At 48.1% G+C, this 129,241-nt stretch overlaps 4 protein-coding genes across 4 annotated transcripts; 2 read left to right on the top strand and 2 right to left on the bottom strand.

The window, feature by feature from the left end:
* The first annotated feature begins 1,408 nt into the window (after positions 1-1,408).
* LOC149372149 (dachshund homolog 1-like) lies at positions 1,409-63,467 on the top strand. Its single transcript, XM_089566522.1, has 12 exons — positions 1,409-2,053; positions 19,337-19,369; positions 39,147-39,259; positions 44,111-44,179; positions 49,273-49,624; positions 53,851-53,924; positions 54,609-54,761; positions 55,911-56,141; positions 56,927-57,010; positions 57,982-58,122; positions 59,108-59,177; positions 61,162-63,467. The coding sequence occupies exons 1-12, from the start codon at positions 1,494-1,496 to the stop codon at positions 61,187-61,189; spliced, it is 1,908 nt and encodes a 635-aa protein (XP_089422648.1). The 5' UTR covers positions 1,409-1,493; the 3' UTR covers positions 61,190-63,467.
* Positions 63,468-69,337: 5,870 nt separating this feature from the next.
* On the top strand, positions 69,338-94,731 carry LOC149372150 (uncharacterized). Its single transcript, XM_089585891.1, has 11 exons — positions 69,338-69,514; positions 75,601-75,664; positions 76,698-76,783; positions 76,973-77,065; positions 81,470-81,529; positions 82,466-82,549; positions 83,973-84,146; positions 86,826-86,840; positions 91,578-91,742; positions 92,515-92,663; positions 94,290-94,731. Exons 1-11 carry the CDS (start codon positions 69,440-69,442, stop codon positions 94,423-94,425), a joined length of 1,101 nt encoding a protein of 366 aa, XP_089442017.1. The 5' UTR covers positions 69,338-69,439; the 3' UTR covers positions 94,426-94,731.
* Positions 94,732-101,043: 6,312 nt separating this feature from the next.
* LOC149372151 (beta-galactosidase-like) lies at positions 101,044-115,665 on the bottom strand. The gene is made up of 9 exons (XM_089585899.1): positions 115,393-115,665; positions 114,313-114,493; positions 112,916-112,959; positions 111,707-111,843; positions 106,850-106,936; positions 105,354-105,461; positions 104,155-104,289; positions 102,234-102,470; positions 101,044-101,409 (listed from the first exon to the last, which is right to left on the bottom strand). Exons 1-9 carry the CDS (start codon positions 115,505-115,507, stop codon positions 101,194-101,196), a joined length of 1,260 nt encoding a protein of 419 aa, XP_089442025.1. The 5' UTR covers positions 115,508-115,665; the 3' UTR covers positions 101,044-101,193.
* A 9-nt stretch (positions 115,666-115,674) lies between these two features.
* Positions 115,675-126,497, bottom strand: LOC149372152 (beta-galactosidase-like). Its single transcript, XM_089581726.1, has 6 exons — positions 126,381-126,497; positions 124,696-124,880; positions 119,359-119,509; positions 116,777-116,840; positions 116,336-116,430; positions 115,675-115,894 (listed from the first exon to the last, which is right to left on the bottom strand). Exons 1-6 carry the CDS (start codon positions 126,495-126,497, stop codon positions 115,697-115,699), a joined length of 810 nt encoding a protein of 269 aa, XP_089437852.1. The 3' UTR covers positions 115,675-115,696.
* Between the last annotated feature and the right edge of the window lie 2,744 nt (positions 126,498-129,241).

The following is a 129,241-nucleotide window of genomic DNA, read 5'->3' on the forward strand; positions in this document are numbered from 1 at the left end:
AACGGGGCGTCGGTCACGCCGACGAGTCGCTTCTTATTTTTTTTTGTTTCGCTGTCTTTTTAAGTTTTTCATTTATTTTTTTTTTTCTGGGTGTGCTTTTCGCCCTCTAGACGGCGAAGTGTGGGAGGCGCGAGAAGACGACGTGGCGCTTCGGTCGCTGGCACAATTAAAACGGGACCTACTGCTATGAAAAGATAATATGATGGTGCGACTAGGAACCAGCCTCGAAAAATGAGTTTCCTACTCAGTGACCGTGCAACGTAAAGCCGCTGGTGGTAGCACGTATTTCTCGCGGAAGCGTTCCTGGATGCGTGTTGAATACAGTATGACTAGGTTGACCAGTGGGCGCCTTACGTTTTATAACCAACGTGAAGTCATACCAGCTAATGCATGCAGGGCACGAGGAACTCACGGTGATTGCAGTCGAGTCTAATACTCCGTGTAATGCGAATGCAGATTATAAAAAGGAAGAATATAATCTGTGTGAAGCAGCTGAAAAAAAAATTCCTTTTTTTCCTGAATGATTTTAGGCATAAGGTTTCTGGCTATTACCGCTTTCGACAGGTACTTCTTTCGTCGCCTCGATATTGTATAGTACGTCGTAGTGAAATAGAGATGCATTATCATCGCATTGTTATTGTATTACTATTCATAAGAAATTGCAAAATCTAGCGAGGGGTTAGAAAGCAGAAAAGAAAATAGGTGGAGATGAATATAACGTCCTGTTACTTGAGGCATTAAAATGGCGCCTTCGCTTTTCGTCGCCGAAAATATAGTTGAAGGAACAGCATGATTTCTGGAAGCCATATCATACACATGTTCTCCTCTTGTCTGCACTAAGTTCTGAGTTTCCAATTCCTCGCAGGCTACCATAAAGAGTGCCTTCAGCATAATGTCTTTCCCTGAACACCTTGCCAGACAGGACTGACATCAAGGCCTGCGCATCCAAGGCAGGTTAAACTTAATTTCCCCCGATAATGTAATGATTTGTCATTATATGCTGCACATTCGCCGGTGAAACCTGTTTCAGCATAATACGTAATTTAAAAGCAATTAGTCCAATAAATCCGTGAACCTCATTCACGGATAATAGGGACAGTAGATTTCCTTCACTACCCGTCTTTCGCTACGTAACACAGAGCTGTATTTGGCTCGCTGCCATAAATGGTTTCAAGATTTGCTTCCACGGCGCCTACTTCGGGCCCGGACACACCCGAACCACGCTCCAGCCGGAGAGGGTCCGCAGTCGGCGACGGCGACAGCTACCAATGACGAGCGACAGCCGCGCGTCGCCGCAGCTCGCCGTCAGGAGGCGCCACTCTCCGGACTGTGCTGAACCCCCCACTCGCTCTTCCGTAGAACCTATCCCTCTCTCTCCGAGCTTCCCCCCTCCCTCCTATCGCCACCACCGCGGGCCGCACGCCGGCGGACGCGCGCGATCACTCGCGGGCCGTTCGGCAGTCGAGTGCGGACCAGGTCGGCGCGCGCTGAGCATGGCATCGACCGATGCTGCCTCGCTGCTGCCCGAGAACCTCTCGCTGGGCGGCGGCGGCGGACCTCCCCCGCCGTCCTCGTACTTGGCGAGCGACAGCCGCGACTCGTCCCCGTGCGGGCCCGACCTGCCGCCGCCGCTGCCTCCGGCGTTCAACGCGGCCGCCCTGTGCGACCAGTTCTGCTCGGTGATCAACGGCTTCCGCGGTTTGGACCCGCTGTCCACGGCGCGCCTCAAGAGCCCGTCCCGGTCGGTGGCGGCTGACGCGACCGACTGTCGCCTCATCGAGTACCGCGGGGAGAAGATCGCGGCGTTCGCGTACCGCGGCGAGTACCTGCTGTGCCTGCCGCAGGCGTTCGAGCTCTTCCTCAAGCACCTGGTGGGCGGACTGCACACGGTGTACACCAAGCTCAAGAGGCTCGGCATCAGCCCCATCGTGTGCAACGTGGAGCAGGTGCGCGTGCTGCGCGGACTGGGCGCCATCCAGCCTGGCGTGAACCGGTGCAAGCTGCTCTCGTGCAAGGACTTCGACTCGCTCTACAAGGACTGCACCACTGCCAGGTCAGGACGCTGCGTTCCCTTCGGGTCGGTGGCATCGAGACGATGATCTCTCTCTCTCTCTGTATTCCTCGTACTCTCCATCCCCCTTCTCTCTCTCTCGTTCTCTGTGTCCCCCGAGTCTGTGCGTGTGAATGAGCTGCACACAGTTTTAAACGCTTAATATTTATTGGGGCCACCAGTTAACACTGTTGTTAAAGATGTTCAACGTCTGGCAGAGAGCATGGGGCATGCCGCTGCTTCCATTCGTGCCCTTCGAGTTATAGGTTCGGTTCGTTCGGCGTCACGCACATGGACGTTTTCTGGTAAATGCGTCTTTAAGACACGGCCTAAGGTTAAGGAACTGCCGATTTTGTGTGATTTGCTGCTAGGGCAAATCAAGAAATTATGGTTAGTTGCACAGTCCCGCCTTCGATACCGGAGCCGGCGACTCGCACTCCTTGTTTAACTGGCAGTCATCATATCACAAGTCGAAACTTCCACTCCTATAGAAGGGAAAAATAATGTACTACCTGGAAAGGAATCGTGACAAAGTATGGCCCGAAGTCTAAATCGCTTCTCTTCATGCTCATTTTCCAGTTTCCATTACAAACGCAAATCTCAGAGGCCTTATACATCCTAATCATTTATAACGACGTTGGGAGGTGCAAACAGCCATTTTTCGTGTTTTCTTCATGCTTTCATGCTTTGCTGGTTACCTTCTACCTCTCATTTTTTCCTTTTATTGTCCTCAAATGCATAATAACAGCGGCAAAAAGCGCCGCGCTCCAATTTCATCACGTGTTGGGGTTTTTCCGCCGTCTGAAAAATATTTACGCTATGTTGCCACAGCATGCGAACTCGATATCAACTTCAAGGAGTTGGGTGCGTCGGTAGTTATTCGACCGCACTGGGCAGAGATAGTTCTAAATAGCGAGGACAGTGAGTGCGGAAGAAACAAGAGTGTGAGCGCACAACCCTCAGTCATGCCGAATTTATTAGCGAATAGCAAGCTGTCAATCATTCAGGCGGTTTCTCGCAAGCGTGATAAATTCTAACAGAATGTTATTGCCCGCAACGGGCCCCTCAAAGAATATATTCCTTGAAAAGTATGGCGCCAAAGGCGCATGTACCGTAACGCGGACACCCCCCTTACGGTCTAATACTTCTGCACATAATAACGCTTAGCAACTTGCATGAGTACCTGCCTTTTGAACGGCTAATTCTTGGTTCCCTAATCGTGCTATGTGTTTCTTGCTAACACGTAGTGCGCATAGTTCTTGGAACTCTTGCTGATTTTTTCTGTAAAACGCCGAAATTCTTATGCAATCTTTGCAGCCTCAGTTAAAGAGTAAAATCGTATGAGCAAGGCAAATTTTACCTCACCATAGCTTCCTCTGTATGTTTAAAATACTAGCATTTAGGATTGTATAGAATGACGTTTTAAGAAACCTTGCGACGGAAACTTTTCCTTTTACACTTTTTTTGTTAATATTTCAAAGATATCCAGTTTGTCTCTACTACTGTTTCGGCCGCATACTTAATTTCCGTCACCCTGTGGTTCAAGCACGCATAAACGTCACTGAGGACTCCACGGTATTGTCATCATCAACGTTCATTTGTTCATCCAAGTAGAAAATCGTGATTCAGAGCCTATTAGTCCCAAGAAAAAAGTAGCTCCGTCAGGTAGTGCACTTTCCACTGGCGACTGCATCAGAGCTGCGGTAAAACGTTTTCAACCTTTCTTTAGCATTCGTCACTCCAGCATCTTAGCGGTGATGGAGCAAACGTAACTCGTGTCAATCCACTGCCGATGAGAACAATAACATTGGAACCTCGATTCTTGCCCACCACACTGAAAACAGGGAGCTATTCATAGACGCATCATAACCGCTTTATTTGTCTGCGAAACAGATAAGCAAAAAGTAGCGTTGTAGGTTGTTCCGCGTAATCATGCGCCCTCACAGCACCACAGTGCACCTTCCTCACTGCGAACTTCTCCTCTAGCCAAAGAAATGCAAAAGAAAACGACTTACACCAATTTAACTGCAAATGAAGTCACGCCTCCTGTCGCTAGCTTTACCCTTTCTCCTCGCGCTCATCTTTGCATCCTGTCTTCCTTGTCATATCGCCCGAAGCGCTCGATCTACGGAGTTCGCCCTTCCTAGTCATTTCATTTTTCTTTTCTTTTTAAAAATCTTTCTGCACATGAATAGAACCAGCACTTCCATGAAACTGCGCCCCATTGCTATTTATTTCTCAGTCGATTCCAATTTAACGCATTCACGATAAAGTTTCCAGTTTCTTTATATTTGTTTCCAAAATACTGCCGTCCGAATGTGGCCCGCATAGGAAGGGCAAAGAACAAAAAAAAAAAAACAATTTGTATTTAAAATCATGCGGTTTCTGCAGTGAATATTAAGAACTGTAGTAATTTCTTGCATTTTCCCAAGTGTGATCAAATAGAGAGCTTGAAAAGATGCTTTCATATGTTCTGAGCGCGATCTGTCCCAAAGCATGTAGTATGGCCTCTGAAAGCACGAAGAGGAGCTTGGAAAAATTCTTAAGCCTTATTCATGGTGTACAGAAAGAAAGAATGTCGCCAGTAATCCCGGTGTGGGATGTCCACGATATCTGCATTCTGATAGCAAAAAAAAAAAATGGGGGGGGGGGGGGGAAGCAAGTTCGATAGAAAAAAAAATGAGAAGCATTGACCTGATGTACGCATGAATGGCGCGGGCATTAGGAGCGTTAATGAGAAGAGAAAGCAGCAGCATCGAAGAAAGTAAATAGGTTAATCCAAATTTCTCGAAACGATTAAGCTTTTACTTTTGAAAAGGTAATGCAACGAGGTGTAAAGAAAAAGCGATGTTTGATATTTTGCAAAATGCTTGCCGAAAAATCACGCTCTGTATGCTATTGCTATTAAAATATGGCGTACGTTTCTGTGTAATAACTTTCTACTTGATTAATTGTAGTCTGACGCTATAAGCACCTTTCAATGCCTGTCTCACAGTTCACATACGCTGTTGCATAATTTTTAAAATCGTTTTTAGTTTTCAAGCCTGTCGGAACTGAGAAACTCATCTGCATAGTAATGCATGAATTTATTTAGTATGTTTTAACGAATTTTGGCTACCATTGCCGCCCTCTACAAGTTTTATATAAATGGGTGAAAAAATACATGCCCATGTTCTTATAGGGGTCATACAACTCAATGATACTTCGAAATCGGTAAATTATAAAACTGCATTTGCTGAAAGTTAATAGCGAATACGCGAAGTTTTCAGACATACTTAGCCAATCATTAATGAACACTGCTTGCATCAAGCATATATCGAAATTTACTCGTAAAACCGAAACTACTACGGTATCCCACTTGTTCAGGCAACTAGAAACAAGGATAGAAGAAAAAACGCCCTAAAAACGAAAATGATCGCAAGAAAAACCGCTACATACGTATTCACATCTAACTCATCACTGTCATCTAAGGGAATCATAGGCGCTCTGATAGTTGTCTTTTGCGCGTACCACTATCTGGTATGTAATACTATATGTACATCAGTGCTTTATCCAACATTGTTCCTGATGCGATGTTTGTAGATATTATTTTCACATTAGTATAGAAGAGAAAACGGTAGCACTATATAGTTGCTGATAAGAGGAAAGTCGTCGACAGCACAGAAGAGGCATCGGTTTCATAATTGTCAGCCTACCAAAGAATAGGTCAGTTATCTTTTTTTTCTTCGTGGTTACATGGCGACAGCTCATTATGAGAAGCAGCTTCTTCAGCTTCGTCCTTCTGCTCCGCTGAGGGTAACGTGTTTTGTTCATTTATGTCACCGCAAAGTACGTGGCATGAGCTTCTTATATTTCTATATCAGAAGGACTATTACAGAAAGCGGAACCAGTAGTAATACTCTGTTCTCGTCGAGTGCCGAGTTCCCAACGCATACGCGCCATGAATATATATCCACTACAGAGCGCGGACCGTTTGTGTTACGCGCAACGTAACGTGGGTGAGAATCGCCTCATCCTCTCGCGGAGAGCGGTCTCGGTGAGCCGAAACGTCAATCAGCTCAGCCCACAAACCGCCACCGTCTTTAAGAGCCTTTGACAGGTGTGTGCGCCGCATCCCTTCTTCACGTCACTCAACCTTCGCGCCTCCGGATTTCGTCCGCTGTCCAGATGCTCTAATTTATGGACGCCCCGTGTCTTGGGACACAACGGAGAAGATTAGTATTCTCAAAAAGAAGAAAAAAAAAAAGACGAAGCTGGGAGAATCGCGTGTTTTCTTTTTTTTTTTTTCTTCTCGATTCAACGTGGACGGTGTAACGCGGTTCGCATTGTTCCTTTAGTCGGCTCCACCTCTTTCCGTTGCTTCCACGGTGTGGTCGAAAGCCGATGAATGAGATAGCTGTAGCGCTGGAGGAACGCACCGAACAAAACCCAACAGGGAATCGTGCGCAGTCGCAATCGCACGAAACACCGCGGGTTGCGAAACATTCCTTGCGCACGTGTAGACGGTGAGAAGACAATACGTTTTGTTTCTTGCACTGGTAAGCATTGGTTTGGAAGGAACAATGATGCTTTGTTGCTGGGGACTATGTGAACAGCTGATGAGAGCTGAAAGATATAACTGTGCGCATATCCAGCGGGCTCATGGGCATGCACGCAACGTGGTTGTGTGACCCAGTTTAATCTTGTTAGCACTGAGGTAATGAATGATCTGAAAGTGAAAGTGCAGCGAATAGCTAGGTGAGGCGTCACTATGACATTGTGTCCCTAAGCGCGCAGGTGACGACCTGGTTAATGTTTCTGAGACCAGCTTTGCGTGCAATGTAATACTGATCGCCCGGAATGTTTTGTCTAGAACCGGGACCTCCGTTCAAATGCTAGTCCTCGTTTTCGTTTGTCCTGTGGTGGATTTCAGTGTAATTCGGTTCACAGTTCCGCTTGCTAATACCCAGCATTGCTAATACCAAAACGTTACAACAATGTTACTTTTTTTGTTTCTGTCCAACGTTAATACATTTTCGTTGACGTCCTTCTTTCGTAACGTTTGGGAAACATTACAAATGTTCTTTGAAATAACATCTTCCTAACCTTATTAAACATTTCAACGACATATATGTAGGCTTCGTTAGAATGGTGGCCAAATACCAGATCTGCCAATTGTCATAGCCCACAACTTCGACCAATACTTTCCAGGAGCAAGGGGCGGTGAGGGCGACACGCATTACAATGAACCACAACTAATGCATGCAACTCACACACTTGTCTTCTGACGGACAGCATGACTTAAAGCTTATCATAGCCAGCGGTGAAGGGTGCCATATGTGGTAGCGGTAAATTGCATAGTTTTTGAACGAATTTTTTTAGGCTGAGCATGCAGTCTATGGCCGGCATCATCTCAAATGTTTAACTGAAAAGTTCCGCTAATTGAAAAAAAAAATGTTACAGCACAGACAGTGGGAAAATTTTTGAGACGCAATGCTTCAAAATATTGGCAATGCTGTTTTGTGATTATGATTTGAACATTATAAAAACATTAAAATTTGTAATGCTGTTTTATATTTGTGATTTTAACATTAAAATAACATATAAAACACAGCATCAGCGCGATGGTTAGGTCTGACTTTAAAATAAATGTTTACGATACAGCCGTGCAATATTAGCCAAACATTTCAATGCAAATGCTACATGAAGCACTACTGCAACTTACTGAACAATTTTGTAACATTATTCAAACGTTCGGTGCTGCCTGGCTATTTGGTCCCTACCATGAAAATCATTTTTCTATTTCTTCAAAATGGAGCTCATATATTCCGGTTTCGTTGAGAAATTGGGGGTTGGGCATATCAGGTAAATCTCCTCAAAAGCAGCATTTTTGTGAGGGACTCCGCACCTCAAACGGTTTTTCTGGGAAGCGTGCCTATGCACTTCGCCTCGTATACCCCAGCGCATACAAAAAAAAAGAAAGAAAAATAGAGGAAATATGGCCCACCTCTTCAGGAGTCCGAGCTCCTCCATGCATGGACTCCCACTTTTCCTACGGGAGTGTTCGACTCCCCAAAGTTCTGCCACCCGTGTTCAAGGAAGCGCATTAATGTACTCAAGTTGTAGTGCCTATGTAATGCGCCAGAACATGACTCGCCGTCTTTTTTTTTTTCATTTCTTTCGCTCTCCGTATCCCTCTTTCACAATGCAAGAGTGAAAAAAAAAAATAGAACGCAGGAGGAAGAAAGAAACAGTTTCAAAGATTCGGATCTGGCGGGGTCTCCATATCATTACTACCACGCACGCCTTTCATTCTCACGCGTGTTCCAACGCGGCTTACAACACTCTGAATGAACCGACCCCGCCAGCCGCGTCACGCATTGACGCTGTCGTCGAGTTGTCGCCGCGAACAGTGTGGACGGACGTCCAATAAACTCCCCGGGCCTGGCTCCCTTTCGCAACAGAGTGCACGCAGTAGCAGCAGCTCGCATACGTACCGCGTCCGAGCCGCTCGACCGTACGCGCTGCGGACGCGCACACACGACACCAGGCGGCGCCGCTGTCGACGAGAGTACACACACAATGGTACGGCAAGAAAGCACAGAAGAGGTTCAAAGAGAAAGAAGGGGAAAAAAAGAGTGAGCGAAGACGGCGCGTCTTTCCGGCCGCGGTGGGAACAACAATGGAAGCAGCTTGCGCATTTCTTCGCGCCGAGTGATCGCTCCAGCGACGTCGTGCGCGGCGCTGCATGCTGGCCTGCGCGGTCGCGCCACGCAGTGGACTCGGCACACACTATCAACCCTACTCGGCACGCCTGCCTGCTGGAGTGTGTAACGCGCTCGCATATATACACCCCCCGACGGCCTGACTGACGCGCGCTTTTGTTTCGCCGCAATCTGGCATCTCTTCCCTCGCTCTCTTTCATCCTCTCTTTTTCACTCTTCGTTCTCTCGGCGTTCTTTCCCTGTCACCTTTATAGTCGAGCCACCCGCCTTCGTCTTCTGGTGAATGAAGTGCATTCTTGTTTTCACTCTGTTAAAGAATCTCGCGCGGCCCACCGCGCCGCGGCGAGACGCCGGTGATGCGAGTTAACGTGCTACAAGAAAAGGACGCATGCGAGCGTGGTGACACTGTCGCCACCGGTTCTGTGGAGTCCGGGCAACCGATATCACCGGCCTCGTTTCCTTCTTTATGTTGTTCGGTTAAGCGCTCTGCGCATTCTACGCGCGTCTTGCGATGACGTCCCCTCGTGATGTCACGTATATACGCGATGCAGCCTTGTAGCATGAAGACATTATTGTTGCGCTTGGTGCGTGTGTTCCCGTGGATCACACGGCCGTTGCTGGGCGCGAACCGCTGCCACGGAGATCCCTAGGCTGTACAGACCCGCGCGGGAGAGTTTGTATGAGAGAATGCTTGCAAAAGCCTTGAACAGGACCGATGCTGACACGCCGCTGAAAGGTGATCCCGCAACTCAACCATGAGCCTTGTTTCGCGCAGGCGCGAAGCACGGATACAGAGAGGAGCCACTCGTAATCTTAATCTGTAACACAAGGATATGAGCTAGTCATTTCGGCTGCAAGTTCACTGCATGAAGGAAGCCGCCTTCCACAAGTTGGAATGGAATTCGAACGAGGAAATAAATACATTTAACATCTCCCTGGACGGGGTCATGCCATTGCGAAGAAGAAGCCTCGCAGCTTTCTGACACATCTTCGGTGCTAAAGAAAAATCATTTCGTTCCGAGGTTTTCGTTAGTCAGCGTAGGGCTACGCTCAGGGGGATGCCAAGTGTAATTATCACTCTCTCATTTTTACGTACCGTTGTTCTGCATGTTACAAAAGCTTCATGTACCTCTCAACTGCCGTTTTCGGAGATGACTTCTCGGGAAAACTGAGATGTCAGGTGTGTATACATCGAGTCCCTAAATCTCTAATTTTGTTTTTCTTCTTCGATGGATTGCCTCTTAATGAGATTAAGAAACACCTCTTTGTTTTTTTGCTCAAGTTCCCATTTGTGGTTGCCGACGGTCGCTGTACGCATTTTCCTCGACGACTGGCTGAGATAAATCCCTTCTCTTCTTCCCATGAAGTTAAGCGGCCGCAGTAGCGAGACTTCCGTTTACTTTTCGACTCAGGCAAAAGGTTAGCTTAATCGCGCAACATCTCACTTTCAAGCAGGCGCTTACTATACCGCGGCTCGCTCGCAGCAATGTTAATAGGGCATCGACAGGCAAATTTCACTTCACGAGTGTGTACATACAGCAACAATTCGTCTGTACACTCGCCCTTCATCTCGTATAGCAGGCAGAAGAAGCTCAGAGGTCGGCGCCGCGCCGAAGTCCCAGCTAAATCGCTTCTAATCAAGGTGGCTGCTTCCGTGGGGCATGCAGCGAGTTGCTGAGAGGGTGAGGTCAGATTTCGCGTCCGGCCGCCCCCTTCCTCGCGTGCGCGGCGAGGGCTACCTGTCCTCGCACGGCGTCCGCGGCCACATCATCCGCGAGCTATCGCCGCGTCGTTCGCCTCGAGGCGGTCACGATGCCCAGGCACGCCGGCCTTTTAGCCGCGCCGGGTGCAGTCTCCCTCGCACGCGCCCCGCGCTCCATATGGCGCAATGCGGGACCACCTGAGAGCAGCGTTGAATCACGCTGTTGCGACACCAGAGAAGAAGAATCGGTTCCTAATAAACGCGCCCGGCGTTATATATATATATACACCCCGACACTTTTGGAAATAGCGCCACCGTGCGTAGAGAGAGAGCGGTGTTTTGTCATACGCGTTATAGATTTTTGTCGAGAGGAAGAGTGAAATGATAATGAAGCGAATGACAGATGCGTATTGCGGGATGGTCTTTCGTTTTCGTGTTTCTATTTTTCTTTATGCGTGGAATTGATTCTTCTTTTTTTTCTTTGTAGATACAGAAGTGTTATAGACAGGTCTTTAGGTGTAACTTTGTACATTTCGAGTTCCGCTAGCAGCAGCACTATAACGCTAATGGGTGGAAATGCATGCGGTCAGCAGCATTTGCGGCTTTGGCGTGAATGTACACCTAGTATATACGCGTGCCCTGAAGAGCCTTGGACTTGCATTACAGCACTAATGTTATTGCTTTATAATTCGCTGTCATAGTCATCCTGCCATTTCAGCTGTCTTTATCCATGCTAAGTTAGGTGCGCACCATGCTCAATCTGAAACCCAGAAAAAGGGAAGCAATTGAAATGCCCTTTGTTCGCCATTTCTTTTATGCGTTTTTGCAATGCAGGCGCATGTGTTGCTTCTGCCCATCGCGGCTCGCCTCTTTCTTTTCGACTCTTTTGACCCCTTACTACTTCTTCAGTGCACATTCCCCCCCCCCCCCCCCCCCCTTTTGGGCTTGTATAATGGCGTTGCATTTCCAGCGAGAAAGCGCAGCCTTTGGCTACGCGAGAGCATATACTCCGCCCTGCTCGCCGAACCATTGGTCGACACTCGGCGGAAACTTACGCATGCCGCCCATAAGGGGGCACGTACGTCGTACAACTGCGCTGCGCGCTTGTAACGCCCGCCAGAAGCTAAGCATTCGCAGTCCACTCGCCGGGTGTGGGACCGCCACACCCAGAAACACTCGGAGCGGCAGCCGAGCGCAATCGAAACAGAGCCGGCCTGCAATTCTGTCTGTCCACTCCCCTCCTCCCCCCCGCTCTTCCTCACTCTTTCCCCCCTTCGCACGCGCACACACAGACACAACCCGCCCAGGTGAAACGACGACTACGACTCTCGCAAATTGGCAAATTGCTCCCGCACCGTCCAGCTGCCTTTCCTCAGCCTCGCCTTCGGACGCTCTTGTGTTTCGTGTTTGTTTCAGCTTGGGCAGCGTGTATGACTGCGGGGGAGAAGGAGGGAGGCAGAGTGCTGCAGCGCGCGCAGTAGCAAACAGGAATGACCCGAGCGCGCGAGCGGTGTGTAATTCGCGCAGGCAGTCATTATACGAGGCGGCGGCCGAGTAGCTATGTACAGAGAACGACTGCTGTTTCTGCTGCTGCTTCTCCTTTCGAAATGACCGTGTCCATATATCTGAGGGTAGGCCTCGCAGGCTCGACTGTGCCGCCGCGAGGACCAGCACAGGAGTTACGAACGAACGAACACGACATTATACGAACGACCACGAGTGAACGAAACAAGCCCTCCCCCCGCCAGTGCATCCGCGCCTGTGTTCGAAATGCTGCTGGTCACGTATGCAGGCATGTTCCAGGCCGCCCGGCGTAATGCGTCGGTCGCGCAGCCAGCGACACGTCCAGAATTCCACTCACGGCCGCTTGTTCGGAGAGACCCCCCCTTCCCCCGACCCCCCTCTCTGGTCTTTTCGAAATCCAACTAGCTTCGTTTTGCCGGATGTGTGTGTGCGTGTGTCGACGTTGCCGGAACGGCGACCAATCGCCGACTGCGGCCGGTCATTTGGGCCTCGTTCGCAGGGGAGGCCGTTGGACCAGAACAACCCGAACGAGCCTTCCGCGGAGGCAAAAAGAAAAGTACGAATCCAAACGTAGCGTGTCATTGGCTACCGCTACTGCAGAAGCGGCGGATAGGAAATCTGTCATTATGCTTCTCGCGCTCTATGCAGTCGAGTGTGTGTGGCCATTTCATAGCCGGCGGGCATGCCTCTGGGCTGTCTCCCATATATATACGCGTATCGTTCGTGCATAAAAGCCCCGCTGGCATGCTGCCTCAACTCAGTGGCGACACTTTACGTGCAGGTTAGACGGCGCAGTTAGTTATAGCACTACAAAAAGATACTAGAAAACAACAGCGGGGTTCGGGAACGCTTGACAATAACAGCGGTCGCAGTAATCTCGCGTCAGTCGCACTGCTCGGGTGCCCGCAATAGGCGACCAAGCCCCGAGGCCCGCAGTGAGCTCTTGGCAGCTGGAAATGCGGGGATAATTGTAGGGGCCGTGATGAATGAGAAGGCACCGAGTCGCATTTATCTGCACAAACTGAGCGCTCTTAATGTTCCTACTTTGTACGTATACAGACGTCGCTCCCGAACGATACATTCACACGCTCGTTTTCCTCCTCTCCGCGGCACTTATATAGTTCTCGGATTGAAGGCTTTGCCGAGCGGGGAGAACAAAACAAAAAACAAATTTCCGCAGTCCTCGCATTCGCTCGGCGCCATTGCGGACACAGAGCGAGCTGGGCAGGTATAGAAAGAAGGCAGCATTGGCCAGAATGGCCATGCATTACTCACCAGAAGCTGACAGCGTGTCTCTGCGAGAGCGGCATAATTATTATAATGCGGAGCGCCGCTTTCTTGCTCCAGCGGCCCGCGCGATATATATAAAAGCGCGTGCAGTGTACGCGTATATATGTATTTGTTGGGAAATGCGTCGCTTCGGGCGCGGGGACCTCCCCGCGCTGAACGATTACGAAAAAAGTGGCCTTGCTCTCATTTACGAATTCATTGCGTAAAAGCATCGCTTCCACTAGCGTAACCGACTGCGACCGTGTTTCTGCGGGGTAAACGATGTCGAAGTCTAGCGTATATGCATGGCTCGTTGAGTTGCTTCTCTAAAACTGCGCTACACGATTTGCGCGCTTCTGAACAGAGATGATCACTATGAAGCAAACGCGTAAGTGTGTGCTATGTATTACTTGTTCATGGAAAAGACTAGCAGCGAGAAAGAAAAAAAGAATAGGTTGTGTAATGTAAGTCCTGTAAGTCAAAATCTATGAGCAATATATATTAGGGTGGCGAAATTAGTATGATTTCAGGTTCTTTAGATATTGGATGTTTTTCTGATTGTCAATAGACACAAAGCAGAGTAGACGGCGCTTTTTGTGCACTCCAGCATCTGCTGTAGCAAATATAATAAAAAAAAACTGTTAGTCTGATTTTCACTACAGAGAGATCCTTGCCGGCACGTCTATTTGGGGTTAACGTTTTTCTTGCTAAGCATGGATAATGTACCAAAATATGCTTATATGCTTGAAACTATGGAGAGCAGGTTTTTTTTGTTCTGTGGCTTGGTTCTGTATGTGTTGGCAAAGAGCAATAGGCAATTTTTACGTAGCGTGCTATCTTGGATCTGTGGCCTCTTTATTACTTAGACGCAAACTTCGTGCTACCGTCCGGGTCCTGAGAAGAAATTCTTTGAGTGCTGATTTTTTTTTTATTTTCTTCAGAAAACAAATATTTTTATGAACAGACGAGAATTTTGCATATAGCGATAGCTGGTACTGACCAATCACTAAACCACCTGATAAAATTTGCGTGAGTAGGCTTTTCCACACACCTTCGTTGGCCCAACAAGATGGTCGACAACGCCCTTCGACCTATCAGAAACGCGAGAAAGTGCGGTTTGATATTTCATATACATGCTTTATGCTCCCTCTCCACAGACATGGCACTCGTCCTGTAGCCCTTAAGCAATCCTTCTGACGATACCTACGCCATCTTTGTTAGGTCAACTATGCTACGTGGGGGAGCCCACTTGCGGAATTTCCCGTAAGGTCCTGCACAGGATACTTCCTCGCTTTTAAATAGCAAGATGTAAGGAGGAGAGCGGGTACAGATTATGGTTCATCAGCAGAGCGGTCTACAGAATCGTTCAACGTCGGCTAAATTAGCTCGACAATACCGCGTCTAATTGATGTGTCTTCCAGACGGTCCACCGAATCTACAGTGCTGCACTGCAATATGCAGGATGTTCCTGCGCATTTCACGCTGACATTTCCGCGTGTGTCACGCGAAACATGCGCAGGCTGCGCTGTCACAACGGAAGATATACATGCCAACATTATCCAGGCATGAGAAGAACACCGACCCTACTCCACCGCTGGTATTTATTATGCACGTCTCTGAACGCCTCTTTTATTTTTTTTCATAGATGTTCAGAAATTCCAGCACCGTAAACTGCGTCGCTGTCGTCGTACTTGAAAAACTCCCGCGTACACGCGCTGGTCGAATAGAACGCAATTCCGGCGTGCAAGACTTATGAGCGTCGTCTAGATTGTTGTGGGCTATGAGGGGGAAGCTCTGGAGAGCGCGCCAGGTTGAGCAAGAAGTCTACTTTTTTTAGTAACATGTCTCTCTTTTTTTTTTTTAAGAGCGTCATTGGTCTTCACGCCACATCTAGTTTGCTTTTCAGGCGGGTTGGAGAGCACCTGTTTAGCTGTCTTCATTCTCTAAATCTCATTAAGGTGTGACAAGCCCTCGTCCTCACCTGAGACTTTTTTCCCGTGAGGAGAACCTTAAGGACTCCACGATACGGTTCAAAATAAAACGAAGAAAATAATGTAGCCCGACGACTTTCGACCAAGGCTTCAATCGAAGAATGACAAATTGTCTGGAATTTTAAGATACTGAGTCTTCAAGCACGCGCAATATTTCTTTAGGCTTGATTAATCTCATCACCGCAGACCTAAAGAGCAGAAGACAGATTAGACGCAGCGTAGGGGCAGACACTTTTTCGCATTTTCTTGGAAGCTTTCCCTCACCCCTTCTGGTAAGGCGAGCTGCGATGCGTTTCAGTTTATTTTTTTCTGGCAATCCAAATTTCTCGCACCTGGCGGGCGGGCGTGCGCGCGACTCCTCCGTCGTGCAGCAGTGACGCACGCAACCAGCTTCCCTGAACCGGCACCTGCCACCGGCACCACGAAAGCGCACCATGCCCCAATGAGACACGGCGCGCGAATCGGACACAGCGTTCATCTTCTTCCACTCGCACGAGAGGATGTGTAATCATTCCCCGCCACCACGGATGATAATAATCGTCCGTTTGGGGCGCGCAATATTTCTGCCACGTCTCTCCTCTCCCTCTCTTTCTATCTCTCTCCTCCTAGTCTGTTCTACCTTCGCCGCGTGGCGCATGCTCGTGGACATGCAACGGCGGCCAGAGAGAGAGCCTGTGCGTGGCGCGGCCTTCGCAGAAGAGGAGACGGCAGCATCCTGCCGCCGTCCAAATTGTCCCTCGCCGCCCAGGCTCGTGCTTGTTTATTGCTCTGTACGGCGAGCGAAAAAGATTGCTGCCTCCGTGGGAAATGCGCGCAATCTGGAATCGCCGAGTACTGCCGCATTGAACTGGCGCTCGCTCGCCGCCACCCTTGCGTGCTTGTTGTGCCTGGTCTATAGCGACGTGTGTTCGCCGAAGTGATCGTCTCGTTTCGGGTCGCACATCATGGCAGCTATAAGGCGGTGTCCAGGGTTGCGAGCAGACCGTCTCTTTGACCCACCGCGGTTCATAGCTAAGTGGACCTGACGTTCCGCTACTGAAATTGAACGGTCGCGTGTTTGGTCTCTGCCGCGGCGGCAGCATTTCGCTGAAGGCGGAATACGAGAACGTCGGGTATACGTTAAGCTTCGGTGCGAGTTAAAGAACACCGCGTGTTCGAATTTATTCAAAGCCCTCCACTGCAGTATGCTTAAAATGGCCGTTTTGTGTTTTACTTCGGCACTAAACAGTAATTATAGATAATTCAAGTATCTTCTTCCTTGGCTAACCTAGTGGAAGCATATCACAAAATGAACAAGGGAGGGGAAAACATCAGGTTGCTTGAGCCAACGTTTCGACAAGGGGACTTGTCTTCGTGTGTAGTGGAAGCATGGTTTTTAGTCGTACATGAGGAGGCGGTACGCTTAGATGTAGTGGACAGGGGTTATTAAGTGCTCTTTTAGCATTAATTTATTCGTTTGTCCGCTTTACTACAATGATCTGTGAACATGATGCGAGGAAAAAAGAGGAAAACAGAATGCGCCGTAACAGCGCACCTTCGATGCGTTCTGTATTGGTGGAGATGTACGTACACACGTGCAACATTCGTGAGACAGGTTATATCAGAAAAGTCCTGCTACAAATGGATGAATAATGGGTGTCACAATGAGCGTAAGAAAAAGGTACTAATATGAAGGAACTGAGCGAGAACGCTAAAGCGAGCTCTAAAGATTCATATCATCGTAAAGAAAAGCTAGGCTTACAAGTATGCCAACCGTTTCGTTAGCCTGGGTTAGAAAGAGATCAGTTGGTATCAACTTCGCCTCCTTCAGCTTTCCTCCCTCTTATTAATAAAAAAAAAAAGGTTTCACGGTACATTTTACACTTTTCGCCTAACCAGCATGCTTAGCTGTATCATCATTTCTCCCTCAACCTACAAAAACCTCTGGCTCTATGCGCAGCTGGTCCAGTTTGAAGTCACACTCTCGCGTTCAATTCAATTCAGTTTTATTTCACCGAGGTTAGAATTCATTACAAAACTTACATACAGAAGAAAGTCCCAGCGTCAGCGACTGTATCGAGACCTCCTACTGCCATGCAGTTCTCATGTCATCTACTACTATGCAGTTCCAGCGACTCTAACGCTAGTCCACTTTTCAAATTATTTTCTAACGCTTCGTATAAGTGGCTTTAAAAACACGCGGAATCAATCGTTATACTTCAGGCAGAGTCTGGTAATTTGAGCTATCCTTCACATCTGCCACGATGCAAAGATACATATCCACTCAGACGCTCTCCTTGTTGCTGCCGCCAATAACGCATTAAGCTGGGAATGCTTCTTTTGCACGTACTCGTCTAAACGCACTGCCGATTCTGAGCACTCATAAACAGTGCGATGGGTGCCCTCGGGCAGCTCCAATTACCTGAAACAGTGTATATATGTCGCTTCGGCCGACGACCTGTTTATATACTGACCACGAAGACTGCGCTCACCGAACTTCCTGGGTACTTAACGGTCGACGCCAAGAAGGCTGTGCACGTGCATTGACTTTTTAATGTTGTCGCTTCGGTGCCTGCCGCGCGTGTGCGCCGTGTGAGGTATACACAAACTATCAACTTACGTGTGAGGTATACACAAACTATCAACTTACGTGTGAGGTATACACAAACTATCAACTTACGTGTGAGGTATACACAAACTATCAACTTACGTGTGAGGTATACACAAACTATCAACTTACGTGTGAGGTATACACAAACTATCAACTTACGGCGCTGCGTGCGTCGTGTATATGAAGAAGAAGAATTGAAACGCTGCGATTGACGCACACTCTCTTGACTGACGTATGTGCGATCTTACACATTTGAAAGAAGTGGAGCTGGAGGCTTGGGTGGCTCGCTTTATACATGCTACGAGTGATCGTAAACACACGCACAGAAAGGGGATTCTATGAGAGCGCATAGCGCTAACGATGCTTCACGTTCTCCGTGAGTCTGGCAACAAACTACAACAGCGAAGCTAAAGCGACGTAGTTGGTTTAACAACTTTTTGTCTTTGCTGTTTTAGGACAACAGCTGTATCTTGCCGGTACTCACCTACAGGGCAGAAACGTGGAGGCTAACGAAAAGGGTTCAGCTTAAGTTAAGGACAATGTAGTGAGCTATGGAAAGAAAAATGATTTGTACGTTAAGAGACCGCAAGCGGGCAGAGTAGGTGAAGGAACAGACGCGGATTAATGACAGACATCCTGGTCGAAATAAAAGGGGGGAAAATGGGCTTGGGCAGGGCATGTAATGCGAAGGCAAGACAACCGCTGGTCCTTAAGGGTGACCGAGTGGATTCCTAGAGAAGGCAAGCCTAGCAGGGGGCGCCAGAAAGTTAGGTGGTCGGATGAGATTAAGAATTTTGCGGGGATACGGTGGCTGCAACTGGCGAAGGACAGGGTTAACTGGAGAGGCATGGGAGAGGACTTTGTCCTGCAGTGGGCGTAGTCAGGCTGATGATGATAATGATAGTAGCATGCAATTCACTATCTTCAATTCACAATTCATTATCTTTATTTGGTTTGCTCTTCCGCTGGTCTGAACACAACACCGTCTGACAAGAATCTGTGACTTGGACGTTTCAGATACACTGTATTATGTACATAGAATGCGTTGTGTGCGAGTCTTGGTGAACGTGCAACGCGTCTCACCGATCTCTAATATATTCGCAGGCATGCACTGCGGCCTATAAGCAGATCAACCGACTGCAGAAGTGACTGGTTCTAACATGACTCGTGTTGGCTTTATTCATGGTTGCATGCTTACGTAATTATGCTGAGAATCGAAGCTGTCTTCACACGGTGGGTTCCTTTCACTTGAAGGACATGGTTTCATATATGAGAAACAATAACAAGACAGTTACACTATTCCCAAGTTGTTTTCTTTCCATTGATTGTGCCTATGCGGGTTTCACCACCAACAATCTTTAAAAAAAAATATTTTTGGCAGTCACACCCTCGAGAGTTCATCCTATTCAGTTGTCCCATATATGTTACTTTACTCCTTCAATCCCAGCCCTTCGCTGAAGCCATTGACGTGAGGCTAAAAGTATTTACTATATTTTGTCTTTGCAGACAACAGACGGCAGAAGGACGGCGAGCATCACTGTAAGCAAACACGCTTTCCTATACGGCCTTTTCTGTGTCCTATAGATGTTCCTTCCTTTTATTTTCATTCGAGCTTATTCTGTGTAGTGGTTATTGCATTGCATGCCATACACATGCATGTGTTTACAGCCGGCCAGATGTGGCGTCAAGAATACCCCCCACACTCCTGTAACCTTGAAAATAGCACGTTCCCTGACGCGTTTTACAAGACACTTTCTTAAAGCTTCCTTCAAAACTATAGTGCCAAAATAAAATAGAAAATACGAAATCAAAGGCCGCAGCAAGTCAACAAAACCTGAGCATATACTGAACGTCGACAGCAGAAGCTTCGCACTATAATCCCTTCACTTATTCCGTACTTCCTTCCTGTATGTAGAAAGGTCTCCCATACGAATCCGGTATCACCCATCTCCTTTCAAGATACACGACACTGGGGTATCCGCGATGAGTCATTGGTCGCACATGCAAACGCATTCGCATTAAAAACGGAGCGCAAGCGGCGTTTCTCCGTGTACGCACGTTCGAAACCCGAGTAGTGAACAGCCGTAAACACATACGCACGCACAAACCATATACCACGAGAGACGTATACACAAACGCGCATCACTTTACTGTACAGGAGACTAAACTCGGGCGAAGAAAGGCGACGCACTCCGCCGGCTCGGTTGAGGGAGCTCGTCCACTCTCCAACGAAGCTTTCCTTTTCGGAGGGCCGGCGGGCGCACCACCGACAAAAGCGAAGGGGGAAACTGGAAATGCGATCCAATTTCACGTGGCCCACTCAATCTAGTTTCTCCGTACCGGTGCCGACTGGGCGCTGCACGTGCGCGCACGTATTCATGCCCCCTTGGGCGCATCCCCTCCCACCCCGCAGCCAGGCGCGTTCGCGTACACGTATATATACGTACTCTACTAGCGACGCAGTTAGCGTATAGCTAGTATCGCCCGCGGAGTCTCTTGGCTTCAGCGTGCAGACAATGGATCGGGGAGGCGCATCACCGCTATCCTGAGCGTAGTTGGCACTGACACCGAAACAACGGAACGACGACAAATCGAATACCACGGCTGGCCCTTTGGGATGAGCGTGCACGGAAGTTAGGAAGGAAAGGAAGGGGGGTACCGGCGCGTGACTCAAGCGCCCGCCTCTCCAATGCCCCCTCCCCCTCTCTCGGTCCGCTTTACCTTTCGAGACTCTCGTAAGCGGGATCAGTGAAAATTGCGCTCTCGTCCGCGCCCCCGAGATGGCTTTAATGGCTTTCAGCCCGGAGGGAGTGCGAAGGAAGCGCCATCTGTCGGCGATGCAGTGTAGCATCGGCTGCAGTGCGTGTGTGTGAGCGTCGTGCGCGCCTGCGGGCGATGAGGCGGAAACACGGGTGACGGCATTTGCGGCTCACGAAAACGGAGCGCACGTAAACGGTTTTCGGTCTGTCACGTCCGCACGCAGCGCGTCACGTCGCTTTGAGGCAAGATGGCATGTCAGGTCGCTTTGCAGTGAAGTCCGTTGTAATTACTAAACTCTAAAGGAAAGCGAACTAAACAAGCAAAAAAGGTTCCCTCGAGAATGTGCAAGACACACGCGGAGCATAGCGTTCTAGTATACTATGGGATCCGGAGAAATAACTGCCACTGGTTCCAAACGAACTGAGGCCACTATTCGGATGCTTGCAACACGATGCGCTGCGGTGATGTTGACTCTTTTCAGCTACCTGAATATTTATATGCTGACAAACTATATTATTTGAGAAACACTAGTATGCGACGTGAAATTTCCAGTAGAAAGCTGCATTTATCATGTCACTGGCGTATGAAATGTGACAGGCATGGCGTACAGATATCAAGAACTGGCAATACCACCGTATGTGCCAAGGAAAGTTTAATAACACAGCAAAGTGTAATGCCACTTACTTCAAAGTCATGTCTGATAACTCTCTGCTCCGCTAAAGCGGTGGGGCCAGAGAACTGACTCAGAAGAAGAAGAGACGCGAATTTCTCTTCAATTGATCATGGCTTTAGTGAGCTGGTGTCGTAGCAGTTACACGCTCCACCAGCATTAAGTCAAGGACGAAAAAAAAAAGTGTGGAGGCAAAAGGACTCGGCTTCGGTGCTTCTACCTCGCATTGCTTTCCTTCTCTGTATCTCGTGATATACGACGCTAAATCCGCTCATCATAGCAAATATTAGCAACACTTGCGTGCCTCGCCTGCAGAAAGAAAAAAGGTCTACTTTTAGAGCACCGCTTTACGCGGCCTTACACGTCTGTGTACCTTCTCCTTTCTGCCCTAAGTGACCTCTTTTACGAGCGATGTTTGAACGAAAGCAAAGCAGAGAACTGAATAAATAACAGCAAAATGAGATTATTTCATTCTACGAAGATTAAATACTAGCGCAGCTGATTCTGAACTCGAAAGCTTAATGTCCGCTTTTCGAAAGCGATGACGAACTCCGTCTGCGCTTTCTAACCAGCATATTTTCAAGTTTTCACTTTCGCGTTTCAGTTCTCTCCCGTTCGTTTTCGAGAGCTCTGTCTTTAAACCTCAGAGTACTATCCTTTAACCGTGGAAGAGCCACCGTTTAACCCTACGAGCTGTCGAGTATATTCTTTGAGCCCGATGGAACTCCCGTCCCCAGTCCGGACTCCCGAGCGGTACTTCGTTTTGAATGAGCCTGGGGCTGTCCGCACGTTCTGCGTCGGACTTCCGCTGCCATCTGGCGGCCGAGATGGTTCGCAGCGGTCTCGAGCAATGGAAGACGGAAAGCGAGAAAGATGAGAAGTACGTAACGGGGGAAAGAGGAGGGGGTGGGGAGGGGGCAGAGAGGGGGGCGAGAGCCGCCGCATTCGCGATGACGACGACGTCTCCGTTTCCGCACCCGCTGACGGCGGCGGAGGCGGGTTCGCCGCCCAAGGAACGGACGGACGGCTCTCCTCCGCCGCGCGGAGGCCGTCCCACTGCGGGGAGTCCGAATCGAAATGTGGCCCTGCTCACTGCGCCGGCGCCGCCGGTAGGCGTGGTGCCGCCGCCGCCGACCGAGAACGACAAGCGGCGCCGGTCCGCCTCCGCGGCCGACGGCACCTGCGCGAACGACGACACAGAGACAGACGAAAGCAGCAACGCGCGCACATGGCGACGACTCGGCGACGACGACGGAGAGAGGCGTGCTTTCTTCGCTCCGCAGGGAGGAAAAGAAGAAAATGGAATGAGAAAGTCGGTTCCTCCCACGCGCTCCATCCGAGGGCCTCCCGGTTCGGGCTCCGGTCTTTCCAGCTCTCTCTCTCCCTTCTTTTCCGGGCCTCCGGGAAGGAAAAATGGGCCCCAGGCCCGGAGACTCGGCGCTCCCCCCCCCCCACTTTCTACGACCTCCTCGTCGCAGTGTCGCCTCGGTTTTTTTCCTTCCTCCTCAGTGCAGGCCGCACGCGCCGTCGTGTTGTTGAGACTCTAGCCCTAACCGTATCCCCCTTCTCTTCGTCTCCGAACGCATCCGTGCTTTATCGAGTTCTCTCCGAGCTTCTGCTGCTGGTGCTTCCTGGGGGGCCCCAACGCAGCGCCTCCACCTTGCGTCCGCCGTTCGCTCACTGGTCGCGTTTCTCATGGCCCGGCGTCGGTGGAGGCATTCTAGGGAGTGCCGCCTCGGGAATGGAATGGCGTGCGTGGCATGCGCGGCGGAGTGAGTGCTGGTGAGGCCCCTGCGATGCATCTCGAGAGGTTCCCCCCCCCCCCCCCCTTTCTTCGGTGTCCCGCGGGCTGTGGTCCCAGATGAATGCCCCGCTTCGTCCTTTCGTCGTCTCCTTTCTTTTTCCCTCTCTCTCTGTTTCTATCTCGTGCGCTGATGGCCGAGAACACTCACGCGCCTTCATTTTTTGCTCGTGGGGCCACAATGAAAGTGTATTGTGAGAGAGTGTGCGTTCTTAGAACTCAGAACCTTCATGCACGACCGCTGACGTACGGCTTTCGTCATGGCGGACGTCCTGAAGGAATATACTCGGCATTTCAGCGCTCCAAGAGGATGCGTTCGAAGAAGCTATAAAAGAAATTCTTATAATCGACATGGGAATGTGGCTACATACGTCTCGAGAAGATTTTAATCCTCAGACGACAAACGAGAGAGTTCGTAAGCGCTTCACTGGGCTGTTAGCGTTAAATCGAATAAACTCAAATCGAGGAGTTAGCTCCGTCGTATAGTTGTGAATGTCGTTCGGCTTTCTGCGAGCTTCGTCGGATTAGCCGTTTCCGTTTAATTACACTGTAAGCTTGAAAATTATGTAAACGAGGGAACTTGCCTAGCCGGCAGGAATTTGGAGTCTCGAAAAAAAAAGGGCCAAGAATAGTGCAGCGAGCGATGAAAAGGAAAATGATAGGTATAGCATTGAACGCAGAAAATAAGCAGCGCGGTTTAGAGAGTAAGCGTTGCCAGTTGAAAGTATGCAACCGAAATTTAAAAAAAAAAGGGGGGGGGGGGGGGGGGGGACATGACATGACAGTGCATGGTGAGAATATGACAGTACATGGTCAGGACATTGACTGGATATGGACTAGACGTGGTCAGAATGTGGACAGGACGTGGGCAGAACATGGACAATTTTCTGGAAAAACAAGGCCGCGGCTGACGGAAAAGAGTAAAGCCTTCGTCTCGCAGTGACCTCAACGCGATTGACAACAGCGACCAGGAAGTCGAAAAAAAAAGAGGGGCAGAATTAATGAAGGTTAGCCTCCTTCATCGAATGGTGAAACAGGGGCACATTTGTAACCGCAACCAAAATGGCAACGGTGACTTGCGTAGTTTTTTTGGTGACGCATCGAGATCTGTTGAAGGAACGGCCTGACCCACAGTATTGCGGTGCTTGCAAAAAAAGCGTTCGTCTTGAACAAAGGCATTACTTAAGTCTATCTTTCGCGCCGTCTGGAAAATTATATGCTGTATGTCATCCCGTGCTTTGCGATGCATTGCCCAGCCTCTTCTTGCAGCATACGTGTTCTTAAAGCTTAGTATGGCGTTGCAAGAGCTTTTACTCTCCTGAAAATCTGCCTAGAGCCTTTAATATTTACTTCGCTCGTTACTTGTGCAAGTAGACTGCTCTGAATCTCGTGTTGTCGACTCCTGTTATGTAGCAAGCCGTGAAAGAAAGAGCTCACAAGCTCGCCTCAATATCCGGGTCCCAAATGAAGAATGAACAAATAGATCAACTACACGCCGACCTCCGGACGGATAGACACGGAGTTTGACGTTCGTTAACTCTCTTAACTCACGCAAAATGGCCGCAGTGCGCGAAAGATGTCGACTCCACAGTATACAAAGGGTGACGAAAGTCGGGCTCGATAGAACTACTCTATAGTTGCTGGCGCTTTATGTGGGCAAACCATCGACGGCTAAAATCAGTCGGCAGGTGAATGTGATAAAGTTGAAGACGTCATGCACTTCTCAGTGAAACATTTACTGTCGACTTTTTAACTGGGGCCCGGCCTTTTTCAAGACGCTCCAAGTCTTGGGGAAGGTCGGGCCCCGGCCGAAACGTCGACAATAAATGTGTCTCATAAGCACGCTGTACAGGGTGAGTTGGTTGTTGTTCATTCTGACGACCAGCGCGCAATTAGATAAGGGACAGAAAGAAAAGACAACACGTGTCTCACCGAGGAGTGCTTGCCTTCTATATACCTATGTAGAGTATACGCGCTCCACTTTAACAATCTCAACGCTGCGCGAGCTATGATTTGTATCATTGGGCGTCTATAGTATTGCTGGCGCCGAGCATGCAAGCTTGCTTGCACGTGAAAGAGGCTTATGACAGTTAACAGGTCTGGTGCGCATGTTCATGCTTATACAGCATCATCATCATAAGCCTGGCTACGCCCCGTGCATGCATGCACAGCACTTATTAGTGCTCATTTTATCTTTGGTATTCTCTTTTGCCATCCCTATTTCGTTTACAACTGCCTGTACAGGTGCTTTCGCTTCGAGGTTAAATAAAAATCTACTCAGTTGTTTCTCGACAGACACACGACACTTTCTTCATGCCCTGACGTCAGAGTTCGAAGCGGGGCGATTCTTATCTCGAGCGAAATCGTCGAGTTGTCGACCGCAGAGGCTTGCGGCCCGTGACCCTCTTTTTTTCTTTGAACAGCCACCATCACTTATGCATTTTCGTTTGCTGCTCTTTTTCATCCCCATCCATTAGCCGGTCGCCAACTGTCCTTACATCCGGCTCTGCGCCGCGATTTATAAAGGGGGCTGCACGGCGCGCTCACGTCATATTCGTACCCTGTACACTTTGCGATCGGACTCGAAAAACGGGGAGCTGCTGGGAGCGGCGAGGTCATATCGCGTGCGCTCTACCATAAATATACCGCCCCTAACTACAAACAAGCCTTCCTTCTCCTTCCTTTTTTTTCTTTACTTTTTTTCCTCCCTCTTGCTCCCGTCACGATATCCGATCCCACCAGCCCATCGCTTGGAAAGCGAAAGCCGAGCTCCCACATAACGCGCATAACTAGAGCGCCCGCACAGCACTCTCCAGCTATCTATCTATCCCTTCCTTCATTCGTCCCTCTTCACATACTCCCGCGTACTTTTTTCCTTTTTTTTCTTCAAATCGTACCGAAAAATGTATCCCCATGCGTCCCCCAAAACAGACCTCCTCGTTCACATTGTTCACGCGTCCCTTCCGAGGGTGCCTCTTCCTTTCTTTCTTTCCATCTTTCCATCTTTCCTCCCTCGCCCGTTTCGATGCTTTCGCTTTGACCCTCGCGGCGCGAAATGCAAAGCTTGTTTCTTTGATTCGTACTATATGTACACGCTTCGCAGCCGTCCTGTTTCGGTGCAAGAACGAAACAGCGCCGCTCCTCGGCGGCGCAAGAACCGCTGCCTTGCAGCGTCCTCTCTGCTCGTCTTCAAGAGTGTTTGCTCATCGCGGCACCAGATGGCGAAACTAGGTCTCGAGGTCCCCCGTAAAGCGGCATCGATCGGGCGAAACTGCATCCATGTTTGCTGCCCCCGCCGCACTGAGTCTGTCGAAAGGACGAAAGTGTCAAGATGCGTGTGAAAATGTAAAAAAAGAAACAAGGAAGATGCCGATCTGGGGCAAAGATAAACTCCTGCATTTTCACCGCAAAACTGTCGGTATAGTGGAGAGGGTACATCCATCCTACCGCTCTTTGCGGTGCCTCTGAATTATACAAAAACGGTTCAGGCACTCTCGCGAACTTTCTTTAATTTCGGAAAGATTGCAGGCTGCCTGAAAAAAAAAGAAAAAGCTATCTGTAAGCAACAAATATTGCAATTATTTGTTTGTTCATCAAACAGCTTCAGAACGGACAATGGTAGAGAGAGAGCAGGAAGAGATTTTTTTCTTGATGCACTAAGTGAACAAGGGAGAGGAAAGCCTCGGGGTGCTGTCCAACGTTTCGAAAAGAGGAATTGTCTCCGTCTGGGCAAAGCGTGCATCGCAACGCACTCCTCCCCTTTACTGGGCATTCCTCCTCGAGGTGACGACCCTATTTAAACCCCGCCAGTGATGAACGCGTTGCCCAGACGAAAACGAGTCCACTTGTCGAAACGTTGACAAGCGCCCTGAGGATTTCTCCTTCCTTGTTCGCTTTGTGTGTATCAGAGCGGATAAGTGAGGCCCGGCAAATGATATCCGCGCTCCCTTTCTGCACGTTTCTCGTACTTGAGAGGTAGGAACCACTTATTTCGGTGGCTTATGAAGCGCTTATAGGACATCTATAGCTCGCTGCACAAAAAGCTCGTCGGTCGTCTTGTTAGGGTGACGCCAGACAAACACATCATGACGGAAGAGGCAGATTGGCAAAGAGCATATATATTGTGAATGTGCATCATATGCGCGTACATCGTGATCCGATAGCAAAGAAAGCAAAAGGAGGCAGCCAAGGAGCCAACAAAGAGCTACAAATCGACTCAAATGCGGCATAGGTTTTCTGCAGCCAATAGAGTAACATCGGGGCAGGCCTCTGTTCACACTGACTGTATACCCCGACCGTAGACGAGCGGTAAAGCATGCAGGCTAAATGCGAAATGTGCGCAGCTTACTTTTACGTTGACAGTAATCTCGCTGAATTCGAAGCTCGATAGCGTCGTTTTCCAATTTACAGGATGGTTCCCGCGGCAAATGCTTTCATCACTTTTTGTGGAGTATTCGTGGTCTTTCTAGAATACTTTCTATTCTTCCTAGCGTTTTCTTTATTGAATTCAGTTCGCCTATTTTTCTTTCCGCTGTTCTTTGCTGCGCAAACCTGCAATATTCAGAAAGTTTAAAAGTTTATTCAGAAGTATGCACGCACTCACGTACGCACAAGGGATACCCGGTCAAGTGCACTGCGGGTAGTCGCGTTTCCAGCACGTCACACACACAGCTGTTGATTGGAGAGACGAACCCTGCCCGGCGAAGCATCGTGTTGCACGAATGGTGCGAAAAACTCTTCCGAAAACTGAAAAAAAAAAAAGGTTATCAACGAACTAACCAGGGGGGCGTCGATATATTCCTGCTTCAAGAGACACGGGCGAAAAGGACGGGGCGAAGGCGAGCGACCTCCAGATGTCAATCATCTCCCGCGGGACCCTGTCGCGCTCGGGCTTTCCAGGTTTGGCTGTCGAATTAGATCTGGCCGGTGACTCTGTGCGAGCTATGCATGTACGTAGGGGGAAAAAAAATAAAAGGAACATTCTGTGTAGGTTAGCTCTGCGTCCTATTCGCAACCTCGAACGTTTATACACGCGACCCGCCCCACAAGCAGCGTGTACATATATACGTATACGAGCGGGCAAAAAAAGGCGCAGTTTAGCCCGTACAGCGAATGCCGGCGGGGAAATTCTTTTTGTTCCCTTATCTCAGTGCAGCGCGGCGACTCGTTCTCTCCGCATATATTTGATCTCCGCGTTTGCGGGACGCGGTTCTATAACGTGACGCCTGGGCGTTGAATGACGGCGTTGCAGGCCACTTTTGACGACAGCTCCTCTAACGGACAGATGGCTCGCGCGAGTGTGTTTGCCGGAGATAAAAAATATATAAAGAAGAATGTAATAATGGAAGGAAAGGGACAGAGCGGGGCTCAATTTGCCTTCGAATATATAGGTGCACGGTTGCCGAGGCAATCAGATACGCCGCGTTGCTGCTCGGCCGGGGTGTGGACACGACAGCGTTTCTGAATATTTCTTTCTCCCTCACCAACGCGTGCGCATTAGGCCTAATGCTTTACCTCCTCCAATCTCGGGAAACGGTGCCTCTGGCACTACATTCTCGCTCGCCGCGACAGTGAGGTTGTCCTCGCTCGACCCGTGTCTGTCACACTGGCCCATGCATCGCGCGTTGAGTCGTGGCGCTGTTGGACACCCTCGAGGCTCCGGGGCCTGTCAGAGAGCGCGGTATCGGCAATGCCGCTGCGCCTGCACGCGTCGCGAATGCACATTTGTAACGCGACAGTCATTCCGTTGTACTTTGCCCTCCCTGCAACCGACGGGGCAGGCTTGTAGGCTTCCTGATGCGCTGAACGCTGCTTGGACCGCCCGAGAGAATTCTCGGCAGCTTCGAAACGTTCCTCCCATACATATATGCCATTGATGTGGTGCGCGTTGTGAACACGTCAACGGAAGACAATGACAGGAATCAACATAACGGGTGAAAGTCCGTCAGGACTTCCGCTTATATTTCATGGTCCTCACGATAAAGCGAGCGCTGGAACTCTCGTTCAAGAGTTTGTGGTGTGTAGCTCGTTTATAGCTTTTGTCTAGTAGCACTGGTTGGTATACGATGTCTCGTCATGAAAAGCAACCAACCAGCCCAGGTGTTTTAGCACTTTGTGATGTCCTTGGTCCTCGTTTTTTCTTCCTTCTTGTGTGTACGTGTACCCTGTTTGCTTAACGCTTTTAGTTTCAGTCATGCAGCAGCGGCATACACCGGCATACGTATATGTCGTCGTGAAAGTTCGCTTCGGGTAATGCACTCCCGCATTTGAATCGCCCAAAATGGCATAATGCGATTGAATCGCCCAAAATGGCATAATGCTAGCGTTATGAGCTGGCATACATATAGCTTGTCTGCTTAACCTTAATCAGCATCACGACATTTTTCGATTAATTCAGTGCCATCCGATTTCCGCATTGAAACTTCACCCAAACGAAGAGTTCATGGATTCACAACGCAGGCAGCCTGCCAGTCCGCAAAGCGTTATTGGTCAAGATGTGACAGTTTTTACACAGTTTGAATTCTGTCGTCCCATTAAACGACGCTTGACTGAACGAATGAACTGAGTAAGAACCGTCGTAATGCTGCTCACGTCAGCAGCTTTTTGTTGTTATCCATTCTGTAATGAAAGAAATATTGAAATTTAAATTGGATAACGTTTCACAATACAGTGCAGATAAAGAACAGTGAATCTCATCTTTGTTGCAAGATGTTCAAAGCGGCAACACAAATTTGCGCCGCCACAGACGCACGCGCCTGTCTTTCCGCATATAGATCCGCGCGTGTCCCCGTCGCTTTCTCTCCACGTCGAAATTCAAGCTGTGTACATTCAATAACAGGCAGGGCAGTAAGGAGCGGGCAGGAAGCACCGAGCCAGGCATCAGCATGCAAACGACCTCCGCCATATCCCTGCGTGTCGCTCCGCACTTCAGGCCCTTCTCCCGGACTTGCAATCGACGAACCCTCTCGCTCGTATGTTCGCACTATACAGCTCCCAGAGCCCTACGCCGAGCGCAGGTCCGTGGGTGACGCAAAACACTCAAAAAAAGAGAAAGGGGACGTTGGGGAGTCCGTGCACCCACGCAAGCTGACGACAGCCTCGCCAACAACCCCGAGCACAGGCCGTACGCGCAGCGAGCGGCGACGACAACTGGCCGACACGAGCCGATAAAATACGAGGGACTCTTCACTCCCTCGCCCTTTCTTTAGGCGCGCAGTAATGTCCTCTCTTCCCCCTTTTGGCTCACGCGCGCCGCGACGGTGTTTCAGGGCAATCGTGGGATAACGGCGGTCTCTGTGCCCCTCCGTCTGGCACGCGGGCGTCGCTGACAGAAAACGGAAATATATTCCCGCATTTCTACAGCCCGCCCTCGCTGCGCACTCCCTAAAACCTTTTGTTCCCAGCGGAGTCCCCGCTCTCTCTCCTGCCTTTTTCCCCCCTTTCAGCAGTCAGCTTGCGTATAACGCTGTCCGTGCATATATATAAACGCGACCTATACAGTTTCCAGATCGCGGAGGACACACAACTGAAAACAACCGCTGTCCGCGGGAAACGATGCTTACGTAGTAAGCGGGAAAAGGGAAGTAGTCGCGGGAATAGGGAGAGAGAAACACGGTAGCGCCAGAAGAGGGACAAATCCCGGCGAAACAATCGCCTCGACGACAGGGAAATCCAGCAGTGGTTTCGCTTGTATACGCGCTGCATAAAGAAGTGGCTTACCTATATTATATATACGGCGCAGTATTTGGTCAAGGGGGCTGAAACTACCGCACGCCGGGCCCGTTCGGAACGGTCAGCTTTGCCTCGGTGGAAAAAAAAAGAATAAAAGAAAGCCAGCCGGTGCACATTTTGGCGAGGAAGCTGCGTAACAGTCCAAATTTAACGTGTGAAAATTTGGGGAAGAGGGGCATATGCGCGCACAATTAAACGAACGAAACGCGCACGCCTTCGCTGCGTGAAACTTGGGGTGGAAAAATTTATATGCGTCCCGCAGTTGGGTTTCGTATACGGGAGTAGAAAGAATGAAACGAGTGCGAACAGGCTGACCGCGCCGCTGACTTTATGCTAATCTCCGCGCCTATATACGGAATCCCAACGTCTATCCCACATGGGGAAGAAGAAAAAAAAGACAAACCTGTTTCGAATCCTGCCCCGCGTTGGTAGCCTGTAAGCGCCCTCTGCAGGAGGGTGAGTCCTGCCTCTCATAAAGCGCACAATGGGAAAGTCAAGAACGCAATGCGGAGCACAATGCAAAAGAGTCCGGGCTGTATATCTCCTCTATTGCACAAGTGTCAACGCTGTCCGGGCTGCCACAATGGTGCGTGGCCTTATACTTTGAAATCTATTGCGATTGGTCTCACCAAGCTATAAATGAGCGCTTTTCCGGTAAAAGGCTCTCCGTCCAGTGAGCCGATAAATGTTCCGTCTTTTACGCATTCCGCTTCTTGAGGAAGCGCTCTCTGAGAAAGTTTTAAGGCATACAGCCGGTTTTTATTCGTATTGTCCAAAATATGTCAACCGGCGAAAAGCATAAGGTTCCAGGAACTGATTTCATTTTTGTTATTATTATATCGACTGCCAAAACCTTGAATATAGGAACGCGAGACCCATCCGAACCGCGGCGGCAGTGATGACTCTGACTGTGGCCTTGACGTAAAAAAATGACGTCAATGCATGGTTCTGTCTCACCAGCTCTGTGACGACGCACCATGTATGTATGCCGAGCGTGTTACTACAGAAGATGACGTGGCCACTGGGCACACAGACCAGCTAAACACACGTCTTTATTGTTGCACATTTGACTTTCAATGATACATTGGCGTATAGACTTTTCCACAAATTGCAGCGCCGCGCCATCCCCTAGCGGATCCGCGCAAAGCATGATGGGAGAAAGGAGCGGTCGCCGCCCGCGTCGTCTGCTGTCAAGCGTGTTGCTGTGTTGTGCCGCCGTGCTCAGGCATTGTGCGTCTTCTCGTGCGCGCTGTAAATGTTGCAGCGCACTGCTGTGGTGGTTATCTCTTAGTCTTTCTGCAATTATGTGGGGATTTTTTTAGACATTCGACATGTCTGCAGATTAGAATCGCGGTGGCGGTCAAAGGTGCTGCATGCCCGGCTGTAGTAACAACACGAGAAAGGACATCAGCATTTCATACCACGTATTCCCCAAGGACAAGAAGCTGAAGCTAGAATGGGTGCGCAGGATAAATTGGCAAGGTTCGCAAGGGCGATTTACCCTGTGGAAGCTTTCGAAACACCACAAAATATGTGGTACGCATTTCAACATTAGCGGGCGCAAGGGATACATGGATCGTCTCTCCACGATCTTTCCACACCGAGTGTATGCGGAACGGACGCCTGCTGTGATTACGCAGAGCAATGGGCACATGCGAATCTCCAACTTCGGCTGGTGACCGGGGCAGAGGGCGTCGCGACTAGGTACGGCCAGAACGCCACAACCGGCAGCTTGAAGGCCGCCCACAATGCTGCTGCATAATTTTCGTTTTTTTGGGGGGGCTTTAATGAATAAAGTTATTCACCACCACCATGGCCACATGAGCGGCGAGGGCTCTGTGTATACATGAATTGGGAGAACGCCGGTCTTTGCGTCTGCTGGTGCTCGGCTGGTTATCCGTGGCCACGGAACGCAGCATCCGACTGTGTCACGCTTACTGTGTCAACCAAGTGTGTCATGTTTAGCAAATAGCTCGTGTTCTGTCTAAGGGAGTGCTTGAAGATTATATATTACAGCAGTGAACATTTACCGCGTCAGCATGAAATTTCCCCAGGAGTGCGCCGATGAGGACAACTGCACACATACTGTTGTTTACATCGCTGCGTACGAACAGTTAGTACTCGTTTTCATCACATAAAACGCAATCGGCGCTTTAGTTCTATTAATCAACCTGTTTTCTTTTTTACCGGCTGTAGCCGTGCTTGTTTACGCAGTGCGATAATGTGTGGGAAGCGATGATGCGATCGCACGCCTGATAAACACTTAACCGCAGGCTGTTGACATCGCGCAGGACCGGCGCTTCTCGTTTTTTGTCCCGGCTTCCTCCGACGTGACCAGTACTTTATTTTAAACTAATTTATCCAGAAGTATGTTTGGCGACCGTTCGCTTTAATTGAAACTGCCTAACTTGTTATCCACAAGCTAGCGACGGCGACGACTGCTGCTGGCCGTAAAGCACGGCTCGGCAGTCTGGGTCACACCGGCGTTTCACGTTCATCATATGCGTGCCCAGCGATGTAAGCAATAATTAATTTCAGGTCACTATTGCCAAAACTACACTCGGTGACCATTTTCATTCGCCAAAGCTAGTGATTTGCTCATCACAACCGCCGCAATCACAGATCATATCCTACGAACTCGCTAGGCCTAGTCGTCGCGGAAGGGAAGGGAGTCGTCGTCGACTGAAATTAATTTGGCCAGCGCTTATCGCTGGTGACTGTTCAGGTGTGCACATGTGAAATATGGCCGTTCGTTTCGCTCATTTAGAAGCGCGAACATATTTGCACCGCCGCCTCATCACCGTGCTTTCGCTCAGCCGCCGACAAGGCTGACCGTCCGCCGATCGGATTCGTCGGTGTCGTTGGCCTGAAAAACGTGTCCCACTGCAATCATATTATAGTAAACTAGATATTTCACTATAATCACATGCTGCTGTTGACCGTGATAGTGTCGTTGTCGGACTAGTGTGACCGTCGTCATCGTTGTACACTGAAAACGAGCTGAGGCTTTCGAATGCGCTTGGAAAGTGTCGTGTAGCACCGCGCGCGTCCGTCGATTCCGAATGCCATTCCAAGTCTCGACTGCCATTCGACTCAGATGTCATTCGAACGTTCCCATGTAGCACAGGTATAAGAAACAGCGATGGCGACGAGATGGCAGAGGAAGGCTTTCCGGTGATCAGGCGCAGTCGGAGAGACGGACGAAAAGACGCGAGCGCGGCGCCGCGGGTGCCGCGGCGCTCCGTTTTCCCAGAGTGCTTTGCGCGGCCGCTTGGTGGCGCGGCGGAATTTGTGGAAAGGTCTATTGCATTACGGTGTGTTTTTGGCTGTTAAAAGAAAAATGGTATGCCGAAAACTCAATGTTTCCCTGCCGAAAAACGTGCATAGGTTTGAATGAATCAGCAAATAGGATTACGGGTATTTGGTTTGGTCTATAGAATTGACGTCCCAAAGCGACTCAGCCTATGCGGGACGCTGTAGTGGAGGGCTCCGGATAATTTCGACCATCTGGTGTTCTTAACTACCAGTGAAATTGCACAGTACACTAGCCTCTAACATTTCGCCTCCATCGAAATGCGATCGCTGCGTGCCGGATCGAACCCGTGACTTTCGTGTACTGCGCGATGCCAGCGCCCAGTAAAGAAATCCGGGAGGTCGAAATTATCCGGAGCCCTCCACTACGGCGCCCCTCATAGCTTGAGTCGCTTTAGGACGTTAAACCCCATAAACGCAATTCAAATGTGCCATAATCCGGCTTGCTTATCCGTTCAAACCTACTTGCATTTTTCAATGGGGTTAAATTAAAAAAAAATTAATATGTTAAGGCCCTACATACCGCTCGTTTCACTCATCGCAATTAGATGATAATGGCAACTATTTTAACCTTTGCGTTTTAACGACACGAGGCTGACCACTTAAACAAACACAGGCACACAACAACACCTAAGCTCTTTGCTGATACATTTAAAATATCTGCAGAATGCTCTTTACTGCATTCGAATCAGTGTGAAAGCATGGATTTGTGCTACGTAGAGGACAACGATGAGTGCGCAGTGCCGTGGGACGGAGCAATCGCGCTAGGACAGCTGCGCCGGCCGCCTAATTGTCAAGTGCAGCCGGTACAGCGATTGCAGCGCCACCCAGCGGCGTATGGCAGCCACATCAAAACTGGCTATAGTCGGATGCAACTTAAGTCTGCAGTGAAGCTTCGCCCACATTGAGCCTCTGCGCACAGAATTCCTCCGCGACGAAAAAGTAGTCCGCTGCGTAAACGTTTCTTGTTACCTAAACAAGAAGCTTATCACAAGGAAAAGATTATGAGCTCTATAATTTTTATACGTCGATTGTTTGATATAGTGAAACATTAAAAGGCTGATTTCGTTTACTGTTGCGATTGGCAAGCGGAGTAATGCAGGACGCCGCGGACCGCGGCCCAGTGTTAGCAGCTGCTGTTTTTTTTTTTTTAAGTTGTACCTTGCTATATAATAAAATATTCTTCGGACATACACTACATGATTTTGCTAGGCTCTGATCCTCCGGATTAGTGATTTCGCATTTAATAGACGGCAGAGAGCGGATAATGTGACTGTTTGTGTCTTGCTTCTTTGGTGTTCACCCAGAGTAGTAGTTTTCTGAGGAAATTTTCGAGGCACTGCTACAAAAATATAACCATTTTTAGAACAAAGGTTGTGCTAGGGTCGATATATACGAGTGACGCTCGCTACCGTGATGAACGCGACTACCATAAATACACGTCGCCTATCTATCTGCTTCAAGACGCCCTGCTAGCTTATTCACCGGGTTGAGAGTACACAGGCCGCTCCCCACAATGCAGTGACATGATTTCCCACAAACATTTTCTTACTTGATATTCCTAACATCATTCCAGCTTTTATTCAGAACGGTCAGTGAGCTGGCGTGCATTGAAAATTTCAAAATTAATGCTCTCAATGTTTAGAAGGCTGGGGGGTGACCAGTTACTCAAAACAAACTCTGGAAGGAATCCCTGGAGAACTTCACTAATCTGCATACGAGAGCCATCGAGCATGAAAAAAAGAAAAGCTTTTGAGGGAAACGGACAGGTTTGCCTATCGCTGCTCAGAATGCTTCCTCTTTTCTCGGCGATCGCTCGTGTTCACTTGCCATCCGTACGCGCCTTCCACCCAACTTCCTTACTCTCTCGCTTCTGTGCTCCCCTATTGCCTTTCCCTGCGTGCGACCGCAGCGCGCACAGCGGACAATGCGAGCCGCCCCGCCTCGCGCGGTTTACAAACAATGAGCGTTTAGCAAACTCCACTGGTTCCGAAAAAGGAGCATTCCTGCACGGAGAATGGTGCGTGTTGGTGGAAGGGGCTACTACCTGTTTGGGAGCAAAGCAAGCCCAAATTTGCATACGTCACAATAGGGAAGCTCGCGCCGCCGCGCGCACGCGTTGCTCCTTTTTCTCCCTCTTTCCTTCCGCGCGGTTTCTTCTTTGCCGTTTCTCATTCAGTCCGCCCAGCTTGAGTCCGGCCGGGAGTCTATACCTCTTTTCCCGAGTAGTTCTTCCCAGTATATGCCTAGTAGAAAAAAAAAAAAGCCGTCGTTTACAAGCAGGTTTACTCCGGTGGACTTCATTTTTGTGTAAAAAGGACGGGCGAGTTTTAGACTTGATTTTTATTCGGGTTACTCAGCTCTCTCTGCGTTGGAACCGCCCTGCGGGGACTCTTTCCAGCGTTGCTTGTGTCACTTCCCCATTTTTCTTCCCGATTTACATGTTTTGCTCTGCGTACGTGGGCAGCATTCGTTAACCGTTGTGCGAACACTACCGGCCGCTGGGTCCTCTTCGGGAAAAAAGGGCTGAAGATGCTGCACCTGATAACGAGTATGCAGAAATCGCTCTCCCTCGGTTTTCCCACAGGAAGTGAAAGAACGGGTATTACTTTGTACGTCTTCATGCGTTAGTTTTGCATATGGCTCAGTTATGGAAAGAAAAAACATAACAAAAAAGTTTTTTTTTGTTAGGAGTGTTTACATTTTTGCCCAAAGAGGCATCCCAGTGTTCAGTACGGGTTGCCGTTCAACGGCTTCATTGGCCACCCTGCGTACTGTGCAGTGCCAAGTAAAAAAAAGAGAGAGAGACAGAAAAAGGCGAAGAGCGACTAGCCAGACAAAAGTTACCAGTATTTCACCGATTTTTTTTTTTTTTTATCAGTTAGAGCCTACTTAGAACGGTGTTTATCGCATTATAGGTAGCTCAGTGTCCCTTTTTTTCATCATTTCTTTAAGCGTGCGTTATTTTGATGTGCGATGTTTTCACCGCGTGTAAAAACATCGTTTCTTAAGAGCAGACTTATTTTTTAATGTGGTATTGCTTGAAAATACGTTATATATGTTGTGTGACATATTCTATATGCATAACACACCATCTTATCGTTGTCTCTGCCGACTGTCTTCTTGGTAACGTCAGCTTGCTCTTCGCGACTGTAGACGCATGAAGTCGTTTACTGCTAATTTTAGTCCCTTTTAACTCCGGGACAAACATGGCTTCTCTGCGTAGATAAATAAACTTATATACATCCCGACTCACTGCTTGTGTGCATAAGACCTGACTTCTCTTCTGAAATAATATATTACAATCAACGACCACTTCCAGAAACGAACGTAGACGAACCAGACAAACGAGCTCAGTTCGCATTCATTCGTCTCTCAAAACAGCGCGGGGTAATGAGAGCGCAAGGAATCGGCGTCTGCGGGACCAAAGGGAAGCGCGCGCCTCCTTCAATTTCCTTGTCCCAAGATGGGAAGAAAACAGAGAAGCCCCGCAAACAGTCCGACGGAAGACGTATACAAATATCGCGGACCCACTCGCATGCACACTGACTGGTTGCCAAGCGAATCCCAAACGCACCGAGACGGCTTCGAACGTGACCGTGCATCCCCTGCGTGTGTGCCGCAGGGACAAGTCAAGGGTTGATTGTGTGTCGTCCTCTGCCGTTCCCGAGCAGGGTAGCGTTGTTTGTGCTAAGCGATGACGAATTCAGAAGCCCTCTTAAGAATACGGTTCGCTGTCTAGCATACGATCGTGTATATACATATGGAGCGGAACGGGCGTAGTGTACATGCTCTTGGAGAACCAAGGCAATGTTCGTTTGCCGGTTGTCACAGAACAGAGCGAGTGTGTATTAGTATACGCGTCGTTCGATGCGCGATGACGCCAGATTAAACAGGATTTCATCGGCGAACACGTCTTGGACGAGTGATCTATGATTTAGGAACCGTGAGCGTTCGGGCTTGGAAGCAAAGGGTCTTCCTTAATGCTGCTGCAATTCGTACAGCAGTTACAATGCTGCGTTCACGGGGGCCTGTATGCAGGAGAGTGATGCAACGGTTTAGCAAAGGTCAATCTAACCAACCGTTAAACGGTTGTTTGGTTTTAGAGTGTGTGCTGCTGCCACTGACGGCCACCTCATGATGAAAGATGTGATAATCAATACATTATGGGAAGGTTTAAGTTATTAACCATGTATGAAAAAGGCATTGTGGAAATTTAAAAGGTGAATCTGTTCTGAAGCACGTTTTGTTGTTTTGCTGGCTTTTCAGTTTTTAAAAGTAAGGACGTATTAGAAAGCTTTCTGCGGGAACAAAGCTATATACTGACACGAAAAAAGGAAAGCAGAAATTTGTTTAGCGAAATTTTGATCTGACTTTCTTAGCTTTCGCTAAGAGAAATTGCATTCCTAATCATTACTTCAAGAAAAAAATAAGACTTTTTTTTTCATAAGTTCTCATCGTGGACGCTCTTGATGAATTTCCTCGTTTTTAAAAGCGTAGACGTTGCAACGGTCAGCGAGTGATCTCACTGTCGTCTTATCCCTTTCCTTCTTGTTGACTCTTAAGTAAAGGAGCAGTTGCAATAACGCGCAGGCGACCAAATTCGCCGTAATGTCACACGTACTAGAGTGCTAACTGCTGCTACTGCACCTTAATTGTTTTGACCGTGACGCAGAAAAATAATAAAATGAAAAGATCCTCTTTTCTTTTCAGTTATATGCCATGGAATAAAAAGGGGACTTAGCCTCAACTGTACCTGTAGCTACCGTGTAGACAGTGGCGATTTATGACATAGGCTGACTCGAATCCCACCGCATCGTTTGTGATATAGCTACAAGAACGAATAAGCAACGACCCCACCTGCGTGATTCTACCTGTCACAGCGATCTCATTAAATATAGGCTAACAATGTACTGCGATTAAGCCTTTTAAGTACACTGTGTTGACGATCACAAGCCTTACTCTTCTTTTTTTTTTTCTGTTTGTCACGAGTGTATGTGTTCACCTGCCCCTCTTTTTCGTTTTTGCATCGGCTGTCGCAGACCGGGTCGACCCCCGAAGCGCGCCTCTCTCGTGGGCCTCGGCGGTCGCTCGGGTTACCCTCCGCTGCTCAAGCCGGGGGCCGAGATGGACTACGACGCGGCCATCAAGTCCGGTACGTATAGCACATGCTTGCACGAGGCCCAGGAACATCCTCTCTCTCTATCTATATCAATGTCCGCCAAAGGGCAGTAAAGCAATGCAGCGTCCATTTCACACCGCTACTACATAGCATCGCGTCGTTCAAAAGCATTATTTCTTGTGATGAAAATCTGACAACTGGTCACGTTCTTCTGTATCACTGGCGCAAATTACGAACGATGCTGACGTATTCAGGGTGCTGTTTTCTAATGTATATGACATCCTAATCGGAATCAAGAAGAAGAAATGGGCATGGCCAGGACATGAAATTCGAATACAAGGTAACTGATTGTCGTCAAGGGATTTCAAGAGGACTCAAGCGTCGCAAGGGACGGCAGGAACTTAGGTGCCGAATGAGATTTGGAAGATTTCTGGAATAATGTGCTTGCAGCTGGAACATGTCTAGGTTAACTCAAGAGATATGAGAGAAGTCCTTGCTTTGCAGTGGGCGTAGTCAGGCCCATAATGATGATGACTGTTATTTTCAATATAAACGGATGTACAGGCAAAAGAAAAGAAAGAGCGCATGGCTTTTGCGTATATTGTGCAGAAGCTAATTTCTTCTCACTTCGTGGGCTTCAGGCTGTTTTTAAGAAAGCGACAGAAAGCATTTGCTCTCTGAGGCACTTAATAGGCCACTGCAGGCTCAAGGTTACAATGTGCTCTTGACATGCATATTCATGGAGGCGTGTGTCAAGGGCCCGTACTGCACTTGGCCACAAATCTTTGTTTTTTGCTCCTACTTTTGAGGTCTAAGCATCTCGGAGGCTTGTCTAAGATCACCCATACACCGTGGCTCGCGCCATACAATATAGCGCTAGTATTTTTCTAAAAGCAAGGGAAAGTGAGTGTATGCCCCATGTTCAAGAAAAAAACATTTGCACCCGCAGTGAATTGACTCGTTTAAACTTCACATCTTTCCTTGAGTTGCCGTCCGATAAAACGCCCTTTAGTTTTACTAACCCGCGAGAGAAGGTTCGCGAAAAGCCGAGAACGCGTCAGAAAGCGTGGGCATTACGCTTCCTTTTCGTGTTTGCTAACACCAGTCGCAATATTAGGGCAATGACCTGGAACAAAAGGGGCAGTGGAAAATTTATTGACTCCACGCGCTTCATAGGACGTATTCACTTTTCATTGTCAATTGCCCTAACGGGCTATTTTCGTCCGCTTAACCAAGCCACCACTGAGACTTACAAAGGTATTCGGGACAAAAAAAGAATAAGAAAAATACTTAATGGAGCTCACACCATAGCTCCTTACTCACGAATGCGAAATCGCACCTTCTAACCGACTCTCTCAGGAGGTCGAGAGAGATAAAAAGATGAAATGAGATTCAACTTAACTGTCCGCCATCTATAGCGCATCTTCACTGCAGTCCGAAGAGAAGCGCAGAGGTCCCATAAAATCTGCATTTGCACAAAGCCACAGTTCGAACACAGTTGCCGTGTGCGTATGTATGATAAACGAGCGGGATCACCTCACACGGGGTCCCACCGAATGCGGCTGCGCGGCAGCGCATTGTCGCGGGATGCGCCGCGGGCGCGGGACAGTGCGCCGCCTCAATTCAATGGGCCGAGCCGGCTTGTCAAAAGACTGCGATGACACTGGATTACATCTTGCCGACGGCGCTCCCAAGCTATCGAGGCGCCGGGACCTGGCAGCAGAAGGTGGTGGTAGTTGGGTGGTCGGCCGACCCGCGCCAGAACGGCGGTTTATCCGCGGGCGACACAACACACGCTCGCTCGGGAAGCTTCGCTTCCTATTTTTTTCCCTCTCTCTTTCTCTCTGTTTTCTTTGTCTTTTTTTGTGGCGTTGCTTTTTTTCAGTGCGAAGAAACTGGGCCCATATGGCCCGACTTAGCTTTCTAGTCCACTGAGGAGTGCCAGCATCTTGTTTAATTAAACTAGGATAAAATAGCAAAGGTGGTTGAATGTGATAGCTTATATCTCTCTGGTTTACTGTATTTGAAGCTCCTTGTACGTTTTATGATCAACAATGCGTAGAAAGCTTTAGCCTCTGCACAACGTAACGCACACATACGAAGCTTACCGTGCAGGCTTTCTAATTTCGGCGGTTGTTTTAGTGTTGTGAATGGTTACTGTCATAGCAAAGAGCAGCTCACGTTCATTAGGCGCGTGTCTTGTTTACTCTTTTTTTTTGTGTGTGCGAGGTTTGGTAATTCCAAAACGTAAAATTCAAATCGAGCAAGAGACGTTCCGAAGGCACGATTTGATTACATCTTAGCAAACTTCCGACTTAAATAAAGACGTGTTTCCTGCTCTGCGTTCTGAAGCTTTGTGGCACTACTCTACCGAACAACCTAATGTCTTTACAACATTCGCTTCTACTGTATCCTCGCAATCTTCACTGCCACCGCGTCTGTAACTCCTAAAATTTATATTGCAGCCATGTTAAATTTATAGCAAAAAGTAATATCTCAAAGAGCAAAAAAGAAAAGGAGACTTCGCCTATTCCATGCTAAGTTACCTGCGGAATCGTAACCTCCAAACTAAGCCTTCTTTAAAAGCGAAAAGAGAAAAAGAAGTTGAAAATAGAGAGAGAGAGCGCATGACTCGCAAACAAGGACCAGTTTCACTGCGGTCAGGGACAGCACGCCGATCATTAGCATATAAAGAGTCCTCCGCGCCGTTCGGATAATGGAGGACCGGGGAAAAATGTAAAAGAATAAAAAAAAACACACACCCGAGTCCTATTTGAAAGCGCGAGCTCGACGCCGCCTTTTCTCGGCCCTTGTCCTTCGCGCTTGATGCATGGTCCGTAGGTGATCGGGTCTACATTTTTCACGCAAACAACGGGCACCTATACACGCGTGTGTAGGGAACGTACACTCGCGACGACCGCGCGATGTGAGATCTCACGTGCAGTGGTATATATATACGGGAGATGGGGAAAAAGGCGAGTTGGGGAAAGGGGGGAAAAAGAGGCAACCGCCGGGATGCCACAATGGGGAAAAGGGGAGGACGAGACGGGGGAATAGTAATGCAAGCAGGAAGGACCTGGACGATCACAAAAGGCCGCCCCGAGTTTGGTTTTCGGTTTCGCGTATCATCCCATTCAGGCAGCCCGGGGGGAACGCTACTCTTACCGCTCTTTTTTTTTTTCTTTGAAATCTTTCCTTATCTCATTGCTCTTGGGACTCCCTGTGTAGAGGATTCGCGCGGCACATTGTCCTCGAGAACCGACGCGTCACAATTTGCCTGACCTTGTAAGCACGCGTTGGGCTCCTCTGTCCTCCTGAACAGAGACGCCGTTGAAGCGCGAAATAGCTGGCACTGGCATTGCGATTCGTTCTTTTTTTTTTGTCAGTGTTTATTGAAGGAAAGCAAAGCTTTAAATTGCAAACGCTAAAGTTGTTATTGTTGTAAGCACAGAAAGAAATATGTTTGCACCGGATGCTACCCAGGACGGTGGCAGGGTAGAAAGGTTCGGGCCAATGTCCTTAGAAAACGTTGTTGGAAAGGACGGAAAGTTTTTACCGTCGGGCAGGGCTGTTCATGTTAAACGCATGAGGCCGCCAAAGCACCACTCGAGGACCCTATAATGGCTCGAAGAATTCAGGGTTCAGGGCCTCTTTAGCGGAGGAAATAAAGTTGATGTCCGCGGGGTTTTCTTTGACGACTCTTCTTCGCAACTTGCTGCTCCTGTCCGGGTCTCGGTACACTCAGGCACAAAGTACCGATCGCTCATATGTAAAGTGAGCTCGATACGACTGGAGAGAGGAAAAAAAAAGTTTCCCGATTACTACAATGCAAATGCGAGGCGAGCCCAGGTCGTGTTGCTACCGAAGCAAGCGAAACTCGCGAGCAGCTGACTGTAATACCCCGGAAAAGTTCGAAGCAAAGTTCCGCGCACGCACCGCTTCTGCTCTGATCGGCATCGCGATGCGAGTGGAGCACGGATTTTCCGCTGCGGCGGAAGGAGTTTTTTTTTTCTTTGTCGCCGAAAAAAAAAAGGAAATTTAGGGAACGGGTTTTTGCGACGGGAAGGGAAAAAGCTTAAAATAAACAGAGAAAAAAATTGCTGGCAGTTCCGTAAAGGCGAACTCAGGCAGCGGTGTGGTATAGTTGTGGCTGTTCCCGCCAATCTGCAATGCAGAACGCGGCATGGCTGGGAAAGGAACGCTATCCGCTTGCATCTCCATAATGCCCGCAACGATATACATACGTGCCTACACTCGGAGAGAGAGAAAGCAGAGAGAGGAGTGAAAGAAAGGGCTGAGATTTCGCATTACTCGTTTTCGGCCCCGTTTTGGTTCGCTTCCGTGAGCAGCTTTAAATTTCCCTCGGCGAATTTCCCCTCTGGCAGCGGTACACCACCATTTAAGATCGGGTTTTCGGAAAACTTGCGCCGCTTCTCGGCTCCGCTTACCGAATCGCTCTTTCTTCAACAGTCAGGACGCGACGCCTGCTGCGCGCGCTGACTGCCTTGCCTCTTTCCCTCATTGTTCGCGCGCCGGGCTTGAGACAGGAGCACCGTCCTCCAGAAACCTGGCTTGATGGATAGCCCGGCGCAACTCTTTCTTCGTCTTCTCTTTTTATTGTTTTTTTTTTCTCGCGGCTTCTAACTTCGCGCCCGTTTCGAACGAGACGCCCCCGCTGCAGCATCGTCTTCCCGATCTGAACTTCGTTTGTTTGTTTGTTTCGTGTCCGCTGCTTCGTGTCTTTCGGGAAACGTTTGGTATCCCCATCGCGTGTGTTTCTCTCTCTAGTGCCCGTGCCGCCCACCCTCTCCTCCCCACACACCCCCACAGCTCCCCACCAACCTCTCCCCTCACTCTCTACCTCCCCCTCTGCTTCGTCCTCAGAGAGCGTTCGCTGCGCGGAGGAAGCCGAACTCAACATCCCAGCCGTGTTACTCAAGATGTGGAGCCAAGGTAAACCACGACGTTCACACTTCCGCTCTCTTTGTTTCCCCCCTCTCTCCCCCCGTCCTCCTCCTCCTGCGTTGTATACAGGAAGTGCCGTCTCCTCCCCCGCTATCCTCGCTCCTTCATCCGTACGGTCAACACGCGATGTGTGACAGCCGCTCAATAACGAGGCTTGTTCTCCGAGTGCCGAGAATAAAGCTCAGGCTGGCGCCGGCGGCCCGCACCCAAACGCGCTCGTGGGCTGACCGAGAGCGCGGTCGCGTCGCTCTTTGACTGCGCCGACGCCGCCGCCGGTGCGAACTGGCAGCCGCCCACGGGTCGGCGTCTAAAAGGAGCCTGATGGAAGCTGGTGTCGTTCATTTTCAGCCACCGGCGTACTCCCGTTTAGCGCGCGACATCGGCTTTACGCCCCCGATTCATTTTGGACAAATCATAGCCATCGATCCGCTCTGCTGCCCCTCGCCTTTCGCTTTTTTTTTTGTTTCTCGTACGTTTATAGAGTCGGTTGTTGAGGTAAAAGAGTTTTATGAATTCGGCCAAAGTTTAGCTGATACCAGCCGTCGCCTCCACAACGCCACAGGTTTTGCTGAGAACGAGAAAAAAAATTGACTCTGTGCGCAGGTTTGGCCCCGTATCTTTCCTGAATAAGCTGTTTTGCAAGTACTGCCAGCCTTGTTACCAGGCCTTAGGCCGGAGTGGCCATTTCGAACAGTAATAAAAACCGCAAACAATATATCAGACACTGAAGAGCATAATGCTGTAAAACTGCAGAATGAACAACGTAGAAAAGTACTTTTATCGTTATGATGCAACTGGGATTTGCTGGACAGGTTAGGTATAGTTTATGCGCAGGTGCGCAGAGGAATGATGATACCGATTGGCAGTTAACAATGTTGATAGCTCATTCGGACACAGTGCGCGGGAAAAAAAGAATTATGAAATACGCTGGTCCAGCACAAGAAATCTCTAACCTTTTTGGTGTGATACGAGCATGTGAAGATTGGTTAGCAGGTAGAATGTATAATCTTTTATCTGCTCCTGAGTGATTCTTATAGGGTGATTAGAGAAATTTTAGTCGGTCCCTACAACACCCTGGCGCAAGATTTCCGAGGTCTGCAGGGCTTCTAGAAGAGATGATCGAGACGTGCGTCAGCTGTGCGAGTTAAAAATGAACCTAGCTGATTTTCTTTGGACTTTCTCATGTTTAGTGGTGCTAGTTTATGCGTGTGGATCCCAGACAATCGCAGCGTACTATAGAATAGGTCGGATAGATGTTTTGCGTTCAAACATTTTCATTTCAGGTCAAGCGTCGCCTAATGTTCCCCTTGAAAAGCCAATATCCTTCATTGCTTTATTATAAATGTGTGTTACACGCTGCTTCCATCTAAGATCTTGAGTAATTATTACTAACAAGTACTTGTAAACTGCGCACGACCGATAAACAGTGGTTGTTAATGCTATAAGTAGAAGTTAAGGGATTCTTTTTACGTCTTATGGTCATCGCGACGGTCTTTTTGAAGTTAATGGTCGTCTGCAATTTCGACCACCAAATTTGTATTGTAAATAGAGCGATGTTGAAAACTGCTTGGTCATTTTAATTGTATATTTCATGATACAAACTGCAGCCATCCGTAAATAGCTTTATTTTGACGCGTATTGCACTGACGCTATCGTTTATGAAAACGAGATAGAAAAGCGGCCCTAATACTTATCCTGGTGAAATCCCTGAATGTCTGGTTGCGGAGGTCGAAATAGCACATTGTTTCCGCACAGACAGGTATGCTTGAATGCAGTTTATGTATGGTGTCGTTATTTAGATTGGGCTTTCATTTATGGAATAATTATTTCGGGGCGAGAGACGTGGCCGATTGATATTTCTAGATCGATGCCTATTAAGTCAACTTGACTTCGCCCTTCTGGAGTTGTTGCTAAGTCGTGAACTTTGATAGTAAAAACGGTTACTCGCTATCCACTTAAATTTAACTCGTCGTTACACTTTGTTACACCTCAGATAGGCATTTCAGAGAATCGCTGGTCGAAGGCAGTTTCCTCCTTTCCGCTCAGTGACCTTTGCGCTGCCCGGCCAGTGATACGACGTCGAGTTATAGACCCCCCTCCCTTCCCTTGCCCCCCTCCTCGAACAGCCATCGCATACTTACCCGCGTGCCCTGGCTTGATTAGGGCCGAGAGCGTCTTGCGAGGGCCCCCGGCGAGCGCGCCTCGATCGGCGTGCGGTCCGTCTCGCTTTACAACCTTCATTAAGCGACATTAGGGGAAGAAAAATCAAACTGCCCCGGTTTCCAAGGGGCCATTATACAAACGCCGACGCCGCGCTGTACGTACGAGAGAGAATTCCTTTCCGCCTTATAAAGTCGCATCATGCTCGTCGCAGTCCATTGTTCGAACGCTGAGCAGGAGCCGGGTACAAGATAAACGCTCCGTGGCCAAAGGAGAAAGTGGCGTGGCGTGTGTCTGTGTGTGTATGAGGGCGAGGCACATCGAGAAAGGGCATTGATTCCGAAGCGAAGAAGTAAAGGAACGGGACACGGGGGAGAGGAAGAAAGGGGGGAGGGCGTCTTTATCGCGGCGCTCCATCCAGCCGAGAAACGTTATTAGCGGAATTATTGGGCAGCAGCAGCAGCGGCAGCGGGGAAAAAAAGCTCCGAGCCAAACGACCGGTGACGGACAGTGCGCCGCCGCGCGGCGCATAATAGAATTTTTATTACGGAGTCGCATAAATATCCGCGCTTATCTCGCGCGCAAACCCCGAGGAGAAGCGGCGCTGGAGAAGCAAAGGGGTGGAGGAGTGGGCTGGATGGACGGGTGTGTGAGTCTTTGAATATCGAAGTGGGACAAGATGAATTCCGCCGCTCGCCACCGGGGGCGCTGACTTCCGATCCTCTTCTCTCCCGCGCTTTCTCGTCTCTGCGTTCGCCTTCGCTTCCCGCTCAAACCAAGGCTCGCGCCTTTTCTTGTACCAAAAGTAAAACCCTTCTTTGGAAACTACACGTTAGCTCGAACGTTATGACTTTTCGGTACTTCGATTCCCCTCAGCTTTCCTCCCTTTCCCTTACTGTCCCCCTCGCTCTCCTTCTTTTCCTTTCCTTATTCCTTTTGGAGTTCTTGCCAAATCGACCTTTTGATTTATGCGGTGGAGCCGCGCTTGCAGAAGCGTGCACGAGCGGTTTTTAGTGCCCCTCTTCGCGAGCAGTGTAATGCGGTTCCGCTGCGGGTTCTTCGGACAGGCTAATTTGATTCACTGAACATGCGCGCTTAGAGGAGGCCGTGGTTTGGAAATTAAAATTGGCTGAAAAATGCTGAGTCGTCACCGCTTGGTTATCGGATGAGTGGAACACTCTGTTTCTTCTGTTTTTTCTTGGTATTTGCTCCGCGCTGAATCGTGCGCTCCTTCTCTCTTTCGGGACGGCTTAAGTTCCTTCGCTTCGTTAAGAACTGAAGATTACGCTTTCTGCGGATCGAAAAAGAGTTGATTTTTTTTCCCCCCGAAATATAACTGGAATCTGATGTCCAGAGCTGCATTCAAGACGTGTTTCTCAATAACCGTCTCACTTATTTTTTTTTCGATGCTTTTCGGCGCAATATGTGGGCCAGTGATTAACTTCTGAAGCAAATACACTAAATAAAACGTACTTTTTGCAAATATTGTTCCATAACAAATAGCATGTAGTTAGCTTTGTGCATTTTAGTGGCACTTATGCAACTGCAAGCCATGTTTGCCGATGTCTGAGACTGCCGACACTTGCGCATATTGCATAATGCTCTTCCTCTCGGTATGTCCAAAGCTGAGACATTTTTGAAGACATTAGCGACGTCTCATGTAATGATAGTAACACAAGCTGTTGTTTCTTCTGAATGATCCTTGACTCGTAAACTTTAAGTTGCGCTCTGTAGGAACCGGACTTCTGCTGAGGTCTAGAAGCTGCTGGTGCACAAGCGTATTATCAAAATGGAAAAATTGCAAATCAGCTTCCAAACGATGCTTGATAAATAACATAGCTAAACATTAAAATGCTCATCATCAATAATTCGCGAACAAGTTAGGCCATGCACGACTGCGCAGCTAAAATTGGCGTTCATAATTCTGAGCGCTGTTACTTATGCAGTGGGTTCAGAAAAAGCTGGGCAGTGTTAGTTTGCGCACTTGCTTCCTTTGCGAAAAAAAATACAATAAATATTACGGAGTCTTCCGAGGATAGCCCATGCAGAGTACAAGATTATGTTCAGGCAAACACGGCTTGTCCTACCGGCGTAAGAGGTTGTTAATGCATATCGTTTTGCAAAGGACCGGTCGTGTATATTACAATGCTTGAGCAACGTCCGAAATCGCCACTTGATCGTGGGCGCTTTTCTTCAAAACGTGCTTTGCGTGTGAAACGTTCTGCACTCAGCACCGTAGCTACTAGTAGATATGGGGCTGTGGTTATATTGAGTGCCCGCAAAGCGTGTCGGCAACCGTTATACCCCACCAGTTGAACGGCGCGTGGTTGCCATATCTGATCAAGAAATTTATGCTCAACCATTCGCAGGGCCTCATCTTCATCTTAACAGAGCTAGCAGACAACGGATGAAGACAGACAACTGCGCAGTTGTGTGTCTTCCTTGTCTTCTTCCGTTGTCTGCCAGCAGTGTTCTCAAAATAATTCTTAACAAACTCGCCCACCAACATACCTTACCGATGTAATCTCTATAGGATACAGCCTAACAAAAAAAAACGCAGTTGATAACAATTGGCCATGGTCCGCGGCATCCTGTGCTTGTAATCTCAGTGTTTTGCGCCGCATACTATTCGTTTACAGTACTAGCTCGAAATTTTTGTGCAGGTTCGCATTAATTGATTCATTAACTACACTTCTGTGGTCTTTCAATTAAAAAGCGGACTGCGGAATCAAGGCAGGCAACCACTGGGTTCGATGTAAACACCCCAGGCAAAGCATCACTGGTGCCACGGTTGCTTTAAACAACACAGCGTACGCTACCCTGATCTTATGACGTGATTTGCGATTTGCCTCTATATTACGCCACAGGATGCGAACAATGTTTTTTTCAACGCTGCCCTCACCCTCGCTTTCTGGTGACAGGCGCCCGTCCAGCGGTGCCGTCGGACAAGCTGTCGGCCGGTAGCGCGGTGGCTCCGTACCAGGCGCTCGGTGTCTCCCCCCTGGAGCAGCAGGCCCTGGGTCTGCTGGGCCTTAGCGCTCACGGCACTGCGCACCCGTCGGCGACCGCCGCCGCTGCAGCGGCCGCAGCTTACCAGCGCCACCTGTTGGCCGGAGGGCTGGCTCTGCCGCTGGCCGCCGGCATGGCGCACCTGGGACGCGCCGGACACGACAAGCTCAGGCAGCAGCACCAGCAGCACCAGCAGCAGCAACAACAGCACCAGCAACAGCAGCAGCAAGCAGCCGCGCACGGACTGGACCTGTGCAGCCCCAGGTCTGTCCTGTGCTCTGCGAGGACTTCGAAGTATCCTACTCTGACGGCGGGGTTATTCTCTGAGTCACCGTTAACGTACTGCAAGATATTGGAGAATGTCTGGCGCGACACGGTCAAAGCATGCCACTGTCATTAGCGAGTTAAACGTCAATAATCTGCGTCCGCCCCCCCCCCCCCTCCCCCTTTTTTTCTTCAAGGTGCGTTAGTGAGCGCGCTCTCCCCTTCCTTGTACGCGAAATTACGTACTACAGCGTAGCGCTGCGGCGGGCTATCTGGTTCATGAGGATCTCTGGTACAGGTCTTCTGGGGCTAAAATGGCAACAAACAAACAAGGCAGAAAAGAACATATCTGATTGCGCATGTGTCTTACGTCAGCGAAAAACGTAGCGCGAAACACAAGACACAGGTAAGGTGAAGACAGGACACGAGCGCTTACCTGTGTCTTGTGTTTCGCGCTACGTTTTTCGAAGATGCAATTGCTCCGACTAGCCCAGTTCAGCTTACTTGTGTCTTACGTCAGCGCTTCTGTTTTCCTTTTGAGTGTTGTCGGTTTTAGCTGTTGGAACAATAGTGCCATCCATGCAAGGAAAATGGCTAGCGGCTAAATTTTCTATATAGTGACACAGCATGAGCAATGCTAACGCGAAATAAGCATAAGCTACAAAGAATGACGAAGAATAGAAGGATGCGCAAGAAGGACGAAGTAGAGTGTTTCGGGCGGTCATGCTGTTTAGCTAAACGCAATCATGGATGAGTGGTGGCAGAATTCTGGTCAGGACTGTGCGTCTAGCCGGACCCCATGATGCCTGACGACATTTGCTTTTTCATGACGTTGCTTCCAAGCAAATAAAAATGTACTAGAAATATGGCTGGCGAAACTGGGCCCAGGAAGGGTAGCCGATAAGGGGCCGAACGAGCTTCTCTGGGTATTTTGTACAGACCTAAAGGTCTAGCTTGAGAAAATTATACCGACAGTGTTCGAAAACGCACAACTCACATCGTTGGCTTATTTACAGAACCAAATCGATCAAGTGCCTGACGCTTCCTTTCAGCTGCCGGTAGTTTTTAGTTCCACATGAATAGATGGTAAACTTGCTGTTATTTCACGGACAGTCCACGTATAGACATACGGAAGGGGACGACATTAATAGACGGCGTTTCCACGGTACGAGCATTGTCCACATGTTTCCGGTTCTTGGTCTTCATTTACGACTGGCGCCAAGCTGGAGAAATATTAAGAAAGGCCCCACTACTCTAGCAACCGACTAAGCAGATCAGTTATTTTGTGATGTCTACCAACTTCGGAGCTGCGATAGGTATCGCTGAAGTACTCGCCAATACAGCGAAGCACGACGTCAGTACGGAGCGTCGTTTGCACGTTTCGTTGCCTCAAACACATTATCGAGCATAACTTTTTTTTTCTTTTCATCTGCTATACGCCATGAGATTTATGAAGGGATTCTCGAAGCCCTCAGACGGCAAGAACGGTGCAGCCGCTATCGTCCACGTTTCTCACAGCACCGAATGTTCCCGAACTAGCCTTCTGCCTATTTAGACGTCCGCGGCTTCGTTGTTTGCTTCGTTCACTTACTCCTCCGAGTCCCTTGACGAATTTATTACCGCGCGCGCTCATTTTCCCCTCCTTCCCACTGTGCGGAGATCGGACGCCGCTCTCGAACTGAGACAGCGGCCCATCTGCCGCGTATTTTAGACCGCGAGCCATCTGGCCGCGCGCATTGAGTCCCGCTGACGAGGACGCGGCTAATGAACGCGGCCTGTTTCCCAGACCCGCGGACGGACGCGCTCATTTTGAGCCGTTCGCTGAACGAAGCCCCGGCCTTTCTTTCTCTCTTTTCTTTCTATACCTCCGCCGTTTCCTCGCACACGCTTCGGGCGGGATCATATTTCTGCCGAGTTGGCGCGGGGTGCAGGGGCAGATTGAAAGAGAAGAAATTCGCGTGGGAGCGGAAAGCAAAAACAAACGCACTACATCGACTCAGTTGCTGAGATGGACTAGTTCAGTTTCATTCGCAGCGCTTTCAGGGAACTTGGCAGGTAATTAGAAGCAACCTCTTTCTATCGGGCCGTTAACACTTGTCTCCTAGTTACACCCCTAACGCACCTTGTTTGAATCTTGGACCTCGAAAGGATCTCGGATCTTTGTGATGGATTGGTGTGCTGGAGGCTGAAGGCCTTACGCTGAATATGTTCTATCCTTTCCCTGTCTCGCATACAGCAACAACGAATTGTGTTAGTAGTGTCAACTTTTCTCTGACGTCATTTCGTCCCAAAGCAGCCAATAATAAAGCGTTCCTTGAAATTGCATATTGTGTGCGCAGCGCCTCCTGGCGCCGAACAAACGAAGCGGCCAACACAAAAAATAGAGCGAACCCGAAACGAAGGTGACGTGATCTTGCAAAATAGCGATGCGTCGGTAGCAGTCATAAAGCGGACGGAACGAGAGTAAGCAGATCAGGAAAAATGGAAAGAGAGAGAGAGAGAGAGAGACAGCGCATGAGAGAGGGAGAGCGAGAGTCAAAGACGATCTACTTCCCGGAAAACGTGTCGCCCCCATATACGACCTGCGCGTAGTCGCCTCCGTGGCAGTATAACGTCAGGCGTGTACCTAATGTCCGCTCCGCCGCGCACGCCCTCCACCTTCCCCGCATACACCCACGTGTACCGTGTTCTTTCTCCGCCGTCGATATCACATTGGGCAGCGCGTCACGGAAGAAACAAAAGAGCGCAGAGATTAAAAGAGCATCGGCGCTCGATCAGTACAGCGGCGGGCAGGGCTGGGCTGGGCTTCGCTGCGTGAAACGGGTGACCGGAAACCGCGCGCGATTAATAAAGAAGGGCCCGACCGGTCAATATCCGACGCTCCGGCGGGCCGACAAACCAGCCCGGCCGCACGCGCGCCCGCCTGCGAGGAAAATAAGGAAGAGAAAAAAAATAGTAGCGAACAAATATGGCGCGTTCGCGTTTTTTTGTTGTTGTTTGTACGGCTGCTGCCTGTTATGCGCTACAGGCGCCGCAAGACTGCATGGAAATAAACAAAAAAAAAAAAAAATAGAGAGTGCCGAAGGCTTGTATGAGACCAGACAGCAAACGCTAGCGATTCATAACCCCCCCATGCTCCTTCCGCCCCCTGCCCATTTTTCCCTCCCTTCGCTGTTTTCTCTGCGGTGCTCGCAACGAGCTTCTTATTGCGTGTTTTTTTTTTGTCCTTCAGTCAGTTTCGCGCTATAACAGTACCCGATCAGCTATGAATGAAGCCGGTCTACTTGATGAAGGCCCATTGATTTGTTGCTGAACATGTCAACAGTCTTCAGTTTTTTTCTGGCATTATTTTTTAAAGCTACTTGCTGAATCGCGTGTTAATAAGTTTTGTACATTATATAACCATGTGTAACTTGCTTTGGTATTCGTATGCATTCTAGCTCGGCCGCCGCGGTGGCTCAGCGGTTATGGTGCTCGGCTACTGGCCCAAAAGACGCGGGTTCGATCCCGGCCGCGGCGGCTAGAATTTCTTTGGAGGAGAAATTCTAGAGGCCCGTGTACTGTGCGATGTCAGTGCACGTTAAAGAACCCCAGGTGGTCGAAATTTCCGGAGCCCTCCACTACGGCGTCTCTCATAGCCTTAGTCGCTTTGGGACGTTAAACCCCATAAACTAAACCAACCAGCATTCTAGCTCGATTTCTCGCACTGCTGACACGTCCTCTAAAACATTCCCCTCCCTGTTAAACGCCTCACCAAAATAAAAGTTGCCCGTGTTGGACCTTAATTATTTACAGTTCTCTAGCAAAGGCTCGACAGCAACGCCGGAAAAATGGCCTTAGGGAATTCCCCCCAAAAAGCCGAACAATAGAAGACAGGAACTGACTGTCAAGTGACGTCTGTTGACAGAGACAGGGGTTTTTAAATGTGGAAAAAATAAAAGGAGGATTATGTGTGGAGAAAAAATCCAACCACATATATATATATTCTCATACACCTATGAATACCGCTGTCTCTGTCAATAAATATCAGGAGATAGGGCTTGTGTCATCTTGGCTTTCTTTTGCGCTCTTTTTCTTCGTACAAGACCATGAACCAACTAGCGCTCCAAAACACATTTCTCGGGTCTTTGAAACTTTACCTTTTACAGAGCGTTGTAATCCTTTAATGGCTGGAAAAAAAAAAAAAAACGTGGTAACTGAAATTGCCTTTTGTTGTTTATTTTCAGAAACAGTGACGACTATGGAGAAAAAGAAAAGATGCGCGGCTCTGACCCGAACAGAAGATCTATAAGTCCCGGATGTAAGTATATGCTTCAAAGCGATATCAAATACTCATGTAATGCCTAGACAAAGTGATAATGACAACATGTTTTGACTCACCGATCTCACTTCTCTACTCTTTACGCTGGAATGAAATTCTGAAACCAGGCGACTGTAGAATGCATGTTAAACAATGAGATGTCAGCCAGGGATAGTCACGGCAAGTCTGCTCTTGACGCCAGCTAACTTTTTTTGTGTGTATGTGTGTGTGAGTGTGTGACATGGTTCGTAGTTTGTGTAATTTTTGCTTTAGCTGCACTTTTAACTGTACCTTTTTGATCTCATGCCTTGACACTGCATGACACGCTATAAATAAATATACTAATAATAAGCGAATGCACTCCATCTAAGATCTAGTCGACAGCATCCAGCGTGGGAATTCAGAGACCTTTGGTATCTTCGGTAAACGCGAGACCAGGATACGGCTTTACGTCAGGGCTCTCATGCTTCTAGCTGTAGTTTTGCATTTTGTCTTTTCAATACAATCCGGCCTCGGGGAGTATGTGCGATGAGTAGACAGTAGCGGCAATTTTGAGCCGAGTGTTGCGGAGCAACTTCTAAGGCTTTTGCTTTTACCGGCGATGACGGCTGGCAGGCATCCTTCATGAAAAAACGACTTCGATTAGGTTGTCATGCCCTCGGTTGGCGTTCCCTTAAAACGCAGGGCCACCGGGAGAGCACGAAGCCGGGTCTGTGCTCAACCTGTCCCAAAATGGCGCCGCCGCGTCGCGTGACAGGGATTTGGAGGGCCACCAGAGGACGCGAGAAGAGGACGACGGACAGGCGGAGTCCGACTACGCCGACGACCGGGAACAAGGTGAAGGGCCTATTCCCAGCATGCACTGCTGTTGTCGATAGGGTCGGTTCTCGGTAGCTATTTATCTTGCAGCAGGAAACCTTGTGCAAGGTAAATAGCGTTGGTACAGACGTCGTGGCATGTCGTAATTTAAAACTCCCGCGTCCACTTTCTGGCCTTCGAGTGAGTGCTTTTATGGCAAGGGAAAAAAAGGGGTGGGGGCGATAAATTGGAAGAAGTTTTTATCAACATTCAAATGCGTTAGCAGTTGCGGCACCTCGCTAATGCATTCTTGAACCATCGTTACACGCAATTAAAGCAAAGCGTCTCATAGCTCCAGCGTAGGTATAGTCAAAATCATTTTGAGCCACTGCCTTCGTGGGCGCATCCATGCTACCAACAGCTCTCTTGCAAATTCTAGCACAATAAGTACTAGAGCTCAGCAACGGGCAAGTGGTATTTCTGAATTCAAGGCGTTTTCCAGCGTAATTATCTGCATGCAAACTCTTGTCATTGTAATATTCCGCAACATGTGGTGCATGCTGTTCTAAATTTCGCAGTGCTGTTTAGTTGTCACCCGATATGTATAACCTTGCGAATGCAATGTACACACAAGCTGACTGGCGGATCAATCGTGGCGTCACTGTTGATTCATTACATGGGAGGCATAGGGCACTCGCTTCGGCAGCAATGCTGTAGGTGTCGCCTACGCTGTCGCTAAACATGAAAAAAAAACAATACAACAAAATGACTGAACGATCCAATTAAATATTGTCACCGGCCAAGCATTACAGACACTGGCAAGTGTTAGATAAAAACAGGATCAAATTCGCAGAGGAATGCCACCTCTGCATTTGTAGCCCAATGCGCACATTCCGTTAGTTAGCTGAGCAACGAGGTCACAGATTAGCATTGTGCCGAGAACCCAATTAAAATTTTAGTACGCCAACTAAGCCATTTACGCTAAGCGCTTTCCTATATGCATAGAAAGGACCGGCAGAAGCTAACCGAGTTGATGGACACGTGCGTATTGTTGCTGTCTCGCGTAACTAGTAGCTATGTCAACCCAATGATAAACTCCAGGCAGCTTTTACAGACACATTAGGGGCCGGCAGGAAGCAGCTAACCAAACTGACAAACATGCGCGTATTGTTGTCGTCTGACACACAGGTGACCTGAGCGGCGAGGACTCGGAGGCGAGCCTGTCGAGCTCTGGCGGCGGCGGCATGAAGCGCAGCTCGTCGCAGGACGGCGAGGCCCAGCTGTACATGGAGAGGGCGGGACTGCTGGCGGCGCGCGGAATGGGGTCCGTCGAGACCCTCTTGCAGAACATCCTGGGCCTGCTCAAGGTCGCCGAGGAGAACGCCAGGCAGCAGGAGCAGCAGGTCCACATGGAGAGAGGTGCGCAACGCTCCCTCCTCAAGAGGCGCTAATTGTCAATGTCACGCGCCCAGGTCTAATACGAATACTAGGTGCGAACAGCACCTTCTGCCTGTCTGCCTGACAAGGTTATTCTTGACTTGAACTGATGCCTGAATGTAGTAAAAAGGCGTCAGTTGTAGAATTGACACTGCACGCGATAGACTACTTGCTGCTGCGCTACTCAAATGCGGTGTGTGCATAGGGAAGATTTATACGAATTATAGGGAACATTTAATCCCCCTCTCCACGTTTAGGGGAAAGGAGGGAGTGTGCAAACGCGAGTGTAAAGAGAAAGGGTGGGAGGTGAGGGGTGGCCAGTTCGGATTTCGCTGATTCGCATGAACACGGCTAGATTTTTTCTTACGGCTGACGATATAGATTCCACGGCCAAATGCAGGGCTAAGTGACTAAACCAAAGTTATAACAGCTTTCGCTGATTAATGCGCTAAGCTGGTGAGCTTAGCTGTACAATTTTTTTCCATTATGTCTTCACGCTCTATGACAAGCAGAAGAACAGTCCTTAGTCATTTGATACCTTGCTATGTAATGCTACCATGCAGTGCCACACTATTTCTTGCGAGAGGACTTGTAAAGGACTTGTGGAGGACAATAGAGGACGCGTCGAGGACTTTTGCTCAAGAGGACGTAAAATGCACCCGTTTTGACTGCTGAACTAGCGTTGGCCGGGATCTGACTTGCGCTTTATTCAACGCATAATAATGTGCGCTTTGTTTATACGGCGTTTTGTTTTGTCTTTCTTGCAGCGGAGCTGAAAGTGGAAATTCTTCGCGAGCGAGAGCTCAGAGAAGGCTTGGAAAAGAAACTGCAAGAAGAGCAAACCAAAAGAGGTTAGTACTTACCCGGCCTGCTTGATCGGGAAAACGAAGAGAGAACAAAACCTATGTAGGATAAGGTTTTGAAGATCTTGAGCGTCGCTTGTACACCGAGCGGAGCCTGATTGGTTGACTAAAGGACAACTGCCGGGTTTTATCAAGCCTGTCCTGCTTGCAAAAAGAAGGCTTCCCCTCTGAGTATTTCATTCTGCAGTGAAGCCAGCTTCGCGTGTTGAACTTGGCGAGTCGCTCGATTAGCGACTTGTGAAAGAAGTGCATGTACTGCTCATTTTAAAATATTTTCTTTCGGTTCTATGTGGTCGCGTCCTATGTTACTGGTCTAGTTCTAAATCCTGTGTGGCGTGTTCTTGTTGACAATAACTTCCAAAGAAGGAGTAGCGAAGATCACTACAAAGAATGGCAGAAGTCACTAAGTGATAGCGTGAACAACGCAGACGGCTATCTGCACGACGGGGCGAATACTTAAGTGCGCAGCACAAATAAAAAACAAAACAAAAATATTTTCTCAGGACATTTTCGCTTCAAGAAAGCATCATGATTGAGACACAGGAACGCTGGCCCCAATCGCATTTTGAAGCACAGATCTAAAGGCATGTGACAGGGGAAAGAACAAATTCCCTCTCACCCCAACCCGCCTTTCCTTCCAAAATAATAAGAAAGAACAGGCAAAAAGGAGGCTACTGAAATAATGTAAATATGGGCAACGTGACTTGAACTCACTAAAGTCAGATTTGGTCTGCGAAACAGTCTAGCGCACTAGCATTAAAATACTGGGAGAATCCAGCTCATAAGCCACGAAGAACAGATGATGCTGACAGCACGTATCAAAAAGCAACTGAAATTTAAACAAGAAACCGGCGCTAATAAACATGAGCTTTCATTCGCCGAGGGAAGACAGAGGCGATGAATGTTTCGCCATTCAGTTTCAAGACAACAACGTTTTCAATGCGCGTTCTCCCTTCCAGTGTTCTACCAGAAGCGCCTGAGACGCGAGAAGCGCTGCCGACGCCAGGTTCAAGACCAGCTGGAAGGCGAAGTCAAGAAGAGGGCCCGGTGCGAGGAGGCCCTGCGCTCCACACTCGTGGAGTCACAGCAGACGCCCAAAGGTAGCAACCACACGCTCTTTAATTATCCTTGTCTCCCTTCTCAGCCGCAAATTTTCAAGACTAACGCACATTCCAGCTCATCTATAATGTACCGAATCAAGGCTACCCTTTTACCACACCATTTGCGTGCTTTTAAAGCACGGACAGCGGCGCTGTTTTAGCGGTGGATGTTGGCTTGAGCTAGAGCAACTAGTGCATACTTGCGCAACTTCAAGTGCTAGGATATCCCAGTGTAACTATGAATATATTTTCTTTTTCTCACCTCATGCCCAACAATTCTGGACAAAATCTTTTTTGAGCGGGACACTGTTTATGAGCGCAGTTTTTTTCATATAGTCTAAGATTTCAGTATAACAATAAATATATCCGCAGACCATCCGACGGCAGTCTTGCATGTTTTTTTTTTTTGCTATTAACGTTTTTGCTATCATCAAAAGCGTTCTCTATTGGTCTTCTACGGCAGTCTTAACCGATCGATCCTAGCGATGGAAACACTATATAAAAAAAAAGATTTCGCTGCATATTAGAAGAATATAGACCATTACCTTCATTATTTCTATAATAGAATCTTAAAATTTTCTAATTTTCAAAATTTTTGTTCGAGAATGTTGGACATGTCATGAAAGGCCTATTCCTATGTTTTTTCCTCTTTTGTTTTTGCATAGGGCATGTGTCATTTTTATCCTTTCGTCCAAAATTCTTTCACTTGCCCTGATTTGACAAACTAAAGCACGCCAGCAGTTGTGACTGAAAAAAAAATTGACGGCTCTAAATATCATTGGGTGCTGTACACTTATGCATAACAGGTAGCTTTTGAACAGCGATACCTTTGAAAAGCTGCACGATCTCTGATGATCATAAATACCTCTCGCGGAAAACAACATAGCATATGTGCTTTTATTTTATCTTATTATTACTGCTTTCACAACAGCTCATCCCTAGAATTTTTCACACTAATAAAACATGCATTTGCTTCATTTTTCAGAAACACTACAAGATGAAATTAAGAGTGAAGACACGATTGCCATGGAGTCAGACAACAGTGTCAAAAGTGAGTATGTGGCCTTTATAGTTTATTTAAGCATAATTGTTATTCGCTCAGGCACTAAGCACAGTAATACAGATGGATTTTCAAAGAAGATACTTTCCTTTGGCAACATATTTTCTGTGCTGCTCAGTAAAAGTTCGGTGGATATTTCTTTTTCCATACATTCCACAGCACTATCACACTTGTACACAAGTCTTAAAGGGCAACTGCACCACTTTTCGAGAATTCCACGATTTTTAAGGATTCAAATCTGTATAGGCTGTAGGTAAAGCATGCCACGTGTTTTTGCGCTAGCATCTAAATTAGTGACGTAATCGATTATTGAATTTTAGGCTTCTCCACAGAGCGCCGGAGAAGTGCGGGAAAGTTTGGTGTGACACCTTGGAATTTCAAATTACCGCTGCCGTCGACCACACCCTGCCGTGCCTCATTTGATGTCGCCGAAGAACTCTCGGCGAGCTTTGCCTTCAGTGTCTTTGGTTTTTCCCTTAAAAGCAAGCTTTTATGCATTGGAAATGTACCGGTACCTTCGATTACCTCATCATGCCCCCCCACACACACACATGGCGGTGTGTGCTGCGGAGAAGCTTGAAGGACATCGCGATTTTAATCGGTGCGATTACGTCAACATTTGAAGTGCTAGCCCAAAAGGGCATCGCATGCTGTACCAGCAAGTTTCACACATTCGAGCCCTTTAAGTTCATCGATTTCTAAAACACATGCAGTTGCCCATGAAGGGTTGTTTGTTGGGTCCACACGGCAAGGAAATGCATGAAACTTAAAGGGCAACAGCGGCACTTTTTTGAGAATTTCACGATATTCAAGGATTAAAATCTATGTAGGCTGTAGGTAAAGCATGCCAAGTATTTTTGCACTAGCATTTAAAATAGTGACGTAATCGACGATTGAATTTTGCGCTTCTTCTCAATGCACCGGAGGACTGCAGGGAAACTCAGCGTGACGTCACGGAAGGTATGATTTCAAATTACTGCTGTCGTCAGCCACACCCTTGCCCTTACTCGTTAGACGCTGCCAAACAACTCTCGGCAGGGTTCGCCTTCGGTGGCGTTGGTTTTTTCCATCAAAGCAGGCGTTTGTGCGTTGGAAATGTACCAATACCTTCGATGACGTCATTATGCGCCCCCCACTTGGCGCTGTGCGCTGCGGAGAAGCTTGAAGGGTGTCCGGATTTTAATCGGCGATTACTTCACTATTTCAAGTGCTAGCCCAAAAAGACTTCGCATGCTTTACCTGCAGGTTTCACACATTCGTCCCTGTTAAGCTTGTTGATTTCTAAAACCTTTGCAGTTTCCCTTTAAGCTATAAGTACACGTCGAAATTTTTATCATCAACCTGCTTGGTTCTGTTGTCAACAAATGAAGCGCGATATTGTCAGCGCGTAGCCTTCGCCGAATTCTTTGCCGTGGTGAAAGGCACGTATTTTGGGAAACACTCGGAAACATTTATGTAGCTAAAAATACCGTCATAGCTTTAATTTGAACGCACACTTTCAGCAACCCCCCCCCAACAGGCAGAAAGAGAGCACCAGCATAGTGCATCGCATTTCATTCGTTGAACACTGTATGTGTACAGTTCATTTGGTGATGAAGCGGCTTAACACTGAAGCAAATCCATTGATACGGCAGTGAATTCGTATGATGTTGGGCATCGATAAATATTCTCCCTTTTCGAAACACGACAGTCTCCGTTACCGTGTTACTGCTAAAGATTTCGTAACTTTGCTAAGATAACGTCTTACCAACCAAGTATTTCAATGCTATCTGCTCTCATAGGCTTTTAAACAGCCTGCACATGCAACCAGTGAACCTGCTTCCTTAGCGCGTGAGGTGGTGATGTTAGCAAAAAAAAAAGCGGAAAAAAAACGCCATGTATACGCGCACATGCCTTAATATTGCCTTCTCCCTTCATCGTGTGTGCCGTTTCCCTTCACTCGCAAGCCGACGCCTGTAACACGTGTTCCTCTCTTGCAGGCCGATAGGTCCAGCGATACAGACCTGAACCAGTGACCGTATCGGCGTGGTGGGAACCGGACTTTCTGGAGGCCTGGCTTATCGAGTGCGAGGAGAGCGGCAGACACGTCCTCGAAGCGACGCCATGATCTCTGGACCCGACATATCGTCTGGGCAGAAAGTGCATATCAGGACAGGTTTCTGTGGGGGGAAAACAGGAAGGTCCTGCCACTGCTCGCCTTCTGTGCGTGTGTGTGTTTGTGCGTGGGTCTGCGAAGGCGGCGCGGACAGCGTGAGCAGTGTCTCATATCTCGCTGCTGGTGCTGCGAACGTTCTTCGCACGTCCGGTTCACTGCAAGCCTACTGGTTCACGCCACATTACAACGAGTTTACTGGACCGAACACGTTCGTCAAGGCACGACCGACCGACTTCGTCTCAGCCTCGTGCATCGGATCAGTGGACCGTGCTTATCGCGTGTGAATCTTTTTTTTCCGCATGTCACTCTGGTGCAAGCGACCCAACACCTTGGACAGCACACGCATAGCATGTGCGCCTTTAGCCGAGATCAACAGGCTTCGGTGTTTGCTCTTCTCTGGGCCGGACACTCACGCACTAGTGGCAAACTAGTGTTTCAGAAGCACGTGAGCAAGCTAAGAGATACACTAAGCGCAGCTTAGCGTATTGCCACCACCTCGAGTAATGAATAAGGCTGGTTATTGCCTTTCAAGAGTGGCTAGAAAGAAGACACTAAATGTGCACCACCAAAGCCCCTCATTATGTTCTCTTAAGCGTAAGCTACGAAGGACAAGCAACGCAATTGACACGTTGACAGTACTTGACTGTCAAAGCCGTTGCAATCACGTGTGTGCTATAGTATCGCTTGACTGTCTGCACTGAGTTGCTCTGGTCGTTACAACCCTAGGAGGGCCGAAGGAAGACAAGGTAGTTTAGTTGTCTTGCACAGTGAATGCACGTACGTGAAATGAGAATGGTTTGCTTCTGCTACGACATTATTGCCGTGAAGGCATCCATTTTTGCCGGTGACCAAGCGAGTATTCAGCTTGGAAAGAAATCTGTATATTTATTCTTTATCTATTCCTCGCTGGAACACCAACAGCGAGCACTGAGTCATGTATAACTTTCAGACACTCAGCTCAGCCTTGCGGAAACGTCAGTGAAGTTTTTAGCGAGCCAGCAGGTCTTCGTGTGTGTCGTTTCTGTTTGTGTGCCATGTGCGATAACCAGTGAGTATATGAACGAGGAACTCGAGTTAGGAACTGAATGTTTTCTACTAGGAATGTTGGGCAGGTACTTTTTTTTCTGTAACTGAAACACAAGCAGCGACTTCAAACTAATCGGCGAGCCATGTAAAGAGTCACCGTGTTCCACTGAAATGCGTCTAAAGGTTGCAAATTAACTAACAGAACACCTGCCTGTTGTTCAGGTGTACCAGGATAATGACGGGTACTGTATAACAGGGATCCCTGTTTTAAGGTGTACCAAAAGAAGCAGGTGTCCTGGTATTGACGCAGATGAATAGAATACTGTTGATTCGAACTCGCTTAATTTGACCTACTGGTTTATACTATCTGATTCTTTCATCCGATCAGCATAAGATGCATTAAAAGAGCCTGATGGGGTTCCCTCTTTTCAATCTGTATAACTGAAGCAAATTTTCTGTCCCTTTCCAGTTAGAATTCCTGACATTTGACTCTATGTAGTGTGCTTAGAGCTTCGTGGGGTCCTTCACAGATTATACGCCTTTAGCCTGACACACATAGGCTCACGACTGTTGCATGAGATTCGAAAGTCTGAACATTAATATAACATTACAGGAGGCAGGAGAAACTTTGCCACACCGCACGCAACAAACACGCAACGTGGAGCAAACAAAAAGGAAAGTGGCACGTTATCAAGCACCGTCTTTTTAAGCAACGCACAGTAAATACTTTTTTCTTTTGTCGGAGTGTCGTGTGAGTGCTGTGTACATACATGTGGCCCGTCGCCTCGGTGTAGACAATGTGCAACGAGCTGAGAGTCGACTCTTCATTCTGCCCCCCTAGTTCCTTTTCACCTCCCTGCATGCCGGACATTGCCATTCTGGAATACAGATCATTGCCATAATTTATAAGAATAACGTCGATCTCTCCGCGAACCCCTCGGACGGGCGATCGCTACAGGGGTCCTAAAGACGGCGCGTCTCATAACACCTGTCTACCACCGTTCTTTGTATCGCGTCTGCAGGTCGACGTAGCGCTGTTTTGCGCAGCGCGCACAACTTAGCGCTTTGGGAACAGGATAAATAAAGATGAAATAGACTTCAGCATTTTGCTTGTCCGCTGCCTTCTTGTTGCGCTCGTGGGAACACTGCGTGAATCCGCTGGCACTCGGGATGGAGACGTCGTGGACGTGGTTTGTGGCCCGAGAAAAGTAATGGCTGCTGTATAGCATGTTCCGCAGTGTATATTTCTTTCTAGGCCATGCTCATCTCAACGCAAAGTTTGTTTCAACGTAATAGCGTTAAAGGCCCCGTTGTTCAGAAAATTCGGAGTCGGCGTTGTGAGCCAAAAATCACGAGCATGACTCTGGCAGACGGTGCCGAGAGAGCAACCTAGGAGGCAGGTGGGCCCCCTAGGTCAGGTGACCTTGTGACGTCATCACAGCCTGCCCACTGGATAGTGAACAAACTGCCCACCGTTGGGAGAACTTGACCGTAGGGTGGTGGTGCATTGCTTAACTGCTGCACCAAAGCCTCAGAAGGGCTACGAGAACTCCCAGGGATCTATGAATGTAAAAATAACCTTCTGCATATCTGGGAACCAACCCATTACGCTAACGCGTCATACCCTTAAGGCGGAGCTTAAGTGTCCGCTTCAATTTTTTTTTTACCATATTTAGCTGAATGTGTGAGCTTGCTTGAATGTCGTAGCCATATGAGTAGCCACTTCGCGACCGTAATTATTTAAACGTACAGATTATATGTACAAGTTTACTCAATGCATAGTTAAACAGATTGTTTGCATAAACTAACGCTGCAGCCGTAATCTTGCCTGGAGTAGCTATCGTTTTCTTCCTGGGTATTTTTAAACATAACAAAGGCAAAGTATAAATGCTATGAAAGTAATGAAGAGAGTGAAAGGAATTTTAATGGGAGGAAAAGGTGGAGAGGTCGGCCACTGGTAACATGGCCCTGGCCTGCTACCCCACGAAAGTGATGAAGAAATTTACAAACGTTTATGGTACGCTGCGTGATGCGAAAACCTAGCGATATCTGTTCGCTGTGCCCAACTGCATCTTCTGCCACCACGCTACGTTGTAGCTACAAACCTTCCCTCCGTGCTAAATCGTAGCTGGTTCTCCAGCCTTCTATGCCACGCCACAGCTGCGAGATAACTCGCCCTCTGTTCTGTACAAGAAAAAAAGTTCAATGCTTCTCCTGCGGCACTCCGTCCTCACTGCTGAGTCACAGCTGCTTTTTTTCATCCCCAAGCCATACCCATTCTTCCCACTCTCCTACCCCATCACTCCATTTACTCTCGTCATCCAAGTGAGAAGGGGGTGGATACAGCCGTGGGTGCGCTTCCCGTCTTTTCCCCTACACTCCCCTATGCGGACGTCTAAGCGAACGTCGCGGATCTGAAGGTTCGTGCCATTAACAGCTACCATCCTAGTGACAGGTGAGGAGGGGGTCTAAGGATCTTAGGGTTCATGTCATTAACAGCTTTCACCGGAGAACAAGGCTTTGCCACCACAGGCGACAAAACAAAATCAAGGCGCACGTCCACAAATCGGCCCGCTTGGAGTCACAGTTCAACAACTGCGATGCGAAAGGCAAATCTGCTCATTATATAGCAAGTTGGTTGTTTAGAAATACAGCGAAGCGTGCTGTGCTAACTGGGAGATAATGCCGAAGGGATAACTATCCCGTTGCGCTGAGTAAATGGAAAAACGAAAAGTAGAGCTCATGGTTCCTTTTGTGAGTATGGAAGCGTGTCAGTGCTTGACACTCTTGTAAACGACGTTGCCCGAGCAGCACCATTAGTATCAGCACGTAGGAGTTGCATCGTAGGCGTTTGCGACTATTCGCGTCGCGATGGGTTGATGAATACTTCGCAGCTGAGCAGAAGTAGCACCCAGATACATATGGCAAATCCAGCCACGTGCTATGTACTGACAGATAGCAACGTGATACTGGTGCCACCAAAGCTACCACATCAAGATTGGCCGCCGCGGTGGCTCAGTGGTTATGGTGCTCGGCTGCTGACCCGAAAGACGCGGGGTCGATCCCGGCCGCGGCGGTTGAATTTCTTTGGAGGAGAAATTCTAGAGGCCCGTGCGCTGTGCGATGTCAGTGCACGTTAAAGAACCCCAGGTGGTCGAAATTTCCGGAGCCCTCCACTACGGCGTCTCTCATAGCCTTAGTTGCTTTGGGACGTTAAACCCCATAAACCAAACCAACATCAAGATTGCAAATAGGGCCACCGAGTTTTAACTCCTTGAAAGCTATAGCTCATTCACCAAATACTTTAAAAAACTACCGTGATCTAAAAACGAACAGCAAATACCACTTTGGAATAGTCACTGGAATAGCCAAGAACTTTTTTTTTTTTTTGCGGGAAAAGAAAAAACTAGTGAAGATTTGTGCGATTTACGGACTTTATTTTCGTGACTTTGTGTTGAACGAATAGTTCTAAGACAGACACCCTCTAGTCTGCTCCTACAAGGAAGTGCAAGGCGCATGCACACGCTTTACCGGCTATATGTGCGTGCGCGTGCGTGCGTGTGCGCGTGTGTGTGTGCGTGCTTGCGTGCGCATGTCTGTCTGTCTGCGTATGCGTGCGTGCGTGCATACGTGCGTGTATGTGTGTGGACGCGCATTAAGTATGACCGATACGAAACAAAACCATACCACAAACACTGCAAACGTTGAGCGCAAGTTTCGTATTAAGAGAGCAATTACGCATTAGCATCCGCCCAAGTACAGCCGCATGGCTACGCTGGAATGCTTTCATAGCAGCCGCGCAGCTGAAGAAAAATTCATCCTAGTTATTCAAAAGACATCGTTTAGGCACAGTAATCATCAAGCATAAGCGAAGCGAAGAAAACAGCCTTCTCAAGAGAGCAGGCATTGATAGAGATTGACCTTATGTAATGTGTCCTCTTGTGCGAACGTCGGTTCTTACATACGCTGTAGATATTATGTCGGAAAATTGATACCAACTCGTCTAAAGAGCTGGTATTGCTGAGCGTCACTAATAGAAATCAGCTGCATCCCTCGGAATAAAATTAAGAACGGGGCGGAAAAAGGTGTTGAAATGTGGCATAAAAAAAATTACTTTTTTTTTTTTTTGCAGCCGGACCGGACACGCCACAACGGTGCTTCACACTCAGACCTTTGTATTCACTGAAAAAGTTTTTCCCGTCTACGGTGTTGCGTTCGAGTGGCCCTTGGATGTATTTCAGCGAGGAGAAAGCATACAAATTCCAGGAAAGCGCGGCAGATGGCGTTACAGCAGCGTCTTTGCTGCGGGCTGTCTTTGGGTACGTATGTTTCAAGAGGGAGCCAGAAAGAGAAGACCCTGGAAAAATTTACTAGAAAGCTGATGCATGGAAAGGGAGGAATCACAACCGTTTGTGATGTATTTAGTGGATTGGAAAATTTGATATCATTTCGAGTACATATAAACACAAACGTTACTGTGATACACTTCACGCAGCTGCTTTCCAACAATCTCCGAAGTAAGATTACCATGCGTGGTGGTGAAACAATCAAGATAATTTATTTTCAGTGCGTTGCCAGATAACTTTGATGATGATGATGGTGATGGTGAATTTTTAGGAATCTGGCCAAAGAGCGCCATGGCACAAGGTATTATCGTTTGCTCAAGGTGGGGTCAAAGACCCATTTTCCAAGCATTTCAGCCTGATTAAGCCAAGCACCAGGCCAGGAGAAGCTTGTGCCCATTGTATCACCGGTGGGTATCTGGCGGCACTGGGGATCGAACCCCGTAGCCCCACATGCGAGGCGGATGCTCAACCACTTTTCCACCTCTGCGGTCTAGATAACTTAAAGGGACAGTGAGGAGAGCTCTATAAATATTTTTTAAAGCAAAATCCGATAGTTCGGCATTTCATGGCTTTGTTGCCACTTGGCCGGCAGCGAAAGATGCATTTACTTCTAAGAAATTTGGATTCGAAGTTGAAAAAGTTTTTCCCGCCGCTCTGATTCAAACTTGGGATTCTCTTATGACGACACAGGACAAAGTGACGTGAAACATGACGTGCACACAACGTAACGCAGACTCCGTGATTTCTGGCGGCCAGCAGTGCGGCCTAGCAGCAGCCGAAAAGAAAGCTACCGCCGGCCGCACGTTGAAGGCATCTATCGGCTATTGCGGCCATCGCTACCGTCGCTTCGTTTACGTTTGCACCGGCGTTTCTCCAGCGTTACGATGGATCCCGCTCTCGAAGTCGTCAACGAAGTTCTCGGAAATAGACACCTTTAGCATACCGTGTACCTTGTTACCGTTAGTGGAATACCGGGAGCCCGCCTACCGCCGGTGAGCAGGCGCTGATTGGTCCCGATGCTGCAGGCGCGCGTAGCTGCCGGGTACGTGGCGTCATCTAGCGACGCCAAGGAGATTTGCGCATGCATTGGCTGCGCCTCAGTGATTCGTAGTTTCTCGTGTCCATGGGGGAAAAAAAACTGAGAACGGAGCGGCCGGCGACAACCTTGAAGCCTAATCTTAACAAGTAAAAATATAGTAAAAAAAGAGAGTGTGTCCCCCCGTGATCACACCACGTGATAGCGTGCGGTAAAATCTAGGCCCGCTGCGCGCGCGCATGCGCAGATTAGCGCGGCAGACTGACTGTAGAAGATCAACCTCCTTGCTGTAGACGCCTGCGCCGCGGGTCGCACATACACGCGCACTAAAACATACCAGAACCAAAACATAAAGGACAGACTCGGAGAGCGAAAAACTGAGGGAGAAAACGGCTTCGTAAGCACTCGGCTTGCGAACGCTGGTCGCGTGACGTCACGCTCCCTCACTTTTTTTCCTCCATGCTCGTGTCCTAGTGTTGCTAAAACCATTGGTTCTAGCAACACTGTTTTGTCTTATGACGTCATCACGCTTGTACTTGCGAGTTTGGCCTGTGGCGGCGATACCTGTATTTTGGTTCTTGCTCTTTTCTACGCTACAAGAGCTTTGTTGTCAGTATGAGTGGTGTTTTTGTAATAATCAGGAGCTGGTATTCTGTCGATACAAGCCAACTTCAATTTCTCCTCAGTGCGCCTTTAAGGAAAACGTGAGTGATTTTCTTGATGTCAGGACTATTTACTTTTGTAGGGTCGAGAGTAATTGCGAAAGTTTGGCATCTGTTACATTTTAACGCCTCAACCCCTCCCCCCACCAGTCCTCCGTGAAGCTTCTCGTCAACCATGCTCCCCTACTTCTCAGAGGTGCAATACATTTCCTTGAGCCCCTCCCGAAAAAAAAATTTCTGGCTACGTGTCTGCGTTCAGCTGGTGTGAAGTCTGCAAGTTTTAATGTGACATCGTTCATCTTCACATCATGGAATTTCGTGTCCTGCATTAACAAATGCAGCTGATTGGTCGAGAGGCTGGTGACGTCACAAGGTCACGAGAGCATCACGCGAAAACTCGAAACTGAAAAACAAGAGGGGAGCGCGCAACCCGGAAAGGGTGAGACAAACAGTTTGAAACAGGCTCTCGGCGGACGCACTCATTACGCATGCCCAAATAAAGATACGATAACAGTGACACCATTGTGCATGTGGTGAAAGAACCGAGACATACACATCAACACATAGCGGCAGCGTTGCTTCGAATGCTGTTGCATTGCACGTTTAAGATGACTAAATCGTCCCCATTATTTTTCTCTTCTCCTCTCCCTCACTCTTTGAGGTATGCTAGTTTAATTGCGAGGTCTGCTATGAGCCTGTAAGCGCATTAACATAACAAACGAACTGTGAATCCTGTCGAAGCAGATATGCCGAGAGGGCGCAAGAAGATCAGCCGGTCAGGGCACGACAGTCGCTTATGGAGGAGAGAGAGAGCGAGACGCTAGCTGCATCACGGTGCCACCGGGCGTAACGCCGGCAGTCTCCGGAAGAGCGGAGGCGCGCAGTGCGGCGCGAGAACTCCAGCGCGCTCAATCGGACCGTCGACGCTCTGCGTCGCGACGCTCGCTGGAGATCGTGCGCGTGTGTGACTGACCGGCTGCTCTGTCGCGTCATGCGTCCCGCACGGCGTCGCCTTGCCCGGATTCCTTCGCCATGATCCTGTTGCGCTCCTGTTGCTGCTGGCTTTCGCTTCGCAAGGGCAGCTTCGCCTGCGGAATCTACACGCTCGTGAGTGAATTAGCCTGAACTTGGTTGCGCATCTCTCTCTGCCTTCCCATACTTCCGCTTCTAAAACAACACTCACCCTTCCCTGCTAGCCGGAGTTCATTCGCCAAAGATGGTTAGGCGGTTATGGTGCAGCCGGTGTTCTTCTCTTTCTTGTTTCTTCAAATAAATGCCTGCGTGCCTTGAGTTCCTTCATACACGTGAAAATAAGAGAGCAAAGTAACGAGGAATTTGTGCCACCATAGCTTCCGGCGCCCGCGATGTTCTTTCTAAAGCCCCAAGACAATTTTAAAAGTTCTTCCCAAAGAAGCTCGCCGGAACTAGGGCGAGGTTCGAAATAATCCTATTTGCACTCGTTTTCCGATAATTAAAAGCAAACCTGACGTGTTAAACGGCGCCGACTCGCCGAAGTTATATGAGTAGCTATAAACGCGGCTCTCCTACTCAGTAAATTATGAAGAAAACGACCGAAGTGCGAGAAACTTGTTGCTAGTCTGCGGCAAGCCTATCTCGGTACTTCGTGCCTTCCTGCATCGTGAGTGGCCACTCGCTTGAGCATGCACGCATACGATGGTCGTGCTGCACGTGCTGATGATGCTGTTGGTACGTTGTTGTTGGTGTTGTTGCTGTTGTCGTTGCTGTTGCCGTTGCTGTTGTAGGTGGCCTAGTTTCCCGCGTGCATCACTGTAGTAGTAAATATTACGGTCTTGAAAGAGTTCTCTTTAGTGCTTTAGCCTGCTTTAGGAATAAACTGCCTAAGAAGTGCAGTCCAAGGACATCCAGGCAACCAGCAGGAATGCGCGTACTTTTTAACGGCTATGTTATATTCAAAAGACGGTGCTTACAATGTTAACTGCCTCCGGGTTACCGTTAGGCGACAACTGTTGCTAAGCGCCATTGCGCCTCGCTTGGTTACCTTGACGCTTCGTCTCATCTCCCGTGTCATGCATGGGAGGAGCTCCGTCTTGAATATAACGCTTGGTTACGCTGCGAACCACGAACCTCGCATTACTATGGCTCGGGTTGCTGCTCGCGAATGGGTTTAGCACGGCGTGTGGCCGCAAAATTGTCATAATGAAAGCGTTTTTAAGAAAACAAGGCGGCAGAACTTAATTTTACGAAGCAAGATATTTATTCGTTTGTTTATTAATTTATTCTTTATTTATGATACTGGTAACTCCAAAGCAAAGAGTTGCAGCAGTGCGCGAGATCAGATGCGTACAAACCAAGAAATGAAAAAAAAAATTAAGTTAAATCTAAGAAATGCACAAACACAAGAAAATTTTGGTATGCAAATGGCGGCAGTAGTTGACACTACAACTGAAAAATAGAACATCAATAAGTACAAACAGAGGATTAGGTGGAAGAACAGAGGAGAAAAAGGACGCATAAGGTTTATGGAGGTATAACCTCCTAAAGTGACTGAGGCTATGGGGGACGCCGTAGTGAAGGGCTCCGGAAATTTCGACCACCTGGGGTTCTTTAAAGTGGACGGACATCGCACAGCACACGGGCCTCCATCGAAATGCGACCGCCACGGCCGGGATTAACCCGAATCATTCGGGTGAGCAACCGAGCGCCACAACCACTGAGCCACAGCAGCAGCTCCAAAAGGATGCATAAGCAACTTCGATGTTGTTCTATGCTAATAGGTCTCTTTCGGTAAGTATCATATATGAATGCGGCGAGCGAGAGCACTCAAGCTCACGGACATAGTTCGCGAAAAAAAGCGTAGTTTTTTTTTCTCCCGTGGCACTGCGATGACTAATTAACTTTTTTTTTTTTACCTTTTACGCATAAATACTGCATATACAAGTACAATAGCTTTGTCTGAATCCCTACGGAAACACATTAAAAGCGTATTGTATGCTTGCAAACGTTTCTCTAATGATAGGCGTGCATGTCCAAATAGCCGTCATCGCTCAACGCCTGTTAAACCACGCAGCCATGTCTAGTTTGAAAAAGTGGAGCCGTGCTCCACTTCGCTTCGTGCGATAAAGAATAAAACGAGTTTCGGAACAGACGACATAAATATACGACGGGACTCTCAATTTCTGCCCCCGCCTGAGCACACGCGGATTAGCGTTAATCCTCGAGTAAGACCTCGAGAACAGTGCAAAAGCTGCAGTGCGTCTTCGCCGTCCTAACGAGCTCTCCGAATTGAAACGCGATATACTTCTCGAAAATGAACTTTTTCTGTCGACGATGAGCATCTGCAAATTCCCGAAATTTTCTGTTTACGCCGAACGCTTTCTTACGCCCGACTCTTCGCAGTGCGCTCGCAGCGCCTGGAACGAAGTTGTTATTTTATTGCTGTATGTTAAAGAAAGAGAGAGCGAGCGAATAAAGCTGCAGACACATACGAAACATTGCATTAAATTGCTTGACAAATCCATTGCAAACCGATCGATTGTCTATAGATGTCACAAAATTTCAGCATACAGGCCGCAGACAGTCGATATACTGCAGCAGGCACACACCCTAGACTTTTAATTGAATTGCTTCAGAAATTCGTTGCAAATCGTTCGACTGTCTATAGATAACTATAATCCTTAAAATTTCAGTATAGAGTCTGCAGATAGTCTATATACCGGCTAAAGAAACTTCATAGGATGTCCGCAGACAGATCGTTGACTCTTTATAAACTTCCACTCCTTCCAGCTGTTTTTAAGGACACGGTTAAGGAGGCCATCCCCAGAATGAGACATTTAGTGCGTCTTTCCTTTTTGCCCCGCCGCGGTGGCTCAGTGGTTACGGCGCTCGGCTGCTGACCCGAAAGACGCGGGTTCGAACCCGGCCGCGGCGGCTGAATTTCGATGAAGGCGAAATTCTAGAGGCCCGTGTGCTGTGCGATGTCAGTGCACGTTAAAGAACCCCAGGTGGTCGAAATTTCCGGAGCCCTTCACTACGGCGTCTCTCATAGCCTGAGTCGCTTTGGGAAGTTAAAACCCCAATAAACCAAACCAAACCTTTTTGTATTTAACCAAGCATAGCCTTCTACAAGAGCAGTCGGTACCTATGGCCGTGGCAGTGGTTTATTACGTAAAGAAAGAACACAAGAAATTAAAAGAATGATTTTCAAAAGTCAAAGCGATCACGATGCTTCTAGAAATTACTGCAGGTCATTGTGAGCCGTTGACAGCTTGCTGAAACAGCAGCATACGGCACACCACATTTTCTTCAAAATTAAACACATAACAAAATCAGTGGCACGCACGCATGCACCAAATTCATATCCTTACGCATGCATACCACTGCATGCGGGATTGCAGATACATCTGAAGACGTTGCGCATATGTATGGATGAGCGTGTGCTTTAACATGTATGCACTTAATTACAATACGAAAGCCATTTACTACTCAGATATTGCCATAAAAAGAGGACCACGTAGTGCAGGTCGGCATATTGAACGCATAATGGTTATGCATGCCAGGTCACGAAAGCAGAAATGGCACAAAGAACGTTGCAGAGTACATCGTTTATCTCGCCTGCTCTGTTTTTGAGTCCAAACTTGTGTTACTGTCGAGTAACCGATATGTTGATGCACACTCATACACCTACAAGGCTTCAGGCACGATCATTAATACAGGCAAAGAAACTTTTAACGCTTACGATCACTCGTTTAATTAGATTTTTATATGTTCAGCATTTTTGTTACGGGTGATAAACATGTATGCGCATTCAGATGTGACGGGACGGCGTCACTCACCGGGAACAGCGCAGCGCTACATCTGCATTGGTGGATTTGTTGAGAGACGCCAGTCGTGAAGGTTTTATTTTTATTTATTTAGATACAGAAAGATGCTCGGGGGCTTAGTTTGGTTCTGTCAGCTCAAAATCAAGAAGCTTGCGCTGAACATTGCCCTAGATGGTTCCTGGTTGGTAGCACCCCGACGCAACACCACCGTTATCTGTTCAAAAGTTGGCGTTTTGTTTAGATTCAGTACATCTGATAAAACATCGACGTTGTGAGACCAGGGCAGCAACATCTTTCTTTTCCATTTTTTACTCTTGCCAGTACTAATCTCGCTAAAGTAATGAGATCCACAGCGCAGAAAGAGCACGGAAATCATGTTTCCGGAGAGAGACAGACGCTTAAAGTAACTAGAAGCGTCCTTCTCGTTAAAAAAAAAAAAGAAGAAAACCGTACAGTACTATGTAAGCATTTAGTAGGGAGAAGCTTAATGAGTGCTTTATTTTCTGTTAGCGCCAGCTCACCTTTGCGGTTTGTTGAATGTGTTCTTTCTGCCTCAGTTTTGTTATCATAGCAAGTCACTAATAAATCATGTCGCGAGAGGCTTCAAATGATTGCAGAGCTGAGATACTTGTTAAAGCTGGTCGTTATATGGGGGACAAAGGAACTTGGGGGACAACAGAAGAAAGAAGTGAACAGGGGCAAGTCTTTCAGGGGCAAAACAGCAGCTTGTAGGATTGAGCCATGGCCACATATTGTTCTATTATTCGGCTAACTGATTAAAATATGAACAAATTCGTGTGAAAATTTTATTCCATTAAACAAGTAAGATGTATCAAAATTCTCGAGCTTATAAGTTCGTCTTATGCTTAGCTTTTTGTTTAATGAACAAGGGAAGCTTCAAAGATGGGCTATTTTTTGTCGCAGAGGAACAGTGTAAAGGTGACGATTGTGGATATCGCCTCAGTGCAGATTTAACTTGTATTCAAATAAAAATAACTTTAGTCCTAAGCAAGCATGCCTATACTCATTTTATAAAGCCAAACAGCGAGAAGCACAAAAAAAGCACTCGAAAGCATTTAAAAGTCGACATGGCTCAGACTAAAAAAAAAAGTAAAATAACCAAGAGGCGACAAACTGGAAATCAGTCTAACGCAACGAAAAATGAGTAAGTTTCTTTTCTATCATTTTGAGAGTCTTATTCATGGAAAAATGTTATTTATTGCATGCCTTTCACGTGCACTTTACTCTAGTAATCAGTGCGGGCGAATTCCCCCCCCCCCCTCCCCCCATACCTTAAAATGTTTATGAGGCCGTGCTCACACCCAAGCACACTATTTTTGCCGTTTCAGGACTCTTGCGCGCGTAAATTAGTCGGCGCTTCTTGCGACTACCGAGTAAAAATCCAAATATACTGCACCCATACTGTCGAAATTGAATCCCAATAAGGCTGCATACTCAAGAATGTGCACTAGAAATGCGTTCGCGAAGATTTTTGTTAGTTTCTTTGAAAATTGCTATATTTTCGTTTCCACGCAGTATTTCGTAAATCCAGCTTTCAAACGCAGTTAATTAAGCCGTGAACAAGAAAACCAAACCTATACCTCGCATACCGCAACGCTTATCGGTCTTACTTTAAATTTACTCGCCTTAACGTTTCGATAACGAGCTGAATTGAAGGTGACAAATTTTGTTCTTTTAATTTCTCGTTAAAAAGAAGCTGATTTTTTTTAATTTTTTTTTGGAAGGGGGAGGGGAATTTGTGGTGATTCAAAGATTCAAATGTACGAAGGTTCTGTGGGAAGCTTGCCGAGTAGTTTTGCGCTCGCTTTTAAAATGGTGGCGTAATCGCCTATTAAAGCAGTGGCAATGTTCAGGCTTCTCCTCAGTGCGCCGAAGGAATGCGGAGGAACTTGTCTTGACGTCATTTTACTGAAATTTCAAGTATCCGCTGCCTTCCCCCACATGCTCGCGTGCGTTGACCGACGCCGCCAAACAATGCCTCGTGGGCGTTGGTTTTCTTTCTTCGATCAGCCCCTTATTCGCTGTAAACGTAGTGGCGCCGTATATGACGTCATCACTGCGGCCCCTGACCAGCGTTACGCACTACGCGGCTACGCGGCTTCTTTCGCCAATTACATCACCATTTCAAATTCTATCACAACTAGGTTTCGCATACTTTAGCGTCAAGTTGTACACAATCGATTCCTTTAAGCTCGTCAGATTCTAAAGTCCTTTCAGCCGCCTTTTAATATACCAAAGCGTTCTTTTCACAATGCCACAGCTACCCCAGAGTGCCCGTTTTCATATTCAGTGATTGGTGCTGTAGTCGCAAGAACCTTCAGCACTGCTTTGTAATTTTTTACTTGCTAACTTCTTACGGATCTTACGCAGGTTTTATACACCGTGATGATCGCGACAGGCTCATGCCACATCAACTCAGAGCTTCTCTCCACAGGTGAGAATACATCGAGGTTTCATTGTTTCGTGATGAAAACTATAAGATGAGCTTTTGTGCCTATTCTCCTCATTCGCTGGCTCTCCCCCGCCAGCACTTGATTAGGAACTGATGTATCATTCGCTACGTTTGTCACATATGTTTTAATACCATTATTCGACCTCTGGCTGCTTGACTGCAACAAATTGGTTACGTTAGTTACAATCAGCTATCTGGTTGCTGCTTTCTTCCCTCTTTTCATTTCATTATCTTATAAACAACTGGCGCTCTTATGCGAACTTTTTTAATTTTGGTACATGAGTGCAGTGGCCTGCGGCATACACAAGCAAAACCTAGTCACCGACTGTTTCAACAGTGTACCGTGTTATGGAAACATGTGAACAACAAAGGTATTTGACAAGTCTGGTCAACTGTCATCAAAGCTTCCTCGTGCTTCTGAATTCAACAATGACAAAAACTTGGACCTAGCAGCCAAACATCTGTGATAAAACTGACCAAATGCTTTATATATATAAATGACGTCAGTAACCTCGGGTCTTTCTGTATCCGATTTTGCGACCATAGGTGAGTTTCGTTGCACTTGCACAGAACGGACAGGCACACGTCCACTATAAGGTTGTTACACCCGCACTCCACATTTAATTAATGGGTACAGTGTAAAAATATTTGAGCAGTGGCCCATTAGCACAGCTGTAATTTTGTATTTCGGAAAAAAATGGAGCCTGGACAAAACAAAACTTTTGGTGGCATCTACCGGTTGGCTAAAAGTAAACGCTAATCACGAGGGAAGTGTCACTTTAAAAGAATTAGCTTCTGGGCAAGCTGGTTGTTAGACATTACAAAAGGATTTAAGCGCCAAGACCTACTACGCCCGTGTTCTCTCTCTTGTATGTAGTACACCTTGGTGCTGAAATGCTTCTATAATGAAGTGACACTGAGCATTTTTGCTCTCTATAAGTTACTGCCTTCCTCAGTTAGCCTCCACATCCCCCCGCCTGCTACCCGTGACCACCAGAATGTTTTCTCTTTACAGCCGGGTTCACACTGGTTTTTCTGCTGCTGACACTTTCTGGACTGTGCGTCGTCTTCTCCGTGGTTCTATTCCTGGGCTTGTACATAGTAAGCGCTCTCCTTCGCCTGAAACTCAAATTTTGAAGGGTGGGCCAACTTCGAAATTCTGGGGGGTCCTCACATTGGCGGTTCCCTACGATTGGTCCACTGGTGGTGACGCGGTGTTGATGACGTCACGACCTTCGATCACAGTTTTTAAAAGTTTTTTTTTTCTTTTCACCTGGTACTCTCTTGCAGAACAACCGCCTCCTGCTGCTACCCTGGCTGACCTTCGTCTCTGTGACGACCCTGTACGACATCTCGCTTTCTTTCTACTTCATCAGTGACATGGTGAGCCCATACTTCAGTTATATCTTCATGGCTGAGCTGATGCCTGCGATGGCGCTTGAAATTCCTCTATGCAGCCACGAGCTCGTTCTTTCCCAGCGTTAAGGGAAACTTGTGAGGATTGCACTACTCTCGCCAGGAGGCAGTCTTTGATTCACTGCCTGCTGCCAACCGATTTGGCCTCGTCCGTTGCGTGAAACGCGCAGTGCGTCGTACATTGCGTCATAAAAGATATTTCAAAAAACATCCTCGTTTTTGACCGATGTCTCGTTGCAGGACATAAAAACCTGGTGGCCATCCAGAGTTGTTCTCACGTGAGCCATTTCCAAGCGCTTTTAAGTTTGGGATAAACCGCAATAAGGGTCGTTTTATTAGAAGTCGTGCGACAAAGTTTGCAGCTTTATTTCCCTTCTCACGGTGTCACGGACTTCACCGCCCACTACGACAGCCGTATTTTGATAAACTTTGTGGAGGAAACTGTTGTTTATTGAAACTTCGGCTTGCCTTAGCTTGTTACTCTGTATGTTGATTTATACCCAGCATGTTCTATGAAATAATGCATGATCAATAAACATAGATAACGTACCTGACTGGCGTCAGAGTTTTTGAACTCGTCCGTTGATTTTTCGAAGGCAGAGTAAAAATCATTCCAGATAAATACGCCTTCATCTCGTAAAGCACCAACAATTAAACCTCGCTATAATGAAACAGCTTATAACGAAATAGTGGGTACAACAAAGAAATAGCAGTTCCCATTGGAAGCTGCCATAGAAGGCCATATATTGTAACAGTTGTTACATTGAAAGGGAGCTGCAGCGGCTGAACGAGGGCACCGAGAGCTGCACAAGGGAACGAGGACACCAGGAAAACGGACTTTCACTTCACTACTTCCACCGATTGCGCTCTCTTCTTCTACCTCTAATCCACGTGTCACTGCCCCCTCCTCTGGAGCATCGCCAAGATGCGGTATTACCGTCAGCCAGAAGAGAGGGGAGAAAAAGCGTTCAAGAGTTATACCACGAGTCTGACATCATGGAATAGACTACATGCAGCTTGAAAGTCAGTCGGGCGGTCGCTCGTAGTATGGCTTCATTCGCACCACATGCACAACGTCGCTGTGCTTGCTGTTGTGCGATGAACGAGCTGGCGAGGCTGGTGCAACTTCGTGCAATACGTCGCTGAGGCGGCGGACAACAAGGTAAGGGCCGAAGTAGCGGCGCAGTAACTTTTCGGACAGCCCGCGGCGATGAACGGGCGTTCAGACCGACACATAGTCGCCTGTGTTGTAGGTAACGTAGCGGCGTCCGGTCAGCATCGTGCTGCAGCTGATGGTGAATGCGGTGTCTGGCCAGTTGCCGCGCTTCTTCCGCGCGCTGAACATAAGTGGCGACGTCGACGTCATGTTCACTGTCACTGTCAGGGGGGTCCACGGGTAGCATAGCATCGAGGGGGGTGGTAACCTGTCGACCGAAGACTAATTCGAACGGAGTGAACCGCGTCGTTTCTTGCTGCGTGGTATTATACGCGAATGTTGCGTATGGAAGAATTTGGTCCCATGTTTTGTGCTCGATATCAACATACATGGAAAGCATGTCGGTCAAGGTCCTGTTGAGGCGTTCCACCAAGCCATTTGTCTGCGGGTGGTAGGCCGTTGTACGTCTATGGCTGGTGTGCGTGAGCTTGAGCACAGCCTGAGTGAAGCGGGCCGTAAATGCAGCTCCACGGTCGGTAATGACAGCTGCAGGAGCGCCATGACGCTGGACGATATTGTGGACAAAGAATTCGGCGACTTCAGCCGCAGTACCGTTTGCAAGTGACGTGGTCTCAGCGTATCGGGTCAAATAATCGGTCGCGACCGAAATCCCCCGTTTTCCTGTGGACGACTTCGGAAAAGGGCCGAGGAGGCATATAACAAGTAGCTGAAAAGGGGTCTTTGGGGGTGCTGTGGGCTGCAGAAAGCCGGCTGGCTTCAGATGAGGAGATTTGCGCCGTTGGCAATCGCGGCATGTTGTTACGTATTTGCGCACGGATGGTAGTAAACTGGGCCAGTAATACTTAAGCCGAATCTTCGCCAGTGTGCGACTGACCCCCAAGTGGCCGGCGGATGGTTCGTCATGACAAGCGCTCAAGATTTCAGAGCGTAACTGGGATGGCACAACAAGCAGAAACGTCTCCTTGTTGCTGTCAAAGTTGCGCTTGTAGAAGACTCCACGCCGCAGAATGAAGGACTGTAGTCCACGGCGAAACACACGAGGTACACTAGCATTAAGTGACACGTGAATTAGAGGCAGAAGAAGAAAAAGAGCGCAATCGGTGGAAGTAGACGACGCTGAAGTGGAGGTCCGTTTTTCTGGTGCCCTCGTTCCCTTGTTCAGCTCTCGGTACCCTCGTTCAGCCGCTGCAGCTCACTTTCAGTGTAATAACTGTTACACATCTGGTGGAGGTGCCGGGTACGCTTTCCGACCTGCGTACACCTACAAGATAAAAACGGACCTCCACTTCAGCGTCGTCTACTTCCACCGCTTGCGCTCTCTTTCTTCTTCTACCTCTAATCCGCGTGTTATTATTTGATACCATTTTTCACGGTGTAAAGTTTTGTTACGACTGGATATAACGAACCCGATATGAACTTCAAGGGCCGTTTGGCGCCGAGTATGTCGATATGTTACGATGCACTACAGCTCTATAAACATTCGATGCGGCCATTCGGAACTGCTGCACCTAACCAGCTCTACTGAGCAACGCACAAAAAAATTCGCAGAATTTTTCCCGCCATCAGAGCATGGAGCGTTTCTCTGAGCGATTCGTCGGCTCGGCGTGGCCAAACTTTACTCCGGCCCGCTTATCTTCGGCGAAACTCAGGTACATCATCATCATCATCATCAGCCTGACTACGCCCACTGCAGGGCAAAGGCCTCTCCCATGTCTCTCCAGTTAACCCTGTCCTTCACCAGTTGCGGCCACTGTATTCCCGGAAATTTCTTAATCTCACCCGCCCACCTAACTTTCTGCCGCCCCATGCTACGCTTGCCTTTTCTTGGAATCCACTCCGTTACCCTTAAGGAACACCGGTTATCTTGCATTCGCATTTCATGCCCTGCCCAAGCCCATTTCTTCCTCTTTATTTCGACTAGGATGTCATTAACGCGCGTTTGTTCTCTCACCTACTCCGCCCGCTTCCGATCTCTGAACGTTACACCCATCATTTTTCGTTACATAGCTCGCTGCGTGGTCCTTAACTTAAGCTGAACCCTTTTCGTTAGCCTCCAAGTTTCTGCCCCATAGGTGAGTACCGGTAAGATACCAGCTGCCCATTAAGATGATTAAGATCATTAAGTCCGGCCCATACTGTTAACTCCTCGTTGGGCATGGCCCTCTGCGAGCGCACTATGCTTCGCAGGTGCCGTGTGCAGTTTATTTTCGGCTTTCATGGAGCGGTCGCGAGGTTCGTCTGTTTGTCAACGTGTTTGGTGTTCCTGGCGGTACAGACGTGCTGATGATTTCAAAAGTTTGAGATCCTAGACAGCGGTGAAAAACGAAAATGTGGGACAATATCAGTCGACCAATCACTGATCAGAACGCCAGCATGAATCAAAGTGGTTGTATCGCGTAAGAAATGTCGGGTAGCAAAGGAGCCCCGCTGTCTGCAGGATTTGACAGCAAAGATGCAATCACAAACGTCGTCGCCTGCGCTGTGAAAGAAAGAAGAAAATAGCTGAGATCGTTTGTCTTCGAAGAGTTCGTGGCTTCTAAGCACAGATAGGCAGCACACTAAACGCAAGGCATATTGCCGTCGGTATACACGGTAACAGGAGGTCAGTTAACGTGCGACAGATGTAGCCAAGATTACTTATGGCTGTAACGGAAAAATGGCTATAACGAAGAAACTGCGGGCCCCCTTCGGCTTCATTATAACAATGTTCACCCGGAGTAGATTAGACAGCAGCCGCACGTCAGACGCTGTAAGACAAAAACTGTTTTAACTAGTCAAGAAATCTTTATGTGCATGCATCTTCAGCGTTGCCCTGAGTATTTGTCGTATTATACTGAATGATATTTTTTGCTACAACCAACATAGAGTGACGGGCCGCCGCGGTGGCTCAGTGGTTATGGTGCTCGGCTGCTGACCCGAAAGACGCGGGTTCGATCCCGGCCGCGGCGGCTGAATTTCTTTGGAGGAGAAATTCTAGAGGCCCGTGTACTGTGCGATGTCATTGCACGTTAAAGAATCCCAGGTGGTGGAAATTTCCGGAGCCCTCCACTACGGCGTCTCTCATAGCCTTAGTCGCTTCGGGACGTTGAACCCCATAGACCAACCAACCAACATAGAGTGACAGCTAGGTCATCACATGCTGTCTTTAAGGGTTCGTGTCTAATCTATTACTTTCTTTTTACTTTTTTTTTCAGAAAATCAATGGGTTCGTCATCGCCATGCATATCGTCGACTACATCTTGTGCTCAGTAAATGTAAGCAATAGGCCTCCCATTGGCCCAGATGTTCTTCCTGATCTCGGAACTGCACTTGTTCCTGCATTCCTGCGGGTTACTTTTTGCGTGTCGGAGCTTTTCTTGGGCGAGGCTGCTATTTAGGTCCGCATTAAAATAAAATATGTCCCGTATAACAACGAAAGAGCGCCAATATTTGGAACTCAATTGAAGGAACGGACTGTAATCGTTTTGTTCTTGTATTAGCTTGTATTTGTGCGTTATTGCTCCCCCGTGTAACACCCTCGATCGAGGGACTTTAGGGTCAAACTGAATAACAAAAAAATAGAGGAAAACGCTATAGCACTTGCTTTGTGTGTTTTCTCTTGATTCCGGCCATTTTCTTCAGCTCACAGTTCCAGAGATCTGCCCACTGGCTCAGGCACAAAAGTAACTGCTCTGAAAACTCGAAGTTCTGCCTTTATATTCGCGTGCGTGATATGCGTGTGTACTTACGTATTAAAACTTGAGTAACGCGTTTGCAACACATTATATGTGCAGTTCATTATGTGCAAACTCATCACTTCCAATCTTCGCTTTCTTTCTACTCGTCACTCCTATTCTCCTACCGCTGCGCCTGCCGAATATGTACGTCTCCACCCTTCCTCAGATAAAAGTTTGAATTTCTGTACACAACGAGCCTAACTCTTCTATTTCGAGCTGCCTAGAGTTGCAGCCGCCACACTTCGTTCGCAGCTAATCGTGGTCCAACTGCAGTAAAGGTCGCAAGGTCGCCATATAACGTTCGATGGTTATGTTTACAGAAGGAAGGTAAAAACTGCAACAACAGTACTCATACAGCAACGCGAAGAACTTCTGTCAAAAACGTGTGCAGTAATGCAGACTTAAATCCACGAACCACACCTTCCTTGAGCGGAGAACTGTCGCCATGATTCTAAGCATTCAGTTCTTTTGCAGGTATATTGCATAGTGTGCGTGCTGTCCCTGTACCACCAATACGCCGCGGGAAGGCAGGCCGTAGGACGGACTACACGGACAGAGGTGAGTTTCGTTAACACACTGAAGAATACAAATTGGGCAACTCTAAAAATTTGAGTTGTTCTTTGTGCAAAGTTATTTCATTCGAATTATCTGCCTCCAGGCGCGCGGATTTGAGCTTAATCTAAAATGCGGGGATTGCTCGGCGGTTTTCAGATACAAAAGTGTACATAAACTGTACAGTATTGACCTCAATCTCGCTAGTCTCGAGGGAAATCCGAAAAAGTATTCAGTGTTTTGTGCCTACTTATAGAAAAGCCTAAAATAGCTGAGGCTTTCATGCTACGGAGAACAGCAATCTCTCTACGTAAAGCTTGATTTATGTCACCGCCTTTCGCGGTAGGTGGCGTCATTCCAATTCTCGCTCAGTGTAAAAGAAAGTGAAAACAGAAAGCGCGAATAGCGTCCAAGCGCACGATTCTAGATTCAAACGCGGGCGCCGTGTTTCTCTCTTCACCTGTATTAAAGCCTCACGTGGAGCAATAGTAAAAGAAACACTTGAACACATTGCTTGCGTTCTAGCCGAACAGGATAGACAGTATCAGCATGAACGCTGCGCGTGCGTTAAGAGTGCGACCGCCGGCGTCTCATTATATCGTCGATTTTAACACTTAGAGTGACGTGGCTTACAAAAAAAAAAAACAAAAAAAAAACAGCGGCGTCATGTTGATCGGATGGGGCCTACGCTCTTGCTCGTTCCCTCTTATTGGATGAGATTCACACAAATTATCACGCTGCGTGAGTTCCAGGTTGACGCCTCTACGCCACTGCATTTAGAAAACGAAAACGAAATACAAGGGAGGCACTGCGCCCAGCGAGTCAAATCTGCCTCTCCCTAGCGATAGTCATTACGTCCTTCGCTCTATAAAAGCCGTGAGTCGAGATTGGGCTGTTTAGGAAACAAATGAATTCCGAAAGTGCCCGGAAAGCTTTTAAATAAATCATCATCATCATCAACCTGACTACGCCCACTGCAGGCCAAAGGCCTCTCACATGTCTGTCTAATGCGGCAGCGTAGCTGTTCATGCTTTTACCGCAAGTGATGTCACTTCCGTCCAGCCAATGGGCCAACTTTATGACCGACGACGCATGTTCGTCAAATGGCACTTCTAATTCTATCGCATAAATAAATGAAGTGGTCAAGTTACACTGGTTGAGGTCATATTGGCAACTCTTCCAATTCCGCCTGCTTTCATCACCTCTCCCCCCCCCCCTTTCAACCCCCTCCTCCCCTGTCTCCATTGCAGAGTAGTAGGACAGATAGCTGCAGCTCGGGCCGAGCGCTCTGCCTTTCCTTCCAAATGACCCTCACTCTCAATGTCTGTCGCTCACACGGGGCCACTTGGCCTCCGGCTTCCAGAGGTCCTTCAAGCGACACTGTCAAGATGACGACTTCTTACTGTCACATGGCGCTATGTGTCCGCAGCTACCGGCCGTGTTGCCTCGCCGCAACCGCGACAACTGGGGTCCAGGGGACCGCTCCACCTTCGGCCACACCGCCGACTGGGTTCCAAAGTGGCTCTGTCGCAAGGCAGCTTTTGCGCACGGCACTGCTCCTTCGGATGTCCGCTGCACTTCCGGAGGTGCAGCAGCGGAGACCGTTGATATATTTGTCGATGCTCGAAGCGTGTCCCACCAGGCATCGGATCCAGGAGCACCGCCGCAGTGCCGAAGGAGGAAGGAAACGTGGGCCGGAGACGGGGAGTAGGGGAAGTGAAGGAAAAAAAAAACTGTATTCACATATTTACATTATTTACAAGAGCGGGACTGAGAATGGCTCTCAGTGGAAGGGCAACGTCTTCGTCAACCGTAGTCGACTGGAGCTAGCAGGCTTCTCCGCCACACTCACGGCCGAGTTAAATATCGTCCGGTTTCCCCAGATCCCTGGCTGGGGAATAATGGTCGACGAGCACTGTCCAATCAGATGGACCGAAGGGGACGTTCTTGTTACCACCCACGGCTGGGCAGGTGCGAGCTTTTCCACTCCCTCGCAGCTGGGTCGATGAGAGGAGGAGATGCCGACCTAACCAGCCCTGCGGGAAAGGAATCTCCAGAAGGCTTCCAGCAGGGGATTGAACTTGCCTTCCCGCCGATTTCCCAGAACGCGAGTCGGGGACACAGAATTCTTCAATTATCCGCCAGCGTGACCGGCGCCGCCAGGTCGCCTCCGCATTCACGGTGGTTGCTCGGACAATAGCTCCTGGGCCTCGCCTGCCTTCGTCGCCGCTGCACTCCCCTCAAGGAATTTCGTTGGGTTTACTGATGACAATGGCCTTTGACATTCCCGCCACACCAATCCGCTGAGGCTCGGAGGGGCATTCCAAGCATCTCACTTCCCATGGTCGTCGCGAGGTTGTCGACCTTGGCGATTGTTCACGGCAGCGGCTTGATCGGGCCCACGTGGTCCGAAGTGGACACAGGTGTGACGGGAACACACAAAGAGAACCGTCATTTTTCATTTCTTGACTTGGTCAGTGACCCAATTTTCCTTTGTGAATAAATAACACAAAGAGAGTTAAGGGGGGGGGGGGGGGGTAGAAACACAACAGCACGTCCGCCGCCCGAAGAGGTCTCGTAGTGGTTGCAGCCAACGCTGCTGCGCGCAGAGACCTGGAGTTGTGTCCGTTCGGCCTTTGGTCACAGCTGGGCCCAAAGGTTCTTCTTGCTTCGTTGACAGCTGTAACGAGCTCAACCAGCAAAGTCCAAAGCCCAACAAGCAGAAAGCGCCAAACCGACTTCAAGAACTGCCAAGCTGTTTTCGGTCAACAAAACCTCTTTAGAGAAAATGAGCTGTAGCGTGAAATTTACGTCCTCCTCCGAAAGTTGACATGTTTGACCAAACCAGAATACACAGAGCTTGTTTAGCCAAAAGGGAGGAAAATTTCCTAAAATTTTGGGGGGTGCCGTAGCACGGTGTATGTCACAGAAAGCCACCGCCCGTGAGAGCACAAAGGGTAGGTGGAGCTGCTGAACACACATACAAAACAGAGAAAAAAAAAATGATTCCCGCTAAAGCAAAAAAAAACAAAATACAAATTTGCATAGCGGAATAACGTCTGGGGAGTCAGGAAAGGGCATTACACGGGAAAGCTTCGGCTGAGGCCATCAGCGTTTCCATTACCTCGCACTTTGCGGCAACGCATGTGAACTGAGTCCCGCAATGCCAAGCTCCGAAATTTCGCTCTTATTTCGCATAGGAGAGTGATATGAACAAAAGACAAAAAACAAGCATTAAACTCTATATGAGATTATGCGTCACATCCGCCCCTTGCGCGGCCGTGGTCCGACAGCTGCTTTAGCAGATGAGACATTACATAATTCTAGGAATTTCAGCTTGCATTTCTGTACGGGAGAGTTAAATGAACAAAAAGAAACAAGCAATAAACGGAATAGGATTATTCCTCGAAACCGTCCAGAAACAACGTTACGATTAGAGGAATTTACTGGTTCCTATTCTTCAGCCGCCCCCTGCGCGGCCGCGGTCCGATAGCTGCTCTAGCAGGTGCAAAATGACACAAGGCTAGGAACTTCCGCTTAGGACCCTTAACTGTTCTTCGTCCAAGTCTCGTGGTTCTGAAGTTTGGCTGACGCTCAGAAAGCAGAACGCGAGAAGGGAACGGACGAGTGCGAATGCCGTGCCAGCGTATCCGTCTCTCTCGGATCGGGTTCGCGCGTTGCGTCCCCTTAGCTTGTGTTCCCTTCAAGCGGCGCGTGCGAACTCTTGAGCGCTGAGGTGCCAAATTGGGGCGGGTAACCGGTTGTCCGGTTTTTTGTGCAGCAGTCAACATGAGGCGCACTTTCCCCTTCATTAACATTCCCCGTTTGGCCACCTCTATACGCCGCCGCTCTGTGGAAACCCTCGCTGTTGGTTTGCGGGGCGCGTCACTAGCCATCGCGGAACCGTCACAGGTTAAGTCGTCGGCGTTCGCCTCATTGTCAGTTTGTGATCCAGCCTGCTCTGGCTCACTACCGTGAGAGTTTATCACGCTTACTGGGTCATGTTTGCCCTCGTTAACTACGTGATCTGCTGGCGCTGCGAATTCCGGAGCCTTCGAACTGGTGAGGACCTGCGCAGCGTTATCTCCAAGACTAAGGCCGTTTTCTTTAGGCAGCATCTCCAAGCGATTGGAGAAAATCGAGGGATGCTGCATAGGCAGGTTTTGGGAGACAGCTGCCTCGGTCAGACGCAGCTCGAGCGGGCTCTCGATCGCGACGCGGGCAGTAAGTTGGTCGTGTTGGATACCTTTCCTATCCTTATACTGGCGGTACAGCAGGCCAGAACGGAGCTGGAAAGGTATGTTCTTCCGTGACACACCTATGTCACTTTGGGGACTCAAGTTGCGTAGAGATTGGTCTTTCTCTTGCTCAGCGGTGAACGTTTCTCTGTCCACACGAAGGAGTTCGAGAAAGCCGTCTGAGTGGGGCAACACTAGATTCGTATTCAGTTCCTCACCTAGCCCCAGCTCATCCCTTGCGCCTACTTCGGAAGACTCACTATAGCCTGCACCATTGTCGGTACTCTTTACCCCTGTGCTACCAGTGAGTAAGTCCTGGGCTGGCTCGTCATTAGGTAGCGCGGAGCCGTCACAGCTTAAGTCGCCGGCGTTCGTCTCATCCACAGTTTGCAATAAAGCCTGCTCTAGCTCATCACCGTGAGAATTTACAGGCTTCGGGCTTACAGGTTGAGGTTTGCCCTGTTCAACCACGTGCTCTGCTGGCGCTGCGACCTCACGAGCCTTCGAAATGGTAAGGACCTTCGCAGCGTTATCTCCAAAACAAAGGCCTTTTTCTTGGGGAAGCATATCCAAGCGATTTGAGAAAATCGAGGGATGCTGCTTAGGCAGGTTTTGGGAGACGGCTGCCTCGGTCAGACGCACCTCGAGCGGGCTCTCGATCGCGACGCAGGCAATTGGCAAAGACACGCAGTTTTCATTGACGCATAACTCGTTTTCGGGTGTTCGGTCGCGAGCGGCTGTCGTTCCCTTATCGCTGAACTGATCTTTGTTTCCAAGCAGCGATGAGGCGCATTCCTCGCTTACAGTAGAACTTGCAGTTGCCACCTTCAGCGCGCGACTGCTTTCTGGAGGACTACCTTTTTGCGCTGCGCCTACGCCTTTCTGGGTTGCAAGGACAATCTGTGCGGCATCGCGCTTTTCAGCTAACGCCGCGCTCTGGCTTGGAGCTCCACAGTCGCTGTAAGGTTTGCCCTCTTCAACTACGTGCTCTGCTGGCGCTGCGAATTCACGAGCCTTCGAAGTGGTAAGGACCTGCGCAGCGTTATCTCCAAAACAAAGGCCCTTTTCTTTGGGCAGCATATCCGAGCGATTTGAGGAAATCGAGTGATGCTGCTTAGGCAGGTTTTGGGAGATGGCTGCCTCGGTCAGACGCACCCCGAGCGGGCTCTCGTTTGCGACGCGGGCAATGGGCAAAGACACGCAGTTTTCATTAACGATTTTAATTTCACTTCGCGCCGAAACCTCCTGATTTAATGTCGAATTCCTCTCGGCGCGCTTCGCCAGTAAATTTTGCAACTCCAAACGCATTAAAGCAAGTTGCCTTTCATCGGCTTCCTTGAGACGAAGGCGTTCTTTTTCTATCCTGTCAGCCTCCTCCTTAGCGGCTTCCTTGCGGTAAAGGCGCTCTTTTTCTATCCTGTCAGCCTCCTCCTTAGCGGCTTCCCTGCGGTAAAGGCGTTCTTTTTCTATCCTGTCAGCCTCCTTCTTAGCGGCTTCCTTGCGGTAAAGGCGTTCTTTTTCAACCCTGACGGCCTTCTCCTTGCGTTCATTTTCAATCCTGTCAGCCTCCTTCTTAGCGGCTTCCTTGCGGTAAAGGCGTTCTTTTTCAATCCTGTCGGCCTCCTCCTTGCGTTCCTTTTCAACCCTGTCGGCCTCCTCCTTAGCGCTCCTGATTCCCTCCTGAATGACTTCCCAGGTCTCCAAAATTTTGTCTCCCTCCTCCTTAGCACCACATTCCCTAATAGCCTCAATCAGCTGCGGCTTTCTGTGACTCTTCCTGGCCTCAATACCCAGCTTTTCACACAGCAACATCAACTCTGGCTTCTTTAGCTTGCTCAAATCCATGGCAATTCCCGAACGAGGACTTTCAAAAAATAAGCTGCTACGTGAAATGCTTAAGCGAGCACGTGCAGAAAAACAATCTACTACAGGAAGTGATAAATTTCCAGAGTTATCAAGCCTGGCAGATTCTTAAAGAAAGTCAAGCGCTCACCACTGCTGAAGCCAGGACCAAGCGTGGAAGATCCCGCCGCTGCCAACCAGTTGATATATTTGTCGATGCTCGAAGCGTGTCCCACCAGGCATCGGATCCAGGAGCACCGCCGCAGTGCCGAAGGAGGAAGGAAACGTGGGCCGGAGACGGGGAGTAGGGGAAGTGAAGGAAAAAAAAAACTGTATTCACATATTTACATTATTTACAAGAGCGGGACTGAGAATGGCTCTCAGTGGAAGGGCAACGTCTTCGTCAACCGTAGTCGACTGGAGCTAGCAGGCTTCTCCGCCACACTCACGGCCGAGTTAAATATCGTCCGGTTTCCCCAGATCCCTGGCTGGGGAATAATGGTCGACGAGCACTGTCCAATCAGATGGACCGAAGGGGACGTTCTTGTTACCACCCACGGCTGGGCAGGTGCGAGCTTTTCCACTCCCTCGCAGCTGGGTCGATGAGAGGAGGAGATGCCGACCTAACCAGCCCTGCGGGAAAGGAATCTCCAGAAGGCTTCCAGCAGGGGATTGAACTTGCCTTCCCGCCGATTTCCCAGAACGCGAGTCGGGGACACAGAATTCTTCAATTATCCGCCAGCGTGACCGGCGCCGCCAGGTCGCCTCCGCATTCACGGTGGTTGCTCGGACAATAGCTCCTGGGCCTCGCCTGCCTTCGTCGCCGCTGCACTCCCCTCAAGGAATTTCGTTGGGTTTACTGATGACAATGGCCTTTGACATTCCCGCCACACCAATCCGCTGAGGCTCGGAGGGGCATTCCAAGCATCTCACTTCCCATGGTCGTCGCGAGGTTGTCGACCTTGGCGATTGTTCACGGCAGCGGCTTGATCGGGCCCACGTGGTCCGAAGTGGACACAGGTGTGACGGGAACACACAAAGAGAACCGTCATTTTTCATTTCTTGACTTGGTCAGTGACCCAATTTTCCTTTGTGAATAAATAACACAAAGAGAGTTAAGGGGGGGGGGGGGGGTAGAAACACAACACCGTCGATGCAGGTAAGCGCTGCCTCTGGAAAGCGAAACCACTGTTCGCGTTTCGTTCAAAAAGACGGCAATGCTCTCTGGTGCAGTCCCATGAGAGTGGCAATCTGGCTTCTGAGTGGGCAGCTGCGTGCCATCTTGTTAACGCGAAAGAGCAAAGGGAGAACACACGGGAAGCTCCTGCGAGCTTGATTTTTCTGTTTTTCAGACGTCTACCAAAACAGGGCAACTTTTTCCTGCAGTACTGTATCCAGTTCTCGAGCTACGATGCCCTTTCCATCCAAGCGTGCGCACAATACTTCTCGAGCCTTTGTTTTGTAATGCAGTCGTTCTGAACTTTTCTTTTTGCCTGTTCGTCCAATTATTCCTTACCACGGTAGTCAAGAAGAGCGCTCTCACTTTACTGAGTGAGCCACAAGAAAGTAAAGACCCGAGAAGCAAAGTTCTTTTCGCGAAAAGTTGAATTTGTTCTGTTTACTTTTTATTTTATTTTAATTCCGCGATGATGAGTATGTTAAATTTTGGCAGCACCTCCCGGAAATAACATCGGGACAAGACAAAAATAACCTCCTTCTTAATTTTCCACGCAGCTAAGACAACACGCCGCAAGCTATCTTGGTCTCAGCCATTCTTTCCTTCGTTTTTTTTTTTCTTTCGCATTCGCACGTGCACTGCAGAGAGCGTGCATACGCTTCCTTGAGTATTGTTGTGGCCTGTACAACATGGAGCATTTTTACGGCCTGTTCAGTGAAAGTCAACAAAAGGGATTTATCTTGCAAGTAATGGTTCGGCTGGCTAGACGATGAATAATAACATAACCAGAATTAAGACCACGGTGACATGCACTTCGCGTTCTTGTAGCATGTCCGTTTGTGATCGGCCATTGAAAATGGCCATCAAGTTCAACCTCCCTGTTGTCCATTTCATTATAGAGGCAGTTAACCCGAAAATTCAACGAGTATACATCTATAAATCACCTTTCAAGGAAATATGTACAGTCTTTTTTAAGGACTCCGCATAAGCATTACGGCTGCTTTGGTAGGTAAAAATTCATAAACCACTCAAATAACCGTACGCAGAACTTCCATGAGAAAGAATGCAAGGTAAATGCAAGCAAATAATGCAAGCACGTCTGACAACTCACAATACACTTTTCCACATTGTGAGTCATAGCAGATTTGAGACGCTAAAGATTATTTCCTTCGTCCAGCAAACCGTAACAAACATTATTCAAAGTGTGCCTCCGAGAGATTGTTGTAGAGGGATGGACGAATAAAATTATTCAAAGCACTGAAATCAATAAAAGTGACAGAAAAGAAGCCTCCAACACTGTCACCACATGGTGGCGGTGCAATCAAGATGCGTGAATTCGTGACGTCCTTTTTGACGTCTCGAACTTGACCACCGCGACGCTAAATACTCATTCGTTCGTTCAGTTGGAAGTATCGACTAACCAAGCAGGTTGATAAGTAAAAAAAAAAAATAGTGCGATAGTTTGTAGGAGCCAAAATAAACAGTTGCAGAGAAAGGTAACCTTTCAATAGTATAATTTTTTATCCTAGAGGTAACAACAAAAAGTTGCCAAAAATTGCAGAGAGAACACGAAGCAATAAGAGGGTGCAAGATAATGTTTCACGATGAGCTTAAATTTTTTTTTCTGTGTCCAGTTAGCACCGAGTGTTCAGTATGCATTTGAGCATTTTTGCAGCCGGCTTCAATTGCCTCGGTGATATGCCATCTGTGGTGTTTGCTTTCTCTTCCCAAATATATTCCCTTCATCACTTTTTATAATCTTCGTATTTTAGGCAAGGGTGACGAGGACATGACTATCGCCGAAGGGGCATCTTCTCTTACGCCCGAGGCGCACAGATACAGAGCCAACGAGTTGTCGAGGAGCACGCAGCCTCCGAAAGTGGAGACACTCGTACGCACTTCACTCGAACAGCCTGACTTCAAAATCCACATTGACGAAAAGGTGAGGCAGAATGAAAGGTTCCGACTTCTGCACATTTCAATAGCGAACTTGGAGCACTCGATGTGTTTAGTTACCCTGTTTTTCAGGAATCTCTGTTTCTGTCTCGCCGTGAGTTGTCACACGACGTCAGTTACTTGCTGCTGGTTGTTCTGCATCATCTCAGTTCCGTTACCACTTTTGGCAAATGTTTGTTTCGAATATTCGCGGCTGGGTGATACAATTTTCTCAATTTCTATGCGGAATTCAATAGAAAAGAACAGCTTCGTGGAGCATGCGCATGCATTTTTAGGCGTCTTTTACTTGCACACATACATACACGCATCCAGATCATGCCATATAAACCAGCCAGCCAAACGGAGCCCATATGCCATAAGTGCAGGTCTGATTCAGTAGCTGTATATACGTTTCAACGTCAACAGAGTCTTCTACTAAAATGAAGTGAATGAACGCGGTTGTTTCAAGCAACATAAGCAGTTAAGCTTAGGTAATGAATTTTTTTAACACGCTTGAAGTGCACAAAAACAGTGCTAACGATCAGGCGTGTAAGTAAGTATACCACCAACCAAATTGTGAACTTAAAAGTAAGTACTGCGAACCCAAGCTTTTTGGCTACCTCTAAAGAAGACGACTGCTCAAAATCAATAGATATTGGCAGGAAGTTGCTGACGACAACTTATTTCAGTGTCACTAGCATAACTGAGACCTTTCCTGCGCTATGAATTTTCTATGAATGGTCGTATTTCTTTCTCTCTCGCTCGCGAATCCTCTCTAGGTGATCGACAAAGGTCGAACCTCAGCAAAGTTGGAAAAGCACCATCATTTTGAGGCGACCTTGAGCTCTGGACTGGAAAGTCTGCCTATGCTGTGCACAGCACGCAGAGCTGGCAACTGCCATGAACAAGGTAACGCTAGCAGTGACAGGTGAGCATTTTATGGTCGTCCTTAAGTACACGAGGCATGAGCTATCAAATCTTTCGGCTATCAAATCAGTCGTGGCTGTAATAATGCTTAGAAATTTCGAAGGACTCCAGAAAGTAGACCGCTGCGAAGTATGTCGTCCTGACAGAAACATATCTGTCATTTAGTGTATACCTTCGATCCGGCTTGCGTAAAATCTGCAAAAATACGCAGGAAAATGGACCGTAGGGGCAGCAGCATGCTCTTCCCAGGAATGAACTTTTACAGGCTGCGCGAACTACGTAGAATTTTAATCGCAAAGAAAAGCAGGCATGCGGTGAGAAGAACCGCTACAGTTTCGTTGAATGCGTGCAAAGCGTTGTCTATGCTGTGCCGTTACCTTTTGGCGAGACGGGCGCTGGCGAATCGGGCACGTGTTGAAACCAAAGGCTGAAAGAACGCTTATATGACGCAGTACGTAGCATACTTCCGGCCGCCTTGGTTTTTTACTGCAGGAAATGTAACTGTGCCCCATGGTTTGGTTTGAAAAGGCTAACGATCTGAGCTGACTTCCAGGATAACAAACATGCGAGGTTTAAGATTAGAGATTAAAAAATATAAAGCGGTGTGGCAATCTTAGCACTGTTCCTTCTATTTCATTATATTAATTATCAATCTTGCACAACCGCATGTAATGCATGACCATATTAGCATCTCCACTTGACTTTGTTACTATACTTCATTTTTTTACGATCGTAGTTTGCTTGTTGGCGCTTATTGTGCGGAAACTAGAAATAACCAGTTATTTCAACCAGCGTTGAAATGTACGTTGTGATGTTGAAATCAATTTGATTTGATTAGTGCGCCTTCGGCTTATCAGGTGCTTCATTTTGTCTCGTCCGCATTTCGGCGCTGCTATGCGAACAATATGTCGCTTCATCAAAAAAAAATGTAAAAAAACGTGCCCACAGCGAGTGAACATATCAATGTTGTTGTTTTTTTCTTCAGCATGATTTTTATTACTGTAATAAATTTTTGTATACATGAACTATTTAAAAAGTCTCAGAAATCAGCGTCAAAGCCATCTTAGAACAAAACACAGACAAGCCAAAAAGCACTAGAAAGCAAGCAAAAAGAAAATGCCACTCCGGTGGCAAGCCTACTCATACACGTCAAGGTAACTGGAGCGCTGTAGGTATCTGTAAGTAGCGACAATGTGGACTTCACTGTTAGAAGCGTGAGAAGCTATGCACACAACGAAGAAGCATATGTATAGCTGAAGGAAATTACATACGTTTGCCTAGGTAAGGCGGCGTTAAGATTCACACGGTGGGCAACGGACAATAAATGTTTCACACAATTAAGAGCGGCTCTACTGGTCACGACAGCAAGTCTGTGACTAATTACACCTGAGTATTCGTGTTTAAAAGAAACTTTCGTGCGCAAGCATATTGCTTAATTGGCGAACTGAGCAAAGCTCTTGAGTATCTGCAGCCCAGGCCAGCGCTGAGTAGATTAAGCTAAAATACTTGCCAATAAACTGGCGACACATCATGAATTGCATCTTCATTTTCGAAAGTGCTTTTTTTTTTGCTATGCTGTATAAAACATGGCATGATTAATCAACCTCTGATTGACACCTTTCGTTAATTATTCTTTCCAGGCCATAACATCCAGCGCTATCCTTTTTCCGCACGAGATGAAGAATGGCGTCCATCGGGAAGCAAGAGTAAACGTTGAAGCCGGAAACAATGCTCGGGACAGTGTCCCACGCTTTGGCCCCTAGTGAAAGCAAGCGCAGCGTATATCTCTGGACTGGCTGGACAGACAACTGCCACGACTTTCAGCCATGATGCCAACAGACAATTGAAAGGCCGCGTTTCGATTCTGCTTTCTTTGCTATTATTATAAGTTGGCATATATATATATTTTTTTTTTCATAGAAGTCACGGCGCCAAATCAGAAACTTTGGGTTTTCTTCAGATTGTTTACGGCCTTGTTATAAAAACCTCCCACGTGCACGGAAAGCTCAAAGGCCTTATCCATAACTTTAAATGTCTGTCTAACATTCCAAAGGTGTACTGCTAGACACACAAAACGGTGTTTTGCTCGGCGAATTGGTGTATTTCAATTTGAGGATGAGTAGTTGCGCAAATTTGGCCATCACATCACAGGACAGGCGGGATGCAGAGTCCCGTCCTGTACAGTGACTGAATGACTTGCGCAACTATTCTTTTTTCGAATCCCTCATCACGGCTGATCGTATCGTGAATATACGATGCTTCTTCTTCTATGGCGGTGCGCCGGCGTTTTTAATGTTGGTTGGTTTACGGGTTTTAACGTCCCAAAGCGACTAAGGCTATGAGAGACGCCGTAGTGGAGGGCTCCGGAAATTTCGACCACCTGGGGTTCTTTAACGTGCACTGACATCGCACAGTACATGGGCCTCGAATTTCTCCTCCAAAGAAATTCAACCGCCGCGGCCGGGATCGAACCCGCGTCTTTCGGCACAGCAGCCGAGCACCATAGCCACTGAGCCACCGGGGCGCCTCGTTTCTAATGTTTTCTTATGCTTACACTTGGCGCCTTGTTCTTATTTACGTGTAAATAGATTCATTAATGCTTGCCCATCGTCGCGTACGTGTCTGTTTACGTGCGCATGCGTTGACGACCAGGGCTGACTGTTTGGATAAGATAAACACGTCTCATGACGTCATAGGGCGCACACCACACAGAAGTGACCAGCAGTCAATTAAAACGATGAATATAAAGGCTGGCGAAAAGAATAATCTGCAAAACATAATAGATTTCTGTTGCTAGGAACATGTTACCGGTGGTAGCTTTATCGAATATTAATCGACCATGTAGGACGAAGGTCTGAGCATGGCGCTGTACAGTCGATATGTGATCTTTCCAATAGCTTGCGCTGTGCTGGCAGGCGCTTAATGAGACCCCAAGGTACTTTGGCGGCACACACGTCCATGTAACACAAGCATATTCAGCTGACTCCCACAACTGAAACCATAGACCGCAACTCCTCGAATTTCACGACTGCCACTGATACCGGAAGTTTTTACAGGCTCCCGGGAGGCGTTACTGATATCCTGAATCGTGATGCCCACTGTGATAAGCATCGCAACATCTTAAGCTGATTTTTTAGTCGTTCTCTCATAGCACACGTCATGTCCACATAGCGCTGGCACTAAAACCGAAGTACCTTGTAAAATGCTGTAGAAATGGCATGAGCTACATTATTCGGCCCTTAACGACTATGTTCATTAGGGTGTCGACGCGTAATGACCTTCCGCTGGTGCCCGATTCCACATTTTTGCCGCGGTGACAAGTTTCATCCCAAGGAGAGCTCACATCTTGTATACCAGGCTTCTCTACCACTGAAGCGTATCCGTAACCTCTTACAGCGAGGCAGATGTCTCGTATACTAGACAGGACGCTCTCAGAAGGTATAGCGAATATTCTAGTTTAGAGAAGCGTCCTCAGCTTTTGGATCCTCTCTCTGACGGCGTCAGTGCTCTTGAGAAATGCAGAATTGGGGGCAAATTCTTCACAAAATGGGCGAGAGCATGATTGAAAACCACCATAATCTCACTGTGAACAGCTCCTTTTGTTCAAGACGCAATAAATGATAGGGAGCGTTGAACTTACGCTGAAGTTCCTAGTAGCTCTTCAGGACAGCCGTGATTCAATACCTGGCGTCGAAACGGCTAATCCTTTGACCCATGAGCTCGACCGAACACGAAATTTCTTCGCCGTTGATGACATAAATGGTTCCACGCATCGGCCACTAACCTTTTTTTGCTCATTATAAAAACTTTTCTAGAATCGAGTTGGCTGCCTCCGCTTACTACACCCGGCACGCCCACTGCACACTCCGACGGAATAAACGAAACCTTGCGGCAGTATTCTTGTCCACGTCGGTTGAAAATATCGGCCGTACTGTTCTGACTGCCTCCTCCGCATTTCTGTGCTTTGATAAGAAAAGGAACAAGAAACGTTCACGGCGAAAACGATCTTCTGCTAGTCTCATATGCCCAAGCACCGGTTCTTTTCGGTATTAAACCGATTCCATGTTTTTTCTTTTCTTTTTTTATTGCGAAGCAATACTACTTTCGCTACCACCTCAGCCCGTGCCGTGCCGCGGCCGCATAGCCACGCTTGACCTTTCTCGTGACCTTGCTGCGTGACGTCATATCTCGTGACCTTGCTGCGTGACGTCATACCATCTGTGTAAAAACGGGGCCTCATCTCACGCCGTTGCCTTGCGCGGCGCATAGCCACGGCCGTGGCCTGACTCCCGCTCCTCTCACCAGGGGCGCTGCGCGCTATGCGACGTCATACCATCTGCTTAAAAACGGGGCCCCATCTCACGCCGTCGCCTTGCGCGGCGCATAGCCACGGCCTGACTCCCGCTCCTCTCACCAGGGGCGCTGCGCGCTATGTGACGTCATACCATCTGTGTAAAAACGGGGCCCCATCTCACGCCGTCGCCTTGCGCGGCGCATAGCCACGGCCGCGGCCTGACTGCGCTCTTCTCGTCAAGCCCATGAGATGCCGCCTCCAGCCTATACGCTTCGGCAGGTTGCAAAGAGAAAGCATCAGCGAGCTACGGAGACAGAAGAAGAACGAGAAGAACGGCAGCAGAACCACGTATTGCTTCGCAATTACCAGGCTTAACCAAGCTAAGCCACAGCCAATTTTTTTACAGGAGGACGTTTATCGATGCTTTTCGGTTCATAGCGGAAAGTACACGGCACGGCGCTGTGTTTTTTTTTTTTTTTTTGAACACCGGTCCATCGCTTTTTAATCACTTTTTTCGTGCTTCAACCTTCTGCGCTATTGTTTTCATTTCGACGGAGTGGAAAGATAGCACGCGCATGCCAGCTGATTATTTAGTGTGTTACATAAACTGCATTGAAGCGAACTGCGCATAATCGGTAGTCACCGCTGAGTCTCAATACAATAAAGCATATTTTCCCCGCTACTGGCGAAAACGTGCATTATTGCTTGCACTCACCGGTCGCCGGTACCGGTACATCACCGGTACGTCGATCGCGTCGACCGATGAGCGATTGAGTCATCTGCTCACCTCAAAGCTAAAGAAGAAAACACGAAAATGCCTTTATCTTGTACTGAAATATGTTGTAACCTACAGAAATATAGCGCTTTTTTTCACAAACTATTTATTTGATTTCACAAAACATTCCCATTAACGTACTGGTATGCACTTTAGTCCCAGCGAGTACAGCGCTTGTTCCAGTGCTTCAGGTGATACGACGAGGCTCATACAGCGTGGTCAAGTTAACTCCAGCGAGGTCTAATACGGTGCCAAGACAACCAGTGTATTTCAAGTGAACTCCAGCGCAACGCCGAGCGGCGACAGACCTGGCAGTAACTATTAACTGTAATAACACTTTAATCTAATTACTTGTACTAGAAATTTGTAATGTTCTCAATTATTTTTCTGGCGTGGTAATTTAGTAATGCAATTAATTATTACTTTGGAGCAGCAATTTTGCGGGACATCCTCCGGCTCTCGTATTACGGGTAGGGCACCTTGAAAGTAGGGTTTTTTGGCTTTATGGGGTCTAACGTAACGACGACATGCGTTCAGCCCGGGTTCGAGACTGCCGGTGTCATCTGTTAATCAATCACTGCCCGCTTGTATATACAAGGGGTAGGCAGGAGTACACGTGCCAATATTTAGGGCTTTCCTTTCGGAGTTAAAAACGAACCACGAGCGCACACCGCAACCGTGCCTCTGACTTCACATACGCCACTGTGAACAAGAAATGACATGTAGCAACCACAAATGACGCAGATGATGTATTTTACGAAATCGACAGTGTGTGACTACATGACCCGTTATGCGCTTACCGGCAGATGAAAAGAGATGTCAGCTACTTGACAATTTTTCAGGGATGCCCAAAGCTGAAAATGCATTTCATGTACACCACTACGCTGCATCATGAAAGAACACCTAATGCGCAGAAACCCTCTGTTTTCCTTCGGTGATGAACCGTACCAATCCGGACAGCTATACATTCTTGTACTGCGCTGCACCTACATCAGCAGAGCATGACCAAGGACACTTGAAAGTGTAGAAATATTTTTGACACGCACTTTCAAGATCAGTTTCCCCTGTTTCGATAATAGCCGTTCACGGTTATGGTTCATGAGGTTTAACATCCCAAAGCGACTCAGGCTATGGGGACGCCGTAGTGAAGGGCTCTTGGTAGGCTTAATTTCGACCACCTGGGGTTCTTTAACGTGCACTGACATCGCACAGTACACGGGCCTAAAGAATTTCGCCTCCACTGAAGTGCGACCACTGCGGCATGGCAGCAGAGCACTATAACCACTGAACCAACAAGGCGGCGATAATAGCTGTGATCAGTGCACTTCCTCATACGCGCAAAAACCAATACGCAATTACTTCTCGAAACTAACTGCCTCTGTGAGCAAGCAAATGGCAGTCATATAATTACATTCTCGTGGTTTTAGGAATGTAATCAATAATGCAACTGAATTAGATTTGAGCAGTAATTTTTCCATGTATTTACGCCAGTGTCCCCAGTAATAATCAATGCGAAGAACACGCTGCTTTGGTACTGTAGGACCGCTGCTGAACGTGAGGCTAAATAGTGACAGCGCATGCTTCCATAATGCAGCGGTACCATAGTAGTTTGAGCATCCTCCTCGCATGCGAGAGGTGCAGGGTTCGATCCCCAGTGCCGCCGGGTACCCACCGGTGATATAATGGGTTTAAGCTTTTTCCTGGCCTGATGCTCGGCTTAATTGAGGCGAAATTCTTGGGAAATTGGTCTCTGACCCCACCTTGAGTAGTGCGAAGACACCTTGTGCCATGGCGCCATAGAAATTTATCATCATCATTATGTTTTTATCGTGTTTCTGCTTGGATCGGAGTAGCAGCAAACAAGAAGTTTGGCCGGGACTACAAAGTAAAAAAAGTGTTGAATGCGGCAGCGCCGACCGAAAAGATAGCTGCGTCACCTGCTTGCTGCTTGCGGGTTATGTGGAAGTGCAGCAAAAAAAAAAATACTTTCGTGGAAGACTAACGAGTTCACTTTCTTCACTGTACTTGAAAACAAAGGAAAAAAAAAACACCCAGGACGGTTATCATTGTGTAACGCAAGGTTCAGCGGCCGCTCTTAGTGGTGGTTAATAAAGTACTGTTCATAAGTTATCGTTTTTCTGCTTCTTTCATACAACGCGGATGGCATCGCTCTGTTGTCTCTCGTGACGTCTCTGCATTCAGACCGCTCAGCATGGTGCGTTGTAGTTACAGCATGGCTGACATCATTTTATGCTGACCAATCATTGTGGCGCTTTTCAGTGAATTCATGCATGGCGCCATTGCATGCAGACCAATCAACATGACGCAGTGCTGCACCGATGACGCAGAACTGTGAAACGTGCCCTTAACAGCTGTTGCTGAAAAAAAAAGGCCACCGACACTTTGATCCCATTACAGAAAACTCTGCGAGCACCAAAATTAGCCTCACAGCTCTCCTATAGACGACACTTCTCCGAGCTCATCAGTAATTCACCATCCTGCGCTGTCGATCTCCCTTTGTACGAGAAGCGGAGTGCATATAAACTGCGCCACGCACTACCGTGGCGGCCATGATGAAGGCATGTCCCCTTCTTAAAACGTCGACAGAGTACTAAGGCACCGCAGATCAGTGCCTAGTTGATCGCGCCGGGGACAAATGACCTAGAGTACTTGGACTCCAAATACGCGCTTGACCTTAACTGGTCGATGTGAATGAAAATAACTTCCGAAATCTGGTCACCCGATGTCATAACAGGAAATCATAAGCGATACACGATGTAGGTGTGCCCCACCACAAGACCACTGCCGTTCAAGCCCTCGAATCACTTTACCCGAAACTTGCGCTGTCTCGCGGAGCGGATAAGAACACCAATGGCGCAACTTCAACACATCCTGATGCTTCAATCCTAAAAGAGTGGTAGAAACATGAATAGAGCGCCAGGCAATGCATTAGAAATATATGTCGCGCATTTGTCATTTCCACATCTCAAACGTCGTCGAAGCATTCCGCAGGAGCCTTGTACCTAATGAAGCGCTAAATCGTGGTGCTCGAAGCTAAACGGACCGCACTGCAAGCGATCGCGGAGCTTCGCAATGAATCGTAGTCTTTGCGAGTTACGAGTGCTAGCAAAGCGTATAAATATAAATAAGGCAAAATGTTTACTAAGGCTTAATAAGCAGAGCATGCTTTAAAGGAGCTGTTCCAATACTTACATTGAAAAACAAAAAATTCGCATTTGTGCAAAGAGATGGATTTCCCTCGTTGTATGTCATATTGGGACAGAGCCCGCTTTACAGAAGCTGTCAGCTTAATCAGAAATATCTTTAGCAAATTTATTTCCATTCGTGTAAAGAGATGGCTTTTCCTCTTTCTGCGCCACATTGAGGCGGAGCACGCTTTATAGGAGCTTTAGATGATTGACCCACGTATTGCCAGTCAAAGCGTTATATAGATCAGTCTATTTAGTGGCTCTCTTCCTCGATTGTGCCGTTCAACTCGGCCTCTTGCACAAAGTGCACGACGCAGGGCTCCCCGTGTCGAAGGGGGCCCCCTTCGAGTTCGACGAGCACCAACAGGTTCTCCTCCTTGAACAGCGTCCGCGGCACGTACAGTGTCCTCTGCGGCCCTCGCCGCGGCCAATAGCGACCCAGGTTGAAACCGTTCAGAAACGCGATTCCCTGCAAAGGAACGAGGTCGGATGGAACGGCACATATGAACATTCCTTATGCAACGTGTTTATTTGGGCTGGATGGTGCGTGTTGCGGCTGTAGCGGAGTAGAACGTACCGTCGAAAACTATGGTGAGACCGCCGAGAAACAACGTACTCGATAGATATGCGAACACGCACGCCTTGAAATCCAGGATTCTTGGAGATCAATTTCGGATACAGGGATATTGTTCGTACTGTTACGGAAACATTGAATATAACTGTCCATTCTCTCAATTTTTGAAGGTTTCTCTTTCTTTCGCATAGAGTAGTTAAGACCACTACAAGAACGCTACACAAAAGCATCGCGAAGAACATATATCTTTTGATCTTTATTTGTCGATGTTGTCATAAACTTATTCATCTCTCTTCTCGTTGAAGAAAACGGCAAGTGGTAACATTTCGCGTTTAGCGGCTTGACAAAGTCACTGGGATGCGACAGAAGCCACGAAGCGCCGACATAGCAGAGTGGCGTTCGTGGGGCAAAATTAGGAAAGTTGATGGACAACGAATTGAATGGAGGGAGGGGTGTTCTGAGTGACTTCAACTGTGCACGTAAAAACGTAATGATCAATTTATACTATACTTAAGAGCTGGTAAGAAATTGATGAAAAAAATAGACTCGTAATGTGAACCAGTAAGCAGTCAGAAATGGAGAAAAAAAAACTTTAAAATACCCGTCACAATACAAGCCTAATATATAAATTATACGTGAAGTTCGAAAACGTTAACTAGATTGTCGTGTAAAGCAGTGGGACAGGACACCATGGGGCTTACCACCGACAGTGACTATACCTTCGTCATCCGGTGAGGCTTTAGAAACGTGTCGCTAGCCTCAGGCGAGGGCAGCCTGAACTTGGCCGCGAGGACGCGCACCTCGGACACATGCTCCGCAGCTCTTTCAAGCATTTTTCTTCGCATGATAAGCATTTGGATGTAATTCGTGAGCCAGGCGGCGTTAGTGAGTGGCACCGGTGTCATGGTCCAGTTGGTCAGCACTCTCCGGTCCAGCGTCACGTTTGAGACGATCCCCTGCCGAATAAGAAGTAAAAAGGGTAGCTATATTAAGAAAGCAGGCAAGGGATACTTAAGTGCAGATCTGTTTTTAATTACGACGGGAGCGATATCGTTGATTGGGTATAGCTGGGCTTACAAGGCTTTGTCCGCTTGAAAAGCTGGTTGTTCACTCCACTTCCAGCACGGTGATGCGATTTTCTGAGGGCGTAGCGCAGCTATACGTCCTTAGCTCCTCCTGTCACGAGTTATACCGTCGTGACAAAACTATGGAGCTTTCAAATTGTGACAAAGTATGCGTCGTTTCGTCACAAAGAAAATAACGGGTCCAGTGTCAGTATGATACAGGTGCAGATTTATGGGTCACCCCTGGAGGAGGCGGTTGGGAGAGGGAAGCGGGTGGGGGGAGGAGACTGCGGTCCCATTTGAACCCTGCATCCGTGCCCCCCCCCCACCACCCTCCCCCCTATCCTCCATTATATCCACCCCTGGTATGATGCGTCATATCTGTTGACACACGCCTACATCACAGCTATTTGATCATATCATTTGATCAAAAGAAACGCTAGAGACAAAAACCTGCCACGTACTGCGGCTATTTTTCGAGGGATAGCTAAGTCGAAGCTGCCGCCAATGATTTCTGGCATGGGCTAGTGGGGGCGCCATGCAGCTTTGAAATAATACCTTCTGGTTCACTTTCTTTACTTCGGTGACGCGACATTATACATATGACCAACTTCTGGAACGGTCAGCGCGTCAGATTCTGAAGCAACGTAGTTTCGCCACTCATTAACTACATGCATCGCCGCAAAAACAGTGTACCACCATCGTCGCTCCGACATGCCGTAAATGTTTGCACCTACCACAGAGTTATGTTGTTCTCGTCCGTGTGCTGAAACCTTTTCTTAAGGTACTAAGCCCTGCCTGTAAATATGTTATCGGCTGTTAAAGATAATGAAAAACATGCAAAGATAGCGAGGATAAACTTTTTGGCAGTGAGACTTCGTCTAAGCGGCTCCGGCTCTCTGCACACATGGTTGGCATTGCATGATTATATATATATATATAAAAAACTACTCGAGCTTCCTCTGTCCGCATTCCCATATTTGTTCACCGCCACTGCCCGGCTGCAAGGAACATGCGTCAGTGAACGCGCACTGCCGCAGCACTTCTGACGTCCAAAGACAAAGTAATGAAGATATTGCCGGAATTATACGCAGGGCGATTCAATACCTGCCGCCAACATCAGGCACCGGATTCGCGACGATGGCCGCACGTCTTCGTACGTGATAACACCTCGCAATTGGTCGATACTTTAACCATCACCATGGTGGCACCGGTGATTGGTCAGATAAAGGGCACCGGCCAATCACTATGCTGTTTTATATATGAAGACGAAGACGTGAAAACAGCTGTATAGACATGATCACTATTTTTTTTTTCGGCATATTTACCATTCACTTTCGGATATCATTTACGCTCTCCTGTCATCTAGTACATTGAATTTTTTCACTGAATGCGGCCTCCCTGTCAAGGTTCCCAAAGTTTAGCCATTATTGCTAGCTGTAAGAGTCCATAGTGTCCCAAGTTCCAAGGGAAACATCGGCATTAGGCGCCATACTTGGCGTTTGCTATTTCCGCGTCACTGACGTTCTTAACTTCACACCGTGCTGGCACAACCTGGGAAGAACGTTGGTAGTACCTTGCTGTAATCTGAAGCATTCCCGGCAGAAACCCTGCCTTGATTATGGACGAGGATTGTCACCACTTGGTTGATCTTGGCTTTCAGCACCACTTCGTATTTCTTCTCCATGTGAGACAGGGTATCGATGAACTCCTGCAACATGACGACAGCTATACAGTGTTGCGATTCCCAAAACAGCGGACAGAGGATAGGCCATGGAGCTGAAGGTCCCGGAAAAGAACGCACTACTTGAGGCTATTCACTAAGTTCCTGTGTCTAATTGAGCGCACAGTGGTCACAAAACAAATGAAATGTGACAAGCAAGCGTGAACATTTTTTCTTTTTTCAGTTGAATGTTCTTATTTAATTCTTTTCTTTGTGACAGACACCAGTGTATTTCTTTAAACACTGAGAAAATGGTGTTTTTCTTTCTTTTCAGCGGGAATGAAGGGGGTCTGAAGAGGCGAAACACGTAACTCGCTTTGAAAACATGACTTTCACAGAATGCACTGTCAAGCCAGCAAATAATGCATAAAACAAATCAAATAATTAGCAGTTCTCTTGTTCACTGACTGCAAATCAGCAAAAAACAGCTCATCATTATTCAATGCCACGAGACCACGCACTAATTAACGAGCCACTGTGACGCAAAAGAAAAGAAGAGAAAAAACGTTGCTCTTCCGCAAGAACACGCTGAGTCAAAAAGAGCTAATATTTCTTTGCTTCAAAAAAAGAAAAAACGATTACTCGTGTCATTAGACATTAAATCGCCAGAAGCGCGAAAAATATCTTAACGATAAACATCTCATCGACTTTTACTTGCGTGAAGAGAACGCATGGGTTGTGGGACGCTCGCCTGAATGTAAGCGGAAGCAAGAAACCACTCTCGCATTATTCGGTAACACCTAACAGCCCAAGGCATTGGATACCTAAAAAAAGCCGAGGTTTGGGCTAGGCACGACAAGGCTAGGTATTGAGTAAACAGTGCGAAACATGAAAGAAGTCCGTGTCCATTCGTCTCAACACACGCTGTCTCGGTTTGCGCTTGTTGAAGTTCAAAGTGCTGCAACGCATAATAAGAACACGAGAAAAAATATCTTAGAACATAGCCGTTGATGGTACAAATTCGATCACATGGGCAATTATGTGACCCAACATGCCTTCACATAAATCTTCCTGAGCTGCTCGTGTTAAAGAAAAGGAAAGGCTCTACTTACCCCGTCGAGATGGACATATCCTTCATCTCGAATTCCGTTTACAACGAGCCACGAAGGCAAGTGAGGCTGCATAGGGATCTTCACATCGTACAGCATCAAGCCGTTAGCCTGCGTGAGTATAATAAAAACACGGCAGAACAAGGAAAGATCATCACTTGTCCAGGTAACACATTTACTCATTAAGAACAACATTTAAAAAAAAATAATGGAAGTGGTTATGAGCGCATAACATTTAGTTTTACTGCGACAGTGTGGGAACGAAAACATCGCATGGGCCACTCGCATTTTATGTTCTTGTCATCATGGCGTTGTGGTCTCGCCTATAGTTTTGAAAAGGACAAATGCTGAACCGTGTCTTTCGGTTTTTTTTTTTTTTTTGTAAGGGCTATGCTAACACTCAGGTATTCAAAAAAGCATTCTCCCATACACTACACCATCGCCGCGACCTCTAGGCGTGGTGTAGTGGATTTTCTAACCGTTTGAATGATATATGAAAAGAGGAAAAAAATTCGTGACTTCCTTACAACAGGCCAAGAGAAGAGCATAGGATTTAATGGGTTCGTTCACAGTACAGCTGCGACTGGTCATCTTGCTGCTGTGGCTGGAACAACACACAGCGGAATTTTCGAGCAACGCGATAACTGCCCGTTCGCTCCACCCGTCCATTGCGAAATAACGCCATAACGACAATGATCTACAAAGAACGCACACTTTGGCACATCCGTCGAATGTCTTCTGATACAAAGCAATACACATGAACTGCCGGAGGGAATAGGAACGCAGTTGTACCGGTTTTGTATATTAAAGCCCACTTAGCTGCATGATAGGTTAAGACCGCAAATGGGAATCTTCCTCGCCAGCACATCTTTTCCACAAGCTATAACAAAGGGAATGAAAAGTAAAGAATATCAGGCACAACAAAAAGAAAAAAAGAAAGAAAGAAAGAAAGAAAGAAAGAAAAAAAGAAAGGAAGGAAGAAAAAAAGAAAGAAAGAAAGAAAGAAAGAAAGAAAGAAAGAAAGAAAGAAAGAAAGAAAGAAAGAAAGAAAGAAAGAAAGAAAGAAAGAAAGAAAGAAAGAAAGAAAGAAAGAAAGAAAGAAAGAAAGAAAGAAAGAAAGAAAGAAAGAACAGTTTCAATTTCGTTCAATTACAGTTTTTTCGGCCGGCTTTGTACGCTATAATATCAATTTGCGCACTTATGGATCTGAATGAATTTGCCGCTGAAGAAGTAAGCGAGACATTATGTCAGTTGTGAAAAACGTACAGTGTCGGGCAAAATGCGCATCCCAGAAAACGGCGCGAAACAGTGTTTGGCTGACACTGCCGCTCGAAACGTAACAGGCGCCATCTACGGCAGTGCTCCATTGTTGTTTATTCATTTCGAAGCATGTAACTTCCGTACAGCGCTGGGTCCCTTGCCGTTTATGTCGGCATTTAAGCATTGTCTTCCAGCAGAGACTGGCTAAACATCTGAAATGTAGATCAATTTTAACTCACGTAGTCGACTTGCTCGAAGGTCATTGGATACGTGGATGACGCCGTACCGACGGTGGCCAGGTGTCGGAGCCCTTGCAGGCCGAACATCTTCGGAAGCGGCAAGAGACAAAAAACACAGTTAAAGATACCGTAAATCTAAATACTGAGGAACTATCGAGCACTTGGAGACCTCGCAATTACCTCTTTCAAAAAAAAAAAAGGAAAAGAGAAAGGCTTAGCATAAGCACGCTGATTAGCCAGTATGTACACAGAATCTATAACTGGGAATAAGTAGGAATGTCCGTCTTAGATTTCGAAAGGAGTTCCCATGCTGGATGAATTTGTGGTTTTGATGCGCATACACCGCAATATATAAAAAAAGATCATAACACTAAAGAGTTGCTCAGATCTTTTTGTTACTTACTACTTTTGAAAGGGCGAATACTGATCTATTGTTCTGTATTACACCATACCGCAATTAATCGTATAATTTTGTTCGCGCCTGTAGAGATATAAACAAGGTGGGTACAGTATACATAAATGAAGCTGAAATGCTGCCTTCTGAAAGACGAAACGAGAACAGGACATGGGTCTCATGTCTGTCGCTATGTCTTGGCTATGGCCTCAAACACCTGCAATGATCCTTGACAAAGACAATTTTGATGGTGTATTAGTGTATTGGGTTTTAACGTCCCAAAGCGACTCAGGCTATGAGGGACGCCGTAGTGAAGGGCTCCGGAAATTTCGACCACCTGGGGTTTTGTTACGTGTACTGACATCGCACAGTACACGGGCCTATAGAATTTCCCCTCCATCAAAATTCGGCCGCCACGGCCGGGATCCAACCCGCGTGTTTCGGGTCAGCAGCCGAGCGCCGTAACCACTGAGCCACCGCGACGAGGCAGACAATTTCTAGTCACAACTAAAACGATAATTCAAAATACGTGCCTGTCGCGAACTTCAAAATACGGCAGGACTATAAACAGCATCAGTTCATTTGATCAATAGCAAAGTTATCAAGCATCATCACAACTGCGTTATTTCAACGAACTAAATGAGACGTTTTGTCAGTACATCTCAACTATACTTCTCTATGCGCTCGACAAGAACCGTCTCAGAGCGACGCTTGGCTTACGTGCTTCATCACGATAGGCCCAATCTCCATCTTCGCCTTGGGCTTTGGCACATCCGGGAGGTTGTCCCGCGGAAATAGCTGGATAGAATGCGTGTTATGGATAGTTCATTCTTAGCTTTCCTGTAATTAACAAGTGGCGCCATCTCTCGGCCGCCAATAGCGAACACTGCATAAATGACTGGATATACGCGTATGGTCTTTTGCAATTGAGAGAGAGACCTAAAGCATCTCGTAAAATTGTGTGCTAAGACGTAGGAACTCATGGCTTACTTCTACGCGCTGCAGAATGAGACTAAAAATATCCTTTCTTCACTTGCACCTAAAGGTTCTGACGCCTATGGAAACCAGTGGGGTGTACCGAAAATTCAAAATTGCCACGGTAATTTTTGATTCTCAGTGAAATAAGGTACGTGGACATGAGAATGCACTTGTTGTCGCCCTACAATTTTTTTTATTTACTGTCGAACAAAACCATTATAGCAAACAAGACAAACACGTTCTCTCTTACGGGTTTTTTAGTATGCGGTGAAAACCATTCAAAACAGCAATACGTTTAGCCGAAGCGAGATGGCAGACGATTAAGCGAAAGCTATAGAGCCTTTCCTAAGCAGCCGAATATAGTTCCTGGTTTTAGTAAACACTTTCTTCTTAAAACACAGTATACTCGTTTCTTCAGTCATATTTCTCAATAATTGCACATTTTCAGCGTTAGAGAGTTAAGGTAAAGAAATTGGCTGTAGTTTAGCGCTCCTTAACCCTAGTTGAACTGCGAAAGCAACTGAGCGCGTTGTCTCTTCCTCGCTTCGTTATTTCGTTGTTGGCTCTCTTTCGCGCTCCCCATAACGACCAGAATCCACTGAGGCGAAGTGCACACATATAGACCAGATTCTTTTACCCTCACACGCAGGCTGCTGGCGCGCCCCTACTCTCGACACCAGTCGCCATCTATCGGCGCGCGCGGCTCGATGGACTGCGGGTCGCGCCGGCGCCGCGCGTAGAATGCATGTTTACGTGTTCGCTTCTGTCGTTGTAGTGCTTCATCATGACGTATGAGGGTGTGTGCTGTGCGTCACTTCTCACATTTTCCCTCTACCAGACAGTACTGCGGTTATCTTGTGCGCAGTTAGTCGTTAACATGACATCTCCGAGTTTTTCTCCGTTCATTTGGATGCGAGTAAGTGCGGCGAGGCAGTGCGCGTCTGTCTCGTTGTTTGTGCCCACCATGATGATATTGATATTGATGATTAGCGCTCGTGTCCTGTCTTCACCTTATCTATGTCTCGTTTTTCGCGTTACGTTTTTCAATGATGATATTCTGCTGGCTCAGTATTCTAAACGCTGGCACCGCAGCGGCGACGCTGCTCCACCGAGCCGCTGGTGCGGCGGCGCTGCTCAGGGAAATTCTGGAATAGCATTGCAAACAGCAAGGATTTTTCCCGCGGAGTAGTCGGCCAGGTAGCGTACGGACTGGAAACCGGCACTTCTAAGCAGATTTCTGCGCTGGCGTGTCGTTTGTTGCCGTCTTTTACGTGTGCTCTATCACCTATGATAATTTTAGGCACAGGAATGTGTATTTATTGATTTGATTCAGTGGTGTAGTATCTGGATAGGCGAGCTGCAGACTGAAGGTTGTCCCGACGAAGCGCGTGTTTTCGATTACCTCCTTGCGCTGAGCTTGCTCTAGTTCCCATTAAACATATTTCATGCACAGGATTGTAAGCACGACCGCTACCGATTCCAGTTGCTCTTTCCGCACGCATGTCATAGGGGTCGGGGGGGGGGGGGGGGGGGTAAAGGGTTTACCGTAGTGTCTTTCTGCTTTTGCTATCTACCTTAATCATGGGAAAATATGCGCGATTTTAATAAATTCATTCGCGCTTAGCCAAACGCCTACTCAACGCTGTCACACGCGGCGAGAGCTACCGAATAAAATAAACGCGACTTCGGACGTCAGAATTCGTGAAAGCTGGATTCGCTGCTAATATCTATTCAAGCTTTGATAATTTGAGCAAAAGCGCGTTTTTATGCACCAAGTTGCATAAACCATGACAAATTTTGCTTCTTGTTGGCGCTGCGACTCAGTTAAACTCACAGCGGTAATTTGTTGATAAACTGGCGCACAACGCATGCGACAAGAAAGCCCTGTTTGTGGGTGGTACTTTATGGCCGAAGGATTAAGACTGCATGGTAATTGGAACTGCATGCTAGCCGCACACCTAATACTTGATATTGAACAAACAGTTTTTTTTGCAAGACGGTAGCGATATGAGCACGAGCGCGTTCTAAGCGTCAGCAGAATTCACGTGAATGTCCAACTAAATGTCATTAAAACGCATCAATGTGCTCCCTTTGATAACGTGAATACTTCCTGCAACACAGCCACGCTGCGGAAGTATGCGCGGCAATGTTTTTTTAGCGCCCGAAGCACGGCTGTATGCAGCGCGGCCGCTGAGCGTCCGCAGCCCCGCAGTCCCCAAAGAAACGCCCGCACCGCGGCGCACCAGTCGGCGGAAAATGGCCGCGCCCAGGAGCGGCTCTGGATTCTGGTCTATATATATACCCCCAACGAGGCGACACCTCCTCGCCCTCTACCTCAGCGGAGCACATCTGGTGGAGCGAGCGGCGACGGCGGCGCCATCTGTTGGAGCGCGGCTGCGGCGTTGTTAGGCAACGGCTGCTCAAGGTCGTTCGTGGGCAACGGAATGTGGCTGAAGTGCGACCACACGACGAGCCGAGCTGGCTGGCGTAGTGTTGCTTTCGCAACAGAACAGTTTCATTACAACAAATTTTATGGCACGTCTCGTACAAGAAGCTTCCTTAGATGGCGCCAGCTACACCACGACAGACTGAAGCAACCGCGCAGAGAGAATCGTGACAGGTGGCCGTCCTGAGCCCGAACTATTTGCGGAGTGACACAGGTGCAGGCATTCCACCCCTGTAGCTTTCTCTTCATTGCCAAGAAAGGTTGCCGCCGAATATACTAACTCACATACAAGGCATCAATGCGCCACGCGTCTGCAGACGCACGCAGAGGGGCAGGCAGAAACGGGAGGCGTGGAAAGGCTATCCGTTTGATATGCGGTGTCAAAAGTACGAGAGGTCTGTTCGGAATGTGCTTGCACTATCAACCAGTAGTAAAGATGCTGCACAGCGCCATGCGCTTTTAAAGAAATTTCAGACACAACGCCAACTCTGACCTTGCAGTGTAGCTTGTTACGCTACACTATACTATGGCGGCGAACTCGCCATCTCGCGATTTTTGTGGCCGTGGCTTCTGGCGCCACGTGATGCAGGTATGACCTCTTGGCATGGGCGTCGTTGGGAAGCGTTAAGCATGCATTGGCGAGTAACTTTCCGTGTTTCGATTGTCGCGTTAGCACATGAAACAAACTGGCAGCGACCATATTGCGTGTCAGCTGCAGGTGCAGCCGGCACGGCACTGTCGGGAAACAGCACCTTTTATAACCGTGTACGTCAGAGCCCAGCCTACCTATAGCCATTCGAGGCATACTTCTCGGGATCGTATGCTATATACTTATCCTGAAAATTACATGTTTTGTATGTTCTGTTACATTGACGTCTTCAACGCTTGCGATTCAAAGAAGTGCGACAGGCAGTGTTCCCTATCGGTGGGTGAGATGTAAAATCATAAGAGTCAAATTCATTAACTGTCATCTTGGCACTGCCTGGATTTTACATGCGACTTGCACACCTCGACGGTGTACGGTGTACACTTCGCTTACCTCGGCAATGACGTCCCGGACGGCGCTGAACTTTTTGGTCGGGTCACCAGCTTCCGTCAAAGGAGCGTTGAAGTCATAGCTGGTCACCATGGGGCGATACTCGACGCCGTTGTGCTTAGAACTGTCTACCATGCTGGCTGTCACAGATGCCAAGAAAAAAAGAGCAATGACCATTTTACACATCAGGCTATACTGTTCTTCGTCGGGCGCTTTCAAAACAATGCGGGAACCTATTACTGACAACCGGGAAGCGGGTTGTAAATAAAATGTCACTCACTCACTCACTCACTCACTCACTCACTCACTCACTCACTCACTCACTCACTCACTCACTCACTCACTCGCTCGCTCGCTCGCTCGCTCACTCACTCACTCACTCACTCACTCACTCACTCACTCACTCACTCACTCACTCACTCACTCACTCACTCACTCACTCACTCACTCACTCACTCACTCACTCACCCTTTGCCAGAAACTGCAGCTTATGCTTTATGCTTTCCTCAGACCTTGCATACCCGACTAACGACCGTTGGTGAAGTTGCCCGGCATTCTCACATTTCACCTTTGTGGAGACCTCTATTCTCTTCCTGTAGACCAACGCCGTGCTTACATGTATTACTCCGGGGCGTGACCCCAGTTTCCACCCTCAGTCGGCCAACTGACGAGCGCAGCGCTGCCGCATCTTGCTTACGTCACAGATCGGCGTTGGTGAATAGGTCACAAGAGTGCGTCGAAGAGTTCCTGACAAACTACCACTAGAGTAGTAGCTGAGAGGCGGGCGAGTTACCAGCACGAAAAAACCTCACGTACCGAACTACAATAGGAAGGCAGGCAGCGCAAGCATTGAAAGAAGATATACGAAATCGGCCTCCGTCGAGTTTGCCTATCAAGAGATCCTCAGAAGTGTCTTCCGCTATGCCAGATCAAAATGTTCTCAATAAAGGGTTGACGTTCTTTTCTTCTTCTCTAGTTTTTCTTTATTTTCAGTCATTCAAAACGCGTCTGCCCCCGCCCTAGAACACACATACCATTGTCCTTTATTTATTTGTTTTCTTATTTACCCTCAAGGCCAGAGGCACCACAGAGGGGAGTCCTCTGTAAAGGCCTACAGGGAGTGAGAGGAGTTGGGGTCTTATTTTAATGCAAGAGTGGCAACGGGGTGACATAACGCAACGAAATGCTCGGCGTAGAAGAGTGCGCTCTCACCTCCAGCGGTGAACCCGAACGATGTGCCTCCGTGAAACATATACCTGAAAAGATAGTATGCAAGCTATAGGCCATAAATCTAAAAAGATCTGCATACATTCTATAGAGCTGGGTCTAATAGACCTCCAGTAATTTAAGTCTGCAGACTGTTTATAGACAAAAATCTACTAAAAGAGTAAGGCCATAAATCTCTATATTGTCTGTAGGATTTGTCAATAGACAGTCGATATACTAGATTGACAGAATTCTATAGACAGGCCTACAGACTGTATAAAGAAATTTTCGTACAGCAGTTATATATAAAGGCACTGATAGTGGCTCAATCAAGCAAGTTAATTAATGACTGAACTTTCACATGCCAATCAAAGTTTCACCGTGGACTATGAGACACGTCATAAGGAAGACTTCTAATTAATTACAAGTTTTTCTTCCTTTTTTTTTAACGTGCACCAAAGTCCCTGCACGAAAGTGCTTTTGTAATTCGCCTCCACAATCTGGTCGGATTTGGACGAAACTTTTTTTTTTTTTTATCAAAATCAGTATGCCATAACCAAAAAACCACTGTACCCTGTACAAATCGCAGCACTAGCGCTTTCTGTTGACGTGCGTGCAGAAGGCTGTGCAACTGCTCCGTAAAGGTGTACGTATGTCTTGGCCTCGCAATGTTAAAAGGACAGAGAGAAAGAACTGTGGATTAGGGAGATGAACTCAATGGGTCTAGAAAATTTGAGGGGATAAGTGGCCACAGATGACCCAGGTAAGGGCTATAGTTGGATATGAACGTGCGATGCCGTTTCCTGGAGTGGACGTAATACTACTAATGAAAATGGTGGTGAAGACGACTACGACACGACGTTCTTCGTCTGCCCGCGGACAGCAGTTGATCCCGCGATCATGGCCTCAGAACCCAAACGCTGTAGCCGTAGAGTCACCGCGGCTGGTGCAACACACATTGTGGACGACAGTACTCGATGTTTGCCTTATCGTGATGACATCGGCAATTTCGTTTGTTGGTAGATGGGCCCAAGCACCTTGAAAGCGTTTGAGCCGCTGCCGTTGATAACACAAACATACCTAATGGCTGCGCTCGGCTGTGCACGCGTGAAGATCAGACACATTTTTATGACACTCCTGTTGTAACAGATTAACCCCGAAAAGCTGTGTACTGGTCGGCACAATGACTAAACTTACGTCCTAACAACCCGAATAGGTACGCCACTACTGGCACGTATTGGCCAGGTGCCGACTGTGCGTGTGGAGGGAGGCAGAGATTAGTGGTATAGCATAGCTGAATTTTGCAACGTCTACTCTGTACATTGAGAAGTCGAAACGCGTTAATAAAAACGGCAGCCCTGGATGAGTAGTGGCCAGCGTGTCGCTTCAGGCAGAACACTCACAGGTTGGCCGATCCGCCGGCTATCAGGATCTCGCGCAGAGCTTTGGCGACCCATTTGCTCTTGACGTGGCGGTGCGGCTTCATCCACTGGTCGTACCAGCCAGTGTACAGCTCCGAGGCAAACAGGGGTCCTCGACTCTGAAAGCGCCGCTGCACGGCGAACGCTTCAGACACGTTCGTATCTGGAATAGTACGCCCGCCGCGAGTGGTTTAAGAACTGGTAAAACGCGGCACAAGAGAAATGCAGGAGGAGGACACGGAACATATGCCATTGCCAGGATCTGTTTAGCTACCATAAGAGAGTCACAGCTCTTAATCCGTGGCATAGACGTCCAGTATAGACCACTAGCCTTGCTAGTCTAGTGGTCTATGCAGACTCCCCCGCCGTAACGTGCGATTCCAACAGGAGATACAGTGCTAACCAATGCTAGTGATAATTGATTAGCATTGATTCAAGCGCGACCCCTTGCGGCTGTCTCAAACCCTGTTGCTCCTAAATACTAAACCCTGTTAATCCGAAGTCTAAAGGCGTCACTATCATCAGTGGGACTATAACATCGTTACCACTTTGAGCTGCTAATCGATTCGGCATCGCCAAGCCGCCGGTTAGCTTAGTTTGCAAAGCTACAGCGTAGCGTTCGTCACGGGTTTGATCCCCGGAGCAGAACAACCTATTCGGTTGAGTGCGCATGTATGAGAAAGCCATTTTGCTTTTTTTTTTTAGAATTAAGGGGGGAGGGGGTGTAATAACTTATTAAAGCATCCACGTAAGAACAATCATGCGATCACAAGAGCGGTAGTCTCGGGTTATATCCTGGTACCAGCGCGAATTTTAACTGCATTGACTCTAAGAAATGTGTGCATTTTTTTTTCATTGTAGCCTTCTGGCTAAGCTCAGGTGTATGCTAATACTTACTTTCTTAATTGAAATCAACTCGACGTTACAAGATTCCTCGCCTCCGTCGGCTGACAATACAAGACCTCAGCACTACTGGTGGTGCCCCTGATCACTCCATTGTAAATGGCGGTCAGTAATAAATGACGGAGCTCCAGACAAGCCAGTCAATTTCATGCAACAAACCTGTCCCAAAAGCGACCGCTGCGAAAACGCCATCGATCCTTCCACAAGACGTGGCGGACGCTTCGACGCTGTGAGTGGTGAAAAGCACAGTGTCTTCCCCAAGCTGACTGCGCATCAAGTCTCGGAGGTGCTGCAAGTAGACGTGGTCACATACCTCGGACTCGTCATACTGGCTCTCCACCTGCGAACGCCACAGCCCTGTTAACGCTGCATACACAAAAAAATTCCTCGTCACGGGCTGTCTTCTGACACAGTGACCGCAAAGGTGTAGGAAGGAAAAAAATTTAGAGATGATCAATGCGATTCATGCGGCATAGTATGCGTTAGCATCAGTGTTCTCCACGGACAGAGCAGTCGTCCAGCAATCCAGCAATCGCAATGTGTACGCCGCGCCCTCTCCGCACTCTAACCACCCCTCGACTCTTATTGGAAATCGTGGTGTCCCTCTCGCCAACCGTCGCCTCCCACCATCTTCTCCTCTTCCCCTCCTTCTCTTTTCTCCCTGAAAGGAGAGAGGAAATTTTCTTCTTTATTTTCACTCCTGAAACAACTGTAGCTTCGCACGAAAATGTCAACGCCGGATACTCTTCGCAATAATGGGCTTTTATTGCAAACGCATTAAAATTTCCAAACGAAACATTTGTCTTGGCTAAAAAGAAGCGGTAGCATAATAACAAAGATACAAAAGCGATATGTAAATTTTTTTTTCAGGGCTTTCGATTTGAGTTTCATTCGATTCTCTTGCGAAAATGACAACTTTCGCTTCTTCACGACCTACGTAGCCAAACTAAATAATCAATAAATAGTAAAACCTTTGCCATTGCCCGGACGGTCGGAAACAGGACTTCATGGTAGCGACGGCCTGCCTGACATGCTCATCAATTTTGGTGAGCATTGGCGAGACTGAAACGCGCTGCGCATTTGACGACTACGGAACACTCACCTGAAACATGATAATAGGGCCACCGTTCTTGATCAGTAGGTGTCTAACACGCTTGAAAAGTTCGATGAGGTAGCGGTCCGCAAATTTTACGTATCCTGGAAAAAACAAATCCTGCTCAGAGAAAATAGCTTCACGGACAAGCATGCAGATTTTATTGCTACTAAATGGAAATTAAAACTGGTTTCGAGGTAAATAAAGGGCGCATTAACTGTCTGGCTTCTCAGTGGACTCCTCAACCACACCGTGAGGGAAGGGATGACAAGGGAGTGGAAAAAGGAAGACACAAAGAGGCGCCGTCGCAGAGGGGGTCTGAAATAATTTCGACAACCTGGGGATCTTAACGCGCACTGACGTGGAGAGGCAAATAATGACGATAACCTAAAACCAGGCACTTCCTGGACCTGTGCTGAAGTAAGTGAATGACGTTACGTCTATACTCACTCTCATCCATTGTTCGTAGACTAACGTCGGAACCATTTCGCAAGAGCCAGTAGGGAAGGCCACCCTGGAACAGTTAGGAACTTTTTGAAAAAAATGTAAAAGGGCATAACCGCTGCTTGACGGGAAAGTATTCAGCGCCGACCAGTATTGTTAAAATAAAAGACGTTTCGGCCCCGCTACGAGGGCCTTGTTTGGTGTATGAACAAGGCCCCCGTAGCGGGCCGAAACGTCTATTATTATTACAAAATTGGTCAGCGCTCAATACTTTCCCGCCATGAATATTCCCGATCAGACGGATTTCCGTCAAGCCCTGGATTTCATAACCACTGCTTCAAATGAACCAACAGCCAGTTTAGGTTTTGTACTCAATTTTTATTCATAACACATGTGACTGATGCAGATATCCTTTTTTTTTTTCGTGGAACAATTATTTTCAGAAGAAAATTTCTTTCCGGCCATAAGTGCGTCTTTCAGCAGCAAACATTTACAGGATGTCCAGTTTTTCCACACGTCTTATTCCGAAGAAATTCGAACGAACAGTTCATGCAGACATTTCGCTAGAGATGGAATACGGACCCCTTAATCCTGGCTTAATGGCAGTTTAAAGATATCTAAGCGTACCTCGAAGTGCTTGATATGACAACAGTGCCAACTGTTCAGGCGACCAAGGGGCATACAGGTGGCATCGAGGACCCGAAAATTCATCAACGTCTGGAACAAAAACGACGCTGGAACTTTTCTTTTTCTTTTCCATCCTTGAGGCTGCGGTGAAAGTGTACAGTTTTCATGCAGGATGCATTTTAGGGCTCATGTCCCTCACAGTCTTGTTCACAAATATATGTCAGCTGCTAAATAACTCTCGCATCCATTATGTAATGAGAATTTGGTGTGAACAGCTCTAAAGGTCTCACTGCAGTATTTCTACAAAAAATGGTGGGTCGATCCGGAAATTTACACCAGTTATTGTGTGTCGCGTCTCCAATATATGCTAAAGCCACCTTTGATATGAACTACACACTACAAACGAAACTTACAGTTCATTGGGCACGAAAGGTGTTCAAAACGCCATAATTTCATGAGGCGGCAGTAGAAGAACGCAACTTGGGCCGCATTTGCAAACTGAAACACATGCCTGTTTTGTCCTTAGCAATCGATAGATCGCCAACGGCGATATTTTTCTTGCAAGATAATGTTCACAGGCCCGGCGAGAGTCCGTGATAACCGTTCTCGATTTTGGATCAGCTCTCGCTGCCGCCGATCCAAAATCGAGAACGGTTCTCGAGAACTCTGTTGACGACCTACAGACCGGAGCCTAGCATCAGCGTGTCACCTCATCCTACACCTCAGGATCCTACAGCCATTTCTCCGACGGCACAGCCGCCCCTGCCAAGGCGGTCCACGCTACCCACAAGGCAACCCATGCGTTTAGGCATGACAAGAACTTTCAACAGATCACTCACGGCTGATTCTTACTGTGAAAGGGAGGGGGATGTATCATATCAGTTACGGTGCCTGTTTGCTATCACCATCTCATGTGCAACGTGCTGCACTGCCTCCTCTCTTCTTAACCCTGCCTTCTCTCCCCACGGCCCTATATATGCACGGACCGTAATAAACATTGCCAGTGGTTGTTCCCTGACTGTGCCGTTCGTCATTCCGGTCAACTTCTCGATACACTCGCCGGGCCTGTGAACATTATCTTGCAGGGAAAATATCAACTCTTGCCTCCCAAATTCTAAGACGCGCTCACGCCGATCCAACTCGCACAAAAGTGATTTGGGCTCCTGGCCACCAGGGTCAACGAGGCAATGAGGCCTCTGATGCGGCCGCCCGAGCACTCACACACCGGGCGCCTCATCCTAGCTCTCCTGGCTCAGAAACTCATAAACCGCTTCTGCGGTTCCGCGAAATCTTAATTCATTATTGCGACAGCTACCGCCTCTACCCGGCACCTGCCAAGGGGCTGAGTAAGGCGGAGGAGCGAACTCTGCGGCGCCTGCAGACAGGAACTCTTCTCTGTCCTGCCACAGCAAAACACTTCGATCCGAACACAGATGGGCGCTGCCCGCACTGTGGAGAGATCTGCGATATCTTTCACATGGTGTGTGCATGTACTCAGAATCCTCACCTTCCCCCTTCCCCCACCCCCACCCCCTCCCGAGAGGCATGGGAGACTGCCCTCCTCAACTGCTCCTCGCTTGAGTCCCAAAGGGCAAAGCGGGCGCGAGACGGGGCCTTGTCGTGCGGTGTCCTGGACTAAGGATACCGACCATGTAGCGGGGTCTTATGATCCCCAAACTCACTCTGAGTATTAAAAATGTTTTTAACCACCACCACCAACAACGGCTGCAACTTATTTGTAACAAAGCGGACTCCAAGCGAAGGGAAACGTAGCCGGGGTCGGCAGAGAGTTGAGATCAGGAACTCTGTTAGATCATGGCTGGCGCAGGGCACGGTTATTTGAAAATCATCGGGTGAAGCCTTCGTCCTTCAGCGGACGTAATTTGGCTGATGATGATAATAGTGAGCAGCGACGCCTTCGCGTCGGCTCCTCGCAGACGCAGGCCACGATGCAGGCTCACCATGTCTCGCTGGGCGCCGATGTAAGGACCGGGACGCAGGATAACCATGAAGCGCAGCCGATGCGCCGCCTCCAGAAACGCCACGATGTCCTGTTGCCCTTGGAAGTCGAAGCGGCCTTCCTCGGGTTCATGGCTGCTCCACTCGACGAAGCTGCATGGTGGGCGCCCTTGCTAGGCCTACCTACTCGTCAAACTCAAACCCACTTCATATAGCCTGTATGCCCCGTGCCCCGTCCATTCACGCACAAGCTTTATCAGAAAGCGATAGGGTATTTGTTTTCCTGTCTAATTGGCATGTAAAAATCATACCAAAAAAAACTAGTTCAGCCTTAATGAGTAAAGCGCTGCCGAGCAGGAGCGAACGGAAACAACACCGCATTTGAGAACAAACATTTTTCTATTTTTGTTTATTTTTATTGATTGATTGATTGATTGGTTGGTTGATTGATTGATTGATTGATTGATTGATTGATTGATTGATTGATTGATTGATTGATTGATTGATTGATTGATGGATTGATTGATTCCCCCTCAGGTCCCAAGAAAAGTAGCTAACGAGAGGACGAGAGAAAGAAGGATTTTGGCGGTTGTCTCGCCCTGACCGCCGCAGAGTCCCAAGGAATTCCGGCCGACGGTTAGGGGAACGAATGGCGGGCGGTTTAGGCTTAAGCCTTCTCCCCCGTCATTTCTGACAGGTGCAAATAAGTTTTCTCTCTCTCTCTAGCGGTTGTCTACTGCAAACCAAACACTCGCGGCAACTAAAGGAAACCGCTCATGTCCTCCTATTCCCACTCCCGCATCCTTTTTTCTACCTGCCGACTTAACATATACAGATACGTTTGAATATAACTAGCAAATGCATCTGCATTTAGTTTTCCCTTCGCTTGTGTTCCTGTCTGCGACGTTCACGCCGTGACTTGTTCCTCAGTGAAGCGCGGTTTCAGCATAACGTTATACTGGTTATACTAGCATTCCTTATAAAACTATATGCGGAGAATAGAAAACTTCTCACTCTATGTCGATTTTTAGGTCTATACTTCCCTGCGATTATTGCAAAAAGCAAAGTACATTTCTTCAGTATCAAGTTTCGCAACTAACTAATCCCTCATCCACTCTATCGTTATGGTCACCCCCAAGAAGGTTAGAATTACATTCTGACGTACTAATTCTTCCTAAAGCTTTGTTCCGCGTACCTCACGCAAATGGAATCGTCCTCCTGGACTCGTCGCCACTGCTGAACATCCCCAGAATTTCCAAGGTACGTTAGCTAACATTATGTATAATTAGGAGCCTCAAAACTTTTATTCTCGTTTTTATTGCAGTGTTTTTTTTTTACTTATGCATCCTACGCTTTCCACGATAGATATTTTCCCTCACTTATTCATCCACACTGCACAGCTCACCAGGGTAACATTAAAGACCTCCCATGTCTTTAAAAGCTTTCACTTTATACATGGCTTCTGGGGGAGATCGGTGAGGAACTGCTGCCTTTCTGCAGCGGAGGAGCAACCGGCGGGCAACTGCTGAGGACGTAATAGACGATATGCGTAGGGTGCCTCGATGCGCGCGCCCTCTCCTCCGCTCCGTGCACGGAGCGGAGGAGAGGGCGCGCGCATCGAGGCACCCTAGATATGCGTAAAGTCACTGGAACTAGTGACTTTAGATATGCGAAATGCGCAGCGCCATCTCTCGGCGCTCCGAGAACTAAGTCTTCCATGTTAGTTCGGTACAGAAAACGAAACCGCTGCCCAGCGTTGGGTTAAAACGGCTGCGCTTCGTTTGAAAAGTAAAATGCCGATGCAGTGTTGCGCTACCCTCTCCACTGTGAAAAGACACTACGATGCGTGCCAGAACTAGGTGCGTTCCAGCTTTTCGCTTTTCTATTTTTTTACTCCGTCCCAACGTTTTAGTAACACAAAACGCCATGCGAGGTATCATGTGTCAGCACGCGGATCAGTGCGCAGCTTTCGCTTTCTGCGCTGATTTTTGACAAAGCTTTCGAGGTGATTTGCGTTTAAATTAATATAGGGACCACAGACTTTGTTGTCTCTGACCAAAATTAGAAGCCGACTTCGTGCATTTATCAACTCTCCGGTCGGGCGTGAATATATACGAGGTCTGTTAGAAAAGTATCCGACCTTTGCCCGAAGAAAAAAAAAAACTGGCATAACTGGAGCGTTAAAAACCTAATAACCTTCAAAGTAGTCTCCTTGGGGCTCCATATACGTCTCCCAGCGGTGCTGCCATTGTTGGAAGTATTCCGAAAAGGCCCTTTTCGGAATGGAATTTAGCTCTGCTGTCGTTGCAGCCATAATGTCCATTCTTTTCTGAAATCGCGCTCCTTTCAATGGCATATTGATTTTAGGAGACAGCCAGAAGTCGTAGGGGGACATATCAGGAGAGTAAGGAGCCTGTTGAACTACAGGTGTCAGGTTTTTCGTCATAAAAGTCTGAATCAAATGCGAGGAATGTGCAGGAGCAATGCCGCGAGGGATGCGCCAATTTTTTGTTGACCTCAATTCCGGTCTCTTGCGCCGCACAGCACCACGTAGGCGACGGAGGACATTCCTGTAGTACTCTTTAGTCATTCTTTGACCCTGTGGGGTGTGTACTCGTGGTGTTCCACACAGAGGGAGTCAAAAAAGCAGTCAGCATCACTTTGACATTGCTGCGCACTTGGCGGGCCTTCTTTGGTCTTGGCGACGTGGAATGCTTCCACTGCGACGACTGGGATTTGGTTTCCGGGTCGTACCCGTACACCCAAGACTCGTCACTAGTGATTACGGCGTCGGTAAAGTCAAGGTAACTGTTTGTGGAATCCAGCATCTCCTGTGAGACTTCAACACGAAGCTGCTTTTTCTCCACCGTCAGCAGCTTCGGCACGAACTTCGCCGCAACTCTCTCCATGGCCAAATCTTCGGTGATAATGGAATGTGCAGAAAAATTGCTGATGTCCACCTCTTCCGCAATTTCTCGGATAGTCACACAACAGTCCCGCATCACCACAGCGTTCACTTCGGCAATTACCTGGTCATTTCGGCATGTTGATGGCCGACCGGAGCGTGGCTCTCTCTCCACGGATGTGCGGCCGTCTTTAAACCAGTTGCACCACTGCTTAATCTGTGTGCTGCTCATAGCATCATCACCGAAAGCCGCCTGAACATTTCGAATGGTTTCCACTTGGCTATCGCCAAGTTTCTGGCCAAATTTGAGGTAGTAGCGCTGCTCCTCTCGCGCCGCCATTTTCCTTGCAACAAAAAACCGACGAGAGCACTGCGCACTGCCTCACTCAAACGCTGCTTCCCAGCGACTGACGCTATCGGCAGGCGGGAAAAAATTCGTGCATGCGCACGAGGGTTCAAGGTCGGCTGCTGTAAGCGCGCTTGTTTCATATCCATCAGGTGTTTGCAAAAAAAAAAAAAGTCGGATACTTTTCTAACAGACCTCGTACACACGCATACTTGAACAACATAATAGAGAAGGTAATTCTTTTGAGCGGGCCAATCACTCGTGCCGTGGCGAAATAAGTTCACTCGAAGAACCATATGCCGATTACTGCTTAGTTTGCTACGTGTTCATTTAAGGTTTTCCCGTGTTCAATTAGTTTTAGAAGGGCGAGCAAACTCTCTGGACCATACGCATATGTTGTGCGCGTTAAGGAGTCTTTGTGAAGCAATACACCCTACGTATAAAAACTGAGGTGCGAATGCTTTATTTCTTGAGGATTCTTATACCTTCGATATCTGCGGCGACGAAAATCTAAAAAAAAAAAGAAGCGAATAATATAGCTACTTTATTATGAAGGAGGGACGCATTTCTAAGCTAGAAAGTACGTGCAACATGTTCTAAAAACGCTTCAGGCAATCAGATTTTATTATCGTTGTGGCAAGCTCCAACAGCTTGTTTCGCAACAAAGCCATTTGTCCAAGTTTGGGAGTAAGCTAATAAAGTTTCGGAAGCAACCGAACATGCTAATTTCGCCCCTGCACACACAGCTTGACCAGCGTATCGAGTCCGTGCATGCACCTACAGCTCTAGCATCTTTCTCTAAATCAAGCCGCCGCGGTGGCAGTGCTTATCTGAAAGAAAAAAGCTGTGTCTTTGCTTACAATATTTTGAATTATATGTGCATGCCTACATTCCTCTTGTTAATGTCAACTGACTGACTGCGTCTTAAGCAGGACGCGGTTTCAACGAATTGTGGCGAAAATCAACCGACGCCGGGCTCTGAAACGGTGACGTTGAAAACAGCGGATGCCCATTGCACATTACAGTAAAGGAATCAAATAACGCAGCTGGTCGAGGGTCTTGTGTGATTATACTGCAATGCACGAAGCTCCTGGCGTCGGCGCGAACGAAAGTTCGCACTGTCACAGAAGTTTGTCAACGCAAATGTGCACTCACCGCAAAATAACCGCTCGCTACCCTACCAGATGAATTCGCGTCCACCTGGGAATAAAATAGCCATGATAATGCGTGATGCTTAAACTGGTGCTTTAATGCGAGACAGCACACGGTCACGGTTCGATTTTCCAACCCACTTTCGAGTGCCGATTATTGCGATCAACAGCGCCAGACTTCAGAAGCTGAGGACGCGGTAGGAGTAAGCTGGCGCTTATTGAAAACACCTACATTTGGTCAAAGATCAGCTGTGAAAACAACGCAGCAGCTGAAGCTTGCCTGTTGAATTTCCACTCGCAAGAAGAAAGTACGCATAGCAAACGATGCACCAGCTCGACGAGCTCGACCGAACCAAGATGGAAACCGGAAGTTGTGGGCGCGGTGTTGCCAAACCGCCAAGCAATTTGGCATATCGTCTATTGGCGGTATAGTGAACTAGAATACTATCACTATAATTGGCGGGAAGCAACTGCATGCGCTGTTTCACCCACCACTTCGCATGTGTATCAACAAAAAAATGGCAGTGGTTTAGCTCTGGTTAAACCTGGTTGTGTTGCGAAAGCAACGGCTGCTTGGCTATGCTTAGGATTCGCTTGTGGTTAGGCGTTTAGGCGTGATTAGGCTGGCGAAGCAAACGCCGGCGACGGCATCTGGCGAAGCGAGCGCCGGCGGAGCCGCCGGTACCGTCATCGGAGCCGCGAAGTGAGCGCCGGCGGCGGCGGCGGCGCCGTCTGGCAAAGTGCGGCTGCGGCAGCTGCTGCGGTTGCTAGGCGGCGGCTCAAGTTCATCCGTGGAGTCGCCGCCACGGCGAAAGTGCGGCCACGCTGAAGAGGCGAAACGGTGGGCGTAGTGTTGCTTTCGCAACAGAAATCCTTTAATGCCACTTGGCCTTGACATTATCAACAGATGAAGAGAAAGGAAACATGCAGCACCTACGTGTCGATGGTGTTGAGGCCGGCGGCGCGCGCGTACGCCAGGCGCTCCAGCCACAGCTCGGGCGGCGTGCGGAAGTAGTGGACGGAGCCGGACAGTATCCGCACGGGCTCGCCACGCAGAGTGAACGAGTCGCGCTCCAGGTCGATGGCGAACGCTTGGGTTAGACGCTGTGCGGGACGCATTAGCTGTGGGGGCCGAGTAAGTGTCGTTAGTGGTGCTTTAGTGTACGCGACCTTCATCAACATCATCATCAGCCCGACTACGCCCACTGCAGGACAAAGGGCTCTCCCACATCTCTCCAATTAACCCTGTCCTGTGCCAGCTGGGGCCACCCTATTCCCGCAAACTTTTTAATCTCATACGCTCACTAAAGTTTCTGCCGCTTCCTGATACGATTCCCTTGCTCTGGATTATAGTCTGTTACACTTAAGGACCATCGGTTATCTTACTTTCGCATTACATGCCCTGAGCCATTTCGTCCTCTTGATTTCTACTAGGATGTCTTTAACCCGTGTTTGATCCCTGACCCACTCTGTCCTCTTAAACTGCTCCAAACAACACGCAATGGTTGAGTTTACATTTAAAAAAGCAATGCTACTTTCTGTTCCATAGTCCAGAACTTTCACACTTAAATATTGCTATGCCCTTACAAAAAAGCTATTCAATACAGACTAGATATTCTTCTCAATACGGCACAACTTTAACGCGTCACTGCAACATATCCGTTCCGCTACCAATCACCTTGGTGCGTTCGTTTTTCGCGCACACAGTACGGCCAACAGAGAATTCAGAATATGTTACCAACAGCGCTAAAACATCCTCGCTGCATGTTGACGTAATAAATTCAACAAAAAAAAACGAAGTAATAAGTACATTCACGCAACGACAAAAAAACAACAACTCTTGTTTGGGTGAACAATTTTTTTCATGCACAAAGATTCCAGTTTCGTTTTGTGGGGTTTTTTCATTAAGTGCGCATACGCCCGGTTTGTTTGTTGGCTTATAACTCTCTTGCGTATTTCACCATTCCATGTCATTTCACGTCACCCTTACATCATTTTTTCTATCCTTCATCTTTTTTTACTTTCTGCATAAAACATGCACTTCATGACTACGCAGCCATTTCAGTGTAACAGCATTATTTTTAATTTCTGTGTGTTTGTAAGATAGTGTTCTTATTTTACGATGTTTTCCTGTGCTGTATTCACTGTCTTAATTTTTTCAGTCGATTCATTAAGATATGGCGCGATGACTGATGCATGTGCATTGCGCTTCCACTGCTAGAGGCTGGCTGGAGCCTAGTGAAGCTGCAATGCAGCATACTTTTCTCCGGCCACCTTTTTGCCTTGTCAAGTTACGAAATAAAGTCGTTCGATCGATCGATTGATTGATTGACTGACACACTGATCGATCGACTGATCGAAGTTGGAGTCACGGACAATCGATTTATTTATTTATTTATTTATTGGTCGATCGATTGATTGTCCGTGACTTCGACTTCGTACCAATGCGGGAGAGCTGGAGAGCGTCAGCCCGATATCAAAGGAAAGCGATGTCGTCATGATTGACCAATCAAGGGCCGGTACCAACGAAGCCAGTTACAGAATCACCTCGTGTCTAAAAAACACACGCGCACGGGCACATGAAAATACCCACGAAGAGAAAAGAAGACGGCAAGCGCTCACTTGCTGAGGCGCGGTGAAGAACGTGATCCGAAGCTGGTGAAAAAGGATGGACCCGACCACGGCAGCTGTCAGCCACTTCGCGAGCGTGAACATTTGCCGCATCGACGCAATGCCCATGGCTCTTGCACTGCAAGTGAACGCGGGCACAAAATACAGGTTATTGCGAACGATGGCTTTCCAAGCAAATGATCTTCGAGCGGAAAACATTGGAATATCGTTCAATATTCCAGTCGAATACTATTCGATGTTTACCACGTATTTGTTGCTGAAATACGTTTCTTCTCTTCCTTGCGATTCTTAATTTTTTGAGCCTGCGTTTCATCGACATGTTAGACTGTGCGATAGCACGCTAGAGCTTGGGAGATGCAGTTAACCAAGGCGACAGAAAATCCATTATAATTAGGAACATATACATGACAATGCCGTCATATGGGTACTAGTTTTACCAAACTGTGTGGACGTCAAAGTAACAATGAAGCCCATAAGGAACACTGGCGCAGAGGCACCAGTGCCTTTTGTGGGGATGTTTAGTGGACCACCATTGATCACAACTGTCTAGCGGCCAAGCGTGCAAAGATGTCCATTGTCGTAGTGCGTTGTCGAGGCATTCTCGGAAAACACTGCAATATAAGTTGCATGCCTTGCCCAGATAGAATCCCTACAATCGACACCAACAGTTCTATCAATCTACCTTTAACCACGCCGCTGCTGTTGACGAACACTCTGAATACGTGCACGCGTGGAAAGTGGTTGTGGAGCTATTAATAATAGCTTACCTCAAAGCTAAAAGCAGTCTGCAGACCCACCAAGATAGGCCCCTTACTCTGCTAGGGTATGTCATCACCAGGAAAAAGTAGACCCTCTTCTTCTACTGCTTCTTCTTCTTCTGCTGCTGCTGCTGCTGCTGCTGTTGCTGCTATGTTGTCTCGGCACGAGGCTCAGTGATGATTTCCTCAGGCTTAATGGCACGTACCCACGGCAGAAAATTGGCGAGGGTGCATAGCTGATGCAAACGCACTCATGTACAAGGAGTGGGGTGTGTGGATAGCTTTGTGACTTAGACTTCAATTTGTACAAAAAAAAAACAAAACAGAAAAGAAAAAGCAGTGGATTCTCATTCTAGCACCTAGAGGAATCTACCTGATGTAATTATATAGTCGTGAATATAATCGCACATTGGCTTCAGGGCATATCCCTTGGCGCTTGCCCCGAAGGAGAGGAGAATCGGAATAGAGGTGCCCTAGACAATTAAGCGAGGGGGACCTACAAGTAAATTCTACGTAGAGCAGAGAACCGCCGGCAGAAGAGGAAAAAGTGATCTATGGACTCAATTTCTCCACAAATGCGTGCGTTTGTATCCGCTATGGGAGGTCGTGCTCTCGTCTCTGGACCCGCCATCGCAGCTTGCTGCGGTGCGTCGGGGTGCCGACGTCATGGACAAACACCACATGAACGTTCCGACGTAGAGTGAGACCGTGCGGTGGTCCAGGGACCCAAGGGGGGTCAACACACTTGCCATAATAAAGTTTCTCTCGCTCGCTCTCCGCTATGCACCCTGGCCAATCCCCCGCCGTGGGTATGTGCCACTAAGCCTGAGGACATCATCATCATATCATTTTGCCACAAGACACAAAGGTTGGTCATAGATAACCCCGATCGACGTAAATAAAGATTTAGCCGCGGTATGCTGCTGCGCAAGAGTCATGGACACCTCACATTGGCTTGAACTGCACATCCGCACACTCCAAGGAAATTCCAGGTTGTGAAAATCCGCTGCAGCAAGGGGAGGCTCATGGCTCAAGGAGGGGAGACGCTGGAATAGTTGAACGCGTGCTCAATATAGTCAAGTAGACAGTATTTGGGATGAACGGGGCAATATATATGTCCACCAAGGGCGGTTTTTGCTAAAAAATCAGCCCTCTCAATAGAAACAATGCTACAGTGCCCAGGTACCCAGTGAACTAGCGTACTTCAGTAATACGTGGCGGAATAACAAATTGAGGGGAACGGCTCATAGGAGTATCCCTCGATTTTTCGAGCGCTGTCAAGACGGAAATTAGAGAAAAAAAAAGCGCCAAACCATGCACACCACAAGAAAGGAACGAGGACGAGACACAAGCGCTTGTGTCTCGTCCTCGTGTGTCTCGTTCTTCACGCGGTATCGTGGTGCCTATATAAGCAAGGTCAAGGCAATAATCGCAGTTGTCATTCAGCATCTGTGTTTGCGTCCTTTTCTTGTCTCGTCCGTGTTGGTACTATGCTGTATACTCCCGTCTTAATTCTATTATGCGAAGCATATTAACGTAGGTTTCGGGCCTTCGCGCGACGCCCGGCGGTGGCCACCATTGACCTTCAAGTAGGTCACGTGACATGACGTCACGTGATGACGTCACACCGGCTGCAGATGGGGCCTCATATCGCGCCGTCGGTCGCCTCCCGGCGGTGGCCACCATTGACCTTGAAGTGAGATCACATGATGTGACGTCACGTGATGACGTCACACCGGCTGCAGATGGGGCCTCGTATCGCGCCGTCGGACGTCGCCCGGCGGAGGCCTCCACCACGCTTCGGTTCGCGCCGTCGCGCGCGACGCGGCGGCGGCGCCACCATCGCTGCATCACGTGATATGTGACGTCACGCCAGGGATGAGGCGGCGCACGCCCGCCGTCGCGTCAGTCTCTGTGCCCGCAACCGCGCCAGCGTCTTTGCGCCGGGCGTGTACGCGGTCAAGATGCCTCCAAACGCTAAGGACATGCTTCGCATCCACTGGGCTTAACCTTGATAAGCCTCCAGTTTAATTTTTCCATTTCTATTCGTAATCGCTTCTTTCATTCATTTTGGCCATACATCTACCAAGCCCG

The sequence above is a fragment of the Amblyomma mixtum genome, chromosome 1, assembly GCF_055824585.1.
Source record: "Amblyomma mixtum isolate Tamu chromosome 1, ASM5582458v1, whole genome shotgun sequence".
Taxonomy (NCBI): Eukaryota; Metazoa; Arthropoda; class Arachnida; order Ixodida; family Ixodidae; genus Amblyomma; species Amblyomma mixtum.

Excerpts from the sequence above, each read along its gene's own strand:
- LOC149372152 (XM_089581726.1), bottom strand. The coding sequence starts at position 126,497 with ATGGGCATTGCGTCGATGCGGCAAATGTTCACGCTCGCGAAGTGGCTG. Across the intron at positions 119,510-124,695 it reads GGCCTCAACACCATCGACAC|CTTCGTCGAGTGGAGCAGCC; the intron begins GTAGGTGCTGCA and ends CCCACCATGCAG. Across the intron at positions 116,841-119,358 it reads TCGGCGCCCAGCGAGACATG|GGTGGCCTTCCCTACTGGCT; the intron begins GTGAGCCTGCAT and ends TAACTGTTCCAG.
- LOC149372150 (XM_089585891.1), top strand. The coding sequence starts at position 69,440 with ATGATCCTGTTGCGCTCCTGTTGCTGCTGGCTTTCGCTTCGCAAGGGC. Across the intron at positions 77,066-81,469 it reads TCTACTTCATCAGTGACATG|AAAATCAATGGGTTCGTCAT; the intron begins GTGAGCCCATAC and ends TTTTTTTTTCAG. Across the intron at positions 92,664-94,289 it reads GGTAACGCTAGCAGTGACAG|TTATTCTTTCCAGGCCATAA; the intron begins GTGAGCATTTTA and ends ACCTTTCGTTAA.
- LOC149372151 (XM_089585899.1), bottom strand. The coding sequence starts at position 115,507 with ATGCGCAGTCAGCTTGGGGAAGACACTGTGCTTTTCACCACTCACAGC. Across the intron at positions 105,462-106,849 it reads CCTTCGAGCAAGTCGACTAC|GCTAACGGCTTGATGCTGTA; the intron begins GTGAGTTAAAAT and ends ATACTCACGCAG. Across the intron at positions 102,471-104,154 it reads ATGCTTCAGATTACAGCAAG|GGGATCGTCTCAAACGTGAC; the intron begins GTACTACCAACG and ends CTTATTCGGCAG.
- LOC149372149 (XM_089566522.1), top strand. The coding sequence starts at position 1,494 with ATGGCATCGACCGATGCTGCCTCGCTGCTGCCCGAGAACCTCTCGCTG. Across the intron at positions 44,180-49,272 it reads ACTCAAGATGTGGAGCCAAG|GCGCCCGTCCAGCGGTGCCG; the intron begins GTAAACCACGAC and ends TTCTGGTGACAG. Across the intron at positions 53,925-54,608 it reads AAGATCTATAAGTCCCGGAT|GGCCACCGGGAGAGCACGAA; the intron begins GTAAGTATATGC and ends CTTAAAACGCAG.